We start from the raw sequence: 144179 nt of genomic DNA, 5'->3' as shown, positions 1-144179 counted from the left end.
ACTCCAAACCCAGGCCCGTCTGCCATGCCTCTCTCCTCTAGGGTGCCAGGTTTGAAGGCACTTCCTCCCCTCTTTATTTTCTGAAGGGAAGAGATGAATCTTTTCATCAAAGGAGAACCAAATTCCACTAGTGGTGGGGGTGGGGGGTGGGTGGGCATTGCCCACAGAGGCCCAGAGGCAGGCCCCTTCAGGGTAGTTCTGACTGTCTCCCTAGCCTGGGAGGCCAGGTCATAGGGCAAACTCATTTTTTCCTGGGCCTCCCTTCCTAGGCTGGGCTGTTGTTATCAGAGACCTCTGTAAATCAGGCCCCAGTCACCCCTGGAGACTCCAGACCACGGGGGACGAGCTCCTGCTGTAAGAAGATCAAGCTGTTCAGGCTCTCCCAGGGAGCTTGTGGAAGCTTCAAAGGCTGAGGCCTGATTTACGAGACTGCTGGCGGCTCCATGCTGTCCCGGATCAGTGCCTGCACACCAGCTCCAAGCTGTGCAACAGTCCAGGGTTGGGTCAAGAGATCGGAGGCCAGACCCGGCTCAGGGCCGGGCCTGTTCTTTCTTGCACACGTGATGGCTTGGAGTTAGCCGCACCTGGTGGCAGATGTGTCTCTCGCCAAGCTCTGGATCGGCCTGGGCATCGTTGGTCCTGCCTGATAGAAGATGAGGAGAGAGGGTGAAAAAGCAGGGCCTGGCCACTCTTGGAAATGGGGTCCAGCTGCAGTCAGGAAGCTCAGCCTACAGAAGCTGCCCTGTGGCTTGGCTCCAGTCTTCATGGCAACCCTTCCAGGGAGCTGTGACTCTCCCCTCTTTATAGGAGGAAGTGTAAGTTCAGAGAGGTCAAGTGATGTGCCCAGGTAGTAAGCAGCAGGGCTGGATTTGAACCCAGGTCTGCCATCAACATCCCTGCTTCTTGTAGCCTGCAGAATGCACAGTGCCCCATGCTTGGCAAGTCTTTCTTGACAATCAAAGAACAACACTCACCACTTATTAATCTCATAGGAAGGGTGCATTTCTTTATATTCTCCCAAGCTCTTTCATAAGTTTGCATGAGCGAGAAGAGACTGTCTGATCCATCCCTGGGAAGCGGTAAAATGAAATGAGCCCCCTTGCCAGGGTGGACATCTGGGCCTGCAGCCCGCCAGGAATGCCGTGGGCAGGGTGACTTCCTGAGGTGTCTTCCAGCCTGCAGCCCCTACAGGGACTGGCCTGGCCCTCCTCACGGGAGGGGAGCACACTCCCACTGCTTACTGAAGCCTATTTCTGCAGTTCCAAACAATCGCACTTCTGCTTGCCAGGTAAACACACCCACCGAGGAGGTGCCAGGACAGCCAGTTTTCACAGTTTCTCTCGGTAACCTGGCAAAGTAAGTATTTTTACCTGATTTGCAGAAGCCCAGAGGGGTTAGTGCCCACAGCTAGCAAGCAGCAGAGCTGGGGTCCCGCTGTATTTGCTTCTAGCCCCGTATGCCCCCATCGTAGCGTCTAGTCTCTAATGACTGGCCAGTGTTGGTTCACCCTGTGAAGGTCTAAGATGTGCCCCACGACCTGCTGCCTCTGCTTCTCTGCCAGCTGGTGACTCACATCAGAGTAGATGTCACAAGCATGGATTCTACAGTCAGAGCCTGGGTCTGGATCCCAACATGGCTTCTTACCAGCTGTGTGACTTTCTAGAAGCAACTTGACCTCTCTGAGTCTGTTTCCTCTTCTGCAAAATCGGGATACTGCCCGTGTGTCTCAGGGACCTGTTGTGATGAGAATCATCCCCAGGAAGCACGTAGCACTACACCAGCTTTTGCTAAGCAGTGGACAAATGTTGACTGTCACCATCGCTTTGCTTCCTCTGATGGGCAGTATGGGGCCGACACTGAGTCCACAGTCAATGAAGAAGGCCTGCTGTTTAACATGGAGATATACCCGGATGATGCGTTGCCAAAACGTTGGGTAAAACCGCTGTTGTTACGAGGGAAATTTCCAGATGGAGCTCATCAACACAATCAGTCCAAGAGCCCAGGCCTCTAGGGAGTCCCCTCTACCCCCCACAGTTTGCAGCTCCCTTGCCTACAAGGCCCACCCGAACCAGGAAAGCGCCAACTCTCCCCTTCCCTTCCATGTGCTTCAGACCTCCCCTGTGATCTTTTTTTCAGGACAGCAAAGCAGCTGTCTGGACGACACCCAGGGCAGCCATTCCTTGGGAAGTGCAACCTCCCTCCCCCAAGGCTGGGATGCCAGAAGGACAAACCCAGCGGAACATATGGATCCTCAGCCCAGTAAAGTCAACAGCTGGCCCACTGGCTGACTTCTCCGTTCTTCAGAATATTCTGGCAACGAGAAGACACAGTCTCAGCAACTTATAGAAAATTTCCCAGGATATCCCAGTCTCTAGGGCAATACTTTGTTCCTTTCTCACACATTTAAATCCCTCTTCTTGGAAGAACAATTATTCCAAGATGCACACACACACACACATTTTTAATTTGTTCCTGTGTGTGATTAAGTAAAATTTCATTGATAAATCTAATAATAGCAATAACTAACATTTCCATATATGCCAAGTGAAAAGTACCTATTAGAGTTGTCATCTCATGTAGTCCTCACAACATCACTTGAGATGGGGCTCTATTATCCCCATTTTACAGATGAGGGAACCACAAAGGTGGGCTGACGGGGGCAGAGCAGGCTGCTCATCGGCGGTGCTGATCTGAAGACCCCAGAGCCCGGGATCCCACTCCCTTCCCAGTGCCTCCTCCCTGCACTGTGCTGACGGGGTGAACCAGCTAGAGAGGTTTTCGATCCTCAGGTATGTTGTTTGTTTTTTTTTTTTTTCCTTTGGGCCTGTAAGGTTGACAAAGACAGGTTCTTTTTCACCACTGGAGTCCGTGACCCTGGAGGTTCAGGAAGGAACCCAGGGTTGTTCGTGCACTTTCTAACATGAACCACCCGCCAGCTTTCCGGGGTAGCTCAGCCCCTGCCAGGCATCCCGTCCCCTGGGCCTGGCGCCCGGGAACCAAGCCTCAGAGTTCAGCTCATTCCCTCCAGCACAGACATTTGGAAACTGACATTTCCCACATTTTCCCCGCACAAAAGGCAGGTTGTATTTTTGTCCTCTTCAAAATATGCTAAAGGAATTTCTTGTTCCTCCTGAACTTTCTCCAAAAATAAATAGAAAAAGTGAACGCCATTTTGCCCTGTAAGCTGAGAAGAGAAAAATCAACACTTGGGGTGGCATTTCCAAGATGATACAGGAGACTGAATATGCGGCTGGCTCTGTCTCAACACCGTTTGGCAACCTCGGGGATACAGTACACAGTATTTCTCACCCCAAAATTCCTCATCGGGTTTATGTGCACCTGCTCCTTTTTTCTTTGAAACCAGATCTGAAACAGGTAAGAGGCCTTCATAAATGAACACTGCCTGGATGGGACATCTGCGTTAACAGACCAACCACACCCACATAAAAAAATAAAAATATACAGGTAATTTAGTGAAACAAACAAGACAGGGGCTCAAGATAAACTAAACTGGTAGCATAAAGGTTGGGCCCAAGGAGAGGAAGGAAAGTATTTATCCCATAACCCCTGCAAAGAGCTGAGCGTAATTTTCATGGTGCAGGGATTATTCTCAACTCACGGAATCGCCCGTCCTCAGGATGGTCTGTCCAGACCCCTGTGTCTGCACCTTCAAAAGCCTCCATGTGAGTCTCCTATGTCTCCTCTGCCCCACTTCCCAGCTCCGTGAGAATCATCTTTCACAAACACTGTTTGATCAACTCTCACCCGGCTTCTCTTGTCCTCAAAGCCAACCCCCTAGCTCTGCCCCCAGGACCCTTCTCCCAACCAGGCCCCTCGCTCCTGGCAGCCTCCTCCCTCACCTCTGCTCATCACTCCCCTGGAATGTGCTTCAAGCAAGGCACCTGGCTGTGTGCTGTGCTCCACTCAGGACAGTCAGAGAATCCCCAGGTAGGAATCAGGGGGCTCAGCTACCATCCACTCCCACCCATTCTCCCAGGAGGCGGGGAAAGCCGGACAGACGCTTGACAGAGAAGCATCTCACATTTGTTCCCACCTCTCCAGGAAGGAGGGCCTCACCACTCCCACAAGGAAGAGGAGCAGAAAGGGGTCAAGGCCGACAGATGGAAGTCTGCATCCGTCCCCATCTTCCCCAGTTCCAGCTGTGCCATGCTGGGCAAGTGACAGGCCCTCTCTGGGCTCAGACCTTCCAAGTCCTACCTCAGAGCCATTGAAAACATCATGAACGTCATCCTCGTTATCTCAAGACAATGTCAGTGTGAAAAGAACATGGTGTTGGTTGTAGCTAGAAAGACCCAGGTTCTAATTCCAGCTTCAGAACTTGGGGAAATGAGTGAACTTCCCTGAACTTCACTTTCCCCAGATGTAACATGGGGATATAAACTCCCTCCAAGGGTGACTGTCTGGACCGAATAAGATGAAACCTGTAAGAAAGGCTTTATAAACTGTTTAATTGGTAGGAAGGTATGCATTTACTCTGCTGAGCTGAAGACTGCCTCCTGGTAATTCACCCTGTGGCTGCAGGTGCCTCAGACATCACACAGCAATGTTCCAGTCTCGCCATTGGGGCCCCTGGGCCTTCCCGCCTCCTGTATGAGCAGCTTCATTCATCCCTCAGCCAATCCTGGGGCAGGGCAGGGGGTGTCTATGGTGTGCTTCTGGCAGCACCCGGGCTCCCCTCCTGGCGGGTCTGCATTTGAGAACGTGCTGCTGGGATTTTCTTCTTTGGGGATATAGCCCCAGTGCCTTTGCACCAGCCCTCCTCTCCTTTGCAAGGCCTCCCTGAAGTCTCCTTGTGGAGTAACCCATCTCACAGGTCATGCCCTTTGACTTGTCATGCCTCATGCCATGAGTTTAAGGTCTGCAGACACTTAAGTCATAGACTTGGTGTCCTCTCTACCTGTGTGACCCTGAACTGGTCATTCCCCCTCCCACAGGACCTTGCTCCCCTGGAAGGAGAATGAAGGGATGGACAATGGCATCATTGGACCTATGAATTGGAACTATTACATGCAGATTTTTACCAATTGAATTTGACTTTAATTCCTCGTCTACTTTCCCCTTTAACTTTTTATCGGAGCTTTCTAGGGATTTAGAAAGGACCTGGACTAGAGTCCTTCACAGTTGACAGCCTGTGCATCTATGTGCTCTTTAAGATTGGGGCTGGGTCCTTGGAGACCTTTTTAATCCTTATGTCAAGCTCAAACTGGCAAAGGCCATTGTTGTTTCCCACATATCTGACAGACAACACAGACAAGCCTGCGACCACAACTTGGCTCTTGTCACTCTGTACCCTTGTATCTGCCTAATGAACACCTGTACTGCAACCCTCACGGGCACCCATATGGGTTTTAATGATTACAGAGCACTCTGGTTCTCATGCATGTGTGCGGCCATTTGCTGCCCCCAGGAGACACCGTCCACAGAATTTTAGCAGCAGTAAAGGGCCACCTGGTTGACCACTTTCATACCAGGGCCGATGTTAGTCCCTTTAGCAACCTTTACTTGGTTCTTTCAGATGGAGCAGGGAGAATGCCACTTACCTCCTTTCCACCAGTTTCCCTGTCTATAAAATGGGGGTGGGGGCTTCTGCGCACATCAAATAACATCACCAGTGTGACAGAACAGCATCTATAGCACACAGTAAGCACTTAGTTTTGCACTTCTCACAACTCTGTCAAAAACAAAAAAACAAAAAAACAAAAACCTCATCACCCTTAGCTCCCTGCCCCCTCCTACACATCAGTGACATCTGGTGGCAGATCAGGGCAACCACAGGTGTGGGTACCCGAAGCTCCAGACCCTTCAGGAGCCTGGCCCTTCTCCTTTCAGGGATCGCAGGGATCACAGCAGTGTTGGCCAGGATGTCTGAGGATGCACGCACTTCCAGATTTACCATCTAACTTCATCCCCACTCCAGCCTTTAAAGGTGAATAGGTTAGTAACAGTAATGAAGGGAGGATCAGAGCCAGTGGTGGAACATGGAGAAGACGGTAAATTGCTTGAGATCAGGGAGTTTCCCACCATACCCCTACACCTATGACACTGCTTGGAACACAGTAAGTGTTCAGTAAATATTTGTAGAAGGAACGACAATTTTAGAAAACTCTAGACCACGCAAGTCCCTTTCCAGTTCAGAAGTCCACGTGGTGAAGGGGCTTGCTCCAGGGGACACAGTGACAATACCACTCCCATGAACAGGTTTAACAGGATGCGCTCCCCATTTCCTCCCCAGGGGTGTGCACACGAGTTCCCAACCCTCCACCCTCCTTAACTGGAAAGGGATTCTGCCTGGGGCCTCGGTCCCTCTTCTCCAGGCCCCTTCCCACTCCCAGAAAAGGTCACGGCAGACAGGTGCATGGCAAGGCTCAAGGACTGAAACGCAAGAGGCATGCAGGTGGTGGCTTGGGGGCGGGGGGTATTTTGCTGACAGAGGGCTGAAAAGTGGTCCCGGTCTACGTTATGAACTTACTGTTAATTCGTGTGTTGCAACCTAATCCCCATTGTGGTGTTATCAGGAGGCGGGGCTCTTGGAAGGTGATGAGGTCACGAGGGTGGGGCCTCACAAAGGGGAACTGTGCCCTTATAAGGGACCCCACAGGGCCGCCTTGCCCTTTCAGCCATGTGAGGTCACAGTGAAAAATACATCTATGAACCACAAAGGGGGCTCTCACCAGACAATGGATCTGCCAGAAGGTTTTGATCTTGGACTCCCAGCTTCCAGAACTGTGAGAAATAAATTTCTGTTGCTTATAAGTCACCCAGTTCATGGCATTTTGCTAGTCGCCCAAGCTAAGACAAGGAAAAGCAAGAGAATGAGTGCAGGAGAACAGTTACCTGAAATGAGAGATTGGGGTGGGGGCCCCACAGGCCTTCAAAGATAGTATCATGTTCTGTTTCTTAAGCTAGCTGGTAGGGAGGGAACACGAGAATTTATCATTATTCTTTAAATCGTACACATTTGTGGGGCGCCTAGGGGCTCAGTCTGTTAAGTGTCCGACTTCAGCTCAGGTCATGATCTTGTGGTTCATGGGTTTGAGCCTTGCATCGGGCTCTGCGCTGACAGCTCAGAGCCTGGAGCCTGCTTCGGATCCTCTGTCTCCCTCTCTCTGCCCCCGCCCCCGCTCTCATGCACGCTCACGCACGCACACTCTCCCTCTCAAAAATAAATAAACATTGAAAACACGTGTTAATTGTACACATGTGTTATAAATACTTGTCACTATGAAAGAGTATAATTATGGAAAGACTTCATAGAAATCTTTTAAAAGACACATTGAAGCTGATGTCTGTAAGTGCAGGAGAGGGGGACACAGAAAAAGCAGATTTCAACAAGTTTTCCTATGGATTTGGTGTCTCCTACAATATCTAAGGAATGTAAGTGCAAGTCTCAAGCTACTCTGAAAGCATTTCTATTTATTGGACAGTGTCTTGACCTCGGCATACCCCAGGGCTGGCACACAGGGTCACGGCTTTACAACCCTTGTGTTAACTTGACTTTGAAACCTACTGACAAGGCCGAGAGGCTCTTGAGCAATGGAAGCGGAATTTAAGAAGCAGCTGCATCCCATAGCGCTGAGTAATCCTGAACAGGTGCCTTTGCTTCTCTGGGCTCCTTGTATTACGTGGATCAACGATATTCGTCGCCTCACCTCCCTTCCAGGGCTGGTGTGAGGATTAAATGAGAACATGCAAATGAAGGTGCTTTGTAAAGCAGAAAACACGGTGTGACTGTAGGATGACTATTACCGTAACTACTCCTGGCAGAAAAGTACTCTAAAAATGACATAAAGTGCCCCCCAAAATGTGAGGCATTTGTATTATGACTGGGCATAACTTTCAGCCAAGGTTTTCTGGAACGGAATCAAGTTCTCATACTACTCCAGCCAAAACAGGTGGAAAGTACAGTTAGCAGCTGTCTTCCAGATCCACAAGATTTACGATGAGAGGCCGCACAGCACCATGGCTACGGACCGACTCCATGCCCGACAGTGTGTGTTCATATCCCAACACCATCACTGACTTGTGGGACAAAGTATGACCTTGGGCAAACTACGTCACCTCTCTAAAACACAGTCAGCTCTCTCGTGTGTCCAATGGGGAAAATAATAGCTACTTCACACAGCTCTTATGAGGATTAAATGAGTTAGTATGTAAAGTGCTTTTGAAACAGTGCCTCGTATAGAGTAAACCCAATATTAGCATGATATAGCTTTCATGTCCTGAGGGGGAAAGCTAACCAGAAAGAAATAGGCAACAGTTGCAGTCATCAGTTGGAAAGCTGGGCTAGACACTTGGAAGGACCTTCTGGCGAAGCTGCATAGTGTTCATCATGGAATTTGGAGGATCTGCAGTTAGCACCCTCTTGGCCAACTGTGGGCTGGTGAGATGGAGACCTTTACAGCAAGCCGAGGCTCCAACACTCTTCAAAATTACAAGCGGTAGGACCCTGGGTCCAGTAGGAGCCAGAGCTGAGCTAGCTAAAGGCTTGGAAAATGCTGACAGATGATCTACAGCCTTGTCCCCTCGGTGGACCTGTATGTGAATCTGGGGGGTGTCATGAGGGCTCAAGAAACAACACGTGGGAAGCACAACACATGATGGTGCCTGGCAGACAGAAAGCATCGTGGTCACTGCTACTTCTTTTGTCTGTCCATCTGTCCATCCACCCCTCCTCAAGTGATCATTCTATGGCAGTACCGTCCGCGAGAAATTTCCGTCACGATACACGTTCTATATCTGCAGTCATTGTCCCTACGTACGACTAGCTACACGTGGCTGTGGAGCACTGGAAACGTGACCAGTGTGGCTGAGGTTTTATTTATGTTTTATTTTTAAGTTTATTTATTTATGTTGAGAGAGAGGGAGAGAACAAGTGGGGGAGGGGCAGAGAGAGGGAGACAGAGGATCCGAAGCGGGTTCTGCACCGACAAACCGTGAGATCATGACCTGAGCTGAAGTCTGATCCTTAACTGACTGAGCCACCCAGGCACCCCCCGAGGAACTGAGTTTACATTAATTTAACTTTTTTTTTTTTTCAGGTGTTCTCACAGCTTTTAAAAGAGCTATTTAATTTCAATTAATTTAAATAGCTACCTGTGACCGGTGGCTACTATACTGGACAACATAGCACGTAGCCATGTCATTTCTTGGCTTAAAATCTTTCCAGGTCTCCAATGCCTTTGACGTACCATCAAGGCCCAGTGTAATCTCCAGATGAGGGGCGTCCTCTGCGCACATCCTGTCCTGCAGCCACCATTCCACACCATTCCCTGCATACACTGGCTCGTGCCTGTGTCCTTCCACTCTGAACACTCTTCCTGCCTTGTCTGCCTTGGAAGCTCTTCCAGAAGCTTGACCCACCCAAGCACAGATTGAGGCTACCACCTCTGGCTCCCCCAGCCTCCAGGGCCTCTCCTCACCCTAGCATTTACCAAATAGGGTTATACTTGCCTGGTTACAGGCCTGTCTCCCTTTCTGGTTGCTCCCCAAGGATGGACCAAGGCCGTGTTGTAAGCATTTCGGTCCCCTGGTCCCCTGCACCAGGCTTGGCCATGGCTGGTGCTCTGGGAGCATAGAGATCCATGAGACACAGTGCATCCTCATGGTCCCTCAACACCCCCCTTTAGGAGGAAGCACTGACTTCCACCGAGATCCTTCCATTTCCCAAGCCTGGTCCTTTTAGTATTATTGCCACATTATCACTGTGTTTCGTCAGTCCGAAGACGCCAGCAATTGTAAGAATCATCGTCAATTCAGCAACAGCCTCTTTGAGAAGAGAAAATAAAACGCAATGTGTAAATGACACATTGAGTGCAATGACAATCACAATTTCCGCACTCAGAAATGTCAAAATGTAAAGGAGGAAAACGGCCTCAGGGAAGGTAAGGCGAACCATGAGCTGGCCTCGAGGGCTACGTCCTTCTAGAGAATCAGTCAATGGTGGCACATGGAAGGCACTTTCCACAGCTCCTTGCTTTCTTGTTCCAACTGCTCTCTGACTGGTCCCCAGAACAGGAGCATTCACATGTGTCCTATGAGTTTTTGAATGGATCAAATAGGTATCTGAATAACATTTTTTATCTGATTATAGAAATAAATACATGGTTATTGTACAACATTCTTTTTCATCTCAGGGCCTTTGCACTGGCTGTTTCTTCTTCTTAGAACACTCCTATCCTGGATTTCTTCTGGTGTCTCTCTCTCATTTGTCAGGTGTCATTTAAATGGCCCCTTTAGGGGCACCTGGTGGCTCAGCCGGTTAAGTGTCCGACTTCAGCTCAGGTCATGATCTCACAGTTTGTGGGTTCGAGCCCTGTGTCGGGCTCTGTGCGGACAGTTCGGAGCCTGCTTCGGATTCTGTGTCTCCCTCTCTCTCTCTCTCTGCCCCTTCCCTGCTTGTGCTCTCTCTCACTCTCTCTTGTGAAAACAAATAAACTTAAAAAAACTTAAAAAATAAAATAAAATAAATGGTCCCTCTCTAGGGCCTCTTTCCCTTGCCAGCCCAGCCGATGTTGGTCTTTCCTCCCGAGTCAGTGTCTCTCAAATTAATGATCTTGTTTTTCTTCCCAGCCCTTATCAGCATTTGGAACTAGTTGTGTATTTTTTATTCTTTGTCTCTTCCCGACAAGACTGTAAGCTTCTCCAAAGCAAGGACTCTTCATAGCAGGGACTCAAGAAATTTTTGTGAGTAGCCGAAAATACGAAAAAAAAAAACATAAAGAAAATAATAGATTCCTCATGTCCCCACTAATGGGAGAGAATTGCAACTAACATCCAGTACATGGCAGTCCCTCCAGGCCTTTCTGCGTGTGTGTGTGTGTGTGTGCGCGCGCTCACACACATCACTTCTTTTTTCTTAAGATACAACCGCTTTATTTATATTACTTTGTAATCTTCTTGTCCCCCCGCCCCCCGCCACTTACCACATCATAAATATCTTTCACAACTATCTACTCAGCTGGCTGTCTCAGTTTTTAGGGAGGGCCCACTGCTTCCTTGCATAGAGTAACCCCCCTTTGCTTATCCAGCCCCTACAGGTGGCATTTAGGTGTTTCCAGTCCTCCAGGGCTGCGAAGGAGCATCTCCGTGCAAATAAATATCTTTGTGTGATTGTCACTCAGGTCCATTAAAGTGCCATTACTGGGTCAGAGGGTCCGTACATTTTACCGGACTTCGGGTAAACAGTCAAAACGGGACACTTTTCAGGTGAGGAATCCTCCTGCGAACAAGAACTTTACAAGGTTCAGAGGGAGTTGAGGAAAAGATAAGAAGCAGGCCCATCTCCCTCATTTGGGCCACTACTACTGTCTAATTGGAGAGATGTATAAAGTCTCCCAGGGACCCAGCACTTGACCCAGAAGCCCTGTGAAGGTCCTAAGTCCTTTCTAATAGCCTCCTGGTGTACCCATTATAGGCTTGATTGTAGCAGGCTTATGCTAGGCCTTCTTTGTGAAAAATGAACTATCTAGGAAGGTCGAACTATCTTGAGAGGTTGTATCTTGAAACATGTAGATATATACATGCAGAGTGCAGTTCATAATTATATTCTGTAATTACCCCTGACTGAACCCACAACTTAATATAGCACAGGTGTGAGCTACCAACGAACCCCAATTTCAGGTCAAAAGGGTGAAATCACTCTTTTCTCCCTCTCAACATAGTTAATAGCTAGTGTAAAACCAATGAAAATTATTTGGCTTCATTTGGAACTCCATTTGTGCCGCTGCTTCCTTGCGATTCATATCGTCTGTGTCCCCAGACAAATCCAGTCTGACACTGGGTACAATTCTCCCAAGTGGAAACTCAGTAACAAAGGATGGACCCGCCCTGTAGGTTTACACCATCAGAATCCAATTCTCCCTGCCCCTCCCAGCTCTGGCCCCAACTGCCTTCACTGCTGTCAGATATCAGTGGTGCTGATCCTTCATATGTAAAGAGCACATCACAGGCTATGATATACATACTGGATCCTCACAACAGCCTTGGGAGGTTGGCCAAGCAAGGTCATTACAGTAACCCTTATGTCACAAATGGGTCAACTGAGGCTCAGGGCAGGAAAGAACATGTTCATAGAGCAAACAGGAGGCAGAGGAGAGGCTGAATCTATACCTTCTGATTCCTAGTTCAGAAGCTTTTCCATTGTATCAGGGTAGAGCCGGAGAGGCCTGCCAAGTAGCCCAGCCTGGTAAATGCCCATTTCCCCTCTTCTCCCATCTAGCCAGCTTCAGCCTTATGGGGCCCACTTAAAGGAGACCCTAAACTTCACTTTGGCAGATACTGACCTAAACCAGACAGGTAAAGGGCTGATTCTGGGCAGCCCTCTGCACCAGTGAGGTAATCATGTGGCTGGGTGATTGGGAGAACCGGCTCAGGGCTGGGCACACTCTAGTTACTACTAGGAATTCTCTTATTTAATTGGCTTACTTAGCAAAACACAAAGTTGGTAACTTTATACTGGAATTTTACTTTTCCATGAAAATCTGAAAACCACTGATTCACACAACCGCAAACAAGAAGTTACCTTATTCTTTTCCAATTACCTAGAATTTAGTCACTCTGCTCGTGTTTCAGCCGAGCTCTTTTTTAACCCTCAAGGTAGTTGCATCAAGTAGGAATTATTTTCCCTCTTTTATAGACCAAGCAAAGTTAAATCATCTGCTCCAAGTCACACAGCTCATAAGTGACAAAGGCAGGAAGCCTAGCTACCTGGAGTAGGAGGAGGGGGAGGAGGGGGAGGAGGAGGAGGAGCAGGAGGAAGGGGAGGAGAGGGAAGGGGGGAGGAGGAGGAGGGGGAGGAGGAGGAGCAGGAGGAAGGGAAGGAGGATGAGGGGGAGGAGGGAGAGGAGGAGGAGAGGGAGGAGGGGAGGAGAAGGAGGAGGAGGGGGAGGAGGGAGAGGAGGAGGAGAGGGAGGAGGGGGAGGAGCAGGAGGAGGAGGGGAGGAGGAGGGAGGAGCAGGAGGAGAAGGGGGAGGAGGGGGAGGAGGAGGAGGGGGAAGAGGAGGAGGGGGAGGAGGAGGGGGAGGAAGAGGAGGGGGAGGAGGAGGGGGAGAAGGGGAAGGAGGAGGAGGGGAGGAGAGGGAAGAGGGGGAGGAGGAGGAGGGGGAGGAGGAGGAGCGGGAGGAGGGGGGAGGAGGAGGAGGAGTGGGAGAAGGGGAAGGAGGAGGAGGGGGAGGAGAGGGAAGAGGGGGAGGAGGAGGAAGGGGAGGAGGAGGAGCGGGAGGAGGGAGGAGGAGAAGGAGGAGCGGGAGAAGGGGAAGGAGGAGGAGTGGAAGGAGGAGGGGGAGGAGGAGGAGGGGGAGGAGGAGAGGAGGAGAAGGGGGGGAGGGGAGGAGGAGGGGGGAGGAGCAGGAGGAGGAGGGGGAGGAGGGGGAAGAGGAGGAGCGGGAGGAGGGGGAGGAGGAGGAGGGGGAGGAGGAGAAATTTCCCCAAACATAACAGAGCAAGAATGCATCTGCTCATTCACTCACTCACTCACTCACTCACTCCACTAAACCTTTGCTGAGTACCCGCTGGGGAGGAAGCCAGCCTAACAGAAAGGAGATGTGTGGGGATGGGCACTCCCAGACTGGGGTCCCAGCTGTGCTCCATGTCAGCGGAGTGAGCAGCCTGGCCACCTGACCTCCCAGAGCCTTGGTGTCTCCAACTGTAATGTGAAATGACACACTTTCATCGCGGGGTTGCTGTGAGGACCACACAGGACAGCACGTGAGGAGGGCGCCTCGCAGCGCCTGGAGTACAGTCAGTGCTGGATGGACACCAGTCCCCAGCCTGTCCCTGAAATGAGAGCCGGGGCAAGGTCACCACCACTCAAGAGGTAGGGTTGGTGGTGCTTTTTGAGATCGTCCAGCTCAGTTTTCCCACTGTACAGATAGAAAAATTGAGGCTGAGACAGAGACAGTGACTTGTCCAAGGTTGTAGTGCAGGGTAATGGCAGAGATGGGACCAGAACTCCCATCTTCTGATCCCCAACTTCTGCTTCTCTCCTTGGCAGCAGGTTAGGGATTACCTTTCGCTGTGGCAGCCAAGTAAACTGGAATGTAAGCAGACTGACGACAGATGGAAGCATTAACGATATGTTGTTACACAGCTTAAAGAAAACAGTAAGTTTTTGACCAGCGAGTAAATATCTAAAATATATTTTCTTGCTTATCAAACAAGTACACATCATCTACTCTGTGCCCACCAGTACTATGCTAAGGCCTGAAGAAACATGAACTCATTCATTCATCACTATAATTCTATGAGGAAGTTACTATGATTCCCACCCCTACGTTACAGATGAGGAAGCTGAGGCAGGGAGTGGTTAATCAATTTTCTCAGGGTCCTGCAAACACTAGGTTGCCAGAGCTGGGATTTGATCTTAAGCAGTCTGGCCCCAGAGTCCGTATCATAACCCCCACGCCATGCTGCTTCAGAACAATGACTTGCTTTCGACTATGTCTACAAGAGCGTACATACACATGACTTGACATAGTAATGCTAATCACAATCATAATAGCAATGGCAGGGAAAAGGATACAAATAGACAACTCCCTCTGTGATGCTTTTGGAAAACTTAATAGCGCCCACCCATGCTTCAAGACTAGCCATTCTCCTTATCCCTTTCTCGATGCCCTCTCCACTGCCCATGCCCCTCTTCCAGCTGGAATACTTGTCCTCTCTTGTCTGAATTCAAGCCTTGTCCTTCAACACTCAGCTTAAATGTCGCCAGCTCTGGGAACGTTTCTCAGATGATGTATCCTGTCACAGTGGGTCAACGTTCCCTGGGTCAATGTTAATGGCAGAGTTTGACACTGTATCCCACAATGAGGATGGTAAAGAAGATGATTTTGCTGAAGGAACCCTCCCAGTGGTCTCAGGTTCCTCTCCAAACCAATAAGGCCCCGGAATAAGATCAGCTATTACCTCACTGAGTCATGGATGTGTCCACTTAATGCTTGCAATGCCACAAACATTTATGAAGCGCTTTCTTGGTACATTCAGTAAGTGCTCCAAGACTTTGGGTCAAGTGCTGTCATCCCTGTTTGAGCAGGGAGGAGCCTCGCTTGGGAAAAGTCAGGTGACTTGTCCAAGGTCACAGAACCAACTGAGTGGTAAAGCTGGGTCCTGAAACCAGGTTCTCAGATCCCTTCTCCCAGGGAAAGCACTTCATATAACTGTCACAGTAAAAGCGATTCCAGCAAGAATCAGTAGTAGATCTGGGCGGGGTGATGGGGGGGAAGGTTTGATAAAGAACAGGATATTCACATAGCCTTGAAGTATCTCCCTATAAAATACTTACTTATTACAAAGGACAATCTGGCAACAGGGGAACTGGAAACCATCTGGGATGGTTAGTTTTATGGGTTCTTGGCTAGGCTGTAGTACCCAGTTCTTCAAACATTCTGGCTGACAGTGTGCAAGCGTTTTGTGGATGTGGTTAACATCTAGAATCAGTTGGCCTTAAGAAAATAAGGAGATTATCCTCAGCGATGTGGGTGGGCCTCATCCAATCAGTTGAAAGACTTTCAGAACAACCACTGAGGTTTCTCAGAGAACAAAATTCTACCTTGCACATCAAACTGAAGCAGCAACTCCTGCCTGCATTTCCAGAATGCTGGCCTGCCCTGTGGATTTCAGACTTGCCAGCCCTACAGTTGTGCAAGCCAATTCCTTAATAGAAATCTCTCATTTTCTCTCTCCATACACACAACACACACACATATATAAAACATATATATGTAAATGTCTTAATATATAGATCCACGATTCATTATATATTGTGTATATGTGTGTGTGTGTGAATATACATCTATCACTGATATGCCGTCTTAATCATGTGATCAAAAATAATATCACCAATAAGGGGCAAAAGGGCGTCACGTGCTTCCAAATGTTATATCCTCAGAAGGACACATCATGTAGGTGGTATTACTTTGTAATCGGAAAAAGTAAAAATATTAATCACACGATAAAAAACAACGTCTCTCCTCTTTCCTCAGGTGCTCCCAGGCTGGCAGTGACACTGGCCATTAGGCCCAGTGACCACCATGCACCTGGCCCAGAAATGGGTTCCCACTTGGTGAGTGTGTCCAGAGGAGGATCTGTTCTCCATCCTCCCTTTGTCTCGGCCTCCCTCCCTGCCCCTCCCCCACCACGGCCTGGAAAACACTCACAGTTGGTAATTTCCTCCCCGCCACCCAGCAGGCCCAGGATAATTCCATCGTCTCCATTTGACGATGCCAGTGTAGCAGTGACTCACTTTGCACACATCTGTGGATTCCTGTCAGAGCTGGTTATCTGTCTAAGGAGGGATGTTAACATTTATGGCAGTGAGCAGGGACGTGTGACAGTTCAAGAAAGCAAGGTGCCAGCTACCTTTTGGAGCTGCAGGTGGTTTTTATGAAAGCAGAATATTGCCACTTATTATTTATTTCACTTTTTATTTTTAAAATGTGATTAATATAGCTCGCCAATAAATTTGGCCGGGCACAAGTATTTATGAAGCATTCTTGGCAGGCTTGGGGTGACACGGCCTAATTGCTAGGTGGGCAGAGGCAGCCCTGTGAAGTGAGCTGCTCAGCCTGAATGCGAACCAGCCTCATTTTATGGGCTTCCGAGGCAGTGGTTCTCACTGAGCTCCGGGGGAATAATCCCAGGAGGCTCCTAGCCGGGGAAGCAAGGCGAGAGAAGGCTGACAGAGCCTGAGAGGCCGTGGAGAGAGCTCCAGGCAGGTAGGCCAGGGTTCAAAGCCCAGCCCCCCAAGGGAGTGGGATAAGCTGGGCAACCCCTCTAAACCTCTGTTTCCCCACATGTAAAAGGTTTCGAAGGGTTGCTGAGAGGGTTTAATGAGTCCACATTTGGAAAGTGTCCTACAGTGCCTTACAAATAAATAATAGGTACTCAGGAACGTTAAGTTTGATATTTACAAGATGATGGCCTCTCTGGAACAAAGCTTGGTTTTGAATCCTAGCTCTGCCACTATTAGCTGTGTGGCTCTGGGTAATTACTGAACTCCTCTGTGCCTCAGTTCCTTCAGGCATAAAAGGGGAAAACCAGAGGGCTGCAAAAAGGATTAAATGAGACAATCCATACCTAGCACTCCACCGGTACCTAATATAGCTGCTAAATTGTTGTGACTTCTTCCCTTGCCTTCTGCCTGCCTCCTTCCGTGGTCTGGCCCGAAAGACATTTCCTGCTGGTGAATTTCTACTTCTCCTTTGAAGCCTAGTTGAAATATCACCTCTTCTGTAAAGTCTTCTGTGACCCGTTTAGCAGAAGTAATAACGTCCGCCCTGTCTGCAGACAAGACACTTTGTACATCTCCATGCTGATCACTCTCAGAGCCCTGCGTTATAGGATGGTCCCACCTTCAGGGTAGGACGAGGTTTTATTTGCTGCAAACCTGCTACAGTAGATGTCCAACCCTCACCAACTCACAGCACACAGAGAGAGAAGAGGGTAATATTGGTCTGGCAATGCCACCTCTAACTACCCGGTAGCAGAGGAGATGGATAACTGTGTCCCCCTATAACTCGTTTGCAGCACACTGGGAAGCCTGCGTGGCTAAGTTCTGGCCTGGTGCCTAGAGTCCGTGGCCCAGCTCTCATGGGGTGCTTGGGGAATATGTGCTGGTGAAGGGTGGGTCACGGGGATTGTCTTAGCAGCTGCCACCTCTCCCTGTCAACAGTTTGAGTAGGACCAGGTGGTGACAGTGCTGGATTAGTGGAGGAAAGAGCTGTCCGTTGGGGCTCCTGGATCCCCAAGTTGACGTGGAGACCAGAGACCCTGTCAGGTCTATGAAGCTGTGTGTTTCAGGTGAGTTCCACAGTTCTGGCCAAAGACAGGTTGTCCTGCTTCACAGGCTCCCCATCCCAGAGGATGGGTGGAGTGTGTTGACTTCAGAGAGGTGACACTGAGATCAGGGACAGGGTACCTTGAGACAGGCCCTTTGTCAGCAAAGCACCTGACCCTGCTTTCCCAGGCTATTAAGCTGTGGCCATCTTTCCGGGCCTGTGCTGTGAAGGATCTCCCTTCCTCTTTCAGGGCTAAGGCATTCACCAAAACGGGGCCTCCTCAATGTGCAGGGGCTGTGCTGCACACAGGGGGCACAGAGATGGGTTAGACTGTGGGCCCACCGTCAGGAGCCCACGGTATAGTGGGGAACTGCCATGGAAACCCAAGTACAATATGGTGCCAGGCACGCCACAAATGCTAAATCCACAGAGGACATGGGTCATATAGAGAAAGGAGGGGTGGAGGAGGAGTGTCAAGGAAGGCGTTGGAGAGGAGACGCAAAGCACTGCCAAAGCACAGCTTGGCAGGAATTTTCTGGATGGAACGAGTGAGAGAGAAGCATGCCAGGCAGAGGGATCACACAACGAGAAGGAGTTATGAAAAATGCCGTCTGTGTGGGGACCTTGAAGTTCATGGTGGAGGGGTAAGGTGTGAGGAGAGAGAGGCAGGGTAGGTGATGAGCCACAGGAGTGTCAACCTATCCCATCCCTTGTGTGAGGTGCAGAGGACCTCCTGCCCTGCACGAACACGCTCTGCCATGAGCAGTAACATCTTTGTGCATTTTTTAAATTTTAATCTTAATTTTTATTTGACAGAGAGAGCTCGAGCGAGTGCGCTCGCACATGTGAGCAGGGGAAGGGCAGAGAGAGAGAGAGAGAGAGAGAGAGAGAGAGAGAGAGAGAGAGAGCGCGCATCTCAAGAAGGCTCCACCGTCAGCGCAGAGCCCCAGTTAGGGGGCTCAATCCCACGACCCTGGGGTCATGACCTGAGGTGAAGTCAAGAGCCAGACGCTTAACCAACTGAGCCACCCAGGCACCCCAAGTAGTAACATCTTTGAATACTTATAGAGGACACATTTACTCACGCGAGTGTACCTGTGTCTGTTAATTTGTATATGCTTGTGTGTAAATAATATCAACAGTTACATTCTAGAATATGGGTGGCTAAGCTCTCAGATACGGGGAAACTCTGAGAGAGTCAGGCAGGGTTCAGTGTGGTGGGGGTTTTGGTATGGCGGAGGGTATGGTTAGGGGCACAGGGAGTGCTGTGAAGTCAGAGACACCCACTTTCAGTCTCTGTTCAAGGGATACTGCATACGGTTGGGCAGGTTGCTCACTGCTCGAGGACGTTCAGTTAAGGGGGGTGATTCAGGGCTGGGCTCCTGTGTTTACTTGGGTAGGGAAGGTGTACCATTTCCTAATTCACACAAAGGGGCTGCCTGGGCTCTTCTGGGCCAGGCCAGCTGCAGTGAAGGAGAGATTTTTTTTTTTTTTAATGGAAGAACTGGCTCAGATGACTTCCCAAGTCCCTTCCAGCACTAATATTACACACACACACACACACACACACACACACACACACACTCACACACTCACTCACTTAGGTAAGTTGACTTGGTTTCCTCGTTGGTCAAGGAGGGTCATTTCCATAGCATCATCTTCTGGTTTAGCCAGGCTGGACTCCCTGCCCCTCTGCTTTCCTTTTCCAGGGATCCCACCAGGATCCCCCTCCTCCTTCCAGGCAGGGTTCCCACCCTCAGGAAACCTGCAGACCACTCCTCCCCCTCCCGCCCCCTCCCCACTAGGTCATTAACCCTCCCCCTCCCCTTCGGAGCACCACCTGGCCCTCCCTGATTCAGAGTAAGGTAGAGGTTGGAGCTTACTTCCATCAACAACCAACTTGTCTTAGGAAAAAGGGAGGCTGAAGAGGGAATTCTTACACCCTCGCTAGTTTTAGCAATTTTCAAGCCTCTATTCAAAATGAATGACCCTCTCAGGTGGGAGTCTAGGCTGACAGTGGAGGCAAATGAAACACACTTAGTGGTGGTACAAAAGCAAAGATGAAAATCCACTCTGTTTTATTGTTGCTGTGAGTGAGAAAGCAGCCAGCCCCGGTGGGGTCAGGGAGACAGCTAGACTTCATTCAGAAGAGGGAGGAGGAGGGGGGAGGAAGAGAAGAGAGAGGGCCATCTTGGAGCAAATCCAAGACCCAGGCAGGCAAAGCCTGGAGAAGAAACTTCATGCCCTTCATACCCTGATTATCTGAACTTGGTGGGATTGTGTCTGACTCACTCCCCCACCTATTGGGCCTGGTGGTGTAAGTGGGGGTGGGGGGGTGGGGGAACTCCGATTTCATGAAATCCATTTTAATCACCTTCTGCAATCCACAACACTCAGTAATTACAAGGCTCTTATGCTCAAGTTCAAAAAAACTCACCGAGAAAGCAACATTAAGCTTGCGAGCGGAAACATGAAAATTCATGAAATGCACAATTAAGGATCCAGCGACAATGTTAACTCTCCCCTTTGCAGGCACAGTCACTGCAGATTACCAACAAATGGGCAAATCTAAACCCTGAGGCATCTGCTGATGTTGAGAACCCTCACCTCGCCATGCCTGCTCTCACCATGGATTCCCGTTTGCTATTGCCCAAGGTTGTTCTGGGGCCCAGCTTAGGGAGTAGGAGCTCCGGGAGCCGGGGAGTGCAGCGGGGGGTGGGGTGGAAGGGAAGGGCAGGTCTACCTTGGAAAGGAGAAGCCAAAGAGTTGTGTTTTAGAAATGCCCCACTGCTTGCAGAGTCTACAAAAGACATGGCCAGATCTTCCTGTTCTTTCCCACTAATCAAGGGAATTCAAGAGGAGTAGAGATTATGGTCACCTCCTATCAGCTTCAGCTCTCAAACTGTCCTCCTTCCACTCTTACCCTTAAACCCTTAATCCAGGGCCTCCCCGGTTTTCTCCTCCAGGACCCTAACTCTACCTCTATCTCAGTCCCTGCTGTCAACCCTGTGCCCCTAGTCCACTCTGTAAACTGGCTTCCAGGCCAATCTTGCTAAGCATACATTTAAGAGGGATCCCCTGACCTGCCTCTTCTTACAATGTCATGTGAATAAAGCAGGGCAAAAATGGCAGCTGAAGTATGATCTTAACTATGTTACATCAGGAAAAAAAAAAAACCCACCTCAGATAAGGAAATTAACCAAATGTTTCATGGGTTATTTTTGGATTTGGTGCCTGTAAGGTGGGAGATAGGAGAAAAAAAGAGGTTAACAGGGCTTTGTACCTTGTTTCACTTGTGCAAATTTTCACAATGAGTATAATTTACAGTCAGGGAAGAAATGAGATAAACTTTAAATGTCACCTCTGTTCAAAACCGTCCTGTAGTTCCTTATTTTCTACATGACAAAATAGAAACTCCAAGCTTCATATTTACAAGCTACTAAGCCCTGGTTCTTTCCGTACAGATGTGACTTGTATAGTCACACAGGGTCCTGCACTCAGAAGGGCCCATCCTTGGTTAAATGCTCCGCTGTGGCTATCTTCAAATTCTTAATACTTTTTTGAAAATATTTAAAAAAATTTTTAATGCCTTATTTATTTTTGAGAGAGAGAGAGAGAGAGAGAGAGAGAGAGAGAGAGAGAGAGAATAAGCAGGGGAGGGGCAGAGAGAGAGGGAGACACAGAATCCAAAGTAGGCTCCAGGCTCCAAGCTGTCATCACAGAGCCAGATGCGGGGTTTGAACTCGTGAACCGTGAGATCACGACTTGAGCCAAAGTCACGTAACTGATTGAGCCAAGCAGGCGCCCCCCAATTCTCAATAATTTTTAAAAGGGATACACATTTTTAATTCACATTGTACCCCACAAATTATATAAGTGAACCTGTTTATCAGAGTGTCTTCATCAAGGGAATCACAGCCCAATTATTCAGAACAAAACAGTGCAGACAGCCTTTGGACTGCTGTGTGGGGTGAGGTCTCCAGGCTGTGGCCAAGATGGTTAGGAATCCACATCATATGAACTGGGGACATGCAGTCAGGGATGTGAAGAGTCCAGGGAGACTTAACAAATGTTCACTGAACACCTCGAGTACTCTTCTAGGTGCTAAGAACACAGTCATAAACAAAGCAGGCTAGGCCAAGTCCCTGCTCTCTGGAACTGCAGTGCTAGCCAGGGGAGACACGCAATATCTGTGTGGCTAGTGCTGTGAAGAGAAATGAATCAGGATAAGGGAGACAGAGACCTGGAGGAGGGGGGAACACCACTTGATTCAGGACCTGGAAGGAAGTCAGTAAGCCCTTGGATGATGGAAATGCGGGAGATGTAGATACATAGACAGACAATTACAATACACTGTGGGGTTTGCTATGGAGAAACTCAGAGGGGGCATAAATGAGGAGGGACATATTTCACCTGGGATGGGCAGAGGACAGGGCTGGGGCTGGAATTAGTTCTGAATTATCTTGATGTCTTTTTTCTAACCCTAAAACTAGCGGAAACCACATCATATTGACTGTACCTTCATAACTTTCCTTCTGTTCCCACTACCACGGACTGACTCAGGTCTGCACTTCCCCTGAATCACTGCAACAAACTCAATCTGGTCTTTTCTTCTCATGCTACCCCTCTCCTGGATAATTGCTTCTACTTTGGGGCCTGCAACCTGACTCTTACTCTTCAGCCCTGACCTCTTTCTTGAACTCCAGATCTCAATATCTAACTGCCCTTGTTCTTGAGAATCCCTAGTGTCTACAAGAGGGTGCAGCATTCTAGCTGGCCTCACATGCTATTCCTAGTTGGGCATTCTAGGGTACTGGCCAAGACTACCAGAATCTTGTGAGCAAGGTCAGGAAACTGAGGCAACAGAAGTAGAATATAGGGGGGGCGCCTGGGTGGCGCAGTCGGTTAAGCGTCCGACTTCAGCCAGGTCACGATCTCGCCGTCCGTGAGTTCGAGCCCCGCGTCAGGCTCTGGGCTGATGGCTCGGAGCCTGGAGCCTGTTTCCGATTCTGTGTCTCCCTCTCTCTCTGCCCCTCCCCCGTTCATGCTCTGTCTCTCTCTGTCCCAAAAAAAAAAAAAAAAAAAAAAAAAAAAACAAAAACGTTGAGAAGTAGAATATAGGGATTTTTCTCTACCTTAGGGTTAGGATATTAGATTGGCTTTTCCAGAAACTCAAATCCATCGGTGTCCTCGTGTTAATGGGATTTGAGGACACTCGGAAAGTTCACATGAGACTGAAATACAAAGCAGAATGTCTATGTATTAATTGACAATGGAAAAAAAATCTCTTCCCATTAATCTGACTATAGTTTCCTACATAGCAGGCCAAATTACTCTTAAAGGGTAGTTGGATGAACATGGTAAATTACAAATGCCATTCCTCACTTGTGTGACACTCAGGGACAAGGGCTTAACATTCATTATATATAAAACCCCAATTATAATGCCTACTGCACTTGGGGTGCCTGGGTGGCTCAGTCAGTTGAGCGACTGACTTCAGCTCGGGCCATGATCTCGCAGTTCATGAGTTCAAGCCCCATGTCAGGCTCTGTGCTGATAGCTTGGGGCCTGGAGCCTGCTTCAGATTCTGTGTCTACCTCTCTCTCTGCCCCTCTCCCACTCACGCTCTGTCTCTCTCTCTCTCTCAAAAATAAAATAAACATTAAAAAAATTAAAAAAAATAATGCCTACTGCACAGATGAAGAAACTGAGATTCAGAGAGGCTAAGTAGCTTGCCTTAGTTCACACAGCTAATAAGCAGTAAAGCTGGGATGCCAATTTAGTATCAAAGCCCGTTTGTTTGTTTTTTTTTTAACCACCAATAAATACCAAATAAATGGTATTACTATAGAGGAAAGAGTGAAAAGTTTTTGTCTAAGTCAAGTTGATGTTTAACATGATACCTGTGACAGTGTTCTGATACAGTTTTATAGCCACACAGATGGGAAAGATTATTCTTGAAAATGCTCTCCCCAGATGAATCTTTATAATCAAGGTTTTACGTTCAACGTACTACGTGAGAGTTGCTTTTCAAAGGACTTCTGTAAAGCAAGTAAATGATTTTGTTTCTGAAAATGAATAATCATCCCTGATTTACCTCCTACATAGTAAATCTGCTGGAGTCAAAAATACACTGATGCCAGATAGACTTCAGGTTCTGATTCCTGAATGACGTCAACCATGTTGCCTTGGACCCACAAGTCACTGGACTCAGTTTTCCTTATTTGTAAAACAGTGATGATAATATAGACCTCATAGGACATTTTAGGGCAAACTAGGGATTGTGTAAAATGTTTACCACAGATCTGCATATAAGTACTTTATACTTATGCTCAAAAACTTAATAAGTTTTAATTTTTTCCATTTTCTTGATAAACAATTGATACATATGACTGTAAAAGTTTAAGGAGTATAGCATGATGATTTGATTTACATATATTGTGAGATGATTCCCACAGCAGGTTCAGCTGAAATCCATCTTTTCACACAGGTATGATAAAAAGAAAAGAAAGAAGAAAAGACAAATGGAAAAACAAATTCTACTTGTGATGAGGACTCTTAGGACCTACTCTCGTCACCACTTCCCTACGTATCTAACAGGGCAGTGTTAGCTCTGGTCATCATGTTGCTCATTACATCCTTAGTGCTTATAACTGGACATCTGGTACCTTTCGCCCATCTTCCTCCAATTCTTCTCGTCCTCACCTTCTGCCTCTGGTAACCAAAAGTCTGGTCTCTTTTTCTGTGAGTCTGCTTGTTTTTCTGGTTTGGGTTTTTGTTGCTGTTGTTGTTGTTGTTGTTGTTTTGGATCTCAACTACAAGTAAGATAATACGGTATTTGTCTTTGTCTTTTTTTTAAATGTTTATTTATTTTGAGAGAGAGAGAAAGAAAAAGAGAGAGCGAGCACATGAGCAGGGGAAGGGCAGAGAGAAAGGGAGAGAGAGAGAATGTCAAGCAGGCTCTGTGCTGTCAGTGCAAAGCCTGAAGTGGGTTTGATCCCATGAACCATCAGACCACGGCCTGAGCCGAAGTCAGGAGTCGGATGCTTAACCAACTGAGCCACCCAGGTGCTCCTTTGTCTTTTTGATTTATTTCATTTATCATTAATGCCTTCAAAGTTCATCCATTTTGTCACAAATGGTATGATTTCCTTGTTTTTTTTTTATGGTTGAATAATATTCCGTGTATGTCTACATACCCACCAATAAATATGCACACAATCCACACACACAGATGCCAACAATTGTTATCTCATCTTTTTGATTGTGGCCATTCTAGGTGCGAGGTAGTATCTCATTGTGGTTTTAATTTGCATTCCCCTAATGACGAATGATGTTGGTATCTTTTCATGTACCTACTGAAATGTCTATTAAGGTCCTTTGCCCATTTTGTAATTGGGTTATTGTTTTGTTTGTTTGCTTGTTTGTTTTTGCTATTGAGTTATATAAATTCTTTATATATTTTGGATATTAACCCCTTATCAGATAAATGGTTTGCAATTATCTTTTCCCATTCTGTGGGTTGTCTTTTTACTTTGTTGAGCGTTTCTCTTGTTGTGCAGAAGCATTTCAATTTGAAGTGTTACTTGTTTATTTTTGATATTGTTGCATGTGCTTTGGGTGTCACATCCGAGAAAGCGTTATCAAGCCCCACGGCAAAGAGCTTTTTCCCTCTGTGTTCTTCTAGTTGCAGGTCTTACATTTAAGTCTTTGATCCATTTTGAGTTATTTTTTAGAGTGGTGTAAGAGATGGGTCCAGTTTCATTCTATTACGTGTGAATATCCAGTTATTCCCAGCACCACTTATTGAAGAGACTGTCTTTATTGTCTTTTCTCTATTGACTGTTCATGGCTCCCTTGTAAACTATTTGTTATCGATATATGTTTAGGTTTATTTCTGGGCTATCGACTCTTTTGCGTTGGTCTATTTCTCTGTTTTTATGCCAATAACACACCGTTTTGATGACTATAACTTTATAATATAGCTCAAAATTAGGAAGTTTGATGCCTGCTGCTTTGTTCTTACTCGGATGTCTTTGGCTATTCAGGATCTTTTGTGGTTCCATATAAATTTTTAGGGGTGCTTTTTCTACTTCTGTAAAAAGGGCCACTGGAATTTTGATAGATTGTACTGAATCTGTGGATGGCTTTGGATAGTATGAACATTTTAACAATATCAACTCTTCGAATTCATGAACACAGGATACCTTTCCATTTATTTGTGTCTTCTTTGATTTCTTTCATCAGTGTCTTATAGTTTTCAGAGTACAGATCTTTCACCTCCTTAGTTAAATGTATTCCTAAATATTTTACCGTTTTTGATGCTATTGTCAGTGGGATTGATTGCTTTATTTCTTTTTCAGAAAATTTGTTGTTAGTATATAGAAACACTGTTGATTTTTTAAAAATGTTTATTCATTTTTGAGACAGAGAGCATGAGCGGGGAAGGGGCAGAGAGAGAGAAGGGAACAGAGGATCCAAAGCAGGCTCTGTGCTGACAGCAGCGAGCCAGATGTGGGGCTCGAACTCCTGAACTATGAGATCATGACCTGAGCTGAAGTCAGATGCTCAATCAACTAAGCCACCCAGGCACCCTGAAACACTACTGATTTTTGTATGTTAATTTTGCATCCTGAAACTTTACTGAATTCATTGATTAGACCTCACAGGTTGGTTCCTTCCTTCCTTCCTTCCTTCCTTCCTCTTTCTTTCTTTCTTTCTTTCTTTCTCTCTCTCTCTCTCTCTCTTTCTCTCTTTTTTTTTTTTTGTTTTTGGCAGAGTCTTTAGGAGTTTATATAAAATCGTCATCTGCAAATAGAAACAATTTTATTTCTTCCCTTTCCAATTCTGAAAACTTTTCTTTCTTTTTCTTGTCTGACTGCTTTAGCTAGACCTTTAAGTACTATATTGAATAATAGTGGTAAAATTGGGCACTCTTGTTTTGTTCTGTATTTGTTTGTTTCATCTGTAGATGAAAATCTTCCAACTTTTCACCACTGAGTATGATGCTAGCTGTGGGCTTATCATATATGGTTTTATATGTTGAGATATGTTCCTTCTGTGCCTAATTTGTTAAGAGTTTTTACCATGAATAGATGTTGAATTTTATCAAATGCTTTTTCTGCATCTATTGAGATGATCATGATTCTTTCATTCTATTATGTGATATAGCATGTTAATTGATTTATGTATGTTGAACCAACCTTGTATCCCTGGGATAAATCCCACATGATCATTGTGAATAATACTTTTAATGTGCTTTTGGATTCATTTGCTAGTATTTTATTGAGAATGTTTGTACCTATATTTATTGGGGATATTGGCCTGTAGTGTTTTGTTTTGTTTTGTTTCTCCAGTAATGTCTTTTTCTGGTTTTGGTATCAGGATAATGCTGGTTATTAAATGAGTTTGGGAGTGTTCACTCCTCTTTTTTTTTTTTTTTTTTTTTGAAAGAGTTTGGAAAGGATTGGTGTTAATCCTTCTTGAAAAGTTTGGTATAATTTGGGGCACCTGCATGGCTCAGTCAGTTAAGCATCCAACTTCAGCTTAGGTCATGATCTCACGGTTTGTGAGTTCAAGACCCGTGCTGGGCTCTGTGCTGCAGCTCAGACAGAGCCTGGAGCCTGCTTCGGACTCTGTGTTTCCCTCTCTCTCTGCCCCTCCCCTACTCATGCTCTGTCTCCTTCTCTCTCTCTCAAAAATATATAAACATTAAAAAAAATACAGAGAGAGGGAGAGGGGGAAAAAAAGTTTGGTAAAACTCATTAGGGAAGCCATCTGGTCCTGGGCTTTTTTTTGTTGTTGGGAGATTTCTGATTACTGATCAATCTCCTTACTAATGATTGGCGTATTCAAATTTTCTGTTTCTTCTTGATTGGTCTTGGTAAACTGTATGTTTCTAAGATTTTTCCATTTCTTCTAGATTGCCCAGTTTGTTGGCATATAGTTGCTCATAGCAGCCTCTATGACCTCCTCAATTTCTGTGGTAGTAACTAAAATGTCTCCTTTTTCATTTATAATTTTTATGATTTGGGTTCTTTATCTTTCTTCCATGGTTAGTCTAGCTAAGGGTTTACCACTTTTGTTTACCTTTTCGAAGAACCAACTTGTAGTTCAGAGAATCCTTTCTCTTGTTTTTGTGTTACCTATTTCATTTATTTCTCCTCTGATCTTTATTTTTTCCTTTCTTCTGCTAACTTTAGACTCACTTTGTTCTTTTTCTAGCTCCCTTAAGTGTGGCATTAGGTTGCTTATTTGGGATCTTTCTTGCTTCTTAACATAGGTGTTTATTGCTATGAACTTCCCTCTTAGAATTGCTTTTGCTACATCCCATTCTACTCTCTGTCTCTATGATTTGATTATTGTAGGTGCCTCATATAAGTGTATCATACAGTATTTGTCCTTTTGTGACTGGCTTACTTCACTTAGAATAATGTCCTCGAGGTTCACCCACATGGTGGCAGGTGTCAGAATTTCCTTCCTTTTTTTAAGGCTAATACTCCGTGTATGCATATGCTACATCTCCTTTATTTATTATCCATTGATGGACACTTGGGTTGCCTTTATCCCTTGGCTGTTGTGACTAATGTGGCTATGAACATGTACATACAAATACCTCTTCAAGTCCCTGCTTTCAATTTTGGGGGGTATATACCCAGAAGTGGAATTGCTTTACCGTATGGCAATTCTATGTCGAATTTTTTAAGGAATCATTACACTGCTTTCCATAGTGGCTGCACCATTTTACATAATCCCTTTTAGAGGATTATGAGTGACTAAGCAATAGGCACAATGCCATGCAGCTTAGGAAGTAACAGTCAGATACCAGTGTGGGTCCAATGTGCTCTCATTCCACGGAGCAGCAGTTCCCAAAGCCAGGGTACAGCCAGGAACATCAGAATCATCCAGTGCGCTTATGAAGCGTATAGATTCCTGGGCCCCCATGCCTGGAGAAGTAAAATCACTAGGGATAGGGCCCTGGAGGCTGTATTTTCAAAAAACAAACAAACAAATCCGTGGGTGTTTCTGGTGGACAGCCAGGTTTGATAACCACTGTTTATTCCTGTGATAATCATCATTATTGTTGTCCCTGTCATTGTCAAAACATCCTCATTAACCACTCTTTCCTTAGATCAGCTTACTGACTTATAAACATCTGGAAACAGTGGGAATGCAAGGGTTACCAGGAAATCTCAACCCTGGGTTTGCTCTCCAAGCAATTGAGGGCTTTCAAAGGGTGACACATTTAGTATTCTAATCAACAAGGAATCAGCCAGGCGCCTGCCTGCCCAGGCCTTTCTTAGATTCCTGACTAACACTCATTAAGCAGTTCAAGCCAATGTGTTCCTAAGTAAGTGTGTGTAGAGGCAGGCTGTTGGCATTTTAATCTCATTAGTGAACTGAAGCCCTGGACACAGTAGCCACAGCAGCTGCCTACAACTACTGCGTAAGATTCTTCACACCCTCACGCTGGCTACCTGTCCTTCTGCCTGCCATCTCTCACCATTTGCTCCAGCTTAGCTTCCCCTCCTGGGCCTTGAGCAAGAGACCCTGGGAAACCAGAGCTTGATGACTTCCAGGGTGCTGGCCGCAGATAGCTGGATAACCGGTCAGGTGAACAGGCTGCCTATATCCCAGAAGAGACACTGAATTATCTACCCCAGCCTGATTTGTTGAGCTGGCACCAGGCCATGGGCACCGCTCCCTGAATTCAACTGTGTTCCCACTCCCCCATCAATACTCTTGATAGAAGCCAGACAAGGCTGTGGAGCCTTGGGAAAGAAGTATCCATAGGCAATCTTCCCAGCACAAAGCTCTCATTGTGGAGGAGGAAGGCATGGAAGAGGCAGAAGGAGTGCTTATCTTTTGTTAATGCTGGACAGCTGAAAGGGCTCCAGTGAAAAATGACCTTGTAAACTAAAAAATGGGGAAATATGCAAACTACATAACTATGACTATCTTCTTCCCTGGGACAGAAATAGCTGGGGCTTTCTCTGCAAATGTTCATAGATACATCCACATTAACACACATACACAATTATCATGCTTGAAGTAAATCAAGAGGAAAATGTGAAACAGCCTCATCCATCTATTCATTCAACCATCCATCCATCCATCCATCCATCCGTCCGTCCATCCATCCAGTTACTTGTTTAATCAATATTAGTGCCTACCGTGTGCGTGAACATGTTTCCGGTGGAAACAGCAATAATCCAGATCAGAGTTTTCTAATTGGGGGGTGTTTTTTACTGGGACACCCAGGAACCTGTATGTTGGCTCACCATGCGTTGTCTATAACTGAATCAATATCTTGCACGACATATGTAGGAGCTGTTATGACGAACACACATTGAGTTCAGACATTATTGAATCCATGGCAGCTTTCTGCCTTGTATGTGTCTCAGCCAGTGAAAGCTGAAAGTGTAAATGCTAACCACTGGGAGATTTGGACATGCTCCAGGCAAATGGAAGTGCAGACCTCCAATGCACGGTTTCATGAATGGAGATGATCACAACCATAACCACAGTAACCAACTAAACACATTACCATGTGTTGGGCATTATTCTAAGTACTTTACTTGTTAATCCAACAAATCTCTGAGGTAGACATTGCCATTACCCCATTCTGCAGATGATAAGACTGTCCCTGGAGAGCTTCCATAACTTGTTCAAGGTCACATAGCAATAAGGGTGCTTACTGCTTTAAACTTAACAAGTATATGCGGTGCCTGCGTGGCTCAGTCAGTTAAGCGTCTGACTTTGGCTCAGCTCATGATCTCGCGGTTCGTGGGTTCGAGCCCCACGTCGGGCTCTGCGCTGACAGGTCAGAGCTTGGAGCCTGCTTCAGATTCTGTGTCTCCCTCTCTCTCTCTCTCTGCCCCTCCCGTGCTGTGCTGGGGCTCTCTCTCGCAAAAATAAGTAAAACATTAAAAACATTAAAAAATAAATAAATAAACTTAGCAAGTACAGCTACAGAGTCAGACCTATAAAAGAACTACTTTGTACTTTCTCTAAAGAAAATCAAAAATAAAACTCTAATGTGTAAGGAGATAAAGGGTAACTTCTGGGTTGGTGACAGGTTGGGGGTTCAAGGTCCTACCTATTTTTCTTCCTTTCTTCCCACAGTGGCCTTGAGATTCCTCTGGGAAATCTGACTAAGCGATCATTAGCTCCCTTTCAACTATAATTAAGAAAAGGAAAGAAAAGAAGAAGGAAGGAGAAGTAGGAAGGAGGGAGGGAGGGAGGGAGGAGAAATGGAAAGCATAGTCTTGTCTGTCACTAACTGGGAGGAGATTTCTATTCATCAAGCATTATTAGTAAGATGAAGTTGGTCCCTTATCCTCATGGACAACAGTTCAGCAGAGCGGCTGGACAGGAACAGGTCATATAAAGATTGAAACTTGATTAAAAAAAGCAGGGGTTCCATGGCAATGCAAAGCGGGGGTCCTGATGTAGTTTCGGGATCAGGGAAGCAGGAACCCGGGGGAAGGGAAGGGGCGGCAGCTGGGACGAGCTGATTGGTAGCAGAACAAGATAGAAGGGACTGGGTTTGTGAGGTCTGGGAGATGGCATCACTAGGACCTGGTGACCAACTGGACATGGGGCCATGGCAGAGGGGGTGCTCTCAAGGATGACACCGGGGTTTCTGGCCACTAAGCCAGCTATGAAGCTGAGAGTAGGGGGTGTAAAGAAAAGATTCCATGAGCTCCATGGCCAGAATGGTAGGGCCCAATGTGCACCCCGCACCACTGGCCACCCTTCCCCAGGGAGACAAAGGCAGCGGAGACCGATAGCCACCACACCCCTGGAAAAGCATTAAGGCCAGGAGAACTCTGCACGGCCTACAAAAACATCTGTAGGCAGAAGCGATTATGGAACGTACTGCAACTGCTTGCAGTAAATTAATAATAGATGTGCTGGACTTCCTCAGAAATATTTACTCAGCCGGAGCGGCTAAGCACTAATACCCGGGAGTGGAACCTGAGCCTTACCTCAAACAGCCCTGACTATGGAAAATGAAGAAACATCATCCTGGCCCTTCCCAATGCCGGGGCGGGGGGAGAAATGTACAGAATACCTCGTTCAGGAATCCAAGGATCTGCAGTCCGCTGGGCAAGTGGAAAGGGAACCCAGACAGGGGCTGTGGGAGGGACCCAGCGGAAGAAGCCAGCAAAGAACGGCTAGCACTTAAGTGGAGCTTACCACCTGCCGCCCACCCCTCCCACCCCCCCCCCCCCCCCCGCCGGCTCAGGACCCTGACTGTATTAACCCTGAACCCTGGGCACTATTTTGAGGTCCATCTTACGGGGAGAGGTACTGAAACACAGAAGAGTTAAAGAACCAGGTGGGACGTGATAGAGCTGGGACTCAACCCCAGGCAGTCTGGCTCTAGAGTATGTGACCCTACACCCCTTTGCCTTTGCTGTCTTCTAATGCCTTTTCTGAAACAGTCAAGAGAAGGGGGCAAGTAAGAGGAAAGAGACCCTGCATCTAACCGCCATTGGTTAGCTCAACACCATTGCTAACGTGTGCCCTCCATCTCCAGCCCTTGCTGAGAACTCGGGGTTCTTCTCACCAGCAAACACAGTAGCCATTCCTTCATTTATTAATTATTTAGCGGCACTTGATGGGGGCCAGACTCCCTGCCAGTCTCAGACTAGGTCTTATATAATGCACACAAAATCTCCCTCTCTGGAAAACTCTCTCTGTCCTCTCTCATGCAGAGAGAGTCCTTTTCTCCTTCATCAGAGCTCCCAACCTTCAGGCCATTCTCTGGGTTAGTGTTTCCTAAGACAAGTCCTGAAAAAGAGAGGGATTTGAAATCATATGCAAAAAAAAAAAAGGGGGGGGTTCTGGACAGGGGTGCCTGGGTGGCTCAGTCGGTGGAGAGTCCAACTCTTGATTTCGGCTCAGGTCATGATCTCACGGTTGTGGGCTCAAGCCCCGTGCTGGGCTGAGCACAGAGCCTGCTTGGGATTCTCTCTCTTTGCCTTTGCCTTGCTTGTGCTCTCTGTCTCTCTCAAAGTAAATAAATAAACATTTAAAAGGGGTTCCGGACAAATAAGTTTGAGCGACATTAGGTTAACATCCTCACTCCAGGACTTCTCAGAGCCTTGAGTATGCTGGTGGAAGTGAGATCTAGCAGGGGCGGTTCAGTACACAGCACTTCTCAGATCGCTCCAGAGGAAACCCTCCTCCTTCTCTTTCTTAACAACACTTTGTAGGGCTGAGGCATCCTGGAACACAGTTTAGGACATTCTGCCCTGGAACAGTAAATACTATGTCAAATTTGTGTTTGGTTTTGACCTGTCAGTCCACTGGCAGAACTGCAAGGCTGGGAACTCTTTCTTACTCATCTCTCCAGTTCCCGCCTTCAGCCAGGCCTAGGTCTGGAGCATTCTCTGAAAGTCTTCTTTGAAGGTGGCACAAGGGAGTGCTGTAAAACACAGTCATGGGATACACTGACATTCGTGGCCACACCTGCCTGCATGTCCTCCTCTGTCTCCAAGGCGACAGGCGTTTCCTGCCTCCACGGATCTCATGAATGGTTACCTTTTCACCCTGGACACATCTCGTCAGGGCACAGAGGCTCCTCACCGTCTGGTCCCTGTCCCCACCTCTTCTGGATCCTCTCCCACATTCCCCACACATATCCTCAACTTCAACTCTGCGCAGTTTCTAGAGAACAACGCTGCTGCTTTCAAATGAGGTTCTCACCTGCTGGCCTTTCTTCGCCAATCTTGCCTGTGTGGTTCCCCTTTCTTTAATCCTTAGCTCGGGCCTCTTGGCTTCTCTGAAACCTCTGAGGCCCCCTCTGCCTCCCTGTCCCTGAGGTTGGGCTAGATGCCCCTCCTGGAGAGACCTGGGCTATCCCATCCTCAACCATACCCATCTCCCAGTGTGAGTGGGGGTGTGTCCTGAGTGAAGACACCCCATGAATTCTATGCTGTGGGTCACAGTCCAAAGACTTGGAAAGCCATTGATGTTATATAACCCTCCTATTTAAGGTGGTTGCAGGCCCTGTGCGAGGCTCATACTAAGCCTTTAAAATCCACAGGACGTTTCCCTCCTCTGTGAAACTCTGCCTGGCCGGGACAGGGCCACATCCTGCGAATCAAACACCCTCAGACGCTGGGAGCTCCCAGACCCCGCAGGAGAGGTCTGCCGACTAGACTCACGACTTCGTAACATTGAAAGCACAAAGCCAGAACCAAGGCATATTCTGTTGGACCCCCTTCTCCCAGTGCATTTTCTTCACGGTTTTCCACCTTGTATACCCATAGAATGGCTTTGGCACGACAGTCACTCCACACGAATGAAAACACGATTGAGCGCAGCAATGTTTCTAGAGCGCCGAAGGAAGCAGATTAGGTAGGAGAGGCGGGAAGGGATTCGGGCATCTGGAGCCAGGCCCCTGCAGAGGTGGCCGGGCCTCAGACGCTGCCCGTCTGTGGCTGGAAAAGCGATGGCTCCCCTTGGACTGAAAGCCCAGGACTGCCTCCCGGAGATGAAGGTGCCAGACGGGAGTCTACCCGCCGAATGCACCATTCCACCAACTGGCAGGGAAATGAGAGACACAGAATCGGCAGAAGGAGACCTAGCATCTTCTCAGCTCTGCCTTCCTCCTAGCTCTGCTCTTAATGCCCCTCTTCTCTGGGTCTCGGATTCCTCGTCTTAAAATGAGAGGGTTAGTTTGAGCCGGTGGCTCTCAAGGTTTTGGACAGTGACTCAGTAAGAAATACATTTGACGTCCCTACTCAATGTAGACACACATATAGTACTCAGGGGGAGCTTTACTTTACGCTAGTACCTAATGTATTTTCTATTCTTTTGCGTGCATTTATAAATCGTGACTTGTAAATTCATTTTATAAACTTTTACTGAAGCATGATGTAAGTATGCGTTGTGTCCAGGTCTTAGATGATGACCTAGATAAATTCTCGCAATTAAAGACATCCGTGTAACCAGCCCTCAGATCAAAAGACAGAGCATTACCAGGACCTTGAAAGGCCCCCTCTTGCCTTTTCCCGTCCACCAACTCCTCCCCCAAGGGTAACCACTGTCCTGACTTCTAACAGCCCACATTAGTTTGGTCTGTTCTTGTACTTTATATAAACGCATCAACATTTCTTAATGCCTGACTTAATGACCCTGTGAGGGTCACTGATATTCCCTTGTGTGGACATACCACATTTTATCCATTCCACTGGCCACGTGTTTTGGTGGACACGTGTGTGTATGCCTCGTGGCTGTGTATCCAGGAATGGAACGGCGCGTGTGGATATGTTCAGCTTTAGCTGATACTGCGAGTTTTCCAAAGTCGATATACCAGATTAGACTTCAACCAGTTAGGTCTGAGAGTTCCAGGGGCTCCATTTCTTTGCCAACATGAGGTATTATGCGCCTTCCTCACTGAGGCTGTTCTCGTGGGTTTACGGTAGCACGTCACCGTGGGCTTCATCCCTAATTCTCTGATAACTGATAATGTTTTCATATGCTTACTGGTTACGTGGATATCCTCATTTGTGAAGCACCTGTTTGAGTCTTCTGCCTTTGTTCTATTAGGTTGTCTTTTCCTTACTGATTTGTGGGAGTTTCCTCCTTTTTTTCCCCCACTGTAACTCTTTTGGATAGGAGAGCTTTGTTGAAAATATACACTGTACATATTTTCACTCACTCTGTGGGTTGCTGGGTTACTCTGTTTCACTTTAAGACACCATAATCTTGAACCACCAAATTTAACTGTGTGACCCATGCACGTACCATCTGAAAAACCCCACAGAACAGGACTATGCAGGCTTCCCCAGGTCTGGATGACCCCGAAAGGGGCACCCCTGGCCAGCGGCACCCACGGTAGCATCAGCCTGAAGTGGCACCCCTGTGCGTACAGTCAGTAACTGTCTGGAGAACAAAAGCCATGATCGTGGCTATATTTAATTTCCCAATTAAAAAAAAATCCTTGTTCCACACCCTAAATGACAACATAGTTCCCACTTCCGAATTTACGATTCGTCAGCCCCAAACCCAGGTTGAGGAAGGAGACTCAGAAGGATGGCTGAGGTGCGGGCCATCCCTGGAACTGGCCTTTTCAGGACGGCTAGAGCGTGTGTTCGCCTGTGCGGGCTCTCCATCCACTCAGGTGCCTGGGACCTTGGGGAGCGGCCCTGTGGAATAGCTTTTCATGAACCGACGAACTCCATGAACCATGGGAAAAGGGCACTCAGGCATCCTGGACACTTGCACAGCGTGGAGGGTAAACCGTACGTGGATTCCCTCAACCCTTCAGAGTGGCGCCGTCCGCAGACTCCATAAAGGCAGAGACCGCGGCACTTTTGTCAAGAATGTGGCCAAGGTCACACAGCTGGTCAGTTACAGAGAGGGGGTGACCGATGCCACAGCCTGTGTGTTCATTCCTAGGTCATTCTCCTCCCAGACAGCTGGTCACTGTGTAGAGTGGTGACCACACCTACAGCACCTAAAGATTCTCTCGCTCTCGCTCTCTCTCTCTCCACACACACACACAGCTGCACGCAGGAGCAGACACACAGGTACATGTGTACATAGATATTTACATACATACGTGTTCACATGCTGTTTTACTCAAGAAATCTGTGCACCGGACTCTGTGGATTCATCACACACTCAGCTCATCAGAGTTTTACCCTTTTAGTTTCCAAAGTATTGAATATCCCATAATGTACGAGTAATGCAAACATACATATATGTGTAGGGCACTTAACAGTTTGTAAGTGCCTCTCACACTCAGAACCAGCCTCTGAACACACACAAGTATCTGAGGACTCTTGAGGTCCCCAGGGCTAGTGGGGGCCTAAGGACCCTCCTGGGGACAGCAGTCTTTCTTATCCAGGGCTGAGGTGGTGGCAGCCAGAGGTCGGCAGAATTTGTGCAGCCCCTCAGACCCACCTTAAAAGTGTCTCTAACTGTATATTCCAGAGCAACAGATCCTTCCGATTCTGAGTAAAGTCTTAATTTCATAAAGTTCTCAGAGTTAAGCATGCATTTGCACGAACACTTACAGGATATGGACACTTCTCTCCTATCTCTAGTAAGCATGCCCACGTACTCCGTCTTATTAGAATTTTCACCACCTCTCGCCTTCTCCTCCAGCGAAAGGTAAGCAGCTCTATCACTACTTATAAGGTGAACAGGGACTGGCATTTATTGAACACTTCCCACATACCAGCTAATAAGTGCTTTATGTACATTATCCCAGCCCGTCTCACACGAATCCTTTGCCATACATCAATATCCTTATTTTACAAATGAGGAAATGGATGCTCAGAGAAGGGAAGTGGCAGCCTGTGGCTACAGTCAGTAAGCGATAGGACTGGGATTGGACCCAGGGCCCACGGATCCCCAAGTCCTGGCCCACTCTGGTGCCTAGGACATCAAGAAGCAGCAACTTTCTTACTCCAAGTCAGCAGAACTATCCATATGGGGGTGGGAGGCATCTTAGGACCTTTTGCCTCTTACCCTTCTCGTGTTCTCTGAGCTCAGAGAAATGAAAGGACTTTCCTAAGAGCAAAGCAAGAGCAGAGCTGGGCCTGAAACCAAGGTCTGGTCTTGGGATTCTCTCAACTCTGACTCTCATGGATCTCCTGGGACAAAGGACACTGGGAGAGCTCTGTCTGGGTTCCAGGCAGGCCTTTCGAAGGAGGCACTGACAATATTGGGAAAGTGACCAGGGCAGGAACTGCTAACCAAATTATTATTGAAGGAACAAAGAATAAGAAAGATCTAAAGGCAAAACATGATCTTTGTCTGCAACCATTTTTAGGACTGTCTAGTAAAGAAGAAAGAGGCTTGGCAATGTGAGGAGGAGTGGATTTCAAATGCAGATTATGGAAGAATTCTATAGAAATCCTAAATGTGGGGAAGTACCAAGTTCCTCATCAGTCCCTGGAGATTTCCAAGCACAAGCCAAATATCTATAATTTACATGTTTGTTTCCTCCCTCCCTTCTTCCTTCCTTCCTTCCTTCCTTCCTTCCTTCCTTCCTTCCTTCCTTCCTCCCTCCCTCCCTCCCTCCCTCCCTCCCTTCCTCCCTTCCTTCCTTCCTTCCTATCTTTCTATCATCATCTATTGAATGGTTCATGGCTCTAGAACCCTTTCATCTGTAAGATTCCACAGGCTTTTGAAAGATAGTAAAATCATTTAGGAAGGCAAGCAGTAATCTTGTACTCACTGCTCACTGTTCTTAGGGGAAAAAAAGGTATTATAAACTAAGTGGAGATAAAGTCTACCTATTAACGCACATTTGAGAGGTAGAGAAAAAAAATCACCCATAACATTAATTTAGATCATGAATACTCTCTGAAGTGTAAAAAAAAAAACAAACCACAACTCACTTTTCTTTAAATCTTCTTAAAAAGGTCTAAGAATAGTCCTTCAAATAATCCTTGAAGTATGCAATTTTAATTTGGACACATGGTAATTTCAGTCTACCTGTTGAAAGAGACAAGAGAGAAATCAATCATTTTTGATGAGGATGCTGTTCTGACAAGCAGCAGAGAAGATTCAGGCAGCTTGAGGGGTAGGGGTGGGGGTGGGGGGTGGCAGTCGCAGCAGCAGCAGAGGCTTTTGCCCCAGGCTGAAGACTGGTTTTTGAACACTCAGAGGAAAAGCAACTAAGGTAGTGATCACAGTGCCTGGCACATAGCAAATGCTCAATAAATGTTTAATGAACGAATGCGTAAAAGGATACGTGAATAAATGAGTGGGATTTGTCACCAGCCTTCGATGCAGGGAGTTACCCGAGAGGCTTTGACTCTTAGGGAGAAACAGAATTTCCAGGCACTGAGTATATTATGGAAAATAGCACACAGAAAGGTTCATGGTATAGTGGAGAGAGTGAGGGCTCTGGAGCCAGCCATATCTGTATTCAAATCCTGTCTTTACCACTTATAACTGCAACCCTGGGCGATCTTATTTATTTATGTTTATTGTTGTTATTAAATTGGATTCTTAGCCCGTTCGTTAATTTTCAGCCCTTCTTCCCTAATACAAGCATTTAAGGTCATAAATTTCCCTTAAGTGCTGTCTTGGCTATATTCCACAACTTTGATATTTAATATTTCTTTTACCATTCACTTACAAGTATTTTAAAATTTCTATTATCATTTTTTTCTTTGACCTATGAGCTAGAAGTGTTTTTGTAAATCTCTCTCCTCTCCTCTCCCCTCCTCTCCTCTTCTTCCAATCTCTCTCTCTCTCTCAATACACACACACACACACACACACACATACATATAACCATTTTTTAAACTCATTTTTCTGTTATTGATTTCTAGCTTACTTGTACAGTGCTGGGAGAAAGCGGGCTGTAGGACACGAATTCCTTAAAATTTATTGAGATGCTAATTCCTTAAAATGTATTATTTTGTAGCCTAGGATGTAGTCAATTTTTGTGAACGTTCCATGTGTGTTTGGAAAGAACGTGTATTCCGCAGTTGTCTGTTGTCCTAAGCTAGTTTTTTTAACCTCCACACACATCCATTTCCTTATTTGTAAAAGGGTCCGTGAGCTAAATACACATTAGTTCCCTCCTGCCATTTAGAATTACACTTACTGACATAGAGGCTGTGCAGACAGAAACAGAGAGTACATGAGAAAGAGAACCAGCTGTGCTATTTCTTGCTTATAGCAATATTGATAATGATACCCTAGAGTTACAAAGCATTCGAAGTTTCCAAACGATGACCACGTCTGCCATTTGGTTTCTTCCTGTCAACAAACCCCTGAGGTGTCACCTAGGCAGGTCAAGGGAGGACCCACATGGAAAAGGGACATGCACCGGTATGTAGTTATTTACTCGGTCCTCCAAGCCAGAACCCCAGGATCCCTCCTTGTTTTCTCCCTCCCCCTCGCTCCTCTCACATGCTCAGTGCAGTCTCGGATCCAGCCTTGTTACCACCCTTCACACCCGCATCGTTTCTTGCCTGCACCATTCCAAGAGAATGATTCAATTCCTACTGTTTTAAAAATACACCTACAAGAGGTAAATCCAGACAAGATCTTGGCAGATAGGATTCCTAAATGGAGCTGAGAACGAGTGCTGGGTCATGGGGGCCAAAATATCAGAATCTGGAAGGGGACAACGATGTTTATGACTATCAAATGGAGGCACGGGTTTAGAAAGGTAGAGAAACGTCGTGCTGAGTTCAAATAGCCTTCATCTGACAAAGCTGTTCCCATGGCTTTGTCCCCAGGCCACTCCAAGCTCTCTTCCTCCTTCCAGAGAGAATTACTGGGAGCCACATAAGCCACCACTTCCTCAACTCCACCGCCCCCCCGCCAAAACCACTGTGGTGTGACTCCACCTCTAGAATGTTCTTAGAATCATAATGATGCTGTCCCTGCAAATTCCAGAGGCTTCTCAACCTGCAGTGGCCTCTCTGGGTCCTCTGCCAGCTGGGTCAATGCCTCCTCTGGAAACTCTCCTGCTCCTCCTTTTTCCCCCAAGGCCTTTCTCTGCCTCTTTTGCTGCTGCTTCTTTCTCTGCCTCGTCCTTAACTGTGAAAGAGCAAAGAGCTTTCTCTTCTCTCCCTCCTTAAATTCTGTGGTTTAAACTGGCATTTTCATGATTTAATTAGAGTTGTTTCAAAGTCAGAACCTTAAACTGCCACTTTGAAAGTGGATACTAAGTCTATGCCCGTCACCGTGCTGAACATTTACTTTATTTCCCTGGACCTTCACAACAACCACTAGTGGAAGGTATTATTAATATTCCCATTGTACAGATAAGAAAGGAGAAGGTAAGAAAAGAAGTGGAATTTGCCCAAGATCACTCAGCTACTAGATGAGGCAGAGCTGGGATTCACACCACCGTCCGCCTAACTCAAAGGCTGTGCTCTCTGCCACTAAGTCACCCTGCCCTCCTACGGCCTGGCCTCAACTTGCCACTCTCCCACGGTGTCATTTCATGCTTGCATTTTTGCTGCTTGCGGAAGGGAAGGCCTTCATTCACGCCGTGCTGAAGAAATTCTAGTCATCATTCGAGGCCCAGCTACAATGCCCCTCCTAAAGCCACCCACAAGCCTAGCTGGTTTAACTGCCACCGTCCCCTTGCCCTGGCAGCTCTGCGAGGATATCAAACGATCCGTTCATGCATCTGACCACGCACCCACCCATCCACCCCCAAATTGCATAAATACGGTAAGGATCGCTTATCCAGAAGTCTCGATACTAGCAGCATCCAAACAAAGAAACTGTTCCAAAGGATTTTTTATGCTCACCCTCTGAAAAATTATACTTACGTCAAAATTAACGACAAATTGCTGGAAGTCATGGTGTATGAGAAGGAATGTGCTCTGCTAGGCATCTCTCAATGCCGACTGGCCAGGGACAGCCATCCCTGTGATCTGGCCAGGGAAGTTTCCAAGGTTACCAAACCAGGTGCCTCTGATTTCCCTCACCCAACCCCCACATTTCTGAATCCAGTTTAGACATCCAGCCTGGCTCATGTACCTCTTCCACCTCGAAGCCCTCCCTGAGTCTCCTCCCACAACAGACACAGGTGTGTCTGTGATAAAACTCTGATGGCGCCCAGTAATTTGATCACCCGTGGCTAACACTGCAGCTCAAAGAGCACTTCGACATATTTATTTCATGCTTTACCTTCCCTTCTGGTCTTTCGGGGGCTAGGAGTCCCATCCGCCTCACCTTCACGATGTTTTCTGAACCAAGCCCAGTGCCTGGCACACAGAGGTTCATGAGTGACTGACGGACTGACTGAAACAGGATGACGTTGACCTTCGATGGGGGAGGCTGTCCAAAACTCACTCACGTGCAAGCATCCAGCAGTGTTTACGTACAAAGCAGGGGCTAAATAAATATAAAATCCTTCCTCTCTCCACCCCACCAAATGGAAGAATCAGGACAGTGGGACTACACATCCACTGAGCCCAAGGTTTCTAAAGACCTGTGTTGCATGGTTCACAAACATGTTGGGGTGGTGGCTTTTGGCATTCTCCAGGATGAACTAGGCAGGGAACGGCCATGTTTGGACACGTTCTAGTTTCCATGGTCACAAAATGAGTTAGAGCTTGAAGACAGATAGGGCTTCAAGATCAGCTTCTACAACCACAGCCTGTTTACAGAGGAGGGCTGGAGAGGTTAAATGACTCCATCCAAGTCCCAGGGCAAGAAGGACTGTGCAGATGCATTTTCCCTGTCCCCTTCTAGACTTGCAAATGAAGCCTCTAGGAAACCGAGTGCTTGCTGAATGGCTAAAAATAAACTCCCAGAAACTTCATCTAGTTATATCACGGCTGCAATTTACAGCGTCTAGAACTTCAGCATGGTATAATTAGCAAGTGGATTACAATAATTTATTTTTGGTTTAAATGCTCGAATGAACACGACCTTCCAGTAGAATGGGAAAATAAGAGGCTGGGAGCCAGCCACATGCTTCTTCCCTCTTCCAATGCCACAGTTTTAACACTGGCTGGCATCCATCTACCCATGTCTGGTAGATGAGCCAGAGAAAGGATTGCAACTCCCAGCTCTCGGCTTCCTAGGAAGTACGACTTCTGGAATACATCTTCCCAGTGACCAGGAAGGTGTCCGAAATCACCCTTCCGATGAGCAGGAAAACTCAAAGGCAGGGAAAAGCGTGTGGTGATGCCTCTGAGCAGACAGCAGTATCCCAAGACGGGACCAAGAGAGACACTGTCACGCAGCCGAAAGAAGACTAGACGGGGGGTCACAGAAGACCTGTGTTTGGGTTTTGTTTAACATGCACCATGAATAACACCCACTTCAAGTCCCTTTCATAAAATGTTGATAAATAGGTAGCTATCTCACTAGATTATTACGGGAATTAAATGAAAAAAAAAAAAAGTATGGAAAGGAGTTTTGTAAGTGAGTGCTAGGGATTCTTCTCGGGTGGATAAACTTCCAAAGTAGCTGTCTCTGATGAGGAACTTTCTGGACCAAAGCACTACAGAATATTTAGAAGGGAGCCGGGGGCAGGGCAGCAGAAAACCTGGAAAGTTGTCTTCTCAAGTTTCCCTCTACAGAGTCCGGGCAAAGGCACATCCATTCACTTTTTTTGCAACATCTCCCAGCAGAGCATTCTGGAACTAGAAAACAGGGACCCTGACTTGGGCGAGGAACACAAACAACTTGTCTCCTCTCTCGGGCACTGTACCGAAACCAGCCAAACATCTGCCAGAACACGCCCCAGCGTGGAAGGTGGAGGTGGTGGGCAGGCAGTGTGCAAAGTCAAAGCTGTGCTCGCTTCAGCTGAAGGAAGGGACACGGACATTCACGGAGCACCTCCCGTGTGCTGGGCACAGGCCTGGATCCCTTCGCTTCAGAGCTTTCCTCCAAACGCTGGGGGCCTACCCCCACCTCCCTCACCATCACATGGTACAAGTGCTTTTACGTGGTGGACATGCTCTCTCTTCCCTGACTCGCTCACCAGCCCCTGGAGCCAGACGACCTGGACCCTCATCCCCACTCTTCCAAATCTTTGTGATCATTTTGGAGGAACTTCAGTGTTCTGAGCTAGGAGGCTGGGACAAGAACCCCACATTTGCCTTGCTTTACCAGACTGCTTTCAGACAAAAAAAAAGTGGGTGTGAGAAACTTTGGAAACTGGGTCGAACACTGAAGAGTATGTCACCCTGGTCAAGCCCCTCAAGAGATTCCCACCGCACTTCACTAAACATTAAATTTCTACGTTGTTCCCAGCCCACATGCCTGGCCCTATCTTCCAGCCTGCCCCCTTGTTCTCTGAGCTCCTTGCAAACCAGTCATCCTGCAGGCCATTACACACAGGGAGCAAATGTCGCTTCCCCTTCCAGGAGTCACCTCCTCTGGCTTTAGGTCTCAATTTAGAATTAGAGTCACTTCGGAAGAAAGCTGCTTTCCCCTCTCAGGTCAGGATCTGTTTTATTCACTCATGTATATTTCCAGCATATAGAGCAGTGCATGGCACGTAGTAAGTGCTCAATAAATACCTCTTGGAGGTGAAGGTTTGTTAGAGGGGGTATATATAGCACAGACTCAAAATCATTGACTCTGGAGTCAGAATACTCAGCCTGACCCTGGCCACTCTACTCAGAGCTGTTAGCACTCTGACTTCACTTCTCTGTGCCCCAGTTTCTTCAGTTACGCCCAAAGGGATCATAATTACGCCTACCTCTTAGGAGTTGCTGTGAGGGTTAAATAAGTGGGTTTAATCCAGGAACTGCTAAAGTTCCCAGAATGAAGCCAGGCAGGTGGTCGGTACTATGTAAGTGTAACTATTCTTGTTGAGATCCTACTCATGCTCCTCCCCTGACCCAGGTCACATCCTTTCTCTTTGTGGAAGCTACTCCAGCTTGGTCCTCGTCCTCTGCTCTCCTAGCTCATAGTGCCTTCTCCCTGCACATGGGAACCTTGCACATGTTTATTTGCTACTGTGGCTTGACCGTTACCTAAGAGTGTAAGGTACCTAAGAGTGACTCCTTCCCAGGAGAGATCACAACAGCACAGAGGAAGGGTGAGAGAGGAAGGCCCGAGGGCTACTTGGAAAAGGCAGAGAGCCAGAGGATCTGGGCAAATGGAGTGGGGCACATGGTGAGGGCTTCTTGTGAAACCCACTTAAAGTCTCCTTGGGGTTTCTTCCTTGAAACCTGTTTGTGGGGGCAAAGATTCTAGCCTTGAGTAGTTGCTTCATGGGCTAAAAAAAAAAAAATGCCGTGTGTGTGTGTGTGTGTGTGTGTGTGTGTGTGTGTGAATAAATGGTTAGCCATTAAGATGTAAAATGCAGCTGTCACAGTCCATAGAACAACAGACAGGTTAATATGGGTGCTTAAGAATGCTATTTCCTCATATTAACCCCAGAGCAACAGCAACCTATCCAGATAGACTCGGGAGTGCTTGCCCCGGAAACCTGCCGCTTTTTGCTCTAATAATATTTGATGTTTAAATAATAGTTGATGTTTGTTTCCAAGCAGAGTTCGCTAGCTTGCTTCCCTCCCTCCCTCCTTCCTACTCTAAGAATATCTTGGCCTTAGCTTTCTTTCTGAAATCTGGGTTATAAGCCTGCAGATGTGCATCTGGGTCACATTTAGTTTCCGAACTTGCCTCCTGACTGGGTTCCTTGACTTCCATTACTCCTCTCCCTCTGCCACCTCCCAACCAACCCAGCCTACCTACATGCTGCCCGCCAGGGAGCTGATTTAACTTAAAAAAAAAATATGTTTAAATGGTAAAAAAAAAAAAAAAAAAGGTTGTAAGTCCTTCCCGGCAAGAGGCGAGCTTCAGTTCCGCGAACTGCGTGAACAGCTATGACTTGCTCTCCTGGAGGAAACCGAGGCTGGCTCACAGCACTCACCTGTCCGGGAGCAAGGCCGGGCGGTGGCCGGCACACGGGCCCCAGAGGGACAGAGCTGTGGCTCTGCTGGACTGGCAGCTTGGGGAAGTGACTGCAGGGTGCACCCTGCACGCTGGCCACCGCGGTGGAAGCTGGCACCCCAGCCCCGGTGACAGACTTCCGCGCGAGGGCAGGCTGCCTGCACAGGCAGGTAGTTCTCCATTCCCCTTCGGCTACTGTCCGAGTTGTGGGCAATCCGTGCACCACTGGGGAGGCGCGGATGGGAGGTGAAGGGTGTGACCCGGGCACCGTCAGAAGTCACTAGCAGATCCTCAAGTGGGCCAGGCTCTCTGAGGCCCGGGGCACCTTGTCCATGCTGTGCCCTTTCTCTCTGTCATCCAATCTTCCTCTGAGCAATTCCGCCTGTCCCGAAAGACGCAGAAGGTCACCTCCTTCCAACAGCCTCCCCCACCCTCTGACTAGATCAGAAGCCCATCTTCCGGGCTTCCGTGGCTCCTGTGCTTCCCCTGCTGCTGTGATTCTCACCTTTGTGAGATCATCTGCCTATTTAGTGGTCTCTAGCGAATAGCTCCCATGAATGCCTACCAGGGCAAGATGCTTTGGGTACAAAGGGCAAAAAATAATCAGTACAGGGGCGCATGGGTGGCTCAGTCGGTTGAGCGTCCGACTTCGGCTCAGGTCGTGATCTCACAGCTCGTGAGTTCGAGCCCCGCGTCGGGCTCTGTGCTGACAGCTCGGAGCCTGGAGTCTGCTTTGGATTCTGTGTCTCCCTCTCTCTCTGCCCCTAACCCACTCGCATCCTGTCTCTGTCTCTCTCAAAAATAAATAAACGTTAAAAAAAAATAAGAAAAATAATCAGTACATTAATTAACATATATACCAACTCTCCACCTTTCTCCGGAAAGAATTTAAGGCAGCATAAAAATGAAAAATGTCCCTGAGCAGCTTACAGTCAGGGGGAATGGCAGACAGATAAGCAGTTTAAGAAAATATTAGCTGGGGAGCCTGCGTGGCTCAGGGGATTAAGTGTCTGATGCCTGATTTTGGCTCAGGTCATGATGCCACGGTTTGTGAGTTTGAGCCCCACATCAGGATATGGGTTGATGGTGTGGAGCCTGCTTGGGATGCTCTCTCTCTGCCCCTCCCCAGCTCATGCTCTGTATCTCAAAATAAAGAAATAAACTTAAAAGAATAAAATAAATTTAAAAAAAGTATTACCTGACAGGGGCTGAGATAATGTGATCTGGCTGAGGGCCTCGGGTGGGGCTTGGGGGAGGGGCTTCTCCCTGGTATCCCCCAGAACCTGGTGCAGACCCCAACATGGGGGCTGCTCAGTGAATATCATTTGTGAAATGAATGAGGTGGGTAGGAAGGGAGTACATGAAGGGACCTTAGAGATCACCCATTTCAATGAGGAAAACAGTTAGTGGTGGTGTAAGAAACAGAATTTGGGCCTCTAAGGACTTCCACCGGAAAATCTAAATCCCATTGAATGAAATGCAGAAAGGTAAACAACTTCTCTTCTCTGGGCCTCAGTTTTCTCACCCATAAAAGAAGAGGGACGCCTGGGTGGTCCAGCCCGTTAAGAGTCCAGCTTTTGATTTCAGCTCAGGTCATGAACTCATGGTTTGTGAGATCGAGGCCTGCATTGGGCTCTGGGCTGACAGTATGGAGCCTGCTTGGGATTCTCTCTCCCTCTCTCTCTCTGCCCTTCCTCCCCCCCCCCCCGTCCCGCCTCACTCTGTCTCTCTCTCTCTCTCTCTCAAAAATAAACACTTAAAAGAAAAAAGAAAAGGGTTGGAGTAGATCAGTACAGAAAGCTGTTACGGCTTATAATCAGTTACCAAAAAGGGTTGAGGAGTTGCGAGGTCACTGTATCTGTCTTCTTCTGATACACATCCAAGAACCTACTAACAGCAAACTTCATCCATTCACCCAAAATACCTGTACTAAGTGTTAACTGTGTGCCAGGTGCTGACCTGAGCATAAGTGCAGGGCACCCACAGACCCAACTTTCCCTAAGCCTGCTCTCCTTGTATAGGTCTCTAAAACCCTGGGTTTAGCCCAACAATCTGCTTTACAACTTGGAGCAAGCCCCTGACATCTCTGTACTTTCCACCTTCCTTCTTCCCTATTCCTTTGCTTTCTCCTTCTTTCATACCTTCATTCATCCATCCATCCATCCATCCATCCATCCATCCATCCATCCCACCCACCCACCAAATGCTTACAATATCTTCTAAGCACCCGGAACTGTGCTCTCCATGCTGCAGCTGCAGTGGTAAGACCCAGGACCTGCCTTCTAGAACTCAGCTGGGCCCCTTCTGTCTAGCGAGCCGAGCAGTTTGCAGAGCTATGGATTTCATCGGCATTCACCATCCTTCCATCCCTCCATGACTCTGTTCATGCCGTGTGTTTGCCTGGACTGTCTCAAACTTTTGACCCTCTTCCAAGGTCTAGTTCCTAGGCCGCCTACCCTGACCTTCCCTTCTCTGGGGTTCTGCAGCCCCCCGCTGGCCACCATGATGACACTCTAATGTATGGTGGGTTTGTCTGTTGGCCCCACTGCTCTGAACTCCGTGAGGCCCAGGACCGTGTATTTTCATCACTGCATCTGTAGCAATGCCAGAGGAAGCATGGCTGAAGTCAACTGAGATCAAGACCTCCCAAGCAGTAACTAGTCAGGGGGACAGGCTCAGGGGGACAGGGAAAAGGTACTCGCCTCACGGCTCGTCCTACCAGCAAACCCAACACTAGCCTGCCCGACAGCTTCCCTCTGCAGTCACAGGTTGTTCTCAGCTCCCGTGGTACCCAGGGACCCTGCTTCCTGCACCTTGGGCACTTTGCACCTATATCCTTGGATGCCTTGTGTAGTCCCTCTGCAGGACTTTCTGCAAATTTGCTGGGCAATGTGCAGAATCCAAGGTAAGAAAATGTAGCCTGGAATCATAGCCACAAATACAAAACACCTACAGAACCTTGAGCTTTTCTGGCTGCACCAGAAAATTTTGGTAAAGTTCTCCAAGGAAGACAAGATCATTTCTCCCTTACAAAGTCTATTCACATCAGCCAGAGCACAGGAGGCCATCGACAGCCCTGGGTCCAAAACAGCCAGGGTGTGAACCTTGGCTCTGCTGTGCTAGCTATGAGCTAGCATGGCTGATGCTGACCTTGGGCCTCCAGCTGGATCAGGCTCCAGTCCTCCTCCATATTTCCAGTCTTGCGGCCAATCCTCTCTGCCCAGAAGAGTAATTCAATTGCTGGCTCACTCACACATCCATGCAGCCACTTACTCTATTACTTTTCATCTCTTCACTTAATCACTCATTCCTTCATTCACTCATCCATCCACATTCATTTCTTTGAATTTGCACTTACTCATTTACTCAAGAACGCACATTAATTCACTCTACTCATCCATTCATTCATTTCTTCATTTACTCATCAACTCATTCATCCATCCACTCTTTCACTCCTTCCTTCATTCACTCCCTCTGTCCTGTACTCACTCACTCGGTGCCTCACTCACCACCTACACATGCCCCGTCGCCATTCCTCAGCATAGCATCCTGCCAGGAACACGGCCTCCATCCTGCCCGGGTCCATTAGTCCTCACTCCCAGGACATTCTCTTCCATTTCAACATCCAGCCTGCTGAACTGTGCAGGCATGTGTCCTAGTGTGCAGAGGATACGCTTTCTACTCAGGAACAGATGTTGTTGTAATTACTGTTTTGACTTTCACCCTTTAATGCCAGAGAATTCTTTCCACAAACTCCTCCAGGATGCAGGAAGGCAACGACTCAGCATGGGCAGAACGTGCAGTGCCTGGGGGTTCAGATTCCAGGACACGGGAGATTCCTGGCAATCAGAGCTACAGGGAACTTGGAGAGCCTCCCTACTCCAGGGCTTTGGAACCTGGGCTCCAGGGATGAGCTGGGAGGGGGGGAGGCAGGCCTGGAGAGCAGTAGACTTTGTGAGCCAAGTTGAGGAGTACGAAAGGGAGTCCCAAGAATATGCAGTCATGATCAGTCTGGGTTTGGGTTACTGTGATGACAGGTGACAGGGTCAATGGAAAATGTAGAGGTTTACTGGCATGGGGCCATTGAGAAGCAATGTCATGGCAGAAGATTAAAATCATAATTTGCTGACCACCTACCATGTGCCAGGGGCTTCCCATACTTCACGCTAGCTGTCCTTCAATGATCACTTTCCCTTTCTTTTAGAAAGTAGAATTCCCTGAGCTTTACCTGGTCACATGACCTCTCGGCTAAGACTACATTTCCCAGATGCCCTCACAGCAAGGTATGACCAGCTAAGCTCTGGCCAATGGCTGTGAGTGGAGGTGTTCTATGCAACCTCTTGGTTGCACTGTTAGAAGGAAGCTGGTGCCTTCCACTTCCTGTTTCACTGCCTGCTGGCTAACGTGTGGCCCCCTCTAGTGAGCCATCTCTGTCTCTGGGATTGAGGGCATAACCTCGGGGATGGCAACACAAGACAGAAGCCACTTTCAGTTCCTGCAGAACCCTGTGACGCAGAACTTCTCTATCCCCCTAGCTGAGATTTTACACGCAAGAGAAACAAGCATCTGTTATGCTTTGGCCACTGTTGTTTCATTCCCCATTAAAGCAGCCAAGCCAACATCTACTAAGATGGGAGGATCTCCTGCATCATGTTTTCTTACACAGAAACTTCCTTTAGAGGATCTCTTGTGGCTTCTCTCACTCCCTCACTTGATCTGCCCTGTTGTGGTTGAAAAGCATCCCCCCGAAACCCACGTGTGCTGGGAACCTCAGAACGTGACCTCATTTGGAATCAGGGTCTTTGCAGATATAATTAAGGTGAAGATCCGGATAAGAGCCTATGGGATTAGGTGGACCCTAAATCTAACGAGAGTACCCTTATAAAGGATGGAAGAGGACACCGTGAGGCACAGAGGAGAATGCTGGGTGACGATGGTGCAGAGACTGCAAGGAGGCATGCACAGCAGAGGAGCCCCAAGGAAGCTAGGAGAGAGGCCCGGAACGGATTCTCCCTCAGGGCCTCCAGAAGGAACCAAACTTGCTGACTTCATCTGGATTTGGGACTTTTCAGTTTCTAGAACAGTGAGAGGATACATTTCCATTGTGTTAAATCCCCGAGTTTGCTGCAATTCGTTGCAACCGACCTGGGAAACCAACACGTGCTCTGAGCGGTGGGGCAGCCATCTGTCAGGCGGATCCGAAAGATGGAACCGGCCCTGCCTCACCTGAACCCCCTCCCCCTGTCCCCATGCCCCCCAAATGGCCTACAGAAAGCAAACCTCTCTTGTCCTCCATGGGATGGATAGGCTGTCTAACTCCAGGGTGAATTAGGGGTCAGCAAGCCCCTCTGGCTACAGATGTGAAGTGACACTGTGTGCCCTCCGTTGTAACTGGTGTGTGTACTATTCAAGATCGTGGCCTCTGAAGCCAGGCCACCCAGCATTCAATCCCCGTCAGCCCTTCACTAGTTGTGTGATTTGGGGCAAATCAACTAAACTTGCAGCACCTTGCTGTTTCCGTCTGTAAAATGGAGTAATAATAGCGCCCATCTTATAGAACCCGTCGTGGGGATCGAATTGGTTACATCGCGAAATGCTCAGAACAGAGGCTGACAAAGGGGAAGTACCTGCTAAGCACGCATTCACCCTTAATGTGCGCCGATAATGCTATGTAAGTATTTGCTATTGTAATTATCATTTTGCAGACAAGGAAACAATGTGTCGGAGAGCCCCCAGGTAAAGATCTAGAGGAGAGGAGATCTGGAGTGCCCGCTGAGTCATCCTCCGTCCCCACTGGCTGCCCAGTCACCCATCTGGTTAGGTGGTTAGGCTCCCAGGCTCTGGCTAGCCGGCCTGGGAGGTCTCCCTCCTAGCTTCAAGTCCTTCAAGGACTCCCTCTGCAAGCAGTTCCAGTCGGCCGCTCAGCAGGCCGAGCCATGCAGCCCGGTCTAGTCACCGCGGGCCCGTGTGAGGGAGGATCCTGTTGGTCTGTGTTGGGACAAAACTGGGTGACTCCTCAGCTCTGATGGGACCGTTTCTGCAGTCTGGGCTGTGCTCCAGGGAACGCAGGTTGTATATGCTGGCATCGATGAGGCCCCTCTACCTGGGGGTGCCTGGATCACATCCAGGGTGACAGCAGCATGTTTAATCTTGAGAACCAGCCTGCTTATCACACACCCAATCCCCTGCTGTTGGGATTATGGAATTCCTCTCGGCTCAACTGCATAGATAGGCTGGAGGAAAAGGTAGGAGGGAAAAGGCAAGGGACGTTTGTTGAGCACTTACTGTATGCCAGGCTCTGTGCCAGCTGCTTTACCTAAGCTGTTACATGTAATCCTCACAACAACCCTATGCTGTAAACCCATTTTAGCAGATGTGGAAACTGAGGTTCAAAGAGCTGAAATCACCCGCCCAGGGCCCCAAAGCCAGGAATGCCAGAGGCACCCCGGTTTCCCTAACATTTTCTTTGAAAACACAGGTAGGTGAATGGGACATACCCTCTCCACCCTGAATAGGGAGGGTCTTCCGGGTCCTGACCAGACCCAGAGGGGCCTAGAGCCCAGAGCAGGTTCTCCTGGCCATGAATCTGCAGCAGCAAGAGCAGCAGCAGGGTTTAAATGGCCCTTTACATACTACAGAGGACTTATGCCTTTATCACCTCCTCTGGTGGGCGTGGGTCAAGAAAGGCTGCGCTGGCGATCCCATTGAGAAAGGTCCCAGAGCAGGAAGCCCACGTTATTTCCTCTTCCGGGTCTTACCAGCTCCATTTCTGGGAATGCCAAGGGGATGGAACATACTCTGCTAAGGGGATTTCAAAGGCTAAGTCAGCCACACTTCCTGAAGCCCCTTCTGTGTGCCCAGTGCTATGTTAGGGGCAGGGACTTCAGACAGGAATCAAACAGTCCCTGCCCTGGAGAGATTTAAGAGCAAGTGGGGTCAATACATCTGGCAGCATAAGAATGATGAAAAGGAGGGGCGCCTGGGTGGCGCAGTCGGTTAAGCGTCCGACTTTGGCTCATGTCACGATCTCGCGGTCTGTGGGTTCGAGCCCCACGTCGGGCTCTGGGCTGATGGCTCAGAGCCTGGAGCCTGTTTCCGATTCTGTGTCTCCCTCTCTCTCTGCCCCTCCCCTGTTCATGCTCTGTCTCTCTCTGTCCCAAAAATAAACTAAAAAAAAAAAAAAAAACGTTGAAAAAAAAAAGAATGATGAAAAGGATGATAGCTAACATTTACTGAGTACATACTATTGGCTCTTCTAAGCGATTCAGGTTTATTTACCCTTCATAAAGCCCTACTGTTGGCTTCATTTGACTCTCGAGAAAACTGAGGCACAGAGAGGTTGGTTACTGGTAGGCAGCAGAAGTGGGAATCAAACTCAGACACTATTTCAACTTTTAGGCAGACCGTGATGAATTTGCCAAGAACGGAAAAGCCAGTTACATCTTCATAGAGGAGTTGCTACCAGAGCAGGGTTTTGAAGGATGACTAGGAGTTCACCAGGCACAAAACAGATGAGCGGGGTCAGGAAGTTCCAGACAGAATTAAAGTGAGAAAAGTGTGAATAATGGTTGAGAGGCACAAAACAGAGTGGGTGCGTGGAAGGAATTTGAGACAGTTAGTTCAGTACGGCTAGAACATCAAGTTGAAGAGTTGGGGGTGAGGGTGGGAGATGATTTCAGAAAAGGGGCGGCAGAAGGAAAGGGGACCAGCTCCTGGAGGCTCATGAATGTCAGGCCTAGAAGCTAGGACTCCCCCTGCCCCCAGTGAGACAGACACAAGGTTCATTTGCATCATGCAGTAAGTAGCCTGGGAAAAGTCATTCAGGCTGGAACCAACAGCTGGTTGCAAGGTGGCTGCTATACCTCAAGCATTAGATCTGTGTTCAAGGCAGGATGAAGGAAAGCTAAGAGGCAAAAGCCCGATCTTCGGAATAGAAGCTTGCAACTCGCGTGACCCACAAAGGGTCTGAGGTACGGCGGAGATGATGACGATCATGGCCTGCGTACATGGAACACTACTGCAGCATATGCTCGTGCCGGGGCTAATCCTCAAAGCTACCTTAAGACGCAGGTACTGTCGTCATCCTCACAGACACAGGAGGAGACACAGAGAGGCTAAGAAAACCTCTCTGGTTCCCCAGGCTACCCAGCCAGGAGTGGCCGAAGCTGGGCGATCTGGTTCCTGAGTGTTGCTCCTCATGGCCACATTCTCCTGCCTTTGAAAGTGCACTCTGGGGGCGCCTGGGTGGCTCAGTCGGTTAAGCGGCCGACTTCGGCTTAGGTCATGATCTCGAGGTCCGTGAGTTTGAGCCCCACATCGGGCTCTGTGCTGACAGCTCGGAGCCTGGAGCCTGTTTCGGATTCTGTGTCTCCCTCTCTCTGACCCTCCCCCATTCATGCTCTGTCTCAAAAATAAATAAAACGTTAAAAAAAAATTAAAAAAAAAAAAAAAAAGAAAGTGCACTCTGACTTGGAGGTGGACGTGTGAGTGTGGAGGCAGGGAGTCTAGTTTAGAGGCTGTCTGAACCCTCGAGTGAAGGGGCCTGCACGAGGGTGGTGGCTGTGAGTGGAGAAGAAGGGGCAGGCAGGAGGGGGAGGGGTCGGGACACAGAGAGAACCCTGGGGTGGGGCCCAGGGTGAGAGACGAGTGGAGGAGGGTCCCGGACTCCCTGATTCTCTCCCTCCCCAAACTGGCTCCTTCTGTGTCCGCAGGGCCTGCAGGGCTGGGGCCGGGCATGGGGGGCTGGGCACCTGCAGGGATCCTGAAAAAAGAATCACACCACCATGGCAGGCAGAGCCCAAGGGAGGTCCGACGTCCACACTGACAGCCATGTCAGTGTTGTCGTTCCGCGTGCAGACTCTCACCCTTGCCAGTGCCAAGGTCCAGAAAAGCATGAACCAGTTAGCACAGCTGGGGCCATGGTCAGATTACTGTCTTGTGCCTGGCAGAAGGGGGCAGGATGATGCTGACGTCTACTGCTGACTGGGGCCCGAGTGGAGGGGACAGAGCAATGACTTTAGGGCTCAGAAGACATGAGCTCCCATTCCAGATGGACCCTTGGTTAGCAGTGACCTCAAGCCGGCTCTAAAGCAAACACTTTCTGAGCATGTGCTATGCACGCATGCCTTCAGCGGGGAGCCAGGATGCAGAGGCAGACCCGACCATCCCTGGAGTCAAGGAGCAACTAGTCTCCACAGTGCTGGTACTAGAGATCGGTGCTGTGGTACAGGGAAGCACAGAGGGCTGTGGGAGCATGGGGTGGTCGTCCAGCGGGGTGAGGGGCTGCTAAACCAGCATGGGAGATCAGGGTGGACTTCCTGGAGGAAGTGACTACCAAGCTCCATTCCCAAAGAGAAGCGTTGGCCAGGCAAAGAGGAAACACATTCCATTCAGTGGGAGCCACGGGGGCTAAGGAGAGGGTGGAGAAAGCAAGACACAAAGAGGAGAGTCTTTGTGAGGCCCTAAGTCCTCTCTGCTTCATCATCGCACTTGCGGCTTCTGGTGTCCTGGCAGCTGGCAACATGGTATCTGACTGCTGCAGACAACAGAGCTCTTAGTGCTTGCAGTACATTGATTATAAAACTGACACAATTCTTGCCCTCCTTGTATCCACACTCCTTTGCAAGGTGACCGCAGCTCCCATCAAGAGGTGGAGACCCTCTCCCATCTGTTAAATCTGGGCTGACCTTGTAACTTCCTTTAACCAACAGAATGTGGCAAACTGATAAGGTGTGAGTCTTTGAGCTCATGCCTTCCGTTCCCTTGGAGTTTTGCTCAGATGCCAGGGGATCAAGCCCGGGCTCGTCTACTGGATCACAAGAGGAACACACCCAGTCACCCTCCTACACTGCCCCAGATGACAATCAGCCCTCAGCCCATCCACCAGCTGACGTAGGGTGACCAGCTCACTCCCTTTTGCCTGGGACTCTCCTAGTTTTAAAACAGAATGCCTCAGGGTACCTGGGTGGCTCAGTTGGTTAAGCGGTTAAGCATCAGGTCATGATCCCAGAGTCCTGGGATGGAGCCCTGTGACTGGCTCTGCACTGAGTGTGGAGCCTGCTTGGGATTCTTGTTCTCGCTCCCTCTGCCCCTCTCCTCTCCGCTGCTCCCGCGAGCACACTCTTTCTAAAATAAAAACAGGGGCGCCTGGGTGGCGCAGTCGGTTAAGCGTCCGACTTCAGCCAGGTCACGATCTCGCGGTCCGTGAGTTCGAGCCCCGCGTCGGGCTCTGGGCTGATGGCTCAGAGCCTGGAGCCTGCTTCCGGTTCTGTGTCTCCCTCTCTCTCTGCCCCTCCCCCGTTCATGCTCTGTCTCTCTCTGTCCCAAAAATAAATAAACATTGAAAAAAAAAATTAAAATAAAAACAAAACAAAACAAAACAAAAAAACCCAAAAAAACAAGGGATTCCTGGGTGGCTCAGCTGGTTAAACATCTGACACATCAGCTCAGGTCATGATCTCAGTTTGTGAGTTTGAGCCCTACATCAGGCTCTGGGCTCATAGCTCAGAGCCTGGAGGCTACTTTGGATTCTGTGTCTCCCACTCTTTCTGCCCCTCCCCACTCGCGCTTTGCTTCTCTCTCTCAAAAATAAATAAACATTAAAAAAAAAAAAAAACACCAAAAAAGTGAAAGACAAAAAACTCAATGCCTCACATTCCCAGAAATGGGGATGGCTGGTCACCCTCCACTGACTTCAGATGTATGAAGGAGCCCAGCCAAGCCTCATGCAGATCATCAGCACTGTCCAGCTAACACACAGACTAGGAAGCAATAATAAAAACTTGTTTTAAAGTACCAAGTTTTGGGGAGTTTGCTATACAGCAATAGATGCTGTCATCTGGCAGTGCAGTACACTGGCACTTTTGGGGATGAAGCCCAGGCTCTCGGCCTCAGCAGCAGCTGGGAACGAACTAGGTTCCCCTCCTTGAGCATGGGCACAGCACTGAGTGGGTCACGGGAGGGAAGGCACTGGAGCTCAGAGAGGTTAAGCGACTTGCTCAGCATCACAAAGCCAGTGCGTATTGGCAATAGACGCAGACCCAGGTCTCCCAGGCTTTCCCCTTCTGCCAAGCTGCCTCTTTAATCAGCACATTTCTGCTGCAGTAACTGAAACTCCCCCAGAGACTGTTAATTTAACAAATCTCTGGTCATGCTTGGGCTCTCTGCGATGGTTTTCTTTACAAGATCCAGTGTCAGACTGTGTGATATGCTCCTTCCCACACGAACAATGATGAGGCCAATACTTAACCACAAGCCACCACCAGTCCCACCGTAGTCAGAGACCAGGGCAAAGGCAATGCTTGTCAGGCAGGAAAGACACCTGTTGAGAATTTCCTGACTCACGGGTTGAAAGCCGCACAGACTTTACCCACACAAGGTGCTAGGAGACATCTATCTCAGTTTGAATTGACACACACTGGTTGTGTCACATCTTGGGCAAGCCATTGTCCTTCTGTGGCAGACTGGGTGTTAAATGATTATTTAAATTTGGAACGTTCACTGTAAGTGGAGGGTAGGACAATGGAGTGTTCAACTTTAAATCTGGTACCCAATACAGGGCTTTGTAGCTGCTCAATAAACATTTACTGATTGTGTGAAATACAGCAGGATGCATCGTGAGGAATGACTTGTGTTCCTTTTTATTTTTCTGGTGTAGCAAGGAAGTCAGGGGACCGATAGGGCAGAATAACCTCACAGTAATTCGAAATCCAGTAAGAGGCATGTCCCCCCTGTTCCGGGGAAGAATGGGGCAAGACTTTGCATCCAAGGTCTGAGCATCTTTGTCCCTAGAGAGAGTCGGCTGGCTTTACCGCATTCCCACGACCTCTTCACGCTCAGCTGTTCTGAACACGTCTGAGATGGTGGGACCTTGGTAGTGGCAGGGGGGAGCAGGGTGCTGAGGGTCTTAGGGATCGCAGGAGTCTGGTGAGGAACATCAGAGACAGACCTTCGCACCAGGAAGACCCCTCTCCTTCCCAGGGTCATGCACACTTGGGTGGGACGCTGGACACATGAGACTTTGCCACACTGGGAGTCCAGCACTGGACAGACGGCCACGGGCCTGTCAACACCTTGCTCTCCACTCCTGGCCTCTAAACAGTAACTTCCTGTTACGTAAGCCACCAGTTTGTGGTACTTTGTTTTAGCAGCCCTAGCCCTGTAATACAGGAGGGGGCACCTGAGAGGCCCTTTGGGGATGAGACACGGATCGTGGAGATGTCTTTGGTTCCAGGGTCTGTGGGGAAGGGGAAGCAGGGGAGGGGAGCCATCAGAGAACAACACGGACTGGCGTCAGTCAGTGTGAAGGCCCAAGACCATTTAAATTTGGCCTGCGAAATAAGGACTGGGCCGTAATCCTCCCTGGGTCAGCAAGCATCATGGTCAGGCAGTACTTTTTCCTATTAAATAATGAAAACGAGCAGTGCGCTGGAAGCAATTCCAAAGGTGAGACAGACCCCTTCCCCTGTTTTATGGTGAGGAGACAAAGACCTGAGAGGGGAGTATTTTGCAGGTGTCCCAGAGAGGGGAAGGGCTGGGACCATAGCCTGGGCATCTACAAATGTCCTTCTTAAATGGGGACATGCCTCACTCAGCAAATACACAGAGCTGCGGCATTTGTGTAAAATGCAAAAGCCTCTGTGGGCACAACCGTATATTTAGACATTTTCAAGAAGGGAAGGCAGTGGGAATGGGTATTTTCATTTTCACAAAATACTGTGGGAGCCAGGATGAGTGAGGATTGTTTTATGAGACTGAGTCTTCCTTGAGGTGACCCTAGCCAAGAAACAGGGGTAGAGCAGGGAACCACTGTGTAGTACTTAACAAAACTTTGACCTGCATCAACCATTGGGTTCCTTCAAATGGAGAGCTCCACAGGGCAATGAGGTATGTGTTTTAGAAATCAATGTCGACTGGGGGAAGGCTGGAGCCAGGAGGAGAAGGTGGAGGAGGAGGAGGACACGGGAACAGGGCCCCATCCAGGGTTGGAAGCCACATGGCATGGAAGGTGAATCGGGAAACAGAGGAAGGTAACCTAAAATAATTGTGTAAGTTAATGAGCAAAGAAGCTCAGCTTTTGCACAAATCTTCATTAACGTAACGAATGCCAATTGATGCTTTTCATTGTTTTTCACATTTCAAAGCACAGTATTTGTCTACTGGCTCAAAATTTTTTCAGGCTTAAGGGGCCAGGCACTTAATCATCCAAAGCAGGCCACTTTTGAGGGAGAAAGAAAACACTTTTTAATAATTATGCTGGGTCAGCAGGTGTAAACCAGGACTGTCCCAGACAAACAGGGATGTATGATCAGCCCACCATAAGCCTCCGAAAGAGACTGGGTGGCCCAGGGACACCATCACTCATTTACCCCAAACCTGTCCCTCCCTGTCTACTTTATCCATTCAGCTGCTCAAATAAAACTGTAGGCCCCTCTCGATCTTTCTCCCCCTCCTCCTTCCACTCCATCTGCAAATCCTGATAACTCTGTCTTCAAGTTATTCTCCACTTGTCCACTTGTCCTTTCTCCTCAGGGTTCACCCTAGTCTTAGGCATTGTCACTTCTCACGTGGACAGCAGCGAAAGCCTCCTAATCTTTAGTCTCTCCACATCTATACTTGTCCATCTTAAAATCCATTATCCAAAAGGCAACAAGAGTAATTTTTCAAAAATGTAAATATGATGTTTCTCTCTTGCTCAGAATCTTCTAGCATCTCCCTACTGTACCGAGAATAAAAAGCTAAACTCCTTATCTTGGCCCTATGTCTTTGTTCAGTAACTATTTGTTAAATGAATGAATACACAAATTAAACAAGTATTTGCTGAGTATATTTTATGTATGTCTTTTAGCTTCTGTCTGACCCATGCTGCTGTCGGGAGGAAAACTTTGTTCTAATTCCTGATGTTTGTTCCCATGTAAAGGGAGCCCTATTACAACCCTCCTGGCCTCTCTCTGACCCTTTACTCCCAGAGAGTGGAGTCAGTTATACCGGAGGTAAGCCGAGGAAGAACAAACCCAGTCTGCTGGGTGGAGCGTCACTCTTCTTCCTCCCGGCAGTTGGCAACATTTGTTTCCACTTCTGCAGGGGCTGGCTCTCTCTCTGCCCACCATCAGGTGCAGCAGTCAGCCTAATCCTGGATCCAATTACCGAGTTGATTCAGCTCTCTTACCAGGAAAATTATTCATTATCAGTAATAAACATGGTATTTTGGCTTCCATCTGTCACCCTTTGTTTGTCTCTCAATTTGTCCAGAACTCAGGTGGAAAGAGGGGTGCCGATTACTGGACTCCCCCAAAGACCTCAAACATCCCTTGAGAAACAGGAGAAACCGGTTGCGTCAAGCCTGGTACGGAGCCACCGGGACCCAAGGGTATAGCACTCTGGGACTGGGGAAAGGAAAGCTCTGACAGTGCAGTTGTCGGCTGAGCAAGGATCATGTGGCACTCACAGTGAAAACTGAAGCACAAATTTAGCAGCAGCATTTAGCCCAGAAGAATGTCTTCAGGAATGAATCACTCAGGGAATATCGTCATTTGTGCAAAGAGGCAGAGGGTTATAAGGGAAAAGGTGGCTGGAGATTCTTGTTGATGTTTATGAAAACAGATGGCCTTTTTTGCAAAACAGAGAGCCAAAACAAAAGCATCATTTATTCCAGGAGCTAAGAGATTTTTCTATAGACATCTCATAAAAAACCCATCTCTTAAGCTTTTTAACCCCCTAAAGAATTCACAAATAGCACTCCTTAAAATAAAAGCAAAATGAGTTTCCCTAAGGATGTAAGTTACATAAGATCATCTTGGTTCTTCCCCCAGCCCCCCACCTCATTCTCCCTTTGTCTGTTCTGTGCCCAGAAAACCTTCAAAACTCTGCTGGGAGTGGATTGCAAGACGTGGCAAACGTGAAACGCAGTTCACGGCCCTCTCAGGGGAGGGATTTCCTGACTCATACCTCCCTATGTCTCCCATACTCCTACAGCAGGCAAAAGACTGGGCTGGAATTGTCATCTCATTTCCTCATCATCTTTAATTTCTTTTTCTTCAATCCATCCTTCCCTCAGTCTTCAGACCCTGATTTGAAAATAAAAGATCGATGTCCAGGCCTTTGTCTCCGGCTGTGCCTATCCAGAGCCTTCCCTGGGAGGCCACTATGTAACCTGGATCAGTGGGCTCCCTCTGGCTTCCAAGAGGGGTCAGCCAATAAGAGTCCTGGCAGGAGGTCGAAGTTAGGAGCAGAATGAGGTCAGGGTATTGCCTCTCCGGGCAACCTCCCTACCGGGCTGTGGGTTGGCAGTGGCTGTGTTCCGGTGTGAAAGGGCAAGCACTCTCCTTGGCCAGCCCTTTGCTACAGCTACAATGTGGCAACTGCTCTCACCGGGGCCTGTGCGACCTGCTCCCTCCTCTGCCCCATCCCTTTGGTGGCTACTGTTCCCAGATGCTGCTAGCCTCAAGGCTCTTCACCATGCTTCCTGGTGGCCCCTGATTCTGTCAGGCTTTAAGAACAGCCCCTTCACCAACCTCTCTTTAGTTACCTCATCTGAAATGCCACAGTTTCTTGCCAGGTCCCCAGTTAATACACTGTCCATATCTACATCAGTCTTTATTTGATTCCAAAACAAGCTCTATTTATTTCTATTCTTTCCTTTCCTCATCAAACTTCTTGAATAAATACCCCGGAAGCTTTTGACTCAGAAGGGCTTTGCAGGCTGGCCAGCCTGGTGGTGTCTATACTTGTTTCTGGAGGTCAGTTTGCTAAAATATACCAAAAATCTGTAAAAATGTTGAATTCTTTTTTCTTAATGTTTATTCACTTTTGAGAGAGAGAGAGAGAGAGAGAGAGAGAGAGAACACGAGCTGGGGAGGGGCAGGGAGAGAGGGACACACACAATTCAAAGCAGGCTCCAGGCTCTGAGCTGTCAGCACAGAGCCCGACCCAGGGCTCTCGAACTCACGAATGGCGACATCATGACCTGAGCTGAAGTCGGACGCTTAGCCGACTGAGTCACCCAGGTGCCCCAAAATGTTGAATTCTGATAACCCAGAAAGTCTAGTAGTTCTCAAAAGTATCCCAAGGAATCCATGGGCTTATATAAAAATGTTTCTGAGGGTGATATTAAAAATATTTAAAGACTGATACAGGCACCCACTGGTTGAGACAGGGCAGGCTGCAATACTGCATCAATGCAGGGCTGACACTCACTGCAATATTGAGTAGAAAAGTAAAAAAGTAGCAGTCAACCGAAATGTCCAACAGCAGGGAAAATGTAAAAAAAACTCTCCCATTCCATAAAATAAAATACTATGTAGCCTCGTAAAGGGATTCGATTCTGTAGATGAATATGGAATGACATGAAAAGTTGTATACCATATATTGTTAATGAAAAAAAAAAGATCACAGAATTCAATAGGGAACGGGGTTCTGTTTTTAGAAATTAGAGAAAATGTATTTATTTTTTAAAAAGTCACTTGGGGCACCTGTGTGGCTCAGCCAGTTAAGCATCTTGACTCTTGATTTTGGCTCAGGTCTTGATCTCAAGGTGGGTTTGGGCCCTGCATTAGGCTCTATGCTGACAGCGCTTGGGATTCTCTCTCTCTCTCTCTCTCTTTCTCTGCCTCTCCCCCATTCTCCCCTCTCTCTCTCCCAAAAATAAACATGAAAATAAATAAATAAATAAAACCTGATCATTGGTACAGGGCTTTTTTAAAAATAAAAAAAATAAAAAAAATAAAAAGTCACTCAGCCCAGTTGTAGAGATGTGGTATTCAGGAGATGTTCCTAAAGTTTTGGTTAGGAGTCTCTGATTATAAACTGTTCGCGAGATGCACTGCCCAGAGGACCAGTCATTTAACTGATGGCTTCTGGTCTCTGTAGAGGTAGCTGACATTTGAAAACAGTGAGATACAAACCCTCAGGCAATCTTATACTACACACTGCCAACTCCAGCTCCGTGCACTGGCCACTGACTGTCAGCCAAGAAAACAATGTGTCCCGAGCAGAGACGGATGCCTGAATCCTTGGCAGCCATTTTCTGATGTTCTTTCTCCTGAACATTTAATATATTCCCAGCAGATTGACTACACGTGACTAATAACTATATAGGCTGTCAATCAACATCATCTTCGGAGAGAAACTTTCCAAGTCGGCCATATTAAAACCCCAATGAAGAAAAAAAAAAACTATTAAAAGGCATTCTCTCTCAACAATACTTTTAGTTATTTGACATTTAATTATTTGCCCCTTCCCTTTTACTCTTCCTCCCTTTCCAAAGGATCCAAGGAAGCTAGTAAGCCTACATGGAGAGGCATGCACATTCATGTGTATGTAACGATAGGTTCCTCTACATGCGTGGAGGTACAGGATTCCTTACACAGTAATACGTACTATGGAGTACATATTTAGTAATAATAACATGGTATTCGTACACGTAAACATAATCACACTCACTTGATTCACCCAGGCACGGAAGGCATGGCCAAAGTATGCTGCTACCTTCCGTCTACCAGAATGTAGAAAAAAATAAGAGTTGGCCGAGCTTCTCTGGATCCTGCTTGAGAGGTTCACCCTGTCATCACCTCTGGCCTTGACCCTGTTACGGCCTCTGCTACTGGCCTCTCTGCTCTGGTTCTCACCCGTTCTCTGCTAAGCCCCATACCCCTGCCGGATTCATCTTCATAAAAGGTGTCGTAACGTAATTCATCTTCATAATCATGCCACCCACTTGCTCCGAGCCCTGGAATGGCTCCCCACAGCCTAGAACAGTTGTTTTTATTTTTTATTTATTTTTTTATTTTTTAAAATTTTTCTTTCAACGTTTTTTATTTATTTTTTTGGGGACAGAGAGAGACAGAGCATGAACGGGCGAGGGGCAGAGAGAGAGGGAGACACAGAATCGGAAACAGGCTCCAGGCTCCGAGCCATCAGCCCAGAGCCCGACGCGGGGCTCGAACTCACGGACCGCGAGATCGTGACCTGGCTGAAGTCGGACGCTTAACCGACTGCGCCACCCAGGCGCCCCTAGAACAGTTGTTTTTAATTAACCTTTTAAATATTATTACTTTTTTTAATAATGGGACTCGCCCCACCCCCCCGCCACCCAAAATGAAATTTATGTTGGTACCAATTTATGTTGGTACAAACAGATGGAAGAAAAATTGCTCTAATTAAAGCCAGTGTGGCGCCTGGGTGGCACAGTCGGTTAAGCGTCCGACATCAGCCAGGTCACGATCTCGCGGTCTGTGAGTTCGAGCCCCGCGTCGGGCTCTGGGCTGATGGCTCGGAGCCTGGAGCCTGTTTCCGATTCTGTGTCTCCCTCTCTCTCTGCCCCTCGCCCGTTCATGCTCTGTCTCTCTCTGTCCCAAAAATAAAAAAAAAAAAAAAAAAAAAAAAAAGCCAGTGTGAGGGGCTGTAGTGTCCTTGGGCTTCACGGTTTCCAGGTCTAAGGCACCCATTGTCTTACACATAGGTACTTTACTGGGCACCTATGGGTGTTGCCCTAGGCTGGGGCACTGAAGAGACAAAGCCTCCACCTCGGAGTGTTAGAGTCTAACATGGAAGTCAGACGACAAACAAATGATACATTTGTGTCATTGAAACATTAAGTGAACAACAAACATGTCACCATAAGTGCGGATGAGTATTATGGAGAAAAAGAGAGGGCATCAGAGGGAAAGCAGTGGGTAGCAGTGATCTGTCTCCAGCAGGTAGGTCAGAGAAGAGCTCTCTGCTAACGGGACATGAGGCAGAGGCCTGAAGGAAGCCACAAACCACACAGGGATCCAGGGGGGTTTAAGGTTCCAGCAAGGGCATGGCGGCTGTGGAGGAAGGGGGCCTGGCATGTTCATGGGGCAGCAAGGAGGCCGGGCTGGGATGAGCCAGGGAGAGAGGAGATAAAAGCGTCAGGGAGGGGTGCTGCTGAAACAGATGTGTAGAGCCCCCAGTGAGACGTTATTAAGACTTTGGCTTTTCCTCTGAGGTGGGAATATTTGGGAGGTTTTGAGCAGAGGGGTGACAGGACATGTTAGTAGAGGGCTAAGAGGAAGCAGAAGGGCCAGGTAGGAGTCTACGGTAAGAGTCCAGGTGAGAAATGAGTGGGGTGAGGGGGTGAAGGTGATGCGAAGATTCTTCTTCACTTACTTTCTTCTTCATATACTTTTTTTTAAGTGTTTATTTTGAGAGAGAGAGAGAGAGAGAGAGAGAGAGAGAGAGAACAGGCGGGGCGGGGGGGCGGCAGAGAGAGATAGGGAAAGAGAGAATCCCAAGCAGGCTCCACTCTGGGGCTCGATCTCACAACCATGAGATCATGACCTAGGCCAAAATCATGAGTCAGATGCTTAATCAATTGAGTCACCCAGGTGCTCCTCTTTTTCATACACTTTTGAAGGCAGAACTGACAGTACTTGCTGATGGATTGGAAGAGGGATGTGGGACGTGAGAGAAAGAGAGGAGAGCAAAAAGACTCGGAGATGTTCAGTCTGAGCAAAACAAAAGATACGGCTGTCACAGGAAGGGCAGGTTGGTGAGGGAGAGGGAAAAACTCAGGGAATGAGCTTAGGCATGTTAGGTTTGAGAGGAGATATTGCCTGTTTGGGTGGATACATGAATTTGGAGATGAGGACAGAAATCCAGGCTGGAAATGCGTATCTAGCAGTCATCTACCTACAGATGGATTTAAACCATGAGACTGGATGAGAGCACAGAGCAGAAAGGGAAGAGGTCCAGGACTTGGGTCCTGGGCCACCCCATCATTTAGAGATTTGAGATTTAGAGGAAGCAGTAAAAGAGACAGAAGAAGTAGTAGGTAATGCGGTGAGACAGAACCAAGAGAGCAGGAAGTCTCTGAGGAGAAGTGAAGGAAGTGCTCAAGAAGGAGGGTATTTGACCAGGTAAAATGGCTGAGTCATTTGAAGGCTCAGAATGACCACTGGATGTAGCAACGTGGAAATCCTTGGGGACCTTGACAAGAGCAATGCTGGAAGGGAGATGGGGGAGAATGTCTGCCTGGAGTTCCTCAAGGGCAGATGTCACCTCTCATTCATATCTGTGTCCACCCCCAGTGTCCACCACAATGCCTGGCACACAGCAGGCAGTAAGAAAGATCTATTGATGAACGAGCCATTTCCCACATGAAGCCAGTAATCTTTTGCATGTCCATGGATCCCAACAATTTCATAGAAGAGACCCAATCCTTTCCTATATGTATGTATCTGGATGTGAAGGGATTAGAAGAAGGCAGGAGAGGAAATCAAATGAAGGAATGTATCTCACTTCCAAAGGGTCAGGTAGGGCTACACTTTTTTCCACAAGACTCCATATCATTCCTGCATAGTAAGGCGAGTATAAGGAAGTCAGTGCCTTTGCTCACCTATGTCTGGGATAATAAAACAATGATGATGATTATGATATAACTCTGCACATTTTAGAAGGAGCTATCATATGTATTACCTCACTTTGCCTCTTTGCCAATTCCCTCACAATGTTAAGTGTTTCTGGCCTTAGTCCTCTAAAGAAAATTTGTGTTTAAATAGCAAATAGCAGGTAAAGCTGCTGTAGGTCAGAGGTCTGCAAACTGTGGCCAACACATGTTTTTGTAAATAAAGTTTTATTGGCACACCACCATGCCCAACTGTTTGCATATCGCCTCTCCATAGCAGAGTTGAGTAATTAATTACATCAGAGAGTGTACAAGGGGTGCCTGGCTGGCTGAGTGAGTAAAGCATACAACTCTTGGTCTTGGGGTTGCAAGTTCAAGCCCCACACTGGGCCTTGAGCCTACTTAAAACATTTTTTTTATTAAAATAAAATCATAATTAAAAAAAAAAACCAGCAACAGAGACTGTAGAAAGTAAAAAATCTTTACTATCCAGCCCTTTACATGGGGAGCCTGGGTGGCTCAGTCAGTGAAGCATCCGACTCTTGATTCTGGCTCAGGTCATGATCTTGAGGTCACGGGATCAAGCCCTGCATTGGGCTCTGTGCTTATGGCACAGAGCCTGCTTGGGATTTTCTCTCTCCCTCTCTCTCTGTCCCTCCCCAACTTATGTGCACACACTGTCACATGCCCTCTCTCTCTCTCAAACTAAAGAAACATTAAAACAAATTTTTTTAATTAAAATAAAATCATAATTTAAACAAAACATCAGAGACTGTAGAAAGTCAAAAATCTTTACTATCTAGCCCTTAACAAAAAAAATTTGCCAACCTTTGTCTTAAACAAGCAAAACCAGAGGCCTCTAAAACAGGGTGCTCAAGACAATTAATTGAGGAGAAAATATCTGAACATTTCTTTCTCTCTCTTTTAATCTTAAGAAAAGCAGTGTCAGGGCGCCTGGGGGGGTGCTCAGACGGTTGAGCGTCTGACTTCTGATGTCATGGTTTGTGGGTTTAAGCCCCGTGTCGGTCTCTGTGCCGACAGCACGGAGCCTGGAATCTGCTTCAGATTCTGTGTCTTCTTCCCTGGCTTGTGCTCTGTCTCTCTCTCTCTCAAAATAAATAAGCAAAAAAAAAAAAAAAAAAAAAAAAAAAAAGGAAAGGAAAGCAGCATTAGACTTTCCTAGTGTTTAGGACATGGATTGAGAGTGAATCATGGGATAATTTATAAATAAAGATGAAAATGCTGAGTATGTGTAGTAAAAAGCCATTTACTGTTAGGGACAGATGTTAAAAAAGTGCTGAAAACCAAGCAGGTGATACAATAGAGGGCTTGGCAAACAGTAGGTGCTTAAAATGGTTTGCAATAATATTAGTTAATATTACTGAATCTCCAGTCTGTTTCAAGAGCAGTGCAAAGGGTTTTATGTGCATTATTTCATTTAATTCACACAACCCTCCAATGCATTCGGTATTATAACCCAATCCCATTTTATAGAAGAAGAAAACTCAGCATTACTGAGATTAAGTGTCTTCCCCACCGACACACAGTGAGAAAATGATAGCTTTGGGAGCTGAATCTGGATCTCTCTGACTGTGAAGGCCAAGGTCTGAGCTTGAGAACTGCCATGCAGATTCAATGGTGCCATATTGTGTAAATACGTTAAGTTCAGGCTTATCATTAACCAAGGAAACATGGAAAGGGAAAACACTGATTGTGCTTCTCAAGCTATATCACACAGTTCTAAAAATGCATTTTGGCATACAACAAGGAGGGGAGGTCACCAGAACTTCCCTTATATTATACACTGGTCAAAACCCATAGAATGTACACCCCCAAGAGTGAACCTTAATATATACTGAGGACTTTAGGGGATAGGTATGTTTTGGTATAGGTTCACTGACCGTAAAATGTATTATTGTGATATGGATACTGAGAGCGGGGAAGACTGTGCATGTGTGGGGGCAGGGGGTATACGAGAACTCTCTATACTTCCTACTCAATTTTGCTGTGAACCTGTAACTATTGTAAAAAAAAAATAATGTTTATTAATTTTTAAAATGTGAGAGAGAAAGAGAGAGAGAGAGAGAGACTCTACTTCACATCTATTAGGATGACTATTACCCAAATCGGAAAATAGCAAACACTGGCAGGGATGTGGGGCAATTGGAACCTCTTGCGCATTGCTGGGGAGAATGTAAAGTCATGTAGCTGCTGTGGGAATTAACGTGGCAGTTCCTCAAAAATTTAAAAACAGAATTACTGTATGACCTAACAATTCCACTCTGGGTATAGACCCAAAAGAACTGAGAGCAGGTACTTGAATGGATATTTGTATACCCATGCTCATAGCAGCATTATTCAGAACAGTCAAAAGATGGAATCAACCCAAGTGTCTTTTGACAGATGAAGGGAAAATATAGTGCATACATACAATGGAATACGACCAGCCTTAAAAAAGAAGGGAATTCTGACACGTGCTACAACATGGATGAACCTTGATGACATCATGTCAAGTGACGTCAGTCAGTCACAAAAAAACAAAGGCCATATGATCCTACTTATATGGGGTTCCTAAAATGGTGGCTGCCAGGGAGTAGGGGGAGGATAGAAAAGGGACTTACTGTTTAATGAGTACAGAGTTTTAGTTTGGAAGATGAAAGTTCTGCAAATGGATGGTGTTGATGGCTGCCCAGCAGTGTAAATGTAGTTAACGCCACCAAACTGCATATTTAAAAATGGCAAAAAAAGGGGCGCCTGGGTGGCTCAGTCGGTTAAGGAGCCGACTTCGGCTCAGGTCACGATCTCGCGGTCCGTGATTTCGAGCCCCGCGTCGGGCTCTGTGCTGACAGCTCAGAGCCTGGAGCCTGTTTCAGATTCTGTGTCTCCCTCTCTCTCTGCCCCTTCCGTTCATGCTCTGTCTCTCTCTGTCTCAAAAATAAATAAACGTTAAAAAAAAATTTAAAAAAAATGGCGAAAATGGTGAATTTTATCTTATGAATATTTTACAAGTAAAAAAATTTTTTGGCGCCCGGGTGGCTCAGTCGGTTGGCGTCTGACTTAGGCTCAGGACACGACCTCACGGTTCGTGGGTTCAAGCCCCACATCGGGCTCTGTGCTGATAGCTCGGAGCCTGGAGCCTGCTCCAGATTCTGTGTCTCCGTCTCTCTCTGCCCCTCTCCACCTTCAGTAATAAACATTAAAAAAATAAAAAAAATTAATAAATAAGACCTTTAATATCCCATGCTAAGGTACAAATGTCAGATCCAGCTTATGTTTCTATTTCGGCCAGTCCAATCTATGTATTTCTTTGAAATGAAAAAGTATTTTAAAAATACATGAAAAAAATTAGAGTTCCCTACTTCTTGGCCCATGACTTGAAAAGTGGCAGAACAGAAGTTTATGGTCTCATATCTGAGGCAGTGCCTAGGAGGCTGACTGAGTCCAGTTAAATGGCCAGCCAATTTTCATATTGGATCACTAGCAACTGGCGTGGTGCCAGTTGACTTTTGGTGCCAAGAGACAATCAATGTGGAATTTTCCACAGAAAGCCTATGCGCCATGAGTACTGGCAACACCATTTGATTTTCACATGTTTGGATCACGTGAAAGTAAAGATTGATGTATCATTGCCCAAGGTTTGGGGTATAATTGTTCATGCCCATTACCAGATTCTTTAATCTGATGGAATCATAAACCTTAGCAGTATTTAGGAAAAGTGCATTGGCTTAGGAAAAAAAAAAAAACAAAACCACAACACAAAACAGAATATTAACACTGCAGAGAATCCTTCCTATTTCAAAATTCCTCCTGACATAGTCAAACTCTCCAGAAACAACTGCCAATGAGATAATACTCATAACAAGGATGATGATGATGACAATGTGGTTACCAGGTCTGAGTGCCTCTTCTGTGCCCAGAACTGAAGGTGGTACTTTACATGTGTAGAAGATTTAGTTTCATTGCCCCATTAGTCTTTCCAAGCAAATATGTTTTATCTCATTTTAAAGATGAATAAACCGAGCCTCAAAGAAATGAGGTAATATGCCCAAGATAAAGTGGCAAAGTTAGAATTTGAATGTGTATCTCTCTAACTGCAAAAACTATATTCTTTTCTTTTATATGCATTGTCTTTACTAGTACTCCCATGTCTTAGATGAGTACTATCCTCTTGCCAATCATCATGCCTATGCATGGTGAGAGCCTCAGATCCCAGGCTGGCAGTGCGACTCAGAGTGGAGGTTTCCCTAGGTAGTAGAGAGGAGGCAGGAATCTGGGGTACTGCTTGCCCAGAGTACCCCTTCCACCCACCCACCCCCTCCCGCAAGCCAGCTAGGGAATCTTGTAATAATAATCACACCTATTTGTCAAGCAACTGGTATACCAGGTGCCACAGAGAAGGCTTCGCATGCTTTATCTCTAATCCTCATAGCAATTCCATAAAGCAGGTATATTATCCTCATTTTACAGATGAGGCTCGGAAAGGAAAAAGACATGCCAAAGCAAAATGGCTAGTCAATGGAGAACTTTCCCCTTCATTTTGTAGTGCCTTGTGGCAGAAACCCAGAGCCAGTCTACAAAACAGAGAAAAGCATATGGTGGAAAAATTATAAATTAGGTTACTATCCGTGAGGCAGGCAATCTGGGAAAGTTGAATACTGGAGGGTGAGTGGGACAACGAGGGTAGGGAGACCCTTACCGTCTCGAATTTTCTAAGGAAACTGCCTAAGGTCAGAGAACTGTGCAAATAAATAGCGAGGGTTATTGTTCCTGAAATAAACTACTTTGAATCTATACTTGAATGCACTGATTATTGATTCACCCGCATCCAATATATATTATTAAGCACACAGCTCTAATTTATTGCATCTGAAACAGCCCCTCGGAGGCTGATTCTCCAGCCATTGGCTTTGGTGAAAGGTTCTCTTCAGACCACGTATTTACTTTGCAGGTGATATGATGGGAAGAATTTTGTTAACCAAACTCTCAAAGGGGAGTGGCATATTTATATGAAATCCTTAAACATATTTCTTACCTCCATTGCTTCCGCCCTTTCCCATCCTCCTCTCCCCCTTCTTGTTCTGGGTGTTAAACTTTTACTCACACAGCTTTAATGATCTGCTAATGCATTTGGGTTAATATTCCCGGTCTCTTAAACTCTAGCGCAGTGACCTGAACCCTCCCTATTAATTTGACTCTGAGAGGGGTTCAAGATGGAGTAGGTGCAATAATCCTTTCCACTGGAGGTAAAGGGGAAAGTACACCACTACGAATAGCTACATATAGAAATAAAACACGGCCTCTTCCTATCTGTCAGGAAGACAAGGCAACCACATGGGCTTCCTACTTGTTCACGTGGTGTCCATGACTCCTGCCAGGCCAAGGATGGGTCCTTAATAATTAATCCTGGACCCGCTCAGCCAGAAAGTGCTTCCTAAATAACCTCCTGTCAATAGTGGTTTGAATTAAGACCAAGTTCTAAATGCAATAGTTTTCAATTGATTGGCTTTGGGAACTTCCCCCCTCCCTGAGCCTGCCTGCGCAGGCAGGGCCCTGGTGAGACTACTGGAAGCGAGGGGTCCCATCCAATTTGTTAGAGGCTGAATGGTGTTTTGTCCCCAACTTCGTATGTTGAAGGCCTAACCCCCAGAACCTCAGAATGCGAGTGGATTTGAGACAGAGTCTTTAAAGAGGTAATAAGGTAAAACAGGGACCTATGAGTGAGCCCTGGTACAATACGTCTGCTGTCCTCTTAGGAAGAGGAGACTGGGACACAGACACACAGAAGAAAGACCACACGAAGGCACTGGAAGACGGCAGCCATCTATAAGCCAAAGACAGAGGCCTCAGAGGAAGCCGACCCTGCCGACGCCTTGATCTCAGACTTGGAGCCTGCAGAACTGGAAAGAAATACATCTCTGCTGTTGAAGCCACTCAGTCTGTGGTACTATGTCATGGCAGCCGGAGCAAACTAGACGTAACTTTACTCATCTACAAAGAACAGTGTTTCGGTACAAATTGGGAGGGACGGAAACTGTTATTTGGCACGGCCTACCTGCCGAAAACTCACCCAAGAGATCTCATTTAATCCACACAACTGCTGGGGACGCACAGACTTCCCAAGCAGTGGGCTCTCTCTACAAAGGCTTTCTGTGCACGTACTTTTTCAATAGTTGCAAAATTTTGAAGCAATTATAAGGATACTGTGAATCTCACTTGTGGGGAGTTAGGAAAACAATGAACCAGAGACTAAGAGCCGGAAAGAGGAGTAGTGCATCCAACTCCAGGACTCTGGGAGAGTCTGATCAAAGCCAAGCAACTTCTCCCCAGGAAGAGACACTTAGGCCCACGAACCCAGAATGCTGGGTTCTGTTTCCAGGGTTAGCAGACACTTTGAAACTTATTCACAGACCCTGCAGGGAGTCACAGACCCCAGCTTACCGAGCCCTTGAGTAGGAGTTTCAAGGGAGTCTGGGCAGAGACAGATGATAAAGGAGAGAGAAGGCAGGGGAGAGAGGAGAGGGAGGGAAGAAGAGGGAATGTGGAAGGAGGGAAGGATGGGAGAGAGGAGGATGGGAGAGGAAAGAAAAGAGGATGAGGAGTGAGAAGAGGGAGACCGAGGGAGGGAAAGAGGAAGTGGAAAATAAAGGAACAGAAGGGAAGAGAGCAGGGTGGGAGTGTGGCAGAGAAGAGGCAGAGGAGAGGAGGGAGGAGGAAGAAAGGAGGGAGGAGAGGAACCCTGGAGGACTGAGAAGGAGGAGAGGGAGGAGGAGGGAAGGTGGGGGGGGGGGGGATAAGAACCCAAGAGGAGGGAGGAGGAAGAAGGCAAGGGGGCAGCCCTGGGGACTGGGCTCTGCCTCCAGCGGGTCCAGGCCAGGCTAAGGCGGAAGGGTGGAGTGTGGAAGCTGGCAAATCAAAAGGCAGTTGATACACACGGGTCCGGCTATGGGGGAATTTTAGAACATGCACTACCTGCGAGCCTGCAAAATACACATTTAAACATCTCATTGAAATAGTGAAGGAGGGCTATCCTAGAGTTCCTAGCACTCATGGAAAATGTTAGTAAGAAATCCACAGGCATTAAAACAGATGTAATTGGCATAGCTCCTTAGGTGGAATTTCTTTCTTGCCGAATTATAGAAAACGTAAAAATACCTGTGAGGGCTTTTGTATGTTTCCCCCCGCTTGAGCTCTATTGCTACCCTCTGAAACAGAGTATCTACAAGGAGGGGGAAGAGTAACAGGTAGATTCTTACGGTGAATCTCAAAGGGGTATCCACTTTCCTTATTAGCAAGTTATTTAAAACACTGTTTTCTATGCATGTAAATATGGATAGACTATGGAACAGAATAAAGAATTTTATATGTTCGTAATTTGTTATCTTGGGCAAGCTGCTTAAGTCTTGTTAGCTTCAATTCCCACATCTGTAAAAAGAATCCATTAAGAGCAACTGAGAAGTGATGTAACACCTACAAAAGCCAGAGCATTTAGTTGGTGCTCGACATATACCAGGCCCCTTTCGCTTCTCCCACCGGCAGTCAGGCTTCATCTGACCTCCCACACTCTTCTTTCTCCCTCACCTCACAGCTATTTTCTCAAAACTATCGTTCTGTTTTTTAGGAAGTAGGGTGTGTGCTTCCTAAGAGGAGGGATCCTATCCTGTTCCTTTCTGACTCCCAGGCCGTAGGACCGGGTGGGCCCAGAGTAGGTGCTCACTGAACAGCAGCAGATGAGTCCACCAAACGTTCCTCTTGCAAACGCCCCTGAAATGCCCTTGCTCTTGCAATCTTAGCTGTCTTGCCCCTCCTAGAGTGAGGGCGCTCTGAAGCCCGCGGTTGGGTCTCACCCATCTTTTTATACCCTGGGTAAGGAGTGCCTCTATAAGAAGTCGTAGGGCCTCAACAAATATTTGCAGGTTGAATTTTGCTTTGATTTGGAATGGAACCAAAGCTAACAAGGACTGGGCTCCACAGCTGGCATGAATAATAGGAGAGAAAGGCCCCAGAGCGTACAGGAGAAATTGATCGGTCCTATTGGTTTTGCCAAGTCCAGACTCGTCTAGGCAGATGCAGTTGATGGTTCCTGCTCCTGATGTCAGATCAGAGAGCGCTGCGGGACCCCTAGGCCCCCGGTGGTCAGAGGAAGTGCTTCAGCAGGCAGTCGGCCACTTACTGCAATGGAGGCAGGTTTCCCTACACCCAGCAGGGTTTAGACAGAGATGACTGCCAGTCTCCTGAAATGACACCCCCTCCAGGCAGCCTTCTGGAGCCTTCAGTCCAGACAACACTGATCTCTCCCTTCTCTGTGCTTCTGCTATAACACAAGAGAAAAAATCCTGCGGCTTTATCCCCATTACAGGATTGTTCAGCATTTCCATGTTTATCCTACTTGGTAGACACCTCCAGGGCATTTAGAAAGAGGCTGACATTTTCCATTATGGAGGCACAAGCCCCCCTGTCTGTCTCTTGCCACCTACCACTTAAATTACCCCAGGCACTGACTACCCCGCTCAGGTCTCAGCTTCCTCATATATAAAATGGGCGTAAGAAGGCCTACCTCACACTGGGCAAGGCGCTTGCATGAGATAAAGCGTGTAAAGTGCTTAACACAAAGCCTTGCACATAGTAGGGGCCCCTTAAATGGCAACCCCCTTTGGTCTTCCTCTCCTTGTCCTCTGTGGGAATATAGAACCAAGTCCAACTGTTCTTTAGACTCCCAGGATCTTATACAGAGCCTGGCAAAGGGTGAAAACTCAGTATTTATTTTTTTAAGTGAACGAATGAATGAATGAATGAATGAGGGTCAGACATTATACACGCTATTTCCCATGCCTCTCCATGAAATATCCCGAAGACCCTAACACAGACCGTCCCTCTAGACAGAAATAGTCCGTGGTAGAATAAATATGGAAGGAATCACATAAAAATGTAAATAATTCAAATAGGTGGTGCAATTCAAGGAGCGTGGGCTTTTTCTCCCCCCTCATGTTGCAAAGCAGGTTTAATTATAATTACAGTTTAAAAAAAGATTTTCAGAACAGACTCTGCATCAGAGTGTCTCAGGCAGAAAAAGAAAAAGTTTTAGAGAGTAATCCAGGGGCAACAGTTGTTTTCCCTGCAGGGGCAGAGTGGCAACAACCTTTCTCAGTCATAAGCTCTGGTTCTTGCTTTTGACTCTTTCCCAGCAAGGTGGGGGGTCGGGGAGGTTGCAGAAGATCCTGCGAGCTACAAGACCTCCCGTCAGCTCTGCACGCTCTCCTCACACCTCCAACTCCCAGGACCCTGCCGCTCCACCACAGTCACCAATGTCACCTTTTCTTTTTTGGGGGGAGATGTAAGGACTGAACAAAAGGCCTCATAACAGGGAGACCCATTTCCTGAGCAGCCTTCCACTTCCCTTGTTTTATAGGCTGGGACCCTGGGCCTCAGAAGCACTGATGCTCCCCGCCCCCCCCCCCCCCAAGACCACAGAGCAGTTAAATGGCCTGGCAGTGTGGAGGCTCAGGGTTCTGAAGGGAACATGGATGCTCCTTCCCAGTGAGCTGCCCCTCAGGGGTGTAGCTCCTTGTCTTAATCTTTCCCCTCGGTCCTAGGGTGCTGTCTGGTCCCTGTTCATGGAGCACCGGCCCAGGAATCAGAACACAAGGGCTGAGATGGGGCGCCTGGGTGGCTCAGTCAGTTAAGTGTCTGACTCTCGGTTTCGGCTCGGGTCATGATCTCACATTGGTGGGTTCGAGTCCAGCATCAGGCTCTGCACTGACAGCATGGAGCCTGCTTGGGATTCTCTTGCTCTCGCTCTCTCTCTGCCCCTCCCCCACTTGCTCCCTCTGTCTCTCTCTCTCAAATTAAATAAACTTAAAAAAAATAATAAGAAGAAGAAGAACACAAAGGCTGAGAACCGGCCAGCCCTGTCCTGACTTGCCGTGTGGCCCTGGTCAGGTCACTATCTCCTTTCATCCTACCTCCTCCTCTGTAAGTGAAGGGTTGGGCTGGATGACTGGGTGTGAAATTCTCTGCAGATTAATGTATCAGACCAGCAAGTGTCCATCAGCACCTATTAGGGGGCCCTGCTGCTTACTAAGCCAAGACCCTGTGTGGGCCATGGTGCTGGGGACAGTTACCTTGTCTGTTCTCACAGCAGCACTGGGAGACAGGTTCTCCTCTCCCTACCGTGAAGGAAAATGACCTCACACGGGTCAGGAGGTTATCAACCTTCCAAGGTCACAAAGCTAGAGAATGGAAGCTGGTGGGTTTCAGGAGGGGTATGAAGGATGGGAACGTTTGGAGCATGGGGCAGCCTGGCTGGTGAGGTGTCCTGAGGGGACACGATGGGTCCAGGCCCTGATGCTCCTTAGCTGTGCAACATTTAGAGAAATCACTGGGTGCCTCTGAGCCTCAGTCTTCCTCATCTTTAAAATAGGGATAACAGGGGTGCCTGGGTGGCTCATTTGGTTAAGCATCGGACTCTTGATTTTGGCTCGGGTCATGATCTCATGGTTCATGGGATTGAGCCTGGCATCAGGCTCTGCACTGATAGCAAGGAGCCTGCTTGGGATTCTCTCTCTCTCTCTCTCTGTCTCTCTCTCTCTCTCTCTCTCTGAGAGGACTCTCAGAGGAGTCTCTTAATTTTTTTAAATTAAATTTAAAAAATTAAAATAAATTAAATAAAAAAATTTAATAAAATAGAAATAACAACCTTTCTCTGGCCCATCTCTTGCGCCGGTGGAAAAGATCAAATAAGGAAGTTTGAAAACTGCCGCTCAAAACTCGCAAAAGCCTGAGCCTCAGTCTCACCACTTGCTACTTCTATGGCCCCTTGAGCCTCAGTTTCCCTGCCCATGAAATCAGGATCCTCAGCCCTGCCTCACGATAAAGGTCTGCGCACGGGTCGGGAATTGCTCTCCATGTTTCCTGAGGTCTGTTTCCAGGGAGATGCATTCTTTTCCTAATAGGGCATCTGTCACACCTGTTCTCAGGCCTTCTGACTCACCGTATCACCCAGAACACAGAAAGCTCTAGAGGCTGGAAGGCTCATTTTCTCTTTGCCTCAGGACCTGGCGTTTTGTCCGTCTGCTATGATGGGCCTGGCCCTCACTCACATTTCTACAACCTTCCAAACAGTCTCAATGAGAAAGCCTTGTAGCAGTAGCCTGGGTCCCTGAATAAACATGCTGCCCTTCCCTGAACTGGGGGGCCAGGTTACGTGTGTGTGGGGAGGGGGGGTGTGTGGGGGTGTGTGGGGGTGGGTGGGTGTGTGTCTAACCAATGCCATCCCCTGGGGTAATGGGTTCTCAGCAAAAAGGCTCTGAGTCCTTGCTGCTCCGGGTCAATCACAGGCCCTTTTCCCAGGGCTACTTTTCTGTGCCAACTAGCAAAGAGGGCTGGTGCTCATTCCTCTCAGAGGCAAAGGTGTAACCGAAAGTGCACTGGGTCTGCCTCCTACAGCTCACCACAGTTTCCAGAGAGCATGTGTGTGCCATTCCAAATGGTCTGGGGATTGTTTCCTCCCAGGACATCAGGCCCATTTGAGAGGGGAGGAAACCAAGGCTCTGACAGAGGAGCAGAGGAGGGAGGGAAGGGAGGGATTAGGCAGGGCTTCTCAGCTGGGCTGTTCACTAGACTCACCAGGGATCCTTTAATAACCACCCCTACACTTGTACCCCGATGTTCATAGCAGCACTCTCAACAATAGCCAAATTACGGAAAGAGCCTAAATGTCCATCAACTGATGAATGGATAAAGAAATGGTGGTTTATATACACAGTGGAGTACTACGTGGCAATGAGAAAGAATGAAATATGGCCCTTTGTAGCAACGTGGATGGAACTGGAGAGTGTGATGCTAAGTGAAATAAGCCATACAGAGAAGGACAGATACCATATGTTTTCACTCTTATGTGGATCCTGAGAAACTTAACAGAAACCCATGGGGGAGGGGAAGGGAAAAAAAAAAAAAGAGGTTAGAGTGGGAGAGAGCCAAAGCATAAGAGACTCTTAAAGAACAAACTGAGGGCTGATGGGGGGTGGGAGGGCAGGGAGGGTGGGTGATGGGTATTGAAGAGGGCATCTTTTGGGATGAGCACTGGGTGTTGTATGGAAACCAATTTGACAATAAATTTCATATATTAAAAATATAAATAAATAAAAATTAAAAAAAAGAAATAATTAATAACTGCCCCTACCTGGGCTGACCCCACACCAGCGGGATCAGAACTTCTGATGGTGTGGCCTGGGCATCTGCGTTTTTCAAGAGCCACAGAGAGCCCTCTGCCTACGAGGAGCCTTGCTCACCCTGAATCCTCACAGGCATGCCACGGCAGAACATGAGGCCTGGGTTGTGGTTTGATTAGGCTTTTCTGGCCCTAGAGCCCAAGCTCAAAACCCACCATACCACACAGCCTCCTAGAGATGTACCTGGAAATGCAGGTTCCATCCCCTCCCCAAGCCTGCGCAGCAAACTATTCCCATGTGTCCCCTCCGCCCCCATTTCTTACAACCTCCTGTGATTTCATTTTCCCATTTGGCATTTTGTTTTGTTGTTCAGGGCATAAAGGGCCAATAGCTTCTTCCCCCAAGCTATTTCTCCTCAGAAGCAGTGAAATAGCTTAGCAATTTGGGAGACATTTAAAATGCATTGTTTTGCTGGGGCACAGGGTAGGGGGCGGGGAGGGGGTGACCGCCTTTCCTGTCTCCCAAATCCTAGTACAGAATGTGCAGCCTTCCAGTCAGGATTCCCCTCCCCAGTCTTGTCAGTGATTAAGCCGGAAGCCCTTCAACCTGCATCGTCCTCCCCGCTCCCCTGTGGCAGGACCCGAGGCTGACACACTGTAGACCGTGCAGGTCAGTGGGAACACAGGCTGGGGACTCACAGAGACTAACTTCAAACCTGGGCTTGCCCTGGGCATCCTCCAGAAAATGGCACCCACTACGCCCCAGCTTACAGGCATTCGCCAGAATTAGGTAAGAGGATGAATCAAAAGGCCCAGCCCGCTGTTGACCGAAAACAAAAACAAAAACAATAGTAGCTGTTATTATTAAATGCTGAGGATGAGTATTATACCACTACTGCGCTAATCTTTGGCCCTTGATTCGGGCCTGGCACATGTGGAGGAGGCACTGAGCAGTGAGGAAAGGGCTGGGTATTCCAGGACACGTTCTCTTCTCTGGATGGCATGCCCGCGGAGCGCAATGTAGGAGGATCAGTCTCAGGAAACAGACCTTGTGCAAAATGCCAGGCCCACGCCCCACCCCCGAAGCTCCAGACGCTCTGGCCTGGGTCAGGCTGAGGGAGGGTGGGGAGTTTGCCAACGTTCCCCAGGCAACTCCACGAGCAGCCAGGGCTGAGAACCTCTGCCGACTTCTTCCCTTCTCTCCGCCCTTCCCAGAGTCTGTTGCTTCCCTTCTCCAGTGGGCACGGTTTTGTGAGGAAAGGAGTGCCGGACTGTTCAGTGACACAAATGTGCTCTCTGTAAACCGTGGTGAGTTGGGGGGAACAGACCCAACCAGTTTTCAAAGGCACCCGTGCCTCCCGCAGGACAGATGCCAGCCCCATTTCCTTGCCCGGCTCCCACACATGGAGGTGACGAGTATCGATTGAGCAGCCACTCCATGTCAGGCACGGAGCAGGACGCTGGGGAAGCAGTGGGTGGAGAGGAGTGCTGTCCTGCCTTCTGCCCTGGGGAGCGCAGGGGTGGGATGGGTACTGGGAGAGGAAGCACAGGTGCTATGAGGAAGGAAAAACAAGGGACCGGACTGGTCGGGGGGGAAATCAGAGCATCCTTGTGAGCATCCTTCAGACAAGGAAGCTGAGGCCTGAGGATGACACTCAGGAGGCAGCCAGGAGAAGAGAGCCCAGAGTCTGAGGAGTCCGGACGCTGGATAGGGCTTGGCCAGCTGGAAGAACTGGGAGATGCCAGCGTGTGAGGCACAAAGAGGAGGAAGAATGGGTCAGGGTGAGACAGCGAGTCATCAAACGAACATCCAGGGGGATGCAGAACAACGTGGCCTTGGCAGTGAAGAGCATAGCCTCCGGAGCCAGAGTGCCAGGGTTCGCATCCCGCCTCAGCCGGCTGCAAGCTCCGCGATGTTACGCTATGGACTTAATCTCTTTGTGCTTCAGCGTCGCCATCTCCAAAGTGGAAATTATCATACTACCTATAAGAGTTTTTGTGAAGATGAGCTAATTCATGTAAATCATTTAGAAGCGTGCCGCAAACATATGAAACAGTATATAAACATTTGCTATCATTATTGTTATGTGCTAGGCGTGGGTTCAGGCTCCCTATCTGCGAAATGGGAATGATAACGGATCTGACTCCGAATGCAACAGTGCAGATGAAATGCAGTGCAGGAGGTACAGGTGGAGTCCTTCCAATATGACCCTACAACACCGTCACCATTATTTATCTTTACGCATGATACATGCTAGGCAGAGGGTATGGCCCCTCTTAGAACAAATCTGCAAACAAGTATCTAGAAGTGGGAGGGGTTCTCAGGGGAAGGCTCCTTCACTGCAGGTACGCGAGCACAGGGCGGGCAGGGCACTCGGACAGGGTGGCCAGATGAGGTGCCCTTGCAGCCCAAGAATCTACCATTCTGTCTCTAATCTCTATCGATTTCTGCCCCTCTCTAAAAATTTTCACAAACACGTCCTGGAGGCTTTGCCCACAGACGGTAATCCTCTCCTGCCTGTTTCCTTGCCGTGGCAGAGAGACATCAAATCCAGACATTTCCCGTGCCCCAGGGCTGACAATGCTTGTAGGGAGCACACCGGTCAAGGGCATAAAGTGGTCCCCTCGGGTTGGTGCCCCAGCCCTCTCTGTCCTCACGGCGTAAGGGACACTGGCAGCCCCTGCCGCAGCAACCACAGGCACAGGGAAGCTGATGCCTAAGTCCCCAGGCAGGCTCGCTTGAAGAAAGAGACTGGGATTCAGTTCAGGAACCCCAGGGTCTCCAGAAGCTTCTAGGACCTTGCCTCCCTCCCCACCGTTCCTTGGGTGCAGTTCATTGGTGCCCTCTAAAAATAGCAGTGGTTATTCAGGGAAAATATACCATGCTCCGTCTCGGGGGGGGATGCCAGCACAGGCCTCTTTCAAAAATAGAACCCCAATCAGGTATACTCCTAACTCCTTGTCTCACCCCACCAGTTCCAGGATCCTTCAGAAGGACCCAGAGACCGGGTGGCAGCTTCAGATGCTGGGAGGTTACCGAGGGGGATCCGCACCCAGGGTTGTCTCCTTCCAAATTCCTCCTCTGTTGGTTTCCACTTCAAAAAATCCATTTTCCCTTGTTGCAGAAAGGAATATATATTTATTCTAGGTATTATGGAAAACAAAGAGAAGTATCTCACCATCCAGAAATAACCACTGATGTGAGTCTGTCCTTCCTCTCTTCTCCCCTCTTTCTATACCACACGCGCGCGCGCACACACACACACACACACACACACACAACATCAAACGTATTTTCGTATAAAAGGTATTTTCTTATACAACATCAAAGGTATTTTCCTATGTTATTAAATATTCATGTACAGCACGTTTTAACGGGAGCGTAGTAGGACAGAGGTGAAGCACAGGAAGGTTGCTTCAGAAAGATCTTCATTCAAGTCTTGGCTCTGTCACAGGTTTTGAGGCCATGGGCAGCTATTTGAGCTCTTGGAGCCTCAGTTTACACATTTAAGAAGTGGAGTCAATAATAGCATCCATCTCAGGATTGCTATAAAGATAAAGTGTGATGCTTTCCTCATAATTGCTCAGTAAATGCCTGTAATAATAACAACAATGGCAGCAAACTCCATGAACTATAAATGAGTCAATGATTCTCCTGCTGATGGACATGTAGCTGGTTTCTAAAGCCCATGTTCTCCTACCATTCACCTCTTCTCTGGGAAGTTCTAGAATTCACAGAGAGGGCTCTGGAGGCAGCACCCTGGCTGAAGGCCCTGCAGACCAGGAGCAGATCAGCTGGTGAACGGACAGCTGGGGGTAGAAGCTGGCACAGCCTCACAAGGACCGGGCCTCCGGCCTTGTCCACAAAGCCTCGCAAAGCTGAGAACGATGTGACGAGACCAGACTATCTCCTACTTCTCTGGGGTAAGGACACCTCTAGCCTAAAGTGGTGCCTAGACAAGGGGCCTCCTCCTTTGATTCTCAGCCAGCTTCCATCCTGATCATCTTTCTTCTCCAAATTCAATTCCCTAGAGAGTTGAAGCATCTTTCCTCCCCAGTTAGATCCTTTCACTGTGCCTGGAAATAATAGACTCTGGGCCATGATGAAGAAAACAAGGCTCAGAAAGGTTAGGTGAATTCTCAGTAGTCACACAGCTAGTCATTAGTCTAGCTTCAATTAGAAGCTTATTTTGGGCTGAATTGGTCCACCTCCATTCATATGCTGAAACTTTACCCCCCACCCCGACCCCATGTACCTCCACAAGGTGATTATATTTGGAGATAAGGCCTTTAGAAAGGTAACTAAGGTGAAATGCAGTCATGTGGGTGGGCCCTAATCCAATAAAACTGGTGTCCTAAGAGATTAGGACACCCAGACATCAGATGGCCACCCAGTGAGGACACAATGAGAAGGCAGCCATCTGCAAGCCAAATAAAGGCCTCAGAAGAAACCAAACCTGCCAGCACCCTGATCTTGGAATCCTAGCCTCTAGAATAGATGAGAAAAATAAATTTCTGTTGTTTAAGCCACTCAATCTGTGGTAGTTGTTATAAACAGTCCTAGCAAACTCAGGGAGCGCTTAAAAACAAAGCTCGTAACAGTTTATGAGGTTACAAAGTAATTTCATGTTTTTTGATTCTTTTGATTTTTACAGTGACCTTGTGAGGCAGAAATAATATTTTTATCCCCGTACGGTTGGAGGGAATCAACAAGATGTCGAGATGCCGTATGTAAAATGCTTGGCCCGGCGCCTGGCAAGAGGAGGTAACGGCTGCTGGTCTCCCTGTCAAGTATTCACACCTGCCAGGGATCCTAAGGGGAAGACGATGAAGAGTGGGCACAGGAGCCATAGGGGAGACAGGTTTCAAACTCCATCTAAGGGGGATCTGTGCAAGGGAAGAAGGGCCCCATCCGGAGGGCAACCTCCCGTCCCAGGACACAGGAGAGCGGGGGTAGGATGGCCCCGGGTACCATGTCGCTGTCTCCATGTGACAGCTAGAGCCCCTTCAGCAGCAGCAGCTGAGAACTTGTTGGGAATATAAATTCTGGTGCTTTACCCCAGTCCAACCGAATCAGAAACTAGGGATGAGACTCAGCGATCTGTGTTTTTTACAAGCCCTCCAGGTAATTCTGATGTACGATAGTTTGAGAACCCGTAGGCTAGCGGGGACTTAGCAACTGGGCAGGCAGATTGGAAAGGACGAGATGACCTTCAACAGCCCTTCAAAGCCAGAGACGCAGACATTCAGGAGGACGCTGACCTCTCCCTCTCTTCTCCCCTTACCTTCAGACAGCTGTCAGCTGAAACAGCTGGGGTTGACTTGCGTCCTGTGGTATCAGCTGACTCCCCATCTGTGAAGTTGGGAGAAAGCCAGCCAGATTCCCGTTGCAGCCAGTGTCCCCCCAAATATGCCACAGATGCCACATCAGCGCTGGATGGGGCCTTGGGGACTTAGCACCAGAGCAAATCTGACCTAGAGAGAGCAAGGGTCATCCACAGTCACACACCAGAGTGATTCAGGCCAGGCCTTCCAGGCCCCCTCCTCCTAACTGTGTGCTCAGGCCTGGCACCCTAGAGGGATGTGGGAATCCAGCAAAACCACTGGAGGCAACTTATGTTTTCATCCCACCTCTCTCTGGCTCAGCTGGCACATGGATGCTTTTTGATTCCAGGCGGACCATTCCTGACAGAATGTTTCAAAGTCAAGGTGGGGGCAGGGGAGGAAAATGCTGTTGCTCCAGGCACATGCACAGCCTCTGACCTTTGTGCCTGTCAGTGTAGTTTCTGTCCACACTGGGGGATTATCTGGCCTCGGAAATGCCTCTACCAAGGGCATTACAAGGGATTCATGCTCTGGTTGCCTCAACATCCAGAGTCACCCAGGAGAGACACTTGTCAGACTTTGTTTAATCAGCCGTGGTAGGAAGTATAGGCCTTATATGGCTTTCTGACCTTATGGGAAAAGGCCATGCTGCAGAGGGTCTGTGGGAAGGAACATTCCTTTTAGCTGGCACAGCAGAGCCCATCACTAGGGGTCAAGTACACAAGTAACCCTAGAGCAGGACATAGGACAACACAGAGAATATGATTTTGGCTGGAAGACAGTAGCTGGGAAGTTTGGGCTTGGCCACTTGCTATTCTGTAATCTTCTGGGTGGGGCCCCAAATTTGTGTTTCTAGTAGCAATATGGATACTGGTGGTCCAGGGACCATAATTTGAGAACCACAGGCAAAAGTAACCTGCCTTGCCTTCCTCATGGGGTTCTAGCAAGAGCTCCCTTGGAAGACCCATGTACCAGTATTGTTTTGCCCTTCCTCCTGTGTAGGAGCCTTGGACCATCACTCAACCCCCTCTCCCCCAAGCCTCAGGTTTCCTACCTGTAAGATGGGAGTAACAGCTACCATTTGTATCTCAGCGTGGTGAAGGTCAACGAGAGGAACAATTAAGGCAAAGGAGCTCATTAGGAGTGCCTGGGTGGGTCAGTTGGTTAAGTGTCAGACTCGTTTATTTTTAAGTTTATTTATTTTGAGAGAGAGAAAGAGAGAGAGAGTGCGAGTGCACAATCAGGGGAAGGGCAGAGAGAGAGGGAGAGAGAATCCCAAGTAGGCTCTGCACTGTTGAACTCTCAAACTGTGAGATCATGCCCTGAGCTGAGACCAAGAGTCGGGTGCTTAGACAACTAAGCCACCCAGGCACCCCAAGTGTCAGACTCTTGATTTCAGTTCAGGTCACGATCTCACTGTTCGTGAGTTCGAGCCCTGCATCGGTCTCTGCGCTGTCAGTGCAGAGCCTGCTTGGGATTCTCTCTCTCCCTCGTTCTCTACCCCTCCCCCACTCTCTCTTTTCTCTCTCGAAATAAATAAACTTAAATAAATAAATAAATAAATAAATAAATAGAAATTATAGTGACACTGGGCACCTACTGTGAGTCAGAAGCTCTCTCGGATGTCAGGACACTGGCATAAATAAACTGGAATTCCTGATCTTAGAGAACCTGGGGCGAGTGGGGAAGACAGATAAATGAACCCCTGGTCTCGTCAGTGCAGTAGCAAAGGTCACAGTAAGGTGTACAAGCATGGATAAGAGGTGGGGCAAGTGGGTTAGGGGGGATTTTATCCTCAAGGCAAAGGGAGGCCATTGCAGGCAGGGTTTTAAGGTGGAAAGTGACCTGCTCTTGTTGGTTTCAGGGGAAGATCCTTGTGGGCTGGAGAATGGATCACTGAGTGGGGCAAGTCTAGAGGCAGGGAGGCAGGAAGGAATTAAGGAGGCTGCTACAGTGATCCAGGAGTGAGAACACGGAGAAAAGTGGATGCATTTGAGAGATTACATGTGCAGAATAAAGATGGCAGCAGAATGAAGCTAGTGCCCAAACTAAGATGGGGAAGGCTGGGGAGGTGGGTGCCAGTGAAGGTGATGAGCCTGTCCCTCCTGTGCACGCTGGCTGCGCAGTTCCACCAACAGACCTTGTCCGGTGAGCCGCTCTGACTGCCGGGTCTCCCCAGGTGAGGGACCCTCCCCTGGGCCTCCCTCCCCATGCCCTGGCATCACTGAGCTCTGCTGTTCGCCACCCTGGCACACAGCAGCCTCCTTCCCACCCATACAGTCATCTCCAAAATGAGCAACAGCAGCAATCAGCAAGCAATCATCTCTTCCCCCTATACAGTGCCCGGGTGTGCAGATAATGTTTGTGATTGTTGCAAAAATGATAGCATGAAAATTGGGGCTCCTGCCAAAGGCAAGGAGGGGGGAAAACCTAGTTAAATAAACTCAAATGGTTCAGACCCAATCTGAGGCTTCCTAAACCGGGGCCTGCTAAGGTTCTCTGCCCCTCTGCCCTGCACGGGGTGGGAAGTCACCTTGTAAGACCCTGCCAGGGTGGGGCAGCACACAGTGGCGGCCTCGGGGGCTCTGGGAATTGCTGTAATCGCAGAACTCTTCTGGCATCTGCCATGAGCTCTGGGCATCAACGAAGGGCAGCTCTCTGGGCCTCTCACTCACAGCTTAGCTCCCAGCCAGAGGAGAGGAAGTGCTCTCAGAGGTACAAGGTGACTTTAAGAGCATCCCAGACAGAAAGCCCGGACTAGAAGAGGCCCATAATAATAAGCTGTCACTGCTACTTTGTTCCAGGGAGAGCTGTCTGAATCCCACACTGTGCTAAGGGCTTTACGAGCCTATTGTTTTATTTAATCTAGCCGCGCAATTGTCCTGAGAGGTGGCTGTTGTTATTAATTCCATTTTACAGAGGGAAGAAGAAATGGAGGCAGAAGTTAAGCATGATCTCATAGCTAGTAAACAGCAAAACTGGGATTCTAGCCTAGGCTGCTTGATTCAAAAGCCCCCGATTGAGCTACAATCCAAAGCATAATAGTAAGGACCAGGGAGGCTGTGGAGAAATTGGAACTCTGCTACACTGCCCGTGAGAACATAAAATGCCACAGGCACTTGAAGAACAGTCTGGCCGTTTCCTCAAATGGTTGAACTTAGATACCATATGATCCAGTGATTTCTCATCTGTCCGCCCAAGGGGAATGAAAACATACATCCGCATAGAAATTTGTTTATCAGTGCTCATAGCAGCATCAGTCACAACGGTAAAACAAGTAAAAACAACCCCAACGCCAGTCACCTGATGAATCGATCAATAAAATGTGGTGTATCCATACAACGGAATGTGATTATGAAATAAAAGAGAAATGGAGTCCTGATCGATGCTACAACATGGGTGAACCTTGCAAACATTATGCTAAGTGAAAAGAGCCGGTACAAAAGAGCATAAATTGTAGAATTCCTTTTACACGAAATGTCCCAAAGAGCAAAGTCCATACAGACAGAAAGCAGAGTAGTGGCTGCCTCTGGCTAGGGGTGAGTGAGAAATCTGCAATGAATGGAACAGCTATGGGTATTTTGGGGGGAATGATGAAAATGTTCTAAAATGGACTGTGCTGACAGTTGCACAACTCTGTGAATGGACTAATTAAAAATCATTTAAATGGGGGAATTATATATTTCAAAAAAAGTTATTTATTTTAGTTTAGTATTTTGGAGAGGGAGAGAGAGGGCATGAGTGGGGGAAGGGCTGAGAGGGTGAGAGAGAGAGAGAGAGAGAGAGAGAAAGAGAAAGAAAGAAAGAAAGAGAAAGAAAGAAAGAAAGAAAGAATCTCGAGCTCAAGCAGGCTGTTACGCTCACCACAGAGCCCGACGCAGGGCTGGATCCCACAACTCTGGGATCATGACCCAAGCCGAAATCGAGAGTCGGACACTCAACCAACTGAGCCACCCAGGCACCCTTAAAAATTATGTTATTTTTTTTTTTAATTTTTTTTTTCAACGTTTATTTATTTTTGGGACAGAGAGAGAAAGAGCATGAACGAGGGAGGAGCAGAGAGAGAGGGAGACACAGAATCAGAAACAGGCTCCAGGCTCTGAGCCATCAGCCCAGAGCCTGACGCGGGGCTCGAACTCCCGGACCGCGAGATCGTGACCTGGCTGAAGTCAGACGCTTAACCGACTGCGCCACCCAGGCGCCCCAAAAATTATGTTATTTTTTAAAGGCCCATGATTGAATATTTAAAAGAAAAAAAAAGGAAGGAAGAGAAACAAAGCAACTATGATTTGCCCAAGTGAAGGCATCTAGAATTATTTTTTTTCCATTCATTACACAAATCTTGAGACCCTATTGTGTGCTGGGTATGTATCTCTGGAAGCCTGTGACTAGGAGCTTCTAGTCTGGGTGGAAGAGATAGGATGTGGGCACAGAAAATCATGATTCATAGGAGAAGATGCCAAGGGAATTTAAACAGGAGGATACTATTTCACACCCACTGGGTTGGCAAGATTTTTAAAGTCTGACATTACCACGTGGGCAAAGATGCAGGGCCCCAGATAGTCTCACCTGCTGCTTGAGGGAGAATAAATAGGTATAATTTAGAAAGAAGTTTGGCAGGGTTCAGTAACTAAGAATGCACATGCCCGATCACCCAGCCATCCCATGTGCCCCTGGGGTATATCCTGGATAAACTCTTATGCATGGACAAGGGCACATGGGCACGAATGTCCATGTCGGCATAGTTTATCCCACAAGGCTGGAAATAACCAAGCCCATCATTTCACAAAAGAAAGAGTAACTAATCCCTGTGATAGTCACACAATGGATTATATGCAATGGGTAAGTTCTAAAAAGTGTACAACGTATACCAAGTTTAAAAACATACCGAAGGTCATTATCCGTTACTCATGCATACATACACGTGTAGTAAAAACATAAGAACATGCAGGGTGTCTGGCTGGCGCAATCGGTAGAACGTGACTCGATCTTGGGGTAGTGAGTTCGAGCCCGACACTGGGTCCAGAGGATTACTTAAAAATAAAATCTTTGGGAAAAAAATATAAAAACATGAGAGTGATCAATACTAAAGGGTGGATAGTGGCTGCTTCTTAGGAAGGAGAGGAATCAGATTGAGGGGCGCACTGGGGTATTCAATCGTACCTATGTTTCTTTTTAGAAGTCACTTGTAATACCTTTTTTCTCTGAATTGAACTTTTTATTGAGGTCATTACAATGATTCACGTGCAGTTCTAGGAAGTAATACAGAGAGATCCCTTATGCACTTGGCCCAGTTTCCACGACGGTAATGTTTTGAAAAGGCATAAATGCTATCACCAGAGTACTGATACTGATACAACGCATCAAGCGTATTCAGATTTCCCCAGTATTATATGTATTCGTGTGTGCGTGTGCTCAGTTCTACACAATTTCATCACTGGTGCAGGCTGTGTTCCCACCATCACAGTGAGGATACTGAGAGGATTCCTTCACTGCAAGGGTTTCACGGTCCCCTTTATAAGCCCCACCCACTCCCTTGGGACACCTCCTTGCCTTGTCCCTAAACCCTATCAACCACTAACCTGACCTCCACCTTTACATTTCCATCATTCTGAAAATGTTCTATCGGTGGACCCATACCGTATGTAATCTTATGGCTCCCCCCACCTCGACCCAAATTCCCTGGAGATTCCTCCAAGGTGTTACAGGTGTCACTAGTTCAAACTTTTTTATTGCTGAGGAGTGTCCCTTGGTCTGGATTTACCACAGATTGTTGCCCTTTGTGAAGGACATCTGGACTAATGTCAGTTTTTGCCTATTACGATATTCTAATGTTTTAGTTCTTCAACGGGGTGGTGGGCATTAGGATTTGCACTGTACTATTTATCCTACTTTTGGATGCAAAGAATGTTGCATAATTGAAATGAAGGAAGGAAGAAAAAGATACCACTAATGTTGGCCAGACTTGCCAAACCACTGTGCCAAACAGAAGGCAGCCCAGAGTGCAGGGGTCAAGGTGACACCTGAGACCAAGGCTCTGGGCCCCTGGCAGGTCTGGTGCCCTCAGGAAGTGGGACCTGGGCACCTACTTGCCTCAAGGTTCTAAGCCTCATGTAGGCACAAGAAAACTTGTCCAGGTCCTTCAGCCTTTGGGACAAGTTTCTAGAGGAATCACCCATTTGTTGCAAATCTGTTTCCCCAACCTATGTATGTGTGTGTATGTGTGTGGGGGGTGCCCCTAATTGGGGAAATCACAAAGAAAAGGAGATAGTGCTCAAAGTAGACAGAATGAAACCTGGCATCCCCTGAAGGCCCTTGAGAAGAATCCGGAATTGCAGCAAAGTGGCTGTCTGAGCAGCACTGGTAATGGAGAATGCCGTTGGAAGGCAACAGAAGAGACTGGGAACTTTCTTCTTCTTCTTCTTCTTCTTCTTCTTCTTCTTCTTCTTCTTCTTCTTCTTTTTTAATGTTTATTCACTTTTGAGAGAGAGAGAGAGAGCAGCGGAGGGGCAGAGAGAGAGGGAGACAGGATCCAAAGCAGGCTCTGAGCTGCCAGCACAGAGCCCGACACGGGGCTCGAACTCACGAACTGTGAGATCATGACCTGATCATGACAGGGGAGTGGAGATCATGACCTGACCATGAGAGGGGAGAGGGTGCTGTCCTGGCTTTCGTGTGCCCCCTCCCCCTCTGCCCCAGTAGCTTTAACTTTTTAATCTAAATCCCTGCAAGCACCAATTATGAATTTCTTCGTCCTAGGCAGTGCATGGGATGGGACAGTGACAGATTCATGCTACGCACCATCCACTGGGGGCGGCTGGCATTCACACATCCTGTCCTCAAGAGGTCCCAGCAGAAACACCCAGAAATGCCCCCACGTGCCCAGAGAACCGCAATGTGGGCGAAGAAGCCTGCATGGGCGCTGTGGCGACCCACTATGGGAGAGAACAGCCTAGGTCAGGTGGGCCTGGGAGAATGAGGTTTTTGATAGGTGCAAAATATCCAAAGGGCTCCCCACCCTGAGGAGAGAGCCTTTGTGAAGGCCCAGAGGCCGGGAGGCACTAGATTACGGCCACTGCCACTGCTGCTGCCAGTAATAATAATATCCCAACTCGTGATTGAGAGCACGAACTACAGGCCAGGGGCTGTGCCAAGAGCTTTATGGGTATTATCTCACTTGATTCTAACAACTTTTTTTTTTACTTAAAAAAATTTATTTAATGTTTATTTATTTTTGAGAGAGAGAGAGAATGAATGGAGGAGGGGCAGAGAGGGGGGGGGGACACAGAATCTGAAGCAGGCTCTAGGCTCTGAACTATCAGAACAGAGCCCGACGTGGGGCTCGAATTCACAAACTGGGAGACCATGACCTGAGCTCCAGTTGGACGCTTAACCAGCTGAGCCACCCAGGTGCCCCACTGCTATGTCAGTTTTACACACAGTTACAGAAGCACTGGGTGGTTAAGACACTTGCTCTGGACGATACCCTTTGGAAGTAGGAGAGTCAGGATTTAAACCCAGAGCCCAAGCTCTTTGCTGTTTACGATAAACTTTTCTGAGAAAAGAGTAACATAGGACCTTCTACGATACAGTGAGAAGTTTGGGCTTCCTCTGGAGGGCAAGAGGAAGCCACAGAAATCATTAAGTAGAGAGGGTCACAAGCAGACCTCTGTGGCAGGGGTGCTATCTTGGAGGCCACCCTGGGCTCCCTCCTCAACATCTCTGAAGGCCCAGCTCCTCGGTTTTATTGCTTTGCTTCTGATCTCCTCTCTTCTTTTCCTGGGCACGGCTAGACCAGAACCCACCACACAGCTGCAAGACAACAGGCAAGTGCAATAAAGCCTAATGCCCTCTACTCCAAACCTGGACGCTGTCCTTCGTGAGGCTCCCCAGATTTTACCTGCTACTCTGGGCCCGGCGGCTGCCCAGGGTGTCTCTCTCCTCTCTGAGATGTGCCCACTCAATGCAGGGGAAGAACACAGTCTTTGCAGTCAATGGGCTCCAGGTTCAAGTCCTGGCTCTGCCCTTTGCCCCCTGTGAGAGCTGCAGAACACTCCCTCCCTCCTCGGGCCCGGGGTTGGCAGGAGCTGGGTGAGGAGACATCGCAGGCCCCTCCAGCCCCACACCTGCTCCTGGAGCACAACCTCACTGCCCTGGCTGACATGGAAACAACTCCCCACCCCTTCAATGGGTGGTTGCAAAGAGCAACGAGAGGATGTGCAGGAAAATACTGGCCAACTGCAACATGCCTTACAAAGCGAGAGAGATTATTTTATCGTCTTAGAGCCTAGTTTGTCTCCAGTGCCTCCCAAATCCCTGTCTTTCTTGTTCGTGCGTGTTTCCTCCGGTGGCGGGGAGGCGGGTGGGGTGGGTAGTCTGAGGCTGTGAGAGCGAGAGAGCGGCAGGGCATTTCTCCAGGCCACGTCTGGATTTGCTAGGCCCGGCCCTGACACGTTCAGAGCAGAGATAATGAACCCGCCCAGACACTGTTCTTCGCTGCAGAGGACAGGCCTTGCAGGGAAATGGAGCTGGTGTTGGAAGGAAGTCCCCTCTGCCTGGTTCCACAGAGCACAGCAGTGCTCCCTGGCTCCCAGGCTTGGGCCCTGCCAGCCGTGCGTCAGCGACACGGAGGTGGAGTCTTGCCAGTCAGTCTGACTCGACAGGCCCAGATGGGCATTGAGGCAGCAGTGGTCCCGGAAGGCGGCAAGACGAGGGAGACAGCGTGCCCACTGCTGGACAGGAGCACTCTTCCCTCCATTCTTGTGCCAGGCACTGGGGTTTAGAACTGAGCCGGAGTCCAGCCTTGCCCTTGAGGATACACAGTACTGGCAGCGGATATGCAGCCAGGGTTGGGAGTCAGTCCTTCCCCTGGCTCTGCACTGTAGTCGTCTGAGAAAACATCCTAAAACTCAGCCTCAGTTTCCTTATCTATAAGATGGGGATGATTATGAAGAAAATAATAGTTGAGTTGCTATAAGGGTTAAGTGAGGTAATGCAGTAAAACACTTAACCCATATTAAATAAAAATGTTATAATTTTGGGGTTGGCAGGCAGTTAATCATCCAATATATGTGTGATGAGGGTCTGCTACATGCCAGGTACTATTTAGGTAATTCTCATCTACACACGCTATCTCGGGGCGCTAGTGAGGATGTCAACAGAGGGAAGCACAGAGCTGTAGGGTAACCAGGAAGGGTCACCCAACCCTCCTTTCCCAACTGTCCCTGCTAACCAACCCCTCCCTGCCCAGGGTTACCCCAGTCTGCTCATACCCCGCCTGGCTGGTCCTGGGTCAATAGCTTCTTCCCTAAATGCTGGTTCAAGGTCTTAGACACCAAGAGATCAGGTTGAGGTCCCCAAATTAACTCACAATCCATGGGAAAATCCCAAACTCTCCCCTTAAAAGACAAACACTAATAAGCTTCGACTCCACCTGGATGTCTCAGCTTCTTTTCCATTAATCGCTCTAAATAAGTTGAATATTAGTTGCATCTCTGAAGGAAGCACCAGAAAATGTTGTCTTTGATAACTCAAATGGATCACCCCATCCCTCTCTCAGACCAAGAGCTTCTGGGACACTGCACATTCACTTAGTCCCAGAGAAGAGAATTCTCTTACACGTGCTGCTCATGGCCTACAGCAGAGACTGGAAACCAATCCTTCGGCAAATCTCATCAGCTCTGGGCCCTCCCTGGAACATGCGTGTGTGGGCTGGATGGGAGCAGTGTGGTCACCCCAATAACATTCACTGAGAACCTACTAAGGGCCAAGAGAGTGACACGTATCATTTCATTCAAGCCTCAGAACCATCTTGTGATCGGAGATGTTATCATCCTGCTTTACAGATAAGGAAACTGAGGCACAGGGAAAGTAATGAATTTTGTCCACAGTTGGTGTTAAATGAGGGAGGCAGCTTTGAACGTAGGCATATCTGGCTGTAATGCTACTGTTTATTCAGTTACATTAGAGGTGGTCAGTCTTCCTTTTCATTCCCCCTGCTGCCAGGAAGACTTTATACACATTTGTCCAAATCCCTCCCTCTTCCTATAAAATGTTAATACTGCAGATACACTGAATATCTTTTATGTATACTGGCCCATTGGAGGATCCCAAACCACTATAATAATTATGATTTTCTTTTAAAAAATTTTTTTTTTCAACGTTTATTTATTTTTGGGACAGAGAGAGACAGAGCATGAACGGGGGAGGGGCAGAGAGAGAGAGGGAGACACAGAATCAGAAACAGGCTCCGAGCCATCAGCCCAGAGCCTGACGCGGGGCTCGAACTCACGGAGTGCGAGATCGTGACCTGGCTGAAGTCGGACGCTTAACCGACTGCGCCACCCAGGCGCCCCAATAATTATGATTTTCTTCACCCCCACCCTCCGAGAACCATTTTTAGCCCTCGGGAATGAAGGTGCCCCATTAAGAATGTCTAAGTTGTACCTGTGGTTCTCAGAGTGTTGTTCCCAGAGTGGAAGAGGGCAAGGCTTGCCCACAGACCAAGACCAGGAATGGAAAATCAGCTGGACCATTTCTTCCCAAGGAAAGCGTTTATGTTTTCTTTTGAGGGCCATGGAATTCTTGTTTCTAGATTTGCTACCTGTTACTCATACTTCAATTTTTTTTTAAGTTTATTAATTTTGAGAAAGAGTGGGAGAGAGAGAGCACATGAGCAGGGAAGGGGCAGAGAGAGAGGGAGAGAGAGAATCCCAAGCAGGCTCCGTGCTGTCAGCACAGAGCCCGATGTGGGGCTCGATCCCATGAACCATGAAATCGTGACCCTGAGCCAAAATCAAGAGTCAGATGCTCAACCAACTGTGCCACCCAGGTGCCCCCACTTCCTCATACTTTAGATTCACCTGCCACTTCCTACAGAAAGCCTGCCAAGACATCTGCACCTGAGTTTGGGTTAAGCACCTTTCCACCTCCAGTTTCTAAGCTGCCAAAGCAATGGTCAAACCCCATTGTTAGTGTGCATGTACATGTCTTTGTACATAAGAGGAAGGACTGTGGTTTATCCATCTGTGTATTCCAAAGCCTAACTGGGCACAGCATGTAGTAGATGCTCAGTAAATGTTTGTAGAATGGATGAATTAATGGGCAAATGAATTTAAAGTTGCTTGTGCTGTCTTTGCTGCACTGGGTTAATGCTTTAGCAAAGATCACATCAGGGATGGCTGGATCAAACAACAGCATGCAGCCATGCCTTCAGAATGTGGTACCTTTCGGGTGTCTTTCATGAAACCAGAGTTTTCATTTGGCAATATCTATAGTAATGTTCTTGGTCTAGGCCCTTTTGAGGGCTGAGATGAGCACAGGATAAGATCTCAGAAAGAGATGGTGATGATAAGAGGGATGGACGTGGGTAAGGTATGGAACCTACCCCCCACCCCCCGCCCCAGCTCTCTGAGCATACTTTGTGGACCTTAGGGGAAAAATATGAAAAACTGTCAACCAGTAATAATCAGGGAACCCTAACTGATGAAGTCCCATGCTCACACCAAGGAAGGACAGGGGTGGCCGCTCTACACTTCTATTTCCAACAGTGTAGCTGATTACTCACCCTAATGCAGTATACAGAAAAATGCCAGATTAAATAAACAAACAAATTTATTTTTAAATATAGAGCTTAGCAGTCAGGAAAGAGATGGAAATCCTTAGCGGTCAGAATAACCACGAGATAGCACAAATTCACAAGTTACAAGCAATGAGTGGGTGACAAGCCTGGAGATATCTCCTGCTTCTTAGTGACCCGGGATGTTTAGTTTGTTTTTTTTTTTTAAGGTCTCGAGACAGTGCAAGTGGAGGAGGGGCAGAGAGAGGGGGACAGAGGATCCTAAGTGGCCTCTGTGCTGACAGTAGCGAGTCCCATGTGGGGCTTGAACTCACGAACTCTGAGATCATGACCTGAGCCTAAGTCTGACACTCAACCCACTGAGCCACCCAGGTGCCCCTGGGGCTTTTAAAGAGCCAAGGAAAGTCACAGTCCTGCAGAAGATGGAAGGGAAACTGAGACTCTCCTGTATAGCTAAGACTTAGAAAAAAAAACATTTACACTTTGGTGAAAAGGTGAATCAGAAAAACATAAAATCCCACTCTGAAGAAGGAGGCAGGAAGGAAACTTGACCCTAGGCCCGGATAGAGTGGAAGGAAAAATTTTAAAAGGCTGAGAGTTTCCAATCACACAATGGCCCTCATGTGGGTCTGGAACTTGACTATGTATTAACCTTGTGGCCAGGAACACACACACACACACACACACACACACACACACACACACACACACACGTCCAAGCCAAGCATTTAATTTAAAGTAACCCCAAGTTGGTGGTTCCTCCAGGTACCTCACAGAAATAAATGCAAATCCTTTCTGGAGCAGTGAATTTTCAGCTGAGACCTCAAAGGAATCTCACAAAATTTTAGCGATCATAAATCCACAATTGAAAACAAAAATCACAGAGCACGTGAAGAAACAAGCCACCACAAGCAAGAGAGAGCAGAAACAATGAACAAATGAATCAGAAATGGGAATGCTACGGGTACTAAAATGATCAGATTCAGAAAATGAAATGTGTACAATATTTAAAGAAATATATACAAGTAGTCAAAGTATGCCAAGAACAGACTATCAAAAAACATAAAGCAGACTGAAAGATAACCAACTAAAACTTCTAGAAACGGAAGGGCTGATGTATGGGCTTCTCCAAACTGTTGTTCTAAATCTGGCTTACAGTTTTGGCATAAGCTTTGGTGTTGGAATGAGAAAGCTAAAATGCTCTGTGACTTGGGCCAATCACTGCCTATCTCTGGGCCTCAGTTTCCCCATCTGCAGGTGAAAGGGTGGAACTAGATCACCTCCTAAGTCCAACTCAATTAACTCATATTCTATAATACAACAGATCACATCCATTGGGCACCTTTTTTTTTGTGCTACCCTTGACTATCAGCATTTTACATGATTTTTTTTTCTTTGCAACAGCTCACTGAGGTATGGGCTCTTATTATACCCAATTCACATATTAGGAAACTGAAGAAGAGAGGGATTGAGTAGCTTTGCCCAGAGTCCAGAGCTGGTAAGCCATGTGTGGTCTCCACTCATCTGATTCCAGAGCCCACGTTCTGGACTCTTAACATCTGGGATCTAGCACTAGGATCTCTGACCTATCAGAAGTCTCCCATGGCAAGGGACAGCTCAATGGCTAGTCTAGGTTGTCAACAGTGACCAGAATAGGTGTTCCAGTGGCAGGTAAGAATACCATGGAGTTCATTATCAATAACCAAATAGTAAGTGCATTCTATGAGTAAGGCCCGTGCTTATTTTAGACAATAGGTATTTGTAACAGAACAGCAAGCAGTGACAGATGGCTGGGGCTTACCTTCTGAATACCCTTTGGAAAATCCTTCATTCTGAAAGCACTCCTCTATACCTTGGTTTTCTCATGTACGAAATGGGGATGATAATGGTACCTAATATCACTGAGTTGTTGTAAGGATTAAATGAGCTAGTACAAGTCAGGAGTGTTGTAAGCATGCCACAAACTGTAGTTCTTTCTTTTTATTATTTTCAACCCAGTGGGAGAAAGTTGGGTTTTGTAGCAGTTGACCTTGATTCAATTCCAGGCTCCCCCCTACTTCCCAGCTGTGTGACTTAAAGTCATTGACCCTCTCTGAGGCTCCATGGCCCCATCTGTGAATCAGAAATAACAATGCTTACCTCCCTGGTAGTTGTGAGGGTTAAATGGACTGTGAAATGCCTAGCTCAGTGGCTGACATATAATAGGTACTCAACAAATGTCTGTTCTCACCCCTGGAGCGTTTTCTGCACACTCGGCTTTTCTACCATGGTTAGAATCCAAAGAGGCAAAGGATTCTGTGCTTATAGATGGTGACTCACCGTTCTTTTCCACCAAGGGAGCTTTCACAAAAGCAGTGGGGGGTGGAAGATGTCTAAAGGCATCCATTTCACAGCAGGTAAGTCAAGGCAGTAGTACAGCGACAGAGGTTCACAGCCTCAGAAAAGGGCCTTCAGGCCATGATCTGCTGCTTTGGTTTAACTGGCCACTAAGATGTACAGCTGAAGATACAATTAGCACCAGGAAGAGAGCTCTACCATTATGAGGATTTGGTCATTGAATTCACCGAGGATAATGACATTGACCTTCCTGTTTGGAAATAAACCAGGTATTTGGCTTGCAAATGGCTCTCTGATCATCCTGCACACCCAGGACTGTGCAGCAGCACCACCCGAGGATGGGGACAGGTAAATAAGGATGCGATGGGGGTTTCAGAAGGACAGTGACGTCTGGAGCATCACTCTGCCACCCCAACCCCTGCAGGCCCAGGGAAGGGCTGGCGTCCTCACCTGGCTTCCCGAAGAAGCATCAAAGACTGAGACCAAAAGTGGTCACCTATAGGGATTTCTTTTTTTGAGCAAATAGGGAACTCCTGGGTTTCAAGCTCAAATCTGTGACACCTTTCGGATTTCATCTTAAGTGACCTGCTCCTGCCTCTTTCTCCCTAAGACCATCTGTGTATTCTAGCGGCCCAGGAACTTTGACCAAGGAGATGCTCGGTGCTGAAAGACGACGGTGGCATGGTAGAGTGGTGGGCATTCCAGGTGCTCTGAGTCAAAGCTGAAGGTGCAAACTCAGGGCAGGAGAAGGAACCTTGGAGGAAAGGTGGTCGGGGAAGCACAAGCCTGAAGCCAGCACAAGGATACCGGGGGTCACCGCGGCACTGCTCGGCACTGCTGAACCTTGAGGGTCCCTGCTGAGACCAGACTCAGCATTTTCTCTGCATGTGGAGGACAATGTAATGTTCCCAAACAGACCCGGTTTAAACCCCAGCCCCTCCACGTACTAAGACATCTATGTCCCTGAGCAAATGATACTCTTGTGTCTCAGAAGTATCCCCATTTTCCAGTGCCCAAACGGTCTCATAGAGTCCCAGACATAATGGTTTTCATAACGAGGATAGAAACATGCCATGCGCCCGGTATAGATACCAACTCATAGTAGGAGTTCAATAAATATTCATTTGTCTTTGCTTAACTGACATAATCGACACCATATGTGACAGTACAGTCAGCGTCATCAGCCTGGCTTGCCACACTCACTATTGATTGAAGAACTGGGGTGTGCCATACAGGATTTTATCTCCAAGATGATCCTGAGAAGAAGAAGATCTGTTCCGAGCCCTGTGATCACCAACCAGGATGGCCAGTTCTGGCAGAGCTGACCACCCAATAAGTCATTAGTGTCCCCACTGGCTAATATCTCCACTGTGGCCATGTCTTCTATGAAAAGGAGGCAGTACAAAGGAGATCATCGACTGTCTGCTGTGTGTGGGGAAGTGGCCATGGTAGACTCCAAAAGGGTGGAACAAAGAGGCATAACTGGTGTTCCTGTTCAACTTTCCAAGGGCTAAAAAGTGTATTTGGAAAGAGATGATGGAAACACAGCTTTAAAAAGCAGTGTGGTAACAGTAAACACTTGAGGTCAGACAAATGGGGCCAAGCCCCTGGGGAGCAGTGGCGAAAGCAATCATGAGCTTTAAAAGCAGACTGACTTATGTCTGAATCCCAGTTCTGCCGCTTACAGGCAGGAAGGTGTCCTTGGGGAGGGGAGAGGGAAGGATGCCTCAGTTTCTTCATCTGTAAAACAGGGGAAATACCCGAACTGCTATGATGATTAAATAAACATGATGCATGCCTGGCACAACAGTGAGTGCTCAGTTAGCTGTTAGTTTCATTCCTCCTTCTTTCCCTCATTTCCCATTCTCCTCTAGAGTAGTGACGTTACTTTATCTGCTAGTGAATTAGAATTAGTAGCGGATGACTTTTATCTGTCTGCTGGTGACCATAGTCCTGTGTCCACACAAATCTGTAAACCGTGAAGTAGAGACTTGTGCAAAAACTTCCAATGGCTTCTCACTTCTAAAACAAGAATAACAAAAGGCCCCAGCTCCTCTGCCTGGACCCCAGGGCTTCCACCCGTAGGCCTCAACCTCCCAACCACTCCCCAGCTGCAATGCTCACCCTAGTGGCACCCATCAGTAGGCTGGGTGTGGAGGAGGGCTCAGTCCAGCCTTGGGGATGTCACGGATGGTAAGAAAGGCTTTCCAGAGGCAGGTGCATCCAAAGTTAACCTTAAAAGCACGAGGAGGATTTTTGCCGATAGACCAAGAGGGGAGAAGGCATTCTGGGCCAAGTGAGTATCATGTGCAAAGGCCTGAGGCCTCGCAGCCAGGCTTCAGTCCAGGCAGATTCCTATTACCTCTCCACTCAGACTGTCCTCACGTCCCTTCCTCTCTTTACCAGACTGACAGATGACCACTTGTGCACTCCCTGCTGAACTCCAGTAAGGATCTCACTTCTTGTGCCCAGCTTTCAAAGTGTGGCCCAGAGATCCCTACAGGTCCCTGAGACCCTTTTAGGAAGACAGTGAGGTCAAAGCTACTTAAAATACTGCCCTTTTCATCCTTGTTCTCTTATGAGTATACAGTGGAGTTTTCTAGATTGAATGTAGAAGCAGATACATCTTTTGTTAAGCCAGATATTTGCCAAAATATAAAACAATGCCACTCTATACATTTTTGTTTGTTTGGAAAAGTCATTTTTCATTAAAATGTGTTATTTATGTTGATATAAGGCTTTATTATTGTTACTTTAAATGAGCTATAAATAATGATTTTAACATTTTTCCCCAGTGCTAATTACCACTTTGACAAATTTTAACAGACATAATCCACATAAACAAAAACTCTTTGGGGTTTTCAATAATTTGGAGGAGTCAAATAGGGTTCTGAAACCAGAGAGTTTGAGAGCCACTGCTTTAGGAAATACTGTGAAGAGAGCCAGATGCATAACTAACCCCAGAAAGCATTCTCAGAGGGCAATTTCTGCCCATTATTGGGAAAAGAGACCACAGGCAGTCTGTCCCTGGCTGGACCCTACTGTCATGCTTGTCGCTCTCTGTTCCTCCTTCTTCTTTCCCTTCCTGTCAAAACCCTAATGGCAGACCAGGCATCTCACTCAGCAGTAACCTCTTCGCCAAGTTCAGGGAGATGTGTTGACCACACACTGTCAGGAAGGCAGGGCCCAAACAAATAACTCAGTGTCTCTGATTTGAACTTTCCTGATGACGAAAAATGTTGAACATCTTTTCATGTGCTTATTGGCCGTTTCTGTTGTTTTCTTTGGAGAAATGCCTATTCAAACTCTTTGCCCATTTTTGAATTAGGCCCTTTGTCTTTTCATTGCTGAGTTTAAGAGTTCTTTATAGAGTCTGAATACAATCCCTTCTAAGATCTATGACTGCAAATATTTTATCCCATTCCGTGCTCATCTTCACTTTCTGTATCCTCTGAAGCACAAAAATTTTTAATTTTAATGATATCCAATTTATGTATTTTTTTCCTCCTTTTTGTGTGTGCCAAACCATTTCCTGTCTAATCGGAGGTCGTGACCATTTATGCCTATGTTCTCTTCTAAGGGTTTATAGCTCTTACATTTAGGTCAACAGTTCATTTTGAGTTAATTTTTGTATATGGTGTAAGGAAAGGGTCCCACTCTCTGCTTTTGCATGTGGATAGCCATTGGTCCCAGCACCATTTGCTGAAGAGATGACCCAGTCACCTCATCTCGAAAATGGGCTTTAAAAGACTACCTTTCAGGGTGCTTTTAGCATTCAACAAGACAGAGAAAAAGTGCCTGTGGAGATTCCTGGCACACAGCAGACAATGCCATAACTGAAGGATCAGATAGTGGATGTGAAAGCACTCGGAAACACTGGTCATCATTACTATCATGTGACCAGAACTTTTCCATTCCTAAAGGTCATTAACATCCACAACCCCACCGGCGTGTCATAAGAAACCTGTAATAAATAACCCTCAGGTCAATGGCTTGTAACCCCTTTCCCAGGAACTCCCTCTCTGAGGGGCCTTGGAAATCCTTTTCCTCTCCCCTTCCCCTTTTTCTTTCTTTCTGCCTTAATTTTGCATTAAATGCTCTTAGTCTTAATTAATTAATCAATTTAAGATTGGTAACCCACTCAAATCTTTTTTGGCAAGTTGGTGGGAAGGCATGAATGAACAAATGAGTCAATCAAGTAAAAGGCTCCTAATTTAAAGTCAGAAAAGTGAAGCCCCTAGAGCTAAAGCGATCACCCCACACACAGGTGTCAAAGGTGAAACGTGGGACACTACTCCAGTGCTCTCCACTCCTGCACTCCCCCTCCCATCCTGGAGAGATCCTTTTAAACCAGTCTCCCTCCTCCTCAGTGTTTGCAACACCTCCCAATTTAGTTTTCTCTCTGAATTTCATTAGTGTCCCATTTGCCTCATCTTCCTGATCTCTGAGGCAGGCGGTAAGCAGGAGGAGACTGAATTGGCAACAAGGGCTCCCTGCCTCCTGGTTGTGGGTGAGGCTACATGCAGGGGAGGAGGGTGTGGCCCCTGGGCTGCAATTCTACACACGCTCTGGTCCACTTGACTCAAGCCAATAAACAATAATGGGACTCTAGCTATGCCCCAGACACTGGGGGCTCGAGGATGAGGAGCTGTGCTTGGCCTTGAAATCTCAGGCTCTCAGGGATGGATGGATAATGCCTGGGCCATGGGCTGCAGGGACTTTGCCCTCCTGGGCAGTGAGAGTGAGCAAGAAAGAATGCGAGGTTAGTCAGGGGAGAATGGCAGTGGGGCCATTCCAGGAAGGGGGAACAGCACATATAAAGGCAGGAGCGTACAAACGATAGCGTGTAAGCAAATAACGACGTGGAATCTGTTGTGAAATTATTTGTTCAGTCATTCGCTCATTCAATATGTGCTTATGGAGTCCCTGTTCCAGGAGTAAGAACACTGCAGGAACAACCCAAAGGAAGTCCCTGCCCTCGTGGAGCTTATATTCCACTGAGGGAAACAGACCACAGACGAGCTTACAGAGCAACAGACGATGCAGCAGGTGGAGAGAAACGTCACATGGACGAGATCAGGTGGAAGAAGGCACAGGAAGGACTGGAAGGGAGGATGGCCGCTTGCATGGGGCGGTGGGTGCAGGCCTCCCACCCTCACCTCCCCTACCTTGCTCACACCACTGGCCTCACACACTTGTGTTGAGCACTCTCCGGTGCATGCGTGCTCTGCTCGCTTTATTCACTGCAGTTTCCTTTGCCTAAAGAGCCTTTCCCCAGGCTGGAAAAAAGGCATCTCTGCCTTATGCCGTGCGGTAGGAATATGTTTATGGTTCAATGGACAGTGAAGAGGCCAATGGTGTGAGTGAGGGGTGCATAGGAGACATGGGGTTGGACAGGAGACGGGCTGGCTGGTGTAAGTCCTAGTGGGTCACAGTGAGGACTCGGCCTTTTCTCCGCCAAAGATGGGGGTGCACAGCAGGTTTTGAGCAGAGAAGTGATCTGATCTGACGTGGCAGACCCCTGGGAGGGAGAGTGGTAGCAGAGTCTATGAAGGGGCCATTGCAATAATCCAGGCCTGAGAAGATGGCTTGGACCAGTGTGGGGACAGAGGAGGTGGATACACAAGCCGAGGAGGGGACAGAAGCTGATAGAGTCAGTGTAAATATAATACAGCGTGCAAAAGGAGGGATGGGAGGGAGAGGAGGCCAGAGAGGAAAAGCAGAACATTCTAGACAGAAGAATCTGCCTGTCCCAAGGCTCAGATTCAATCTCACCCTGCCAGACTCAGATCCCACTACTTAGATTTCTGAAATTTCTTCTCTCTCTCCTTCAGTTCAACAAGCCTCACTCAGGGCCCAGCTCTATGGGTGGCACCAACATGGGATGAGCGATCCCCCCTCTCCCCCTCATCAATGTCTGGCCTCCACGAGGCTCCCTCTGTTGTTGCTGAAAGCTGTGTCCACATGTGACACCCAACAGGATGCTGGGGGAACCTGGGGGAGAAAGGCGGGGGATGGGGAGTACAGAGGAGGAAGGAGAGAGCACATTTCCTGGGTTTCAATGGTGTGGGAGGGTGAGACTGAATTTTTTCTTCTCACGTTCACACATTACAAGCAAGCATGGTTATGGTGGATGAGTTCACCTTCAGCTTAGTTATCTTACCTCCCTGAGTGGACCTCAGTTTTCTTATCTTAAAAATGGAATTGTAAGGACTACTTCATGGGGTTCCCTGAGTTACATGAGATTCATAAATCAAGTACTTGGCACAATGTCTTAATAAATATGACCCCATTTTACCTGCCCTTCTACATGGAAAGCTAATAATCTTAACAGATCTCCTCAGAGAGCCATGTGTGTATGGCTGAACGCTTATCCCAGGCTGTAGTTACACAAGCTTCAGGCTGACAGCAGAAGCCAGCTCTGTTTCCGTTCCCTGTTATCTCCCCAGAGCCTAGCGGGGTGCTGGGCTTATTGTGAGCATTCAGTGTGTCCTTGTTGAGTTGCTAAATAAATGATTGAATCAGAGGTTATGTAAGATCTGGGCTTCAGCACTGTTTAGCTGGAAGACCTCAGACAATACAGTTAATTTCTCTGAGCCTCAATTTTCTGGCCCGTAAAACAGAAATAATATCTACGGTGGCAGAAGCAGTTATCATTGCTCATCAAATAACCGTATTTTCCCCACATTTCCCAGAGCCCGAGGAGTCAGGCTGGACCCTGTGACTCATTCTGGCCCATAGGCCGTGTGGCGCTTCTGGACCAAAGCATTTAAGGGCCAGTGCTCAATCTTCTGGTTCTCTTCTTGTGCTACAGAGACCAAGGTGGCTGCAGGTTCTACGCAAAACACAGCAGAGCTCTCATCAGCCTGGCTCGAGTCACTAGGTAGAGCACAGTCCTCTACGTCCCTTGGTCAGACATGTAGCATGAGCAGGAAATACACTTGCTCACAGAGCATAACTAAGCCTAGTGAGACTCCGCGTCCACCTTGCAAGACTGCTGGGAGGATAAGAGATCGTGTTTGGTTCATAGTAGGTTTTCAGTAAGGTGCTTACTCCCTGCGTCCTGGCTCCTCTGCTTCTTCAGCCTTCTTCACCATGACCTAGCCTCCATCATGATTCGACTTTCTCTAGCTAGAAACATCCTCCTGCTTTTCTGATGCAACCCAGGTGTTTTGTACTATTTTTTCCATTGTTCCTCTGCACAGCAATATAAAGAAAAGCCTCCAGAGAGCCACTCTGGCTGGCTGGACCTGGCCTCCAGCCCACCTGTCCCAGTAGCCACCCACTTACCTCCTCCTGCCCCACTCTCAACTGTGCCTCTGATCCCACCCCAGCTAAGCTCAAAATGTGACCATCAGACTCTGGACACAGCCTCTGATCTCCTGGATCCCAGAATGATCCCGACGGCTACTGTTGCCTCTGCGGTCCTGGACCTGCATGGTGCTTCCTGGCCACTAGCTCCCACATCACATCCCACCTGGATGCCCGGGCCCTGCCTGCCACTGCCCACTGTGCCGGCTGTTGGCTTGGCTTCCAGCACCCAGCACTCCTCTTACTGTATCTGCTCCCTGAGAAGGCCACCTCCACTTTGGGCTGACCTCCTCTACTTGCCATGCTGATTAGTGGCAAAAGCCTTCAACCAAAAAGCATGCACGATTTCAGATTCCAAGATAGCACTTCTCATTAAGACCACAGGTTTGCAGTTGATGACACAGAAAATCAGAGCAGACAAGGGGACTAACCTGGCTCCATGTCAGCACGTTCTGAAGAGTCAGCAGTGTCCCTGGGCCCTGCAGCCCTCTCTCCAGGGCCATGGGATCCTGGAGGACAGGGCGGGATCCTTTCTGTTAAAGCAGAGAACACAGACCCTACTGAGTGAGGTGGCAAGATGCCCTGGACCCTTTCCCACAGATTTCTAACACACCAGTAGCCGTTGCAAACACACACCAATGAGGGGAGGGGCTTGTTCCTGGCCCCACCAACAGAGGTGACAGGGGGGAGGGGGGGAAGTGGGGAGGGGTCCCAAATACCCTGTGAATCTCACAGGAACACATTTCCTTTATGCAGCCTTCCTGGGCGGCCCTGGTATACTCTGTTCTCCCATCTCATCTTGTGCCGTGGGAGAAATCATCTTGCCTGACCAAACCCCTCAAGGGCAGGGACTGCAGATAGGTTTTCTTTACAATCCTGGTGCCCTGCAAGGACTTGGAGCAGAGGTGAAACTGAGTGTTTTGTGAAGAAGGATTGACGGGGTGCTGTGATGGAGGAGGTAGGCTGGAGGTGGGTGGGGGATGGGGGATGGAACACGGACACCAGGCCCTGGCCCCCCTCAACAGTTCTATCATTGATTCACCAGGTAAATAAATACGTCACTGCATCTCTTTGAACCATGGCGTCCTGCCCTACAAAATGGCGATCTTCACTATGATATGCCGTATGGGAGTGTTGGGAGTCACCTGGCCAAGTTCCTCACACACAAGAGTTCTGGCTATGTGCACCTTCTTGTCACACTGCAACCTCTAGAAAATCACATCCTGTCTTTGAGCCTCTGTGTCCTCATCTGAAGGAGGAAAACTCTGAGCCTGGTGAGGTCCTTTTTGCCCTGAGAATTCTACGATGATGAATTTGAATCATCTGTGATCCCAGTGCCTAAGGAGATATCTGCACACAATGAAAGTTTGTGAAATGAGTAAAAGAAATCGTACCCCCACTCAAAAGAAAAGCAAGGGGAGGCTCACAGGTTTTAAGTCATCTGCCTCAGGTCACTTGTAAGAGGAGGAAGAACATTTGAACACAGGCTCTCAGAGACCCAAGATCTGCTTACTTTCTCCTGTACCAACTATCACACACATTGAAAACACCACAAAATGGCTTTTTATGTAAAAGACACACTAGGCTAAAGAACAAGGTTTGAAAGATGCATTTAGGCATCTGAGGTAAAAATTATTTTTGAGACATTTCCCGAATACCTATTTGCTAAATATATGCAAGAACCTGACTAAGAAGACTTTATTGTCCATTACAAGGTGAGAACTTACTGGTAATCTCTGTTAAAAACACAATTTTCCTAAGGGTGACAGTTTACTAGCTTCATCTGAATTTCACGTTTCTTTATTGTAAATTCTTGTTATTCTAATCAAAATAGAACTGTATTAGGCAAGAACATTCACCAGGCTCTGCCCAACTGCAGAATATCCCTTCCCCAACTTCAGGGGCCAGCCTCCTAAACACCCCAGGAGAGAAGACCTGTTAGGCAGAAATAGAACTAACAAGACAAAGTCTAGAGGTAAACAAGAAAAGCCTCTATTTAAAAAAAATTTTTAGTGTTTATTTTTGAGAGAGAGAGAGAGAGAGAGAGAGAGAGAGCTGGCGAGGGACAGAGGGAGACACAGAATCTGAAGCAGGATCCAGGCTCTGGGCTGTCGGCACAGAGCCCAACGTGGGGCTTGAACTCGCGAACCGTGAGATCATGACCTGAGTCAAAGTTGGACGCTTAACCGACTGAGCCACCCAGGCATCCCAAGAAAAGCCTTTCAAAATCACACTACATTCACTAAAATCAGAAATGGGCAGTACACTGCATAGCATAGGATGATCATTTTAGGCATCTTGAATGAGCAGTCATGGCTACTGTGCCCTTCATTTCTCCTTACCATGCCTTGTTCATTGTAAGCTTACCCTCCACAGTTTCAGGGAGCAGCAAAAGATTGTTTTGCTATAACAATGTGCAGGGTAAGAGGCACTTTCTCCTGTGTGTGAGCCTCTCCCCATGTGCCCACCATCTTGTGGGTTTTAGGACTCAGAGCTCTTGGCTTTGCCCACAAGCGTCCTGCAGGGGTCCTAGTCATGTGTAGTGACTCAGACAAAATACTCAGGGTCTCTCTTAAACCCCTCTCCTTTGTCCTGGTCATAAAATCCCATTCTGCCTCCGTAGCTTCAGGCCGCAGCTCGTGCTATGGACCCTTGCCTGGACCTTACGATCCCTACCCTGTTAAAGAAGCCGCTGAACTACTTTACCTCCTCCTCCACCTTCCTCTTTGCCAGGGCTTCAGGGAAAACCTCAACACCTTTTCTCCTGTTTATGTCTTTTTCAAGTCCTATCCCTGAATTCCCTCTTTTTTCAAGTATCTCTCATAAGCACCACAATGACTAGGAGTGAAACGAAAATACTCATGGGCAGACCGAAGATTTCAGAGGTATTTATGTACTAGCATTTCGTGGAGGGCAACCCAGTTAGGAAGGGATTGTAGCATTCATTCATTCATTCATTCATTCATTCATTCATTCCCTCGCTCACTCACTCATATAGTTGAGAGTTAGGTGTTGTGCAGGATGCACTGATGACTTAAAAGCAAATCCTGCCCTTAGGAAGCTCACAGGCTGGCAAGGAACAGTAAGGCCTGGCAGTTTTGTAAGAGAGATACAGATGAAAGCCAGTGAGAGGACAGAGGAATGAAGAGACCAGCTTGGCTGACAGATCAGGGGGCACTTACTGGACAGCATATAGTTTCAGCTCAGCCTTGCACCAGAGGCAGTGTTCAGCGGACAGCTTGTGTATACGGCAGGTGCTTTGTACGAGGGAGCCAGGCACAGGACGGGAAAGCACGGCAAAGAATGTGTAGTGCAGCCTCCCAGAATGTGGGCTGTGTGAAGGGGAGCAGAGTTCGACACACCTGAGAGGTGACGGACAGGGCCCTGAAGACCAAGCCAGAGAAGACAGCCACTATTCAATGAGTAATCAGGAGCCATCAAGGGTTTCTGAGCAGAGACATGACATGACTGGAGATCTACCGTAAGAAGATGAATCTGGCAAGGCTTGCATAGTATGAATTGGAAGGGGAGTAAGTTCCTAATTGTGTGCCAAGCACCAGGCAGAGTAATAGGTGCTGGTTGGTATTTGAGCTCACGGACCTTCTGAACAACCGCACTTAGGCAAGCATTATCCCTCCAGACTTACAGTCGAGAAAAGGAGACTTTAGGGAATTTAAGCTGCTTGCCTCTAATCCCCCAGCTAGGAAGCAGTGGAGACGAAATCTAAACCCTGTTCTTTTTCTTTCCAGGTGAGCCATAAAGCATGCTGTGACCCTGTGCTCAACACCAGGACACCCGATACTCCCAGTACACCTTCTGCTTCCAGAGCACCATCCTGTCTGCCCTAGGGTGGTGGAATGTGATTGCTTCCTGGACTGCCTTTGAGAGGCCCGGATGGAATTAAGCACAGAGCACCTTTGCTTCTGTTAGTTTTCCCCAAAGTGAAACAAACAAGGAGATACGACAATGCCTTGGGTTGGGTCCCAATCACCAGAGACTGCAGTCTCTTGCAAAGAATTTCAAAGGTAGCAGGACACCATACTCCCCCGCCTCGGAGGGGAGCATTGCTTTTGTCCTTCCCTTCGTAGCTAAGCCATGGTAGCAGGAGCAGTGGACTCAGGAGCCTGGGGCAGGATCTTTTGGATACCCAGGAATCTACCTGGGGCACATACAAAATACTCATGGGCAGCCATTGTATGGGAGGGGCCAAGCATTTCTACACTCTGGGCCCACTTCATTCACTGTTTGAGAGGATTGCCCAGAGGACTCAATACACCTGAACTGGGTTGTCATACCCACAGCCTGGAGATGACCATGGATCACTCCCATCAAGATGCCTGCTATTAAAACTTGGGGCATTTTCAAGGGGAAAGAGAAAAGATTCCCTCATTCTATCTACAGGGCACAGTGAGCTGCATACACCTGACAGTCAAGAGGATAAGACACACTTTCTTAGAGGAAGCCTGGTGCGGTGACAAGAGCAGGGGCTTTGGAAGCAAACAGAGGGGTTCCAGATCACACCGCACCCAGCTACTGGCTCTGCGGCCTGGGCCAAACCGCTGGGCTCCTTCCATTTCCTCATTATTCAATGCAAATGACGATAAGGGATTAGGCTAATGTCAGACCCTTGGCACAATCGTAAGGACATAAAATTTCTTCTCTTTTCATGTTCAACATTGTGGGCATTGCTCTCACAGTGAGGTTGCTCTCCTCCCCGTAAAGTCCCAGTTGAAGAAATGGATTTCGGAGGGGGGGAAAACGCTGAAATGACAGCAAGTTGTACACATCCTTGACCGAGTGCTTATTACCAGCATCTTATAATTATTTGCCAGCATGTCTCCCCCTTCCACTGGCCTGGGACCTCCCTGAAGACAGTGATGGCTGTATCTTCAATTCCTAGCACACAGTTATGCCTTTCTACCTTAGTTACTTCATTGTAAGATCCAAACAAACCACAGAGGCTGCAGCTCCTGTGGCATTTTATTTTCCCAGCCTGGTTTGAAGAATGACTTTTAAGCAACACCTTCATGAGCACATCCGATCCTCTGAAAACTGTCTCATTATCATGGAACCATTAGCACAGAATACTTCACCTTGTTACCCTGCTAAGAGCTTTGGTTTCTAATCTAAGCCAATTACATATGTGCCGACATTTTCAATAACATCTTAATAAAACCAAACCTCCCAGGTCTCCAGATGGAATTGGACCAGGTTGAGAGATCTGGGGTCTCTCTAACAGGATACTGGAAGGTGCCTGGCAGTGGGGAAAGAAATGAAGCATCAAAACTGGATTCAAACACTCACTTATACGGCTAGGACGATCGTAGGGTGCGTGGACCAGGATAAAGGTTTCGTAAAGGTTAATTCCCTTCCTTCCCCTGAATCCAGGGAAAAGTAAAGCCATGAAACTTGTTGCAAGTAGATAGGGAGAGAAGGGGAGATAAACCATTCCCAAGTCCATTTAGAATATGGATTATTTTTTTCAGGTTTTCTCCCTAAGGACTGAAGGAAGCAGGTTATTTCATTGTAATTATGGGCAGCTGCAGCTGTTGCTTGCGGACTCAAAGACCAGTTTTCAGATTAAAAAGAAACACACACAGACACAAACTCACCAACAGGATCAACTCCATACACAGAACAATACCTCCTCCAGAGAGTGAGTCAACAGGATGGAAAGATCTGGACAGTCGTGCTTGAGACACTCGGATCCAGGTGGAGCTCCTTGGGTGGGCGTGCTCCCCTGTCTTCCCCTCCCCCCTCACCTCCTCTCCACCCACCACGTGCAGGACGCAGGACCAGCCGGGGAGCCACGCAGGGCAATGCAATGTTTCCCGTCGAGCAGCTGCACCTTTTGAATGCACACAGGGGGAAATAAAGGCAGCAGATGGTTTTATGTAATCTTCCCATGAATTCTTAACTGGTCGTCCTCATTCATGATAGGCCTGAAAGACTTTTTTTACAGGTCCTCTGTGGGTCCAGCAATCCAGCCCCAGACTCGTGGTGCGGACGCGTCCGTTTTCACAGGAGAGGTGGGCGGAGCTCATTTGCTATTTTGTGGCCTAGAGGCGGTCTCCCGGTTTCCATTCAGGATTCTCTCTTGGGGCGCTCCCTCTGTGTACTCTCAAGGGTTTCTCAGCGCTGACCACCGCAAACGACGGCTCGTGAATCCTTCACGGGAGAGCTGCCCAAACCTGCAGCACGTGATTTGTCTTCGAAAGGACTGAAGATCCAGGCTATGGCAGGGATGTTTGTCAGAGAGAAGGTGGAGTGGAGCAGGGGTGCATTGCAGGGCACCACTGCCTGGGAGTAAGGTGGAAGCTGGGCTCCCAGCAGAGAAGGATCACGTGCTTACGTGTGCAAGAACGCTGCCTAGAAGACTGAGTTTACGTCTGGCATCAAGGAAGCGCACACGAGGGGGTAAACGATTCTCAGACCCCCGCAAGTGCTGAAAGGCAACCCGATGAAGTCTGTGGCATCAGTGGGGTGTCTTCTCAACTTTCTAAAACTTGCTTTTACTTAACCGCTGTTCACCTTTAAACCCTCCAAGCACACCATCAAAATTTCTGGGATTTGGGGCACCTGGGTGGCTCAGTCAGTTAAGCGTCGGACTTCGGCTCAGGTCATGAGCTCATGGCTTGTGGGTTCAAACCCCGTGTCGGGCTCTGGGCTGACAGCTCAGAGCCCGGAGCCTGCTTTGGATTCTGTGTCTCCTTCTCTCTCTGCCCCTCCTCGACTCACGCTCTGTCTCTGTCTCTCTTAAAAATAAAAAAAAATGTTTTTTCAAGAATTCTGGGATTTGTGTGTGCAGGATAATCACACACACTTGTTCTTAACCACCAGGGTGCTCCCAGCTCTCCGGGCCTTCGCTCGGCTTTGTGGTCAGCCTGTGAAGCCTCCCCCTCCTTCTACGTCTACCAGCTCGTCCCCTTCCTTTGGGAGCCAGTGCAGATGGCAGCATTTTCACGGCGCCGTCCTTGTATCATTCACAACTAAGTGTACCCCACGCCAGAGAGTCACTGAGCCTAGGTGATTCTCCCAGTAACTCCTAGGAGTTGCCAGAGCTCTGTGTAGGTCTAGCACTCTTCCGTTCCTTCTTTCAAATGATCACGTCACTGGTACTATTCCAAAAATGCAAGCGAGACCCTGCTGCTCCCGGCTGGAAAGCCTTGTTGCTGCCCAAGTGTCTTTGCACAAAATCCAAACCCTGCCTTACAGCAAGCAGTTCTCTTCACTGTCCAGCCTGGCCACTCTCGCCTCAGGCCCTCTGTGCTCCAGCCGGACCGAGGGGCCTCTAACACTTCACGGACTTTCCTGTTGCCCTTTCTTTGGCCCGAGGGCCCCTGGAGTGCTCGCTCACGAGTCTACCGTGTAGCACCCCATCTTATTCTGGGAGAGCATCTCCCTGCTTCTGGGAGCCACTTTTTCCACTGCTCCCATCACGAGGGTTCTGGGAGTCATCAGTGCTGTCTGGCAACCACTGCTGGCTCTGTGCTTGGCAGCCACAGGTGGGATCACACACCCCAAGAGGGCCATGTCACTAACTGTGGCCAGTGGGTTGGGAGCAGAGGTGTACCCCTTCCAGGCAGAAGGTTTAAATGCCAACTGAGGACGCTCTGGAGCTTCCTTTCACCATGACGGGCAGTTGGGATGGTCTGTCGGCCGGGACTCCCGGGGGATGGCGAGAAACCCCTCCACCCTCTTACCACATCCACTGTCCACAGTGGATATGCGGAGTATGAGAGAGAATGGGCCCTCTGACGAACACCACTACGGTTTGGGGGGTGATTCGTACTCAGTATTAATTAGCTGATCTGTGGATACATAGGTCCTATGAGAAATGTCATATTCTTTTTTTTTTTTTTTTTTAATTTTTTTTTTCAACGTTTATTTTATTTTTGGGACAGAGAGAGACAGAGCATGAACGGGGGAGGGGCAGAGAGAGAGGGAGACACAGAATCGGAAACAGGCTCCAGGCTCTGAGCCATCAGCCCAGAGCCTGACGCGGGGCTCGAACTCACGGACTGCGAGATCGTGACCTGGCTGAAGTCGGACGCTTAACCGACTGCGCCACCCAGGCGCCCCGAGAAATGTCATATTCTTAAAGGACTCTGACTCCTTGTCATCACTGATTGCTTCAGGGCAGGGCACCTTAAGGAAGCTGGGTCAATCATAGTTCTGGGGGCTCCAGCTGCCCTCGGGAAGGGCAGAACCTGATCAGAGATTGACCTGGTCAAAGACCAGATAGAATTCTTCCCTGGGTATTGAAAAAGAATCTAGTCTCTGGTAGTGAAGACTTTAAGACGGAAAATCTTGGGAGCCATTAGCGGCCGTGTGGGCGTATTGTGTCCTCCCAAAAAGATATGTTGGAGTCTCAACTCCTAATACCTCAGAATGGGACCTTATTTGGAGACAGGGTCTTTGCAGAGGTAATCAAGTTAAAATAAAGTCATTGGAGGGGTGCCTGGGTGGCTCAGTTGGTTAAGTGTTCATCTTTGGCTCAGGTCATGACCTCATGGTCCATGAGTTTGAGCCCCATGTCAAGGCTCTGGGCTGACAGCTCAGAGCCTGGAGCCTGCTTCAGATTCTGTATCTCCCTCTCTCTCTCTGCCCCTCCCCAGCTTGCATTCTGTCTGTCTGTCTCTCTTTCTCTCTCTCAAAAATAAATTAACATTAAAAAAAATGTTTATAACATCATTGGGGTGGGCCCTAACCCTAAATAACTGTTGTCCCTAGCAAAAGGGGTGAGATTTGGACAGACAGACATGGAGGGAACACCACACAGAAAGAAACTCCCAGAAGCCAGGAGAACGGCCTGGGACAGACCCCTTCCTTCAGAGGGAAACATGCAGGGAGCATGGGCTTGCCAACACCTTGATCTGGACTTGGAGCTTCCAGAACTGTGAGACAATACATCTCTGTTGTTCAAGCCCTTCAGTTTATGCTCCTTTGTGACCACAGCCTTAGCTCACTAATACAGAGGGGAAAGCTGGCCCCTCTGAGAGAGAAGGAAGCTCACAAGAGAAGCAGACCAGAGCAACAAAGAAGAGACAGAACAAATTTAAACAGAACTGAATTAAAATTCCCAATCCCAATTCTACTGCATCTCTTTGCATTTTCTCTGGCTGGAGAGTTCCACTCCTTGGATTCTATGAGGCAGTAGTAAAAGTCCCTCTGTGTTGAATTCGTTAATCCTGAGGTTTCTGTCACTTTGATCCAACAGAACCGACACAACTATTAATTTTTAATTATTATTACTGTTAAGGCAAAGAAAAGGAAAGTACCGCGAGTGACTCCACTTGAAGCTAAATTTACCAGATTGGTGACTGATGGACCAAGCGGCTGCTTCCTAATGCTGTCCCAACATGTTCCAGCAAGAGACAGGGTCCCTCCTGTCTGGGCGCAGTAAACTTCATACATTCACACAGTGTAATCCTCTTGGTTTTTCTTTAATCCAGTAACAGCTAGAGTAAAATCTGAAAAGGATTTTCTTCTGCACAGTTATGCCTTTCTTCCCAATCCAAACACAACTGCATGCCTGGCCCCCTGAAATGCTCCAAAACAAAACAAGTCCAGCCCAAATCCCTCATCTCGTTTCATGTTATTTTCTTGGCTGCGTAAACTTAGGGGCCTTTGTTTCTTCTGCTCTGCCCTTGGACTCTTCCTGTCCACATTCCCCTCTGTCTGGGCTCCCACGCCAGCAACAAGGGCTCCAAGCTAGCGGAGGAAGAGAGAGGCAATGGGAGGGATGGCAGGCTGCAAATGACTAACTGTCTCAGACAACAGCTGGAGTTTCCCCGAAGCAACTCACCAGCCTTCTAGAATAACTACTGAACACAAGCCCTCTGCGGAGAATATGGTCGGATAGTGGGGCGTGGGCTGAAGCTAATCATTTAAGGTATAGCTGAGACCCTGGGGTTGGGGAAGCAGCCTTGGAAGGAGGAGGGTAGGAATACATAGTCAGGTAAATCCTTTATCCCCCCATGAGTCTAGCCAGCTTGAATGTGACTTCTTGTGTCAGTTAATAAACTGATGTAGGGAAGGCCAATCATTAATGCAATAGACACCAAGGAGCTCCGTTGGGAAACTTCAGAAACCTTTGGCAGGTTAGGGTATCCTGAGTCTCTGTAGGGAAGCCAGGAGTCTGATGAAACGGAGACAGGCCAAGAAAGACATCTTTCAGCAAATTCAGTGAGACATTTAAGTCTTAATATGATATGGCTTGTTTGGGTGTCGTCTGTGGGGGTACCTACAACTATAAAGGGTTAGCCACCACCCTTCTAAACTCAGAGAGGTGGCAAATCAATCCTTTATTGAGAGAGGATGGAGATGGGAATAAAATGGAATACTTTGGTGACTGCTGAGAGCCAGAGCATCCTTAGTTACTAAGGAAGACTTTGGATGTGAAAGAGTATCCATAAACAGACCGACACTGGCTGGGACCGAGAGAGAGAGACACAGGGGAAAAGAGCTCACCAGAAATTGAGGGACAATGGCTTGCAAGCTTTCCATGAGACCCAGCCCTTGCATGGTGGGCAAGTTTCCTAGCAAAGGTCAGCTTCCTGTGGTCAGGGCAGGGGACTCTGGGATCCGTGATGCATTTGCTTTCTGCTTCCGCTCAGGCCCTTGTCACAGGTGGCTTTTTATTGACTGACCCAAGGGTCCCAGACCAATGGCCCCCACAAGACCTGAAACGACCACCAGGTGTGGAACAGTGAGGCTGTTAATGAACTGCCACATGCTTTACCTCCCTGGAAACCTCTGTTGGTCTCAGAGAGGAAGCCAGCCCTGAGGCTTTGGCACAGACACATCTCAACCTCAGCATCCCCACCCACCTTCTCCCATCTCACGTGCCGACCTACACGGACACATATGCTTATTTCTACCTTGGTGAAATTAATAACATTTGTGGGGGTGGGGGGTGAATGAGTTGGAAAAAAAAGGAATCCTTTCCAGAGATGGGAAAATCAAGGAAATTTGGGGGTTACCAATGTTTTCCTACTTGGGTTTTTTTTTTCGATTTTTGTGTTGGAACATGTTTCATGGCTTTTTACAAAATATTTTTAGAACTATTTAGATTCACAGGAAAATTGCAAAGAGAGTTCCCACATACCCTGCACCCAGTTTCCCCATGATTAACATCTTACAATCTTATATTCGTATGGTTCTTTCGTTATAATCGACAAACCAATATTATGATATTGCTATTAACTAAACTCCATAGGGTATTCAGATATCCTTAGTTTTTTTTATGTATATTTATCTTTTTAATTTTAATGTTTATTTATATAGAGAGAGAGCAAGCGGGGGAGGGTCAGAGAGAGAGAGGGAGACACAGAATCTGAAGCAGGTTCCAGGCTCCAAGCAGTCAGCACAGAGCCTGATGCGAGGCTTGAACACATGAGCCACAAGATCGTGACCTGAGCTGAAGTCAGATGCTCAACTGACTAAGCCACCGAGGGACCCCTGGCTTTCCTTAGTTTTTACCTAATATTTTCTGTTTCAGGATCTCATGCAGGACACCACATCACATATAGTTATCACAGGTCCTTAGGCTCCTCTTGGTTGTGGTAGTTTCTAGGATTTTCCTGGTTTTTGATGACTTTGACAATTTTGGGGATATGCTAGAAAAGTATTTTGTAGGATGCTCGCTATTGGAATTTTTCTGGTGTTATTCTCATGAGAGGACTGGGCCACTGAGAGTACGAGACCCTTCTATTTTTAACCCTTTCTTGGCTATAAAAGCCATGCCTCTCAGCGGGGTGGGCTATTGGCCACTAGCTCAGAGGGCAGGTGTGGTAGCTGTGCTCTACCCTCACCACCGCATTCACGTGGTCACTGGCATCCTTGCCCCTTGGGACTCAAAAAAGCCCTCAGAGTGTGGCCGCAGCTGACCTCTCCAGCATCAACGCCTGAATTTTCTTTCCCTTTCCTCTTGCCACACTTGACTTGCATACCATTTCCCAAACATGCCCACAGCCTCTCACTTTCATGCCTGTGCATTTGCTGTTTCCTCTACCAAGAATGCCATCCCTCCCCTGGGCTAGTGAGGACCTTTCTTTTCCATGCTACACGGGGCATTTCTGTCCATGCCTGACAGCCTGACTTAAAATTGTGATTCCCTCCAACACTCCCAACCACCTTCCCAATGTTTCTCCACAGTACTCTTCAGCATCTGACATGCTATTTGTTTATGAACTTGCTTACTGTTTGTCTCCTCTGCCAGAGTATAAGCTTCGTGATATTGGTCTATTGTGGCAAGGGCTCCATTAGAACAGTGCTTGGTATGCAGGGGATGCTCAATTTGCTGGATGAATGAATGACATTGCTGGAGTATTACATACACTTTGTATAGTTGTTTGGGTCTGTCTCTTTTTCTTCCAGTGGACTATGAACTTCCAGGGGGAAGGGCCAGATCCTATTTAACCAAGGAAAGTCTTGGTGTGAAACTGAATAAAGAAAGCCTCATTTAAATGGACTTGGAAATTCTATTCCTGAAATCATTATTACAGTATACGTTAACTAACTTGGATTTAAATTAAAAAAGAAAAAAGAGTGGTGTCAGTTTCCAAATACTAGGAAGCATATTTGTAACTGAGGCTTGTACTGTGTTGGGAAAGCCTTCTATGCTGTTATTTGTTCTTGGCGTATCGTCACATGTCCTTTGATAGATGTTCCAAAGTTCTATGTGAAATGTGGGTTCAAAATTCTGCCTCACTGTATAGACCATTAGGGCTAAGATTTATATAATACAAAAATGAGAGTATTGCTTTAATGCAGAAAGGAACCTAAACTGTCAACCAATTGTTGAAACCAACAAACTGTCAAACCAATCTGTCAAGCAGTTATTTATTTATTTTTTCATGGCAAAGTTGTCTTATAGCCAGTTAGTTAGGCAGAGAAAATGTTTGTATGAAAATCTTGCAGTGAAAATGCTTTTGGCAAAGACGCTTACTGCAAAACTGGCTAGAACCAATAAGAACTCCATGTGGGAGTTGCTTAATTTGCTTACTCAGGACCACAGAATTTTAACTACAAATGTTAACTAGGATACATCTGGTTCAAATAGCCATCCTGACAATATCTGACTGGGGCTAGAATAGAAGGGAGATGTTTTTTAACATAAATTTTTTAAATAAATTGAGAGAATTCACATTATATATTGAACTATATGTATCATAGTAAAGAGTTAACTTAAATATGAAAAAATAAAAATAAAATAAAATAAAATAAAATAAAATAAAATAAAATAAAATAAAATGGAGTTGGGAGGCCAGAAGGTGGGGCTCTCACACCCTACCACTCGCAGGAAGAAAGGGGGTTCTTGCCTTTCCAACAGAAACCTACTTTATTATGCCAGCTGGAGGAGGGAAGACTTTTCTCCTTGCCCAACAACAAGCTCAGCCAATAAAATACCACAACTCAGCCAATGAGAAACCTCTGAACTCTCACTTTCCTCCAATGGATTTTCATTTCAAAAGGCCCTTCTCAACTTCCTCTTTTCTCTATAAAGTAATGTTTCCCTCCTTTGATCTCCAGAAATGCCTGTGGTTTGCCACAGCTTGCATGTCCCAAACTGTAATTCCTCTCCTAGTCCAGCAATAAACCCATTTTGCTGGCAAGATAACCGCTGTTTTACTTTTAAGGTAGACAGCATGGAAGCTGCCATTTAAGCCATGCTTTATAGGCCATCTCAGGACATGCTGATCATCATTAGCCACTGCTCCTTCTTTTAGGACATCACTCATGCTCTCTGGAGTAGCATCTCCACGTGATTGGAAGGGACAGACAGTGCATTACGCATGGTCAGAAGTTTAGAATCCAAGAGTTCCTGAGCAGGGGGTGAGGCCTTTCTCTTTTTAGAACTGAATTTCTGACCTGAAACACTGCTCCTGCTCTATTACTGGAAGGTCGAGACCATTCCCAGGCACTAACTTTGCAAAGCAGAGATGACAGCAGCTCTGACATCTAAGGACAGGGCTCCTGCCTCTCCCAGTAACTAGTGTGGGGACACGGACAACCTCTCTGAGCCTCAGTTCTCTCATCCAATAATGGAAATCAGATTATCAGGGTTGTCGTGAGGATCGACTGAAAAACGGATGGAGTACTACTTGGCAGTGAGAAAGAATGAAATCCTGCCATCTGCAGCAATGCGGATGGAACTGGAGGGTATTGTGCTGAGTGAAATAAGTCAGGCAGAGAAAGACAGATACCATATGTTCTCGCTCATATGTGGATCTTGAGAAACTTAACAGAAGACCATGTGGGAGGGGGAGGGGGGAAAAGTTACAGAAAGGGAGGGAGGCAAACTATAAGAGAATCTTAAATACAGAGAACAAACTGAGGGTTGATGGGGGGTGGGGAAGAGGGGAAAGTGGGTGTTGGGCATTGAGGAGGGTACCTGTTGGGATGCACACTGGGTGTTGTAAATCATATTAAAAAAAAAAAAAAAAGAAAAACAGATGGAAAAGCACTTCATAATCTATGAAGCCCAGTCTACAGCACTTTTGCTGTCATCACCAATAAGTGACCCAGACCTCCTATTTTCTGAGCCTTATGACACTGTAGGAGCCATTTGGTCACCATAACATGGACAGGCAGCAGGCGGGGGATGGGTGCTACCAGGGAAAACTTCAACAAGTCCCTGGGCCTTATGAGCAAGATCAAAGTCAAATGTTTGCGGTAAAGCACACACAGAAACTAATCATATGTTTAGAGTATGAAAGACGTGTCCTTTGGCTGCCTAGCAAGGGCCCTCGGGCTTAGAACTGCCCTTGTCCCTGCTTTTACCTCGAGTCTGCCTTTTATGCTTGTTTCGTCCCACCGAGCTCGGTGGGGTGGGGAAGAGGTAGATGGTGCCTGCAGAAACCTACTTCCAAACCGCGGCTGGAGTTTTAGCGTGCTGATTATACATCTTAACGTGAATGGAAGTTAATTTTACTTTACAATTCTGCATCACAAGAAGGAAATAAAGTAAAAAGGACATCAAGCTGGAAAAAATATTTATAGCACGGAAGACAGAAGAGGGTTAATAGCCATTCAGAAACGACCTGGTGCCAGTTGAGGTGGGAAAAAATTTAGGACAACAATAAATCAATTGGGAACAGACATGGGTGTGTTCTACAAAAAGTATATTAAGTGAATAAACACATGGGGAAATGTTCAGTTCCTCTAGTAATCAAAGAAATACATATTAGAGTAAAAACAAAATACCACTATACCTAAATTAGTAACCCTTTTTTTTTGCCCCCACAATGCTTTGGTGCTAGTAATTTAAAGGTACTTATTTAGCACCTCTCAGCCCAGAGCCTGCTTTGGATCCACTGTCCCCTTCTCTCTCTGCCCCTCCCTCACTTGTGCATGCACTCTCTCTCTCTCTCCCCCTCAAAAATAAATAAAGATTAAAAAAAAAAAAAAAAAAAGATCTCTCTCCCCAAGGCAGTTACAAAGCTTCTTCGCATACGCTAACACTTTTGATCCACCCAGCACCGAAGCTTGAGCAAGGCCCAGGCGTAGGCGCGGAGCTTTAAATGTGGAAACCAAAGTGAGAGAGGTGAAGTTACTGGCCCAAAGTTACAAAGCCAACCACTCCAACCCAGTTCTGCAGGGCTCTAGATCCTGCTTTCTTCAGAGGCAGGCATGTATAAGGGACCCTGAAGACAGAACAAAATGGGACCACTTCAGGTGGTGCTGAGGTTAGCAGAACGTGAGAAGGGAGGGCGAGGTGGGGCCAACACCTGAAGCCTGAGCAGACCCTTCAGGCACAGATGCCTGCGCGGTGTGAAGTCCTGCCTCTTACCTGCTCTTAGACTGAACACGCGCTTGCTGACCCCACATGCATTCAGCAATGGCAGCGAGTGGGTTTTCCGTTTCTTTGATAGACAATTAGAAAGGCAGGAGGTAGCAGCTGGCCTGTTCATTCTCTGCTCCCACCGAGCCCTCCAGATTGACGGGCAGATGTAGTCGGGCAGAAGTTGCTGCCTGCATCCCCAAACAGTTCCCTCTCCACACACTCGGCAGCCACTGGCCCAGTGACTTGCACTGACGTTCAAGACAGACACACTGTGTCCGGAACAGAGAGAGAATAAAGAGGAATCTCTCGGAGTGTGATCCGGAACTCTGAGTATGACCCATTACTCTGAGTGGGTAAGCAGTGTCTGGGAGAATAGAAGTATCATTCGGGCAGAATGTCAGCCAGCCAGGAAAGGAGTCTAAGCAGGTCTGGTTGAAGATGGGAACACGGACAAAAGCTTGCCAGGGGTCCAACTGAGACGCGGAGAGCAGAGTGGTTAAGTGCTCTCTGCCCAGATTGCCTCCTTACTTGAAAAACCATGCATGACATCGTATTGCCAACGAGATAAAATTCCAGTTTCAGAACAAGGCACATCATGATTCGGTTTCTGCCTTCCCAGCGACCACCGTTCCCTCTGACCTTGCCAGCTATTTGTGGTTCCCCAAATACGCAACGCATTGCCAAAACTTGTACACGCACAGTGGCTCTCCCTAGATTACCAACCTTTTCCTCACCTTTACCTTAAAAGTTCCAGATCCCACTGAGGCTTCCAGGCAGGGTCAGACACCAGTCCTTTGGTTTCCCTTCATGATCACAGTAATTTATGTATCTCTCTCCACTACAGATTGGACCATTTCTTATCTAACTTTGCATTCCGAGTCTAGCCTGAGGCCTGACCCACAGTATACAAGTATATGCATGTATATATGTATGTGAGAAAATGCTCACATATCCCACCTATATTTATTGGGTGGATGGGAAGGGTGGACGGCTGGTTGGATGAATAAAACAAATGCTTTACAAAGTTCACCTGTTACTGTGTGGAAGACTGGGGTAGGACGAGAGATATAAAGCACACCGGCAGAGAGGCTAGTGCACTCGTCTAGATGATGACAGAGGCAGGGAGATGGGGATTTAGGTGATTTTGGAAGTTGGCTTTAGCAGAAACTGGTAAGCTCATGGAGAGGAAAGGTTGAATGAGATGGTATAGGAAGGCTGACCTCTAGTTTTGGGACAGTGCAGAGTGTGGTACATTTAGGCTACCTGGGGACCAGGGGTATCACCTCACACTGGAGGGCAGCAAGCGGGGAAAGGAGATGCTGAGTCTGGTCTTAGCGAGGAGGCAGGCCTGGCAGAGCTCCAGCTTATATTCTTTCCCCATCTCCAGGTGGCCTTTCACGACCCTGCGATGGGCAGACCTTGGTTAAGATGGTCCAAAGACATGGTTTACGTGCTTAGAGAAAACAGAAGGCCATTCAGACTCAGCCCAGGGTCTGAGCAGGAAGAAAGGGGATCTTTCAACATGGCTGCACTGAAGAGTCGGACAGCCCTGTCAGACTCCTGTCACCCAGTCACCACCCTCATGGCATCCCTGGGAGAACATGTAGTTGCCTGTGCAATGGGATGGATCCCAAGGGGGGGAGGGGTGTTCAGTTTAGCGCAAGGCACAAAGCCTTTGGAACCAGGCAGACCTGAGTTCGAATCCTAGATCTGCGACTCGTTAGTCGAGCAGCCTTGGGCAAGTGCCTTCACTTCTCTGCACCTCAGTTTCCTTGTCTATAAAAAGAGGGTAATCATTTCCACTTTTGAGTGTAAATGCCAACTTAAGCAAGCTTGCACATGCCTGGCACTTTCTTCCCTTTGGACACCTCATTTCTCATGTGAGCAATGGGGAGAAAATTGCTATACAGAAGTATATTGTCAAGTACGTACTGGCTACTTACATTATGCTGGGCACTGTGAAAACCAGGAAAAAAATCAGAGGGCCTGGCCCTCTCCGGGCTGAAATGGAACACTGAATGCTATCCACACTCCATTCCCTGTACAGACATGTGCACCTCTGTGAGTTCAGCCCACCTGGCTAAGCGACCTCAGACAGTTCATCGCAGGGCCCGGAGCTCAGTTTCTCCATTGGTTCAAACAGGGCCTCGTCACCTCTGCACCAAGGGCTGTCCTAGGGCTGGGGTGAGGTCACTTATGGGAAAGCGAGTGAGGAGTGGCAAGTGGTCAGGAAAAGTCCGTGCGTTCACTTCCTCCACCCCTGTAGAGAGGGCTTTCCTGTGCCTTCTCGAAGGCTGCCCTCTGCTTTCTCATTTGAACACTAATGGGTTTCACCCTCTTAAGTGACACCTGCTGGAAATGTAATTGTGCACATCATTGCTGCGAGGGAACGGAGGCAGCTTCATCTCCCAATGCTGGTGTTTCTCTTGGGAAGAGAAACGGTGCGCTCGTGAAGCCTTCCCTGCATCCTTGCCCATAGGGCGGTGTGGTGGGCTTTTCCCCTGGACGAGGCCAGAAGGAAATGGCTGCTGAAGCATTCAGCTTTCCAGAACCAAGTCTCTGGCACTGAGTTCAGGGAAGCCACAGGGCCTTATCCGGATACGAAGGGCAGAAGACTAACAACTCCACCCCGAGTTTCCCTGACGAAATTCTAGCTAAAGCCCACAGCAGGTTGGCCCCACGGTAGAGGAGAACTTGAGAGGTGTGGGGCTGGATCTGGGCCGGAGCTCCTGTTCTCTCCTCCCTGGCTGTGAGCCCGACGACACAGGAAACACAGTAACACAGTGCTAAGAGTTAGCAGTATTGCTAATAATCTTGTTAATGAAGGACCAAATGGGGAGTTGGGGCAGGGAAGCTGGGAGAGGCGGAGAGGAGGAGGACGGGACAAACGGGCCTTAGGGCCAGGCTCTATGTAGATACAAACACATAAATATATGAATATAAATAAATATATAAATGTACAAATATATATCAGGCTTGCCGTGTTCAAAACCTGATAATTGGCCCGTGCTGTTGGAAACTGCTCCTTTTCCCTCTTACTAACACTGTAGCACCAGGCCCCTCCCATTCTTTTAGTTTTCTAAGATTTTCCTGTAGCTCTGGAAATGAATTGGGACATTCTTTTGTTTTTTTTCTTTAGTTGAACTTGTTTGTCTATTTAGGCTAATTTCTTTGCCCCCTCAAGCCTGATGTTCAGACTTCTCCCTCTCTACATTCATATAATAAGACTGACGAGGAGGCCGCTCCCGCCCTGTACACCATGGGCTAGTTTTCTGAAAGTGTCTGCAATTCTGTTTGGGAGAGTCTGGCCTCCTGGAAGGACACTTGGGGTTCCTGGTCCCGGCTCACACAGTGCTTATTCTGCTGGCGTGGGTCCAGGCTCTGATGCTGCCACAGCACCCGTGTTTTCTCATAACCACTGTAGAACGCGGGTTATGTGATAAATAATCACTCGCCATACGCAGGTCTCCCGATGTCTGCATCTCGGTCCTGCAGCGCAAAATAGTGAGGGGGGAGACGCACATCTCTGTGGAAACCTTTCAGAAGCCTTTTAGAAATGGTCCTGTCCTCTAATCAAAGTCTCCTGAATCAGTGTACAAACTTTCCTTAATGGCTAAGGACTGTGCATGGTTATTCTTTTTACTCAGTGCTCTCTCTCTCTCTCTCTTTTTTTGAGAGAGAGCTGCACAAGCTGGGGAGGGGGGAGGGGAGAGAGAGAGAGAGAGAGAGAGAGAGAGAGAGAGAGAGAGAGAGAAGGGGGTGGGGGGGAGAATCCCAAGCAGCCTCCATGCCCAGTAGAGAGCGCAATGCAAAGCTGTCTCACGACTGTGAGATCATGACCTGAGCGGAGATCAAGAGTCAGATGCTCAAGCGACAGAGCCACCCAGGTGCCCCTTTACTCAGCTCTCTTACGACGATGCCCTTCATGATTGCCACCTCTCTTGGGTATTTGTTGCTGAGGAAAGTGGCCCTGGTGTTTTGTGCTTTTGCAGTTGCCATGCTTACTCTCTGGTGTTGCCGTCCCCTCCCTAACTGTTAGCATTCAGGTGTCACTTTGGGTTCACCTTGTCACGCACCTTGCCAGACAGTGGGTTAGCTCTCAGAGGAAAACTCTATAACAGGACCCAGCTCGCTGGGCTCTTAATGATCTGGCCCCCTCCCTAGCACGTGCCACAGACTGGCTCTGTCAGCACCCAAAGCCACCCATGTCCAGTGGGCCTTTCATTCCACAGAGGCTGCCCAGCTGGAAACGATACACGGAGTCCCTTGCAGCCAGATCCCTATTCCACCGAGCAAATGCACCCACAGGAGCACGGGGGGCAGATGCTGTCACAGGTGAATCAAGGCCTCCCACAAACATGGGGGCCAAGGTGTTGGTTTATCCGGACAGCTGCAGTGTAGGCTCTGCTGTCTAGTTCCTAGAGTTTTGAGTCCCAAGGCGTAGGGATAAAGGAGATTGCATTCCAGCAGGCCTATGTGGTGTTTGGGGACCTCTCTGGTTCTCTGGCATCCCAGCTCGGGTCTCTGGCCTTCCTGGAAAGTTTGCAAGCCACCTCATATCCTGTATGAAATCGCTTTCTGATTTAAACTAGCCAGAGCCGATTCTGTTATCCAAAACTAAGAAGCATGATGGAGACAACATCTGTCTGCCCCCAAACTGTAAGCTCCTTAAGAGCGGGGACTCATTCTCAAGCGTCTTTATCTCCCTGGGCCCAAAACAAACTCTGTGCCCTGAAGACCCTGCTGACTGGGCGACTAAACTGAGGGGGGTCCCGCTGCTGGGAGCCACCGCTGCTCCTCTGCTAATGCTCGGGGGACCGGTTCATTTCGCTTCACAAAGCTCTTGTACAAAGTAAGATTATACAAACAGATTATGATGTGGCTTGAGAGGACTTCTCAGAAAAGTGAAGGGACTGCAGGACACAGACAAATTAGCAACGTGTTTCGTCGCCGCAGAGGCTTTTTCTCCCATTTCCTGCCTGCCTGGCCCTCTGCCGGGTTCCGAAGAACAGAGGGACGTGCAGATAATCAAAGTTCGCTAAACGTACGCACTGTTACCAACTCCTTTCAGAGCCCTTCCTGTCCAGATGCACAAAGAGAATAGCAAAGGGAAATAAATCCAACACTTCCTCGCTACACCCACTAAACCGCTAAATCTCAGCAGTTCTGAATCATCAAGTCTTGAATTTCTCATGAACTGCCCCTCATATGCAGCATTTTCAATTAAGCTGGGAGCACTGCTATACTAATTATGTGATGATATTAGTCCCCACAGATTAATATGCAGCTAACAGTTTAGGAATGCTCTCTGGATTGTATTCCTCCATCTACATGAAAATAAACATTTCCATGAAAGGTGTCCTTGACTTGGGAACTCAGAAGAATGGGATCTCCAAGATGAGGTGCTCACAGGTGACTGGTCTCTGCAGAGACAACCTTTTGCACCGGAATCTGATCCCACTGAGCCACGGGCAAAACATCAGAGGACCCTGGGACCGGGGGCACATTTTATATTTCTTCTGTATCCACCTAGTCCTGTCCTTACAGTAGGTGCTAGGTTAACACTTCCTCATCAAAGCAGTCTTGAAACGTCCTCCTAAAGCAAAACCAAACCAACCAACCACAACAAAAAAGCCAACAGTAACTCTGCAGTATGTCTTCTTTTTGTCCAAAACATGGCTCTGTTCCCTGAAAAAATACAACCAAGGAAGGGAAAGGAAGTCACACTTGCTTCTGCATATTCTGTGTCAAACACTTTCACGAAACATGGCCCATTAATCTCTCAAGTACCTGGTGAGGCAGATGCTACCCTCATTTTACAGACGAGAACACTGAGGTTCAAGGAGGTCAATCACAGAGTGTGGGACCACGGGGTCTAGGGCCCATGCTGTGTCCCGCACACCTGCTTTCGCCAACTCTGGGATGATGGTACAGTCGTAAGGACTGGGCATCACAGAGCAATAAAAGACTCATGTCCCCATGCTCAAGAAGGGCAAAGGGAGTAACCATCGTGTAATGATAATAATCACAATGAAACATTCATCATTGGTATTCACTTAGTACTTATGGGGCACACTGCTCAAGGCGTTGCATATGTCATCCTTACCCTAGCTGCTGGGCTAGACATCCTTATACCCATCCCAGGAATGAGGAAACCGAGGCACAGGGCTCTCAGATATAAAGACAGAAAGGGCCACGCCCAGAGCTAACGTACCATCCCATGTGTTCTGACACCATGATGACTATTTAAGGAGGGCGGCATTGCCATCCCCATTTCAAGATGACACCTAATCTCATTGCCACAACGTCACAATACTAGGCCAGAGCAAATCCCAAGCAGTTTAGCACATGAGCAGGTGACACGCCAGTGATTAAACACCTAAGGGACACTAAGAAGCATCAGAGCTACAGGACCTCAGAGGTGAGAAATTCCCTTGGGACTCAGAGGGTGGGAAAATATCTGGAAGGTGGTGGATGCAGAGAGGAGGCCTGGCAGGTCTCTCTGGGGATAATTATTGGAGCAGTGGCTGCACTCACAAGCTGTGCTCCATGAGTAGACTGCGAGCTGCTTAGACACAGGGATGGCTGATCTTGCATCTGCATCCCCTGCAGTGCTGGGAACTCCAAAAGCCAGAGGGAAGCCTTAGATTTAGACCCTGGTTAATCCCTTTTTGGCAAAACGACTTAGGGTAAGTCACTTTGGAGTCCTCCAGGCCTGTCTTACCAGTAGAGGTAAGGACACCTGACTGCAGTAGTGATGAAATGCACAGAGGTGTGTGACATCTACTGTCAACTGTCAAAGGCTCTGCAAATCCCAGGCACTAGACAAAGCAGAAAACTGTGGTGTCTGAGTCCCTTGGAGCCAGATGGCCTGGGTTCCAATCCCGGTGCTGTTATTTAACAGTGCACCTTGGGTAAGGCACTCTCTGTGACTGTCTTTGTCTTAGTTTCATCGTTTAAATGGGGATAATAATAGCATCTACCTTGTAGAGTTGTTTTGAAGATTAGGTGGGCTAGCACATGTGGAACTCAGCACTATGCCAGGGCACAGGAAGGGCTTAATTGGAGTCATCATTAGGGGTGTTAGTGGTGTTGGAAGTTCCGTGGTAGATACGCAGGAAGTAATCACAGGACTTGTGGGTCTTCGGCATTTCCATGGCACGGACTCTACAATAACACAGGCCACGCGATTCACAAGTCCATCCCGTAGTGGAAAGGGGTCTGAGCAAGAATGTGGAAGGTTACTGGTAAATCAAGCCCAGCACAAGCCAGCTCCTCCAGAAAGCCCAAGTGGGCTCTCCTCTGTCTCCCCATGACCACTTGCGTTGCAGAATTCGTATGGAAACTTGAGATTCAGAGAGACTGAATAACTCATCCATGGTCATGCAACTAGCAAATGTAAATCAGGATTTAAACACAAGGCCATTGGATCCCAAACCACGTCCACTTGGCAAGCATGGGGATCGTTTGATCATTTGTGCCTTGATACTTGGGAAGTTTCAGCATTAAATCATCTTAACCTGGGGCCTTCCAAAAATAAATCACTCCATTAAAACCTTGTTCAATGTTCCCTTTGCCTAAGATCTTTTTAAAGTTTTTCTACCTTTTTTTTTAGTTAGTTTGTGTAATTTACATTTTCCCAGAAAACAGCTATCTTATGGAGATTTTCAAACTTGTGAGAGTACACCAGTACATTTGTATTGTTACCATTTTAAATCACATCAGTTGTTCTGTTTCTTTTCTCATTAATTAGTTCTCTTCATTTTGATATTAGATGTATTCCAGTGCTGTATTTTGCAGCGTCCAGTGCGGTAAGACGTATACACACGCGCACACACACACACAAAATTATTTTAAAATGTTGGAAGCTGCCTGATTTGATCAGAAGGTATCTTTAAGAGAGAATTCTTTTGGAGGGGAAAATGCTGTTATGAGCCTGTTAGGATATGAAAGGGTAGGCCTCCTGGATTCAGACAAAGAAGAATTATATTGTTCTACCCAAGAGAGCAATGAGTGAATCTGACAGCAGATGGCTGCAAGAGGGGTGCTGGGGGACCCCCCAAGGGAGGAGGGCAGGGAAAGAGGGTCAAGCACCAAGGTGGCAAGCAGGGAAAGGTCGGTCAAAGAGATTTGGGGAGACTAGGGGGGGGGACCTGGGCATCCTGTGTGGGGGGGCCTGGATGGTTTGCTTTTACTGTTAAGAGAACTGGTTACTCCAAAGTTGGAAGAGATCCCAGTGAGAAGACTAGGCTAACCCCTGAAGTTGTATCAGCTTCACAAGCTGGCAAAAGGATGAATATTTGAATTTTTTATACTCTATTTTTAAAAATTTATTTGTATTTTTCATTTTTAGAGACAGAGTGAGTGCGAGCGGGGAAGAGGGGCAGAGAAAGGGGTGGGGGGTGGAGAGAGAGAGAGAGAGAGAGAGAGAGAGAGAGAGAGAGACTCTTAAGCACGCTCCATGCTCCTGACTCAGGGCTCAGTCCCACCACCCTGGGATCATGACCTGAGCCAAAATCAAGAGTCGGATGCTCAACTGACTGAGCCACCCAGCACCTGACCCAGCACCCTGAGGTTTCTACACTCTAAAATAAGGCTTGATAATATTTCATCCATAGGGTGGCTATGGGGATTAAAAAAGGTGATGCTTGTTAGAGACCTAGCATGATACCTGCTCACGGCAGACCATCACTAAGCATTATACACACTCCCAGAGAGGGGCAGACACACGATGATACTTCCATACCGGAGGGAGAGAGTGGATGGGTGGGAGTACTGGTAGGGTGGCCTAAAATCCTTGTAGGCCCAGGGAATCTAAACTCAGTTCCTGCTCAGCCCTGAGCTCGTGACAAAACAGCCAATGGGTGGCAGGACCCCTGAGTCGTTGGTGAAAAGCAGGCAGTAGAATCTGGAACTGTGCAATAACCCCCAGCCAGCTCATCTGCGACCTGGGATTTACAAGGCCCCATCCACAGCCCAGCCCGTGGGGCGGCTGTCCTGAATTTCATTTCTGATCCTCGCATTTGGGCCCCATCTCAATTAAGATCAGTTAGAAGTCAATTTCACAGTGGTTGGTTTTATAAGATCCCTGAAAAATGATAAGCTAGAAGCAGGCAATCACTTCTTTGGGGAGCAGAGGCCTTCCTCAACAGGGCCTCAGATGCTTTGTTTATTTTGATTTGATTTTAATTTGGTAAATAATGTTTATTTAATTTTATTCTGTGATTTCAAAAACAATATATATACAGGAGGGAAAAACAGCTGTTGTAGCCTTCATCAGAACTCAAACTAATGGGGATTTTTCCCTTCATCGGCTGTGAGGCTTAAATAAATACATTTCCCAAAGCTGATAAGCAATCATTTCCAAATGTAAAAAAAACCCAGAAAGGTGGAAAGAAAAGGAATAAAATCATCCACCATCCCACTACCCAGAGACCAACCACTGTTAACAGTTTGTGTGTGTGTGTGTTTCCTCCCTGTGAGTTTTCTCTAATTGTTTTACATGGCTGAGATCACACTGTGTGTGTGTGTAATTTGATATCCTGCCTTTTGTACTTAATGGTATACCATATGCATTTCCCTATGTCATTAAAAGCTCTGCAAATGTCATTTTTAACGGCTACAAAATATTCCATTCTATGATTGAAACATAATCTACCTAACCGACTCCCTAAAGTGGAGCATTTAGTGCTTTCCAATTTTTTATTCTTATAAATAAAGTGCAGGGGACACCCATGTGTATAAATTTTGGTCTGCATTTCAGATTGTTTTCTTAGGATAGATTCCCAGAAGTAGAATTACTGGGTTAAAGGATATGGACTTCTTGAGGTTCTTGAATCGATTGCCAAACTGCTTTTCTAACCAGCGGTCCCAATATCCGCCCCTCTAGCAGTGTGTGAGGGCCCCTCTGTGCACCTAGGCAGTCCTGTCTGGTGCATTTTTTAAACCCTACACTCTGGGAAGGGAAATTGCCACTTGTCTGGGGTCTGGAAGGGCTTTGATTCCTCTGTCTCCCCTTGGGTGGCCCCAGAAAGGGTCAGTGCATTTCCACCCCCGCCTTGTCCCCTCCCCTTGTGTCTGGCTTCGTCGCCTTTCATCTAGGGCACAGAGCGGGGCTTGTGTCCTTGTTCCCATCAAGGGTGCATGACATAGCAGGAGGCAGGGGTCAGGGGACAGGTCTGTGAGTCTGAGGTCATTTGTAGCACTTCTCGGCAATTTATCAGATTCGAGGTATCCTGTTTTCTGCCCTTTCTTAAGTAGCCTTGTGTGTGTAAGAAGGCTTTGTGGCACACGTCCGATTGCTGTGCTTGAACACAGCCTCACACTGGATAGCGTGGGAGAAACCCTCTCCCCGATCTGTGCTATAGAGGTCACTGGACATGCCCCGATCAGAGGGCAGTGCTGAATTTAAAGAAAATATAAAACACTTCCAAGGAAAGATCATAAGAACCTTTCCACATGTGGAATTGGAGAGCTCCAACCAAATGCTGTGGGGATATGTGATCATGAGAAAAACAGAAACACAGGAGGAGGGAGGGCTGTAAGAACAGAGTCACCGTCACCCAGGGAGTGTGAGTGTCAGCAGGGAGGAGGTTGTACACTCACCAGGGAGAGGCAGGGAGAGGTTCCCAGCACCTGTGGGGGAGCCGGGGCTGTGGGATGCGTTCTCATAAACACTGGGACAACCGGTAGAACAACGGTCTCTATTTTCACCCATCAGGACATTGGGGCTTGGAGAAGTCACGTGTCCAGCCACCATCCCACAGCCAGTAAGAGAGAGGGAGATTTCCACTCAAGCCCAGCCATGTCCTACTGTAGCTATGCTTCTCAACCTTAAACATTCAGCTGAAGGTCCTGTTCAAATGCTGACTTGGATTCAGCAGGTCTGTGGAGGGGCCTGAGAATCTGCATTTCCAACAGACTCCAAGTGATGCAGGCAGTGCTGGTCCAGGGACCACCCTGGGGGAGCCCTATGCCTGTGGCTCTCAAACTTCAGCAAACTTCAGGATCAGATCACCTGGAGAGCCCCTTAACACACGAATTGCTGGGCCCAGCCTCCAGAGGTTATGACTCAGTAGGTCTGGGTTGGGGCCTGAGAATTTGCATTGTATCAAAGTCGGAGGTGCTGCTGTGGGGGGTGGTCCCTAGACCACCCTCTGAGAATCCTGCCCTACAGAGTAGCTTCATGGGAATGGGAGGGGAGCAGGTCTTCTGGAGAACACGGTGGGCCCTTATTCTTGGGAGAGTCTGGAGGTGGGATTGCAAAGAGATACCGCTCTTGTCATGAGACTCTTAGCTTTTGTGTCTGGCATTAGGAGGGACATGGCTTGTGTGTGCACGTACGTGTGCGTGTGCACACATGTGTGTGCACGCGCATGTGTGTTGGGAGAGGCATGCTGAGTCTCTAAAGTCCTGTGAATGTCCCTCCAGAACCAGGCAGTGACAGTAGAGGCATGAAAGTTTCTGGAGCAGCTTGAAGACTCACCCATAAAAAAAAAAAAAAGCCTGCCTTGCAGTACATCAGTTATATTATGTTGTCGAACAGAGTTTCCTGCTTGTTGGGTCTTGGAGTTTAATAAAAAAATATATTATGACTCATTCCAAACTTTACAAAAGTCCTCGGGGAATCTGAAATGAATCATGTTAAGCTCCTGTTATAAAACAAACAGTCTTCTCTTTCACAAGCCTGGAGCCACAGCAGACTAGCAGTAGGGATGAGGGAAACAGAGGACGGGGAAGAAGACTCAGGGCAGGGGGTGAAATCTTTGCCCAGGGCTTCTCTTAAATAACCGGAGACTTCCAGGCCAAAGGAAGGCAGAACCCCAAGAGGCTGTAGGGGGGAGAAAGGCTTCTTTAATGCTGGGTCAACTCTGTTAAGAGTCAAAGGTAGCTTGAGGAGACAAGGCTACGGACGTCAACGCCTCCAGAAAGCCTTCCTGGATTTCTTTAGGCAGAAGTGGTCTCAACCACGTGGCCCTTTATCTTTGCCTCTGAGCACAGAAAACAATACCCTTATATGCCGGCTGTTTGTAGCCATGGTGGCTTTCCTATGGTGCTAAATCTTTTGCGCTGGAAGAACTCAGGTATGCCTGTCTCCAGAGCGTCTATCCTGCATGCTAGGCTCCCGCCAGTGCAAGCAGGAGCTCGGCAACCATTTCATGTTGGACTGACTTTATGAAGCTCCTCAGTCTCCGTGTCTATCTTCACACACTGAAGGAGGAGACAGCATACATTGTAAGAGCCCAGGCTGCACTGATAATACCAAACTAGGTGGCAGGTTGGTGGGCAAGCATCCGTAGGGCCTTCACTGGCACTGGCTATGTTCCCTCATGCTGAGTCCTGACGGGGTGCCCTCCCTGGAAGCAGAGGGCATGTCCATGGACCCTGGCTCCCCCACTTACTAGCCAGGGGACTTTGGGAAAATCACTTCACTACTCTGTGCCTCAGTTTCTTCACCTGAAAGTCAGAGAGAATAATAGAACTAACATCATGGCACTGTTGAGAAGGTTAAATCAGATGACACATGAAAAACACATAGCATATGATCGAAAGGAAGGAAGGAAGGAAGGAAGGAAGGAAGGAAGATTTTAAGTTAGTAGGACACAAGACCCAAATCCAAGAGAGAGACAGAGAGACAGAGAGACAGCAGTGAAAGAGATGAAATCCCTATATAATTCCAGGCCAAATTTCCAGATAAATGCATCATGGAAAGGGTAGATGAGGGGGCTAGATATATAGACTACTTTTACAGAGTGCTCAATAAATGTTAGCTATTAAGACATAGCTAAGCACACAAATGTTATTCATCCCATCTTTATTACAACCTGTGAGATGATTTTTATTTCTCAGATTTTAGAACTGGGAAACTGGGGCCTCTCTCCATGGGACTGGCAGAGCTATCTCTCTACAGCCAAAGTTAATAAAAAGGCAAGGGAGCAAACTCAGTGGAAAATAATTCGACATCATGTAGGAAAGGTGAAGAGACTAGCCTTTTATGACCCAGCTTTCCACACCCAGCAGATAGGCACAGCCAAAGACACATACAAAGATGTCTATAGAGGTATTATCTACAACAGTCAAACACTGGAAACAAATCCCCCTCAACAGTAGGACCGGTCATTTCTGGATACTTGTGCAAAGGAGTATCACGCGCCAACAAAAATGAACACATTTGACTTAAACACAGTGTTTGAATGAATCTTGAAAACATGGGATTGAGCAAAGAAGACTGGGCACCAAAAGACACTTATTACGTGACTCCGTGGACACGACGTACAAAAACGGGAAAAGCCAAGCGACATTGCTTCGGTGCGCACACACAGATGTCAAGACAGCAAGGAAAAGAAAGGATGAGTTTTCATCAAAGGCAGAGTAGTGGTTTCCTCCAGGGTGGGGCGAGGGGAGAATGAGAGGGTTGTGGGTGGGGTGGGGCCCGGAAGGCTTCAGGAGCGTTGCCAGCGTTCCTCCTTGCTCGGGCGGTGACATGGGTGTCTGCTTCTTGATTACTCGCTGGCACCTATATGTGTGGTATACTTTTCAGTATGAATACTATGTTTCACAACAAAACATTCAAAAACTTCCAAACAAAACAAAAAGACAAGGATTACCTTCTAGGGGGGGGACCCCAGACCGTCATCCCCAGAATTTAAAGCTGAGTCATTTAAAGACCTAACAGAACAGGAATTCAGCATGCAAGAAGAACGTGCCAATGCCAAGCCTCCAGCAGTGACCTGGGGGCTCAGTCTTCCTTTCCGATGGCAGAGAAAGCATCAACACCAGAGTTACATCCTACTGAGGCCCCAACAGGTCCGTACCTTGAGTTCAATGTTTATGTTCCTTATTGCTAATCCTTACAACAGCACCCGATGTAACCATTAACAATTTATTATAGCTATGGAAATACGTGAACATTGCATCGTCTTTTGGCCAGGAAGTGTGAGAACCAGGATTTAAGCTGGGTCCGTTCAGGCCGATGCCTCCAATGCCTCTGGTGCCATTATACTATATGGCCTCCTTCTACACCAGGCTCACATTCTTGAGGAACTTCTTTCATTGATTTATATTTAAAAAAAAATATTTCTTTAGTTTTGGGAGAGTGCAAGGGGGGGAGGGCAGAGAGCAAGGGACAGAGGATCCTAAGCAGGCTCTGCGCTGACAGGCTGACAGCAGCAAGCCTGGTGCGGGGCTCCAACTCACAGGCTGAGAAACGACCTGAGCCAAAGTCAGCTGCTCAACCGACTGAGCCACCACCCAGGTGCTCCTTGAGGAACTTCTTTTACATCAAAGACTGAGCAAGGGAATTTTCTGGACTCCCTGAGCATGTGAATACTGACAGGTGTTAAGACTGTGTACCTGTCCCTTCCTCCCGTTTTATAGGTAAGGACACAGATAAAGGCAGTGAGCTGCAGTGTGGTCCGCACCTTCGGCTGGGTCCTCACAGGAGAGCACAGAAGCCCTGTTCCCCCGGGTGGCTCACACTCTGGCCCCTCTGAAAGGCGCAGGGCCGAGTCTTCCGTCTCGTTGAAGAGATAACATGGTTTTTCTGGAACTCGGTGGTGACCTTAGGGAGCTTCCCTGAGCATCTCTGAGGCTCAGGGTGGAGACACTATCACGCTAACTCTGAGACACCTGCGCAAATCTCCCAACAAGCTACCTGGCACCCAGCAGGCATCTGATAAATAAATCCTTGTTGACTGAGTTTTCACGCAACGGTCTAGATGATTTAGGGGTTAGAGCAGAGGTCCTGCAAACCTCTCCTTCCTCAGAATGCATTCGGTTCTGGGAATTAGCAAAGGTGAACCCCTCCCTTTGTGGCCAGGGACCACCATGTCAGAAAATTCCCACCAGGGCCAGAGAAAGGGGGTGTTGCTGGCACACAGAGTAAATCTGTGGCAAATCTTTCAGAAGTGTCCACCATGCCTTGGAGAGAGCCTATTTGGGGTGTCTCGATTGGATCTATAATTCTATCCCTAAAGTCATTTGGCACATCTTTCCAAGGTTGCAAAAATAAAACTCCTGCCCGATAGAGGCAGTAAAAGGATTTGCAAAGAAAAAAAAAAAACCTTCGAATACTATTTTTAAAAAACTACCTTTTCCCCCTTTCCTTCTCTATCTTCACTAGAGACCTTTGAGTTATGAAGTGCACTTAGCACCATTAATTGCCATGGAAACTACAGCATCTTCCGCAGAATATGGTCAACTTTTTCTGCAGAGAGTTTTTTTTTTTTTTTCTCTTTCAGCAGAGACTTTGAATAATGGGCTGTTTTTGTTCCTTTTGTGGGAAGACAAGTTTCTCCTCCCCCATCCCATTCTTTCTGATGTGTTACTTCCCGTGGCCACAGCTCCATGATAGCAGAAGCTGGTTACCAGGTTTCTGAAAGGCCAGGAAAGAGGAAGGATGCCCTCTGAATTTTAACTTTCTGCTGATGCAGCCCGTGGGATCCAGGTGTTCTCACCTGTTCTTCATCAATGATTTGCTCTTTACCCATTTTATTCAGCACCATTGACAACAACCCTAGTGGCAAAACTGTTTGATTGTGTGCTTACCATAAAAGCAATGAGTTTGAGCCAATACTGTTATCTGGTACTTTTAGCTACACACTATGTATTCTTGGTGCACTAGATTTTCCTTAAAGGAACCATGTAAATATTAATACTGTCCCCCATTTTACAGATGAGGAGACTGAGGCACAAAGAGATTAATCCACCCGCCCCCAGGCACAGAGCTAACAAACATGCTAAGAAAGATTTGGACACGGGCCCTCTAATTCCAAACCTAGTCCATGCATTTTCTACCACGCTTCTAGTCTACCTTTAAAAGAAATGACAGTGTAACCCTCAGCCAGTAACTAAATCATTAATGAATTGATGGGATCATTAAATATTTATTAAGCCTTGACTACTTGCCAGGCACAATGCTGGGTCCCGTTTCAAATTTATCTACCCAGCAAACTCAGCCATCTGAAACTCTTCCGAGAAACAGGAATTATGCAAAAAAGCTTCTGAACCACCCAAACATATCACAACATTCACACGCTTTATTTATTTGAGAAATACTCCCCCAGCTTCTTCACTTTCTCTATACACAATGTGAATAAGCTGGTCATCTAAAATCAGAGATCTGGGTTTGTACTTCACATCTGTCACTCCCCAGCTATGTGGCCTTGGGTGATTTATCTCCTCCAAGCTGGTTTACCGTATTTAAAGGAGGAGTAATCTCAGAAGTCGGTTTCAAAGACCGAATTAGAAAACGTAGGTAAGGTGACTGTTCCAGTAACTGACATCTAGTAGGAGCTGAATATCCGTTGGTTCTTAGCCGTAGTTACAGCATTATGCATTCATTACAGACACGTTTACTATGCACCACTGGTTCCCAACACACCGTCCACCCCTGCTCTGTACTTAATTTCTCCTAAGAAAATGCCTGGGCAGCTGCAAGACTGAGACAACCCGAGGACAGGGCTAAGCAGGGTGCCAGGCACAGGGCAGGCACACAGAAGTACCTGTGTTTGTGTTGCGGTTACCCAGGATACAAGGTACAAGGTGGGAGACGGCAGAGCTGGAATAGGACTACACATCCCGTGACTTCCAACCCTGCACAGAGGGGTAATTCGATTGCAGGCATTTGTCCCAGCTGAGGAATGGAGCCCCCCGCGTCCCTGAGGGTCCACGCTGCTGCCCTACACTCCCTTTTGCATCTTTCAAAAGTTCGGCTGGAACTTTGGTTCTTCTAATTGAGGCTGTCTGGTTTCCGGGCATTAAAGAAAGGAACGGTCCTAGGAAATATTGCCTCCTATCAATCCAACATTAGACACAATTCAATTTCTTAATGACATTTGTGATCATTATGCCATGTTTCTAATTGAAAATGAATAATTGAAATTCTAATTATTACTGGAGTCGATAGAAGGCGACTCTAGACAGCAACCTGTTAGGCAAAGGCTTTAATTCTTGGTCATTTTTTAAATCCAACAAGTGTCTGGTTATTCAATTATTTAACAAACACGCGTTTTGGGGGCTATGCCCTGGTGAGAAGTTTAACATAGAAAGGACCCTGTAGTGGCTTTGTGTTTTGTTTTTTGTTTTCGAGGAGCTGTGTTAGGCTTCTGGTTTCAGGATCTGGCAATGTGGTAGAACGAATTTACAGGATCATCCTTCTTACCAACACCATATAGAAATGTAGAACAAAATCAAATGAAATAATTAAATAAGAAACATTAAACTAGAGCACTGGATAAAAGAGCTGAAGCTGTGGTGAGTGGCCCAGCTTAGGGCTGGGGTTCTAACATCCACTGTGGGGTGTGGGGGGAGAAGATGTAGACCCAGCTGCATGGAAAGGCAGGGGATGGAATAGAGCCGCTAAAACCCCTGCGTAGGGTCAGGACCTCAAAAGGGTCTCTTCCCTCCACAAATGAGATCTCTGCCCATGGAACTAGAGAGGTTGAGAAGCTTATTTTTGCTCAGGACTATGCACAGAAAAAAAAAATACCCCATGATATGGAAAAACTCAATCCTGTACCATATGCAAGTACAAAACCCAAATTTATATCACCTCTGGGCTGCAGGAATTCTAAACCAAGAAATTAAAGTAAAATCTGGCCCAGGGCCAGTGAAACCTCTCTGGTGTTCGGTCAGATCAGGCACAAAAAATAGCTCTACAGATTTTGTAAAGGCACTCCCATGGCCCTGAATGCAGGGAAATCCCACTCAAATAAAACAATAACCACCACTAAAACCACATCACCCGAAGATGAGCTTACACACACACACACACACACACACACACACACACACACACAAATTTACATATCACCCAAGAAAACACTTCCCCAGCAGAGGCACAATAAGGAAGCTTAACACTCTTGAAATACTAAAATTATCTGATAGATTATAAACGTACTTAAACGACAAAAAAACGAAAAGTGAAGGAATAAAAATCATATTGAAAGGACAAGCCACTACGGGGCGCCTGGGTGGCGCAGTCGGTTAAGCGTCCGACTTCAGCCAGGTCACGATCTCGCGGTCCGGGAGTTCGAGCCCCGCGTCGGGCTCTGGGCTGATGGCTCAGAGCCTGGAGCCTGTTTCCGATTCTGTGTCTCCCTCTCTCTCTGCCCCTCCCCCGTTCATGCTCTGTCTCTCTCTGTCCCCAAAATAAATAAACGTTGAAAAAAAAAATTAAAAAAAAAAAAAAAAAAAAAAGAAAGGACAAGCCACTATGAAAAAATTAAAGGCAGGTTTGAAAAAGAACTAAATAAAACCCGAGACATTGAAAAACAAACAAACACACAGTCATTAAAACTAAAATCCAGAGGCTAGGGGCACCTGGGTAGCTCAGTTGGTTAAGCATCCGACTTCAGCTCAGGTCATGATCCTATGCTTCGTGGGTTCGACCCCGCGTCGGGCTCTGTGCTGAAAGCTCAGAGCCTGCTTCAGATTCTGTGTCTCCCTCTCGCTCTGCCCCTCCCCCACTTGCACTCTATCTCCCCAAAATAAATAAACATTAAAAAATTTTTTAAATAAATAAAATAAAATAAAATCCAGAGGCTAAATGATATAGGAGATTAAGTGCAGCTGAAGACAGGTCTAGGGAACTCAAAGATGAGTTTGAGGAAATTTCCCATAATGTAGCCCAGGGAGATAACTGGAAAATATGACCGATGTATTAAAATAAAGGTGGATCGAATCGCAAGAGCCAACATAGATCTCAGGGGAATTTCAACAGGAGAGAATAGGGAGGAAATATTTGAAGAACTAATAGTTGAGAATAGTCCAAAGTTGAGAATCACATGAAACTATGGAAGAGTCAAGGCAAAGAAAAAAAATAGTAAGGGCTCTGAGTGTTAGCTTCCTGTAGTTTGCTCAAGAAGACCATCCTTGGGAAGCCGAAGAACGAAGAGATTAAAACGCAGCATGAGACTTGGCAAAATCATCCACGGGGAGAGCGGCGCTCGGTTGAGCAGTCTACGCCATAGTGTGTCAGCCAGAGAACTTAGGCAAGCACTGTACGAGCAAGTGTACAGAGTGGAAGACTGCATCAGTGTTCCTGATTCTTCACCCCACTTCATGCCCTGAACTTTGCAGTACTTCCCCACGAAGGCAGAGAGTTGAGACTATGCCCCAGGTATCCCACAGATCCAAGGGGGACGAGGGCTCAGGACACAGACCAGGATCCAAGCTGCAGAGCGGAACCACACCCAGTGGAGTGCAGTTTGCATCAGCTGACAGATACATGGGCCGCAACAAATTACTGTTTTAAGCTGCTATATTTTTGAGTGTCTCGTTAATGGTGCGTGATGTGGCGACAGTTGCCTAAAACATGTATTATCTCAGTAGACTTCCCAACTCGGAAGTGGGCACTGTTGCTCATTTTATCCTTCAGGAAACTCAGAAGCTCCAAGAAGCAAGAAGTGATGTAGCTTGCCAATGCCACACAAGAGTAGGTTCAAGAGCTGAGGCTGATTCTGGACGTAAAGCGTAAACTTTGAACTTCTATGCAGACCGCTCTCTGTGCGTTTGTTGGGTGAATGGGTGGATGAATGAACAGATGAATAACGACCCATCTACTGGGGCCAAACACATCAACTGCACTCACTCAGACTCACACTCAGGGTCTGGACACCTTCAGGCCAGGACAAACGCATCAGGGTACCCAAGGAGGCTCATTTTCCTTTTATGGGCTGTCTGAAGCACAAAGAGCTTGCCCAGAAAATGAATCCTCTTTGTGCCAGGAGAAAAAAAAAAAACACTAAAGTAGAAAATAATCACAGCCTGTCAGACGCCTTGGCATGCTGACGATCTTCATGGTCCAGCAGATGGTGTCAAGGATGTGACCCTCGGAGGCTCACAATAGGCAGCTGGCAAAGGCCTCATCTCAATGGACGGCACGGAGTCCCACAGCTGATCCGTGTCTTAGCGTATGGTATCTAGGAGCCGCCAGAGCACCAGCTGACTAGTAGAGCTCCCCCTCTGAACCACTGGGATGCTAAATAATGAATTGTCTTGTTCTACTTGGGGTGGGAACAGGCAGACCCTTCTGAGAGGTTACAGAGGGCTCCCTGCTCAAGTAACAGAATAAAGATGTTCAGACCCTCATCCCCCGCTGCGATTTGCCGTCTCAAAACAAACGGAAATAAAATCAATGACAAAATGAAAAGATTTGAGATGTGGATCCCACCTTGGATTTCCTAAAATACTTTAAAATTTATTCCTGGTCCAGTAGGGGGAAAAAAATCGACAAAGGATATGAAGAGTCTGCTCAGAGAAGAGCAAACATAAACAGATAATAAACACGTGAAAGCTGTTTGGCTGTGCTGATAATTAAAGAAAGGCAGATGAAAACAACAATGGGAGAGCACCGTCTCCCCACCAGGCTGACAACAATGGAAGAACCCGCTAATTTCCAGTATGTGCCCCTCTTCAGCTTCTGCTGGCAGGAACAACATCTGGCAGGAGGACAATTTGGCAACAGGCACCGACACTGAACTATATATACTTTCGGGTGTCAGTTCTTTTATTAAGAACCGACCCTCCAGCTATCACCTAAATATGCCTGGATAGGTGCAGACGTAATTCCCTAAAGAGTTCAAAACACAAGCAGTATCCAGTTCAGAAACCGAGAAATACTTGAGTGTCTGCGGACAGAGGAGGAGGTTGGCAATGTCTGATGTGTTCAGACTGTAAGGATGTGCGGCAGCTCACGAGAGCCAGTGAGTTCCTAAGAACGGAGAATGAAGCATCTCAATGTGCCAAGGTGGAGAAAATGACCTCTCTGGTGTAAATAAAACATGGGTCTACGCTTGTTTTTTTTTTTTTCTGGAAGAATACCAACAAACGCTTTTAGAGTGGTCACCTTTGGAGAGAGGCAACTAGGAGCCTAAGGTGAGTTATGTGTTCTGTTTTATCTTCCTGTACTCTGTGCTTTCTGACCATGCACATCTATTTTGTTTTCTTTACGTTAATAGGAGTTATCTGGGCAGTGAGATGTAAAGGCCATTGTTGTTTTCCTTTCCCTTGGACACATTAAAGATCTAACAAATGTTATAACTTGGTATCATACTGCACGTTGATTCTAATGCATGCAAGCGTGCCAGGCAAGCGAGGTCGGGGTGGAGGAGCAGAGGCTGGGAGACCCTGTGCACTGGGACGGACACGGCAGGGGAGATGTTTTGAATCCCCACGTGGGCTCCTTGGGAAAGCCCAAGAGGTTCTGCCCTGGGGACAACCAGAAAAAGAAGGAATCGGGGCTTGGAAGGTGGAAAGAAGGCAGCCTTGAAAACGTCAAGGGGACAAAGGAAAGTCTCGTACTCCTAGAAGGGCCTAGTGTGCCTTCTTAGGAGATAGGGAAAAGCAGGGGTGCCAGTGCTGGGGGAGGATCCCCCTGGGTTGACAGCGTTCTGTTTTGTTCAGGAGCATGGGCAGGAGACCCATGGGTCGCAGCTCATGGTACGAATCCTCCTGCAGGTTGAGGAGGCAAAACAAAGGCGCTTGCTATTTTCCATCTCAAGTGTCCAAGTTTTTTTTTTTTTATGTTTATTTGAGAGAGAGAGACACACACACACACACACACAGAGTGCAAGGGGGGGAGGGGCAGAGGGAGAGGGAGACACAGGGTCCAGGCTCTGAGCCCGACAGCACAGAGCCCAGTGTGGGGCCTGAACTCAAAGACCATGAGACCATGACCTGACCCCGGGTCAGACGCGTAACCGACTGAGCCATCCAGGTGCCCCCCAAGTTTATTTTCCCAGTGGACTCTCCGCTGAGAGGCACAGGCAACCCCTTTCTCCTTTACCCCTCTGGGCCCAGCACACAGTAGGACCTGTCTGTGGAACGAATGGGATGCTGACACCATCTGCTCAGTCTGGCCTCCCATTTTCCTGACACCTGGTTTGCACCTCTCACCCATCCCTGCACGCCTGAAGCCAGGTATCTGTTGGCAGAGCCTGAGTCCGCGGGCAGAAGTGATTTATGCACGCAAAGAAGTTCAAAGAACTCCTCCTGGGAAGGCTGACCTATTTCACCAGTTTGGTGATGTCTGAGCAATAAAGATTCATTTGACTCTATTAGATCAAATGTAAAAATAAAACTAAAATTAATTAAAAACTACAGCATCCAGCTCCTTACAAAAACACCTTTGATGTGCATTCAGCACACGGAACAGCTGCAGTTAGAGAAGGCAATGAGGTTTCAATTATCCCAGCTACTGGCGGAAAGAGATAACGTGGATAAAAGAAATCCACAGATAATCAAAATTTTAAAACCCTTTATTCTTTCTCTCCATTTCAACTTCATTCTTAACACACTCTTGTGAGGACCTGTAAGGAGTGTTCAGGTTTGTTGAGTCTTCTCTCTTCTGTCCCTTTTTCTAAGAGGTAGAGAGATGTTAATAAGGCTTCCCGTACGGAGAAGCCACTGTTTGGTCAGGACAGGGCTGGGCTGGATTCTCTCCATTTGCCCCTCTAGCTCCTTTCTCTGCCCTTTCCTATGCTGCTCTGGGCTCCAGGAGGCTGATCTTTTGGGGTATTATTTGATTTTCCTTTCCTTCTGATACCTGGTTGGGTTTAGCCAATGGGAGGCACCAGCCTCAGGGTGGAATGAAAATAAGCCTGGGGTAATTATCCCCCCCCCCCCAACTCCTCCCTGCTATGCTGCGATTGGCAGTGGCTTCTTTCTTCTTTCTAAGGTGCTGTCCAGCACCCTTTTCTGCAGGTAAAACTCTCTCAGTATCTACTCCCACTCCTTCCCTGCTGATTCTAGTGTTGCACCATCCCTTACCAGTTTCCAGTTTCCTTGAAACGCTGACCTTCATTAAACTTTCCTCAATCACCTCATTTGAGAGTGAGACCAGTTCCCTGCAGTGACCACCTATCATCTCGTTTCGTACGCTCGTTTCCCAGAGGAGTGGAGAACCCCAAAGAGGATAGCAGATTTGTCTATGGTCACACCTCCAGGAACTGGCAGAGCTAGGCTCCCCAGCTGGGACTGTCCAACCCTGAAAGCTTAGAGATCTGACAACTTGATCACGTCACTGAGAAACTAGAGCAGTCAGTGAGAATTTGCAAAATGATGCCAACTACAACAGAACCACTTTAAGATTTCATCTCAGAGTTGAAAGGATCAGAAAGCTGGGTCTTTAAGAGTGTCTGTGACAGCTGTGTCTGGATCTGGTAGGAATCCTGCCTTTTCTCAATTACCTTGCCTTCTGGATTCCAACTCCTAAAGTCTTGCTCCGAGCCTCACTCTGGCTACCTCCGGATTTCATGACTTCTACTGGGTCATCGGGCTTTGTGGGGGTGGGGCGTTTGGCAGTGAGATGGAAGCTCAGGTAGGTCACTAGTCAACCCTCTCTGCCTTCGTTCATCCATCCATCCGGTCACACCACAATCACTAGGGGACAGTTCTGTTCCAGGCCCTGTGGGGTTGCCAGGATAAGCAGGGCATGGCAGGGCACCCAGTCAGGCAATTGTCACATAGGTGAAGAGATCTGCACAGGGGAGAGTATACACAAGGAACACCAGAGGGTGCCTCCCCTAGCTGGGATCAGTGGCAAAGTCTTCCTGGAGAAAGCAGGCCCTGCATTGCATTTTAAAAGATGAGGAGGGGTTGGTTTGATGGAGGGATGGGAGGCAGGGGAGTGAGGTAGAGCAAAAGATGATGTGATGCAACACCAGAAGTTCAGCATTTCTGAGCACGGGATGCACCCCGTTGGTAGGAGATGGGCTGAGAAGGCACATAAGGACTCGTCACGGTGGACCTTGCTCATTGCACCAAGGAACTAGGCCTAAGTAATGAGACTAGCACCCAGGGTCCAGGCCAGCCTAGAAGCCTCAAAAGCTGGATGCTGTCTCCCAAAGAAAACATGTTATACCTTCTTAAGTAACTTTTTAAAAAAATTGTCACCATTCAGGAGTGAGTACAATAGTTTAACGAATCCCAGTAGACCGATCGCTCTGGTTGCCATTCCTTAATTTCCTCCAGTTTCAGGTCAGGATTGGATGTAGGGCCTGAAGTACACCAAGCTTGCAGGTGCAAAGGTCCTCAGCTAGGAGAGAACAGCGGGAGGGGTCACAGGCCAGCTGGCCGAACGAACACCGGCCAGAGGTGCTCCTGGAAGTCTGATAGCAGCCACGGCAGGCAAATGCTGATCTGCT

The sequence above is a fragment of the Lynx canadensis genome, chromosome D1, assembly GCF_007474595.2.
Source record: "Lynx canadensis isolate LIC74 chromosome D1, mLynCan4.pri.v2, whole genome shotgun sequence".
Classification (NCBI taxonomy): domain Eukaryota; kingdom Metazoa; phylum Chordata; class Mammalia; order Carnivora; family Felidae; genus Lynx; species Lynx canadensis.
The sequence above is the reverse complement of the archived record's forward strand: the minus strand, read 5'-3'. Positions refer to the sequence as shown.